This window comes from Schistocerca serialis, chromosome 4 (genome assembly GCF_023864345.2).
Source record: "Schistocerca serialis cubense isolate TAMUIC-IGC-003099 chromosome 4, iqSchSeri2.2, whole genome shotgun sequence".
Taxonomy (NCBI): domain Eukaryota; kingdom Metazoa; phylum Arthropoda; class Insecta; order Orthoptera; family Acrididae; genus Schistocerca; species Schistocerca serialis.
Window position 1 is genome coordinate 433,369,811 of NC_064641.1, and position 130,194 is coordinate 433,500,004.

The 130,194-nt window shown below is 42.9% G+C and overlaps 1 protein-coding gene across 1 annotated transcript; it reads left to right on the top strand.

Annotated features, from left to right (window-relative positions):
* The first annotated feature begins 7,014 nt into the window (after positions 1 to 7,014).
* On the top strand, positions 7,015 to 70,604 carry LOC126474520 (cholinesterase-like). The gene is made up of 9 exons (XM_050101992.1): positions 7,015 to 7,077; positions 12,470 to 12,626; positions 30,852 to 31,037; positions 43,504 to 43,706; positions 45,236 to 45,386; positions 47,118 to 47,299; positions 53,851 to 53,980; positions 59,107 to 59,239; positions 70,436 to 70,604. The coding sequence occupies exons 1-9, from the start codon at positions 7,015 to 7,017 to the stop codon at positions 70,602 to 70,604; spliced, it is 1,374 nt and encodes a 457-aa protein (XP_049957949.1).
* Positions 70,605 to 130,194: the final 59,590 nt, after the last annotated feature.

Below are 130,194 nucleotides of genomic sequence, written 5' to 3' on the forward strand. Positions count from 1 at the left end.
GTGATCATTGCTTGTACAGCCCTCTCGCAGTGTCCGGAGCAAGTATGGTGGGTCTGACACACCGGTGTCAATGTATTCTTTTTTCCTTTTCCAGGAGTGTATTTTTACATCTGGAGAATCCCTTTCTGAATGATATCATTTATGCCGTTTGGAACCGGGCAAACCATTCCCAAGTCTGTTGTCCCTCAGTTATGGAATAGTGTGTTGCCATTGCCAAAACCCGATTTCGCATTGCACTCACACGCTTTAGCGCTGGTAAAGCGGCTGAAATGAGGAGGACTCGGGAATTTTATCATGCTGTCCGTGATCGTTATGACAGTGCTCGAGACATCCCTTTAAAAATTATGGAAGTTCACTACGTGATGGCGAAACTCCTACAACCAAAAGACAAGAATTAGATTGTGTTCGTTTGCAATCCCAACCACGTTCGATACTCCAGAATGAGTTGGCGCCTCATGTAATTCGGCTTAAGCGATCTCAAAAGCCATGTCCCATTACCATTCGTTCTACACAAGGTCGTGAGTGTTCATCACAACCTGATGTAACACGTGAATTTTTCTGGTATTTTTCCGATCTGTACAATGGAGTGACTTCAGGCAGTATAGCGTCTGCTGATTTTAGTTCCCTCCTAGATAGTGTTGTTCTCAGATGTGGCCGCTGTTGCCATTAAGGCACCGTCACCAGCAGCACAATTTAAAAGCTGGCGGACTCAGGATATTCAAGATTTAGAGGTCTCTTTGAGAAGGTAATGGTATAGGATGTTTCTTCCAGTGGTGATGCCCTGAATACTGCCCTCGTAGATAAGTGTTGTTACGCCAGATCTTCATGAGGTACTTTTGGCAGTTTTTTACCGCGATAGGTATGTGACATTGTAGTTTGCTCTCCTTCCCGCAAATATCCGGATTCGGATGGGTTTCCCAAAGATTTAGGTTCGTCTTTGGCCTTAGACAGAGGTACGACAACTTCTATGGTAAATGAAGTGGTGCAAAGGGCACACATCACACCCGATCGTAAAAATTGTTTTAATCCCCAAAAAGACGAAACGTGTATCCGTGGATCAGGAAAGACCGATAACGCTACTGACGTTTGATTATAAAATCGTAGCGTGGCTGACAAATAGCCAATTATCAGTTCTGCTTGCTGACACTGACGCGCGTTATCGGAGTTTTCTCCCGGCTCGTACTCTTGGGTCCCCTATTGCTGAACGTCGTAATATCATCTCGCCTTTACCTCCATTGTTCCTGTGTCGGGAGATATACCTTTCAATGATTTTAATCATGCGTTTGACCGAGTTAGTCATGATTTTCTCTTGCGAGTGTCGACGACTGTGGATTATATTGATGCTGAACGACGGTCTTCACCTGTATACTTAATGGCATTCAGCCGTCTATTGACGTGAATGGTCGTCTTACTTCTCCATAGAATTGTGTCAAGGTGTCCTCCAAGGGATTCCCGTTTCTATGTCGTTATTCGTGCTATTTCTGGAAACTTTACTGAGGCCCATGGCTGCTCCATTGGGTGGCTCGACGTTATTGAGAGGAAGGTTCATCGTTCGCGAATATGCCGATGATGTTATGGTACTGCTTCGTATCTATGACGACATACTGGTGCTCAAGGACGTTTTGGATGCATTGTGACGACTTATGGGAGCACAGATTAACCGAGCAGTCTGCAGATTAGCCGAGCAGTCTGCAGGCGCTGCAGTCATGGACTGTGCGCCTGGTCCCGGCGGAGGTTCGAGTCCTCTCTCGGGCATGGATGTGTGTGTTTGTCCTTACGATAATTTACGTAAAGTAGTGTGTAAGCTTAGGGACTGATGACCTTAGCAATACAGTCCCATAAGATTTCACATACATTTGAACATTTTTTTGAAAAATGTTATAATTCTTATTCTAAACACTAACTAGTACTGTACTTGGCAGAAATTTATGTTATGATCATCAACATCACACAATAAGTATTATTTTCACACTGTCTTACCAATACGTAATTGAAAGGGTACACAGTCCCTTTACTTCACCTCGATTCGAAAAACCACCAACAACAAAAGCGAAGCATCAAAAAACCGTTGGCGTGTAGAGCAAGGAACAGCTGTGTACCAGAGCTGCTTGACGTGGAAGTACAGCACCTCATTAATGCATTGCCAAAGAATGGTTATTCGTCCGCTGAGGTTAAAGGAGCGTTAAGACCGCCGTGCAAAAGTCATAGCGATGCACAAGCGCCTGTGTAATCGAAAGTTTTCCTGCTTTTCATTCAGGACTTTATTGACCGCATAGAAACAATCTTGAAAAAAACAGAACTTCGCGGTATTCTACAAACCACCAGGAAGGTACAGCATGACCTAAAATCGGCTTTTCGTACTCTCAAAACGCTGCGAAAAACGGAAATTTATATCGTGCAGTTGTGGGGCGATGTACGTGGGTACTTACTACAAAGAGAGCGGTTAAAAAAACGACCAGAAGAAATGAAGGGAAACTGTAGAAGGTGGTCGCGCGAGGTAGCCGAGCAGTCTGTGGCGTCTTGCAACGGTCCACGCGGCTTCCCCCGTCTGAGGTTCGAGTCCTCCCTTGGGCATGGGTGTGTGTGTCGCACTTAGCGTAAGTTAGTTTAAGTTACATTAATTAGTTAGTGTGTAAGCTTACGAACCGATGACCTCTGTAGTTTGGTCGCATAAGAACTTACCATAATTTTGTAGAAGGTGGAGGGGGGTGGGGAATGACAGCTCAACTGCTGCGAAACGTTGGGTTTTAATGCAAAATCCATACGACCACGCCGGACGCTATGGCGGAGCGGTTCTAGGTGCTTCAATCCGGAACCACGACGCTGCTACGGTTTCAGGTTCGAACCCTGCCTCGGACATGGATGAGTGTGATGTTCTTAGTTTAGTTAGGTTTAAGTAGTTCTAAGGCTAGGGGACTGATGACCTCAGATAAATAAATGTAAATGTCGTGTGACTACGGCCTCCCGTTGGGTAGTCCGTTCGCCAGGTGCAGGTCTTTCGATTTGACGCCACTTCTTCGACTTTCACGTCGATGGAGATAATGATGAAGATTAGGACAACACAACAACCAATCCCTGAGCGGAGAAAATCTCCCACCCAGCCGGGGATCGAACCCGGACCTTTAGGATTGACAACTGAGCTACCGGGGGCGGACATGACCTCAGACGTTAAGTCCCATAGTGCTTAGAGCCATTTGAACCATTCGACCACGGCATAACAGCACAGAATATTTTATTAAGAGTGACATTTAGTTTGAATAACTGAGCCTACAGCCTCTGACACCATCCTCCTCCTCCGCCCTCCCTCCCCCCACCCCGAACCACCCATAACTCCACCACCTACACTAACCTTCAAGCTGATGATTCATCAGCCATTAGAGGGGATTCAGTGTGCTCCAGCAAAGTACATCAGAACGGAATGCAACGTAACATGCTTCTTATGCTCTTGTCATGCGCTGTTATAGCAGATGTTTGATGTTCATAAATGATTCACGTCCGTAGTGCTCTAAGTTGACCTGGCGAAAACCTTGCGACTTTACTCCAACGAGGGTGTGTCCATAATGAAAAACGGAAGTAAAATGCAACAAAATATTATTCTAAATCTGCATTTTTGACAATACCTGTCATGTACACCGTCAGGTAATACATATACATTGCCACTATAAACCCCCACAACATATTTATCAGTTATGCTGCTCTATAATGTAAGCTGCCAGATCGCGTAGCATGGAACACATATAATCGCCATCACCGTAAGGAAAATTAACGCAGCACACCTCTTGAAGCACTATCCAGGGTGAAATAGGTATAGGAGCAGGGAAATCTACTGGTGACTGAGAACAGTGTACTGAACAACATTACATCAGTATTTACGTCATTTGCGGAAATAATTACAGCTACTACAAGACGTATGTTTTTAGATTGGTTAGTAACTCCAAGTACATTCGGCAAGAGCAAACCATAAATGTCTGTCTTCCCCTGGCAGCAGATAAAGGGCTTAAGCGTGGTCGTGTGAACGCAAAACAGTTAGTCTGTACTAATAGTCTTAGTCCACTTAGTTGTGCAGTGCGACCGTGGAGAATAAACTCTTGTCTTAAAGTCTGTTACGTTTTTGTGAGAAGACTGTTGGGTGCAGAGAGAAAAGAACTGATACACTGATGTGTGCACATATTAACGTACCACATACAAAAATATCGACATGTATACCCATTCCACACTTTATGATGTAACTCAGCCCTCCAGGGACGCCCATTGGCGCCCATTGCACTCTGGGGCGTTCGGGTTTTCCTAGAAAAGGCCGGTTAACACTGCGATATGCTTTCCAACACTCCATCCTGCAACAGAGCAAACTGTCGATGCATAAAGTTGCACATCAGTTGCAGCGTTAAACCTTGAGCAGAACATGTGATATGGACAGTATGTCGCTGGTACTTCGCTGTTGGCACATTGTGTAGCGAACTGCACGCTCGTTGCTGTGTACGACTGTTTCCTTCATCTGTCGAGTCCACAGACATCACTTTAGTGTCATCGTACCCGTATGAATGGACTGTCACCAAACCAAGTCTGGGAGATAGAGCATTGTGGCCTGATCGAAGTCCATAATACACAAAAAATGCATCTTTTGCAAGCGATTGCTTTTAAGCTTACACTTCGTTTGAGCAAGATCTAACAATAAACTTTGTGTTCAATGACAAGAGGTCACTGGTGGACCAGCTGGTACTCCTCCACTTTACAGCACTAGTTTATATTTGCTGAAACCAACGCTGCAAGGTTTGGACCCCTCATTCGTGTTTGAAACAACTGTCACAAACGCTAGTATATAAAAACATGTAAATTCGCATATTTTGCTTGTGCAGTAACTGAAACTAAGGGAATGGATAATACGTTCGGTGCTCTGTAAAGCACAACATAAAATAGGGAACTGTTGTCAATGGATTACAATGTCGGTGAACTCAAAAGTTTCAAAACGTTTTGTTATCTCACAGACACTGTCGTTATTGAGCTGACGGACCGCCATGCGTAAGACATCGTTTGTCACACGCTATAGAAAATTAAACTTACACGGAACTCACATATATCTTTATTGGTGTACGGAACAATGGGAATGAGTTATCTGGCCTCATTATTCATGCATTCCGCATCAAAGATTCAAGATTTGTACCTACATTCACGGAAACAAGAACACCGCATACAGATAATGGGACGCATACAATGCTGCGGTGGCGCTGCAACGGTGTGGAAATATTTATCTTATTCCAACTCTTTGACTTCTTCTGTGGATGATGATAATACTGGCGATTCTGAACAAAAACTTCAAATGAATATATGCCCTTTTCTTAACCATATCTGACATACAGCTGTTTTAAAATCACAGGCGTCAGTCGCACGTCCTTCTTCACTAGCGCTTACATGCAAATGCAACCAAAACGACCATTTCAATGTGCAAGTGAGACAGTACCTCACTGATACGTATTCTCAGTACTGAATCGGGCACCGTTAGGTCATTTATTGGCCACCGACATCACCCAAAGTAAAAAAAGAAAATTGGGTTTAACGTCCCGTCGACATGAAGGTCATTAAAGAAGGAGCACAAACTCGCATTGTGTGCCAGGACGGGGAAGGATCTGACGCGCCCTTTCAAAGTAACCGTTACGGAATTTGCTGGAGCGGTTCAGGGAACTCACAGAAAACCTATATCTGGATGGCCGGACGCTAGTTTCATCTCCGGATCTCATTCCATTAGATTAATTTTTTGGGTTTGCCTAAGGACAAGAGTGGACACAAAGGAGGAAATGCTCGCTCGAATTTTCCATGCGTGTGCATAAATAAAGGACCGTGCGAATGAGCTCGTATCAGCAACACAGCAGCTGTCTACAAGAGATGAAAAATGCATTGCGGCTGATGGTAGACATTGTGAACACCTTTTTTGAGGAAATGTACACGTTAAACAATGTATTAGATCACAATGTTTCATGTACTATCTTCTGCATTTGCCCGTTCCCCCACTGATTTCATTAGTTTCCTCGGATACTGTTAACGACAAGACATATGTGCATATGACGATTTTTGTTCCGTATCACTATTACAATCACATCTGAAAGCATGTACCTTTCCTCCTGACTCACCCTGTATATTGTGGCTGATTGCTGGTTTGACAAGTGGCCAATGTATCCGTACTTCTGCAGACAGAAACAAATGTAATTTGTCTGTAAAGTAGCATATTTCAAATATTTTATCAACAATTCGAAACTTATCCTTTTTGTTTAGAGTGAAAGAGCTTAAGGTAACTGCTAATATTTTTGTAAGGGGCATTTTGACGAACATCAGTGACTCGTGAATATTATTTTGTTTGAAAAGTTATTTTCGTGGCTTAAACACTCTTGCAGCGTCGTCTTACTTTTTGAATGTGAAGGAGGTAGACCATACGAAACGAATCTTCCTTAAATGTTATATCCGAAATCAGTTTCCTAATTAAATTCTGATATAATATCAGAAGACTGCAATAAATTATTCCCTTACATCTTGTTTGCTAATTGGAAAACTTTGAAGGAACTTTTGCGCTCTACAGTGATAGAAGATAAAACGTCTGACATATATTATTCAAGTTACGATTTATGCCTATAGTAAGCATCCTTTTACTCTGCTTTGGCTAAAGAACGAATCTTCCGGAACCGCGCGACTGCTACGGTCGCAGGTGCGAATCCTGCCTCGGACATAGATGTGTGTGATGTTCTTAGGTTAGTTAGGTTTCAGTAGTTCTAAGTTCTAGGGGACTGATGACCTCAGATGTTAAGTCCCATAGTGATCAGAGCCATTTTTTGAACGAATCTTCATCTGTTGTTACGTATCAGCTGATTAGCACGCAGCGGATGGCTATCTAATCGAGACATAACAGCTCCAAAACAGATGTCCAGATAAAAGCCGTTGCTTTTCACTCGGCATCGCTGATTGCTGTCTGACGGCTCTCTGTTTCGCATCACCAGTAGTCCACTCCCGTGGGAAGTATCCACAGCTATGAAGCCGAGCCGTTCATCGTTTGCATCGTTAATGCTCCTCGCTTTTGCAGTCTTCGCCAAGGTAAAACATTATTCAATCCAATGCATCTATCGAAACGCTAGTAAAATTAAAAAGTATGCCGTTATCATACGGACATACAGAATTACGCAAGTTGACAGGCCAAAATGTTAATCACCCTATAAAGAGACATGCTGTGCCCTTTGGAGCGCTGTAGATGTAGACCTGGAACCAGGGTGTAATGTGCCTCTGCATCGCTGATGTAAGTTCTGGCAGGTGACGTGTTCATGTGTCATTCGAGTTTGTATAATGAACGCATTAGGAATCGTTGACCTGCAGGCGTGGCAATATGTCCGCGAGCAGCCGTCGTGTTTGGGTGAGTCCATGACGACAGCGTGAGTGAAGAGGCCCAGTATGCTGCTATGTCAAAGCCGACTATCCAATGTATCTACATGAAATAGAGTAGCACTCGCAGCCACGTAACACGGTGGAAGAACAGTAGCCGCAAAACGGCTCTAATCGTCAGGGACTGGAAGCGAGTATCACTCTTCGTCAGTGACAATTAGTTTCTCACCAGACAGGAATGATTTCCGCTGGCAGTGGGTGCAGGGTCATCTCGGCCAGCGGCCGAGCGAGCATTACGAAGTGATCCACATGTTACATTTGGAGTCGTGCATCCCGCAATTTGCCATTCCTTATAGCGACAGATTAAGCTTCACTTCTTCAGTGGGGAAAACAATAAGACAGTAGCTGACCGCAGATGTGTGGGGTGGTCCGAAGAGTAGCATTTTTATCTTTTTTGAAAGGACATAACGTGCTGAGAGCACCGAAGGTCAAATGAGGTGTTTATCTCGCATTGGGTGGAGGATGTATTTTAGATTGGAGGTTGGTCAGTGAGGTTTTAGAAGTGCTTTTCGTACCATAACATGTGCTCGGTCATTCATGATACCGTGAACATGAGCCGGAATATTTATTTCAACATGTTCTGTAACCAGCTGCTGCCATTTCGTTCATAGATTCATGAGGAGTATACTTTGGTGCTTGCTACAGCCGTCTTCCAGGATGATAACATCTATGTAAATAGGACTGCACACATACGTCCCGGGTTTGACGAAAATTCAGGCACCCTGCCGCAGTTTCATTGGTCCGATAAGTCACCCGACCTTGATCCCACAAAAAATTTCTGGGACCATTTGGAGCAGGGACTGAAACGTAGCAGTCAACAGACAATCTGGCAGCTCTACGGGACATGGTATAACCAGCAGCCAATGGCTTCTGCTGTATGTGGGAAGCTTTACAAAAACTTATTGACTCTCTTCCTTGCCCTAAGTCTTAAGTGAGGTCGTTATCACGGTATTGGTTTTACAGGGTATTAGTGGGATGTCTCCTGGGAGTGGGTGGGGGGTGCGTAATGTATGGTAGTGTGCAAGCATTCTCTGAAATGCTGCTCTGAAGCTGAATACTGAGACAGACCGAGTTGTCCATTTCTACTATGATGAATATTTATTGCTACGTATAGCGGTATTTATTAAGCACTTACGTTGTCCACTCACAGTGATGTGCCCACCTCTCAAAAACCTGAATAACTACGTTCTGCAGCACGGTTTGCTGCAATACATGCTGGAAGAGAGTCTACATCTACATCCACACTCCTCAAGCCACCTGACGGTGTGTGGCGGAAGGTACCTTGAGTCTCTTCCAGTCTCATATCGTTCGTGGAAAGAAAGATGGTCGGTATGCCTCTGTGTAGGCTCTAATCTCTCTGATTTTATCCTCATGGTCTCTTCGAGAGATATACGTAGGAAGGAGCAATATAATGCTTGACTCCTCGGTGAAGGTATGTTCTCGAAACTTCAACAAAAGCCCGTACCGAGCTACTGAGCGTCTCTCTTGCAGAGTCTTCCACTGGAGTGTATCTATCATCCCCGTTACGCTTTCGCGATTACTAAATGATCCTGTAACGGAGCGCGCTGCTCTCCGTTGGATCTCCTCTATCTCTTCTATGAACCCTATCTAGTAAGGATCCCACACCGGTGAACAGTATTCAAGCAGTGGGCGAACAAATGTACTGCAACCTACTTCCTTTGTTTACGAATTGCATTTCCTTAGGATTCTTCTAATGAATCTCAGTCTGGCATCTGCTTTGCCGACTATTAATTTTACATAGTCATTCCATTTTAAATCGCTCCTAATGCCTACTCCCAGATAATTTATGGAATTAACTGCTTCCAGTTCCTGACCTGCTATATTGTAGCTAAATGATAAAAGATCTTTCTTTCTATGTCTACATGGAGATTCAATTGTCATTCCCTGCACCATGCGTCAATTTGTTGCAGATCCTCCTGCATTTCAATATAATTTTCCATTGTTACAACCTCTCGATATACCACAACACCATCCGCAAAAAGCCTCAGTGAACTTCCGATGTCATCCACAAGGTTATTTCTGTATATTGTGAATAGCAATGGTCCTACGACACTCCCCTGAGGCACACCTGAAATCACTCTTACTTCGGAAGACTTCTCTACATTGAGAATGACATGCAGCGTTCTGTTATCTAGGAACTCTTCAATCCAATCACACAATTGGTCTGATAGTCCACATGCTCTTACTTTGTTCATTAAACGACTGTGGGGAACTGTATCAAACGCCTTGCGGAAGTTAAGAAACACGGCGTCTAACTGGGAACCCGTGTCTATGGCCCTCTGAATCTCGTGGATGAATAGCGTGAGCTGGGTTTCACACGATCGTCTTTTTCGAAACCCATGCTTATTCCTACAGAGCAGATTTCTAGTCTCCAGAAAAGTCATTATACTCGAACATAATACGTGTTCCAAAATTCTACAACTGATCGACGTTAGAGATATAGGTCTATAGTTCTGCACATCTGTTCGACGTCCCTTCTTGAAAACAGGGATGACCTGTGCCCTTTTCCAATCCTTTAGAACGCTACGCTCTTCTAGAGACTTACGGTACACCGCTGCAAGGGGGGCAAGTTCCTTCGCGTACTCTGTGTCAAATCGAACTGGTATCCCAACATGTCCATCGGCGCTTCCTCTTTTGAGGGATTTTAATTGTTTTTGTATCCCTCTCTCATATATTTCTATATCTAACATTTTGTCATCTGTGCAACAGTCTAGAGAAGGAACTACAATGCAGTCTTCCTCTGTGAAACAGCTTTGGAAAAAGACATTTAGTATTTCGGCCTTTAGTCTGTCATCCTATGTTTCAGTACCATTTTGGTGACAGAGTGTCTGGACATTTTGTTTTGATCCACCTACCGCTGTGATATAAGACCGACATTGCTTAGGTTTTTCTGCCAAGTTAGTACGTAGAACTTTACTTTGGAATTCATTGAACGCCTCTCGCATAGCCCTCCTCACACTAGATTTCGCTTCGTGTAATTTTTGTTTGTCTGCAAGGCTTTGGCTATGTTTATGTTTACTCTGGAGTTCCCTTTGCTTCCGTAGCAGTTTTCTAGCTCGGTTGTTGTACCACGGTGGCTCTTTTCCATCTCTTACGATCTTGCTTGGCACATACTCATCTAATGCATACTGTACGATGGTTTTGAACTTTGTCCACTGATCCTCAACACTGTCAGTACTTGAGACAACACTTTTGTGTTGAGCCGTCAAGTACTCTGAAACCTGCTTTTTGTCACTTTTGATAAACAGAAAAATTTCCCGACCTTTTTTAATATTTCTGTTTACGGCTGAAATCATCGATGCAGTAACCGCTTTGTGGTTCAAATGGTGCAAATGGCTCTGAGAACTATGCGACGTAACTAAATAAACCTAACTAACCTAAAGACATCACACACATCCACGCCCGAGGCAGGATTCGAACGTGCGATCGTAGCGGTCGCTCGGTTCCAGACTGTAGCGCCTAGAACCGCACGGCCACTCTGGCCGGCAACCGCTTTATGATCGCTGATTCCCTGTTCTGCGTTAACTGTTTCAAATATTTCGGATCTGTTTCTCACCACAAGGTCTAATATGTTATCGCCACGAGTCGGTTCACTGTTTAACTGCTCAAGGTAGTTTTCAGGTAATGCACTTAAAAAGTTTCACTGGATTCTTGGTCCCTGCCACGCGTTATAAACGTTTGAGTTTCCCAGTCAATATCTGGCATATTAAAATCTCCACCCAGAACCATAACATGATCGGGAAATCTACTCGAAATATTTTTCAAATTTTTCTTCAGGTGCTCTCCCACAACAGCTGCTGAGGCAGGGGGCATATAGAGACATCCAATTACCATGTTTGAGCCTGCTTTAACCGTGACATTCACCCATATTATTTTACATTTCGGATCTCCGTCAATTTCCTTCGATACTATTGCACTTTGTATCGCTATAAACGCGCCTCCCCTTCACTGTCCAGCATGCCTCTGCGGATGTTCTGGAAGGTGCCGACGGGGACCTGCTGCCATGTCTACTCCAGCAACGTGGCCAGCCGTGCTAAGTTTCTCCGTTGAGGATCCACGGTGCGAACAGCCAGATAGAGATGGCCCCACATAATCTCGATTGGCTTTTAATCCGGGGAGTTTGGTGGCCAGGGCAGTACGTTAAACTCATCCTGATGCTTTCTAACCACACAGATACAAGGAAACCTGTGTGACACAGCTCCTCGTATCGAGTAAAATCAAACAGCATGTCAGGCTGGACATGACCCGAAGGATAAAAGCATACTTGTGCTGAATCACTGTGCTACCCACAATGACGATATCATCTATAGAAAGCCATGAAAACATTCCCAGACCATTACTGGTTGCAGCGTGTTTGCTTTCAGATGGTTCATGCCCTACGAGCCAACGATAATCTGTCGTTGGAACACAAGACGTGATTCATTCGAAAACGCCACTAGTCGTTAATCAGTGCACGTTCTGTTACGGTACCGGCCTGCAAACTCCAGCCTTTGTCGCCGTGAACAGCAGTCGGCATGGGTGCAACAACCATTAGCTGTTTTTTCAAGTTATAGAGGTCATCGGTTTGTACTGACGCAGTTGACAACAGTATTTTAAACCGTAACATCTTATTCTCTCTGTATCGCGTATAACAGCTGTTTCTTCTTCTCCACACAGAACTTCATATACAAACAGAAAGCTCCCTTGAAATTAACTAGGAATGATATATGAATATGACTCGAAGCACTTGGTAGTACCTCACAATGCATCAGACATGTAACTGATTCATTATGATAAAGTTACTAGCTCTGTATCATCTCACGGTATATTCACGAAATCCTGTTCCTGTTGCACGGCTCACTTCATATTCGTTTTAAAGGCTGGTTGTTGAAATATTCTACTCTTAGCGATTTTAAGAGCGAGTTTCCTCGTTTCTTGTCAATATTTTTTGCTGTTACAGATATTTATCTAGCTATAAAACTGTAAAGAAAAAGCATCTTCATCTCTTTATCTTAATCATGGCATTCAATTGAACTTCATCTTTGTCCAGGGAGAGGATGTGCTGGTGACCGTTGAGCAGGGTGGTCTGCGAGGAACCACAGACACGAGCGTCTACAACACCTCTTACACGGCCTTTCTGGGCATCCCGTACGCTGTGCCGCCACTGGGGAAACTGCGTTTCCAGGTAATAGTTCAGCTGACTAGAAGTGTGGTTGGATATTTGTGAGAAACCGTCTGGTTACACAGTCCACACTGGTCTCAACACACCATGGAATCCAGAGAGTCTCAAAAAATGAATGTTTCGAAGCTCTGCAAACGTGTAATGAAGTGGTGAAAATGAAACAGGGAAATCCAGTTTCAGACAAATAATACATGCTGGATCTTGGAAAGTATCTGAAATATTCAAATCGTTTGTGTCAGTTTGTTACAGTACAAGTAAAATTAATACAATGTGTGACTATCTTGTACAGCAATACTGCACATTCAGTGGTGTAAGATGTTGTTAAGGGTGGACTCAAGAACTCAGTACAACCATATTGATCCTCTGCTTTTAACAATTTGCAATCATGGAAGAGAGATGCGGTAACTCGCCTCCCCAAAAGCGATCGAACCATACCCTACAACCAGTCATCATAGGTTTTATCGCCCTAAGGTTAGTGTAATGAAATAGTATTTTCACCAGACGAGTTCCACTTTTATTTGTAAAGTGTCTTCCGTAGTAACACGGGATACATATGTTTCGACACTTTGCTATTTATGGGTTAAGAACAATATTTTCTGATACAGTTCGTGTGTGTGAGTGTGTGTGTGTGTGTGTGTGTGTGTGTGTGAATGTGGGAGAGTGGTTGGTGGTGTGAGAGTGTTGGATTTGCAGCATAAATGTGAGTAGGAGGGGAAGGAAGATGGACAGTAATGGTTTGAGGTTTTTTGGGAGGGGTAGTGACTACAGTGAACGTAAGTGGGATGAAACTGTAATGCTGAATGGGAACTAGTCGTTGGAGATGAGAGTGGAGGGGATGATATTGAGCAGGCGATCCATGAAGTGGTGTGATCATTTATCTATATTTAATGTTATACTAAAAAACTGCATTCACTCGTTGATAACACTGCCAGCTCACACAAAAATCGAATGAATAAAGAGAAACAGTCTGCTGAGTGCGGCATATATGAAACTACGGAACTATTTACCTTCTCTAGTTTCACAAACCTGAGTTGAAGTACAGAAAATACCAGATCGGCATGATGAAAAGCGGATTAAAAAAAGGCGAAGTATTGCCGAAAGTGAATGGACAGCCAACTCTCTTTAGACCTGAGCCTCGGCTAATAGTGAAGTAAAAAGTATTGATATGCAAAATATGGAAACAAGAAGCAAAAGAGCCTTGAGTTAACAGTACTGTAATTTTACAATAAAATACTGTTTCAAATCTACAAATTTCAAAATGCTTAGACATACTATATATCTATACTTCCAGTTTGGATATGGAAGATGCTTTATAAATATAGGCGAAAAGTCCATCCTAAACTATCAAACCTTACTGCCACTGCGTTATTTACGAAAGAAATAAAACGCCTTGGTTCAAATGGTTCAAATGGCTCTGAGCACTATGGGACTTAGCATCTATGGTCATCAGTCCCCTAGAACTTAGAACTACTTAAACCTAACTAACCTAAGGACAGCACACAACACCCAGTCATCACGAGGCAGAGAAAAATCCCTGACCCCGCCGGGAATCGAACCCGGGACCCCGGGCGTGGGAAGCGAGAACGCTATCGCACGACCACGAGCTGCGGACTAAAACGCCTTGGATAAGCTCAGAAGTATAATGTCAGAATACATACAGGTGAAAAATACACTGGAAACCGCATAGCTGAGTTAGAAAGCATTCTCGTAAGGGAAAATACAAACAAAACTTGCGAGGCAAACATTGCTCTAGCAAGAGAGTTTGTAAGCAATGAAGTCATAAATGTAAAATGCAGCTGAAAGAAAACACTGGAAACCAAATCAACATAGACTCCATAACACTGACAAGTCTCAATACAGAAATACGTTTGTCACCAAAAGTATAATTATGAAATAAAAATAAGATTTAACTAAAAGGTGCCATAAGAAGTGGACAAACGCTGTGGATGAGACTGAACACACGTTATAAGACAATGAAGAAAGAAAACTGTTCCCATCGATTCCCAGGTTATCTTCCTTCTAATGCAACCGAAGTTTCACAAGAAAGATCTCCCAGCCAGACCTACAATGAACTATAAATGCTCTCAAATATTCACTTGCAAGACAAGTGTTGAAAACTTTATCGCAAATCTATATACACTCCTGGAAATGGAAAAAAGAACACATTGACACCGGTGTGTCAGACCCACCATACTTGCTCCGGACACTGCGAGATGGATGTACAAGCAATGATCACATGCACGGCACAGCGGACACACCAGGAACCGCGGTGTTGGCCATCGAATGGCGCTAGCTGCGCAGCATTCGTGCACCGCCGCCGTCATTGTCAGCCAGTTTGCCGTGGCAGACGGAGATCCATCGCAGTCTTTAACACTGGTAGCATGCCGCGACAGCGTGGACGTGAACCGTATGTGCAGTTGACGGACTTTGAGCGAGGGCGTATAGTGGGCATGCGGGAGGCCGGGTGGACGTACCGCCGAATTGCTCAACACGTGGGGCGTGAGGTCTCCACAGTACATCGATGTTGTCGCCAGTAGTCGGCGGAAGGTGCACATGCCCGTCGACCTGGGACCGGACCGCAGCGACGCACGGATGCACGCCAAGACCGTAGGATCCTACGCAGTGCCGTAGGGGACCGCACCGCCACTTCCCAGCAAATTAGGGACACTGTTGCTCCTGGGGTATCGGCGAGGACCATTCGCAACCGTCTCCATGAAGCTGGGCTACGGTCCCGCACGCCGTTAGTCCGTCTTCCGCTCACGCCCCAACATCGTGCAGCCCGCCTCCAGTGGTGTCGCGACAGGCGTGAATGGAGGGACGAATGGAGACGTGTCGTCTTCAGCGATGAGAGTTGCTTCTGCCTTGGTGCCAATGATGGTCGTATGCGTGTTTGGCGCCGTGCAGGTGAGCGCCACAATCAGGACTGCATACGACCGAGGCACACAGGGCCAACACCCGGCATCATGGTGTGGGGAGCGATCTCCTACACTGGCCGTACACCACTGGTGATCGTCGAGGGGACACTGAATAGTGCACGGTACATCCAAACCGTCATCGAACCCATCGTTCTACCATTCCTAGACCGGCAAGGGAACTTGCTGTTCCAACAGGACAATGCACGTCCGCATGTATCCCGTGCCACGCAACGTGCTCTAGAAGGTGTAAGTCAAGTACCCTGGCCAGCAAGATCTCCGGATCTGTCCCCCATTGAGCATATTTGAGACTGGATGAAGCGTCGTCTCACGCGGTCTGCACGTCCAGCACGAACGCTGGTCCAACTGAGGCGCCAGGTGGAAATGGCATGGCAAGCCGTTCCACAGGACTACATCCAGCATCTCTACGATCGTCTCCATGGGAGAATAGCAGCCTGCATTGCTGCGAAAGGTGGATATACACTGTACTAGTGCCGACATTGTGCATGCTCTGTTGCCTGTGTCTATGTGCCTGTGGTTCTGTCAGTGTGATCATGTGATGTATCTGACCCCAGGAATGTGTCAATAAAGTTTCCCCTTCCTGGGACAATGAATTCACGGTGTTCTTATTTCAATTTCCAGGAGTGTATTGCAACAGGGCAGAATAATAAGAAACAGTAGACAACACATTCAATACGTAAAAGATGTGTAAATTTCAGATGTAGCCACCTACCTGACATGTGACATAGAAAATATTTATCTCAATATACCATAACACAAAATACCTGAAATGAAATATTGGACTGCCACTTGAATACATCAAAGAATGAATCGATCTGCTTCAGCTAGTAACAGTACAGAACTATCTCAGTCCAATAATGAATTCTTTTTGCAAAGTGACGGATTACCAGTGGAATGCCCATTGTCTCAGACGATAGTAAACATTTATGAAACATGTAGAGCAGGTCATATTTAACAAAGTAGTGCTGAGTAGTTACAATATTCTACACTCTCTTAAGTATATAGAAAACATATTGTTAATAACAGATGCACCAAGTAGTAAACCTGAACAGTTGCTCTAAGAAAGAAGTTCTGTTCATGATTAGATAAATTTTGCAATAGAAAAAGAGCAAAATTAATGGTTATATTTTTTGGACATCCCATACAGGTTCAAAACAACGGACGGAGATTCGTTTACCAAAAACCCACAGTAATAAATACAACAATACACCAGACATCAAATCACCCAACACACAAAAGTAAGCAGAATTCAGGTGCGTTCTGCACCGAAAAAACACTGTACCATGAGACACAGACATTTACCAAAAAGTCATGAATACCATATTACAAAAAGCCAGAAACAGTATATACTAGAAAACATAGTAACAAAGGTGAAGAATAAAACTACCGAACATAAAAGAGCAAACACCCAGCTAACACCAACACAGGAGCAAACTCCCACACAAACCAATATACAAGACACTAGAACAGGAACAACACAGAGTGGGAAAAAAAGGAAACAAAAGATGATGTACAATGCTATCTATGGCATCTATGACACTGAATATTTAAGACTTTCAGAAAACAAAACATAAAAAGAGCTCACCAAGGCAAAAATTCAATAAAAAAATATTGTCCATAAGCAGTATAACATCAGCTCTTTATCAGGAACCAGGAGTACATCATGTAAAATGTAATATATGTAAAGGAAGATGTACTGTATAGGTCAGACCATGCGAACATTTGACACCAGATGCAAAAAGCATGTAAGAGCGTGGAAGTACAAGACAAATCATCAAGATACAATTATCACCAGAGACAAAGACATGGAAATCATTAGAACAAAAAACGATAAACACTTCGTCCTAAAAAAATTACCATATTCACAAAAGCACAAAAAAGGCATTGTAGGTAAGCTGTTTGCTAGGTGTTTATTATGGAAAGAATTTGACGTAAATATGCAGAACATGCTGTACATATATACGTGGAATTAAGTGGGTTTTCTGTGCAAGAGTAGGCATAGGTAATATAGTTGCTAAGAGAAATATCGAAGAAAGGTGATATTTAGCCATTTCTTAATATATATTTTAAGACTATAACAACATTATGTATAGATGGTGTGAAATATTTCGTTTTGAATCTGGAAAGAAAGTGAGAAGTAAAATAAAAATAAGTCGCCTTTATTTACGTCAGTACATCTGATGATACAGAAAGACAGACAGACACAATATATTCTTATATATACATATAGTAGTATGGAATCTTGGAAACAATATAGAGCCAGACTTCCACACATGTTTACAATCATAAAGCAAGGGGAAATCAATTGAAACACTTCTTTAGAGATGAGGTCATATCTACATGTTGTATTTCTATAGACTGTCTAACTCTTTATTACTGATTCTGAGCAAAATGATCTGTGTGAAAGAAAGAAGAATGAAACTATCAAACGAACAGGTAGAAGAGGCAACAAACACGATAAACCTCGAAGGAGTGCGTCTACACATAGTCACATGCCAAACCAAAGACTAAAGCCACTGATGTAAAGATTTTGGAATGTGTATTATGTGAACATGAACAGCGAATGTTGCAATCAATCAATGCACTTCGTAACGGTACCATCAGTCGCCTTAAACGGTAATCGATGATAACGTTATACCTCAGCTAGGGAGTTTTGAAAAGTTGATCGTGAGATAACCTAATGGAAACGGAGCAGTCAAACTGAGATTCTTTTCTGAAATACTCCAGCAGAGTGTAAATAACAGTAAACGGTGGGTCAGGAACAGACGTTCTCCCAGCTCAAAAGCAAGTTGTAACATTACATATTAAAACAGGTCGCCAACCTAATTAGGCATTCTTGTGTCAAGCAAAATGATAAAGCAGAATGCAGTGCTAAGGCTAACCTAACATTCCTTGTCACACACACTAAACTCTTTCCTTAGATCTGTTCACACTATAACACAGTAGTCTAATCTTGCAGATAAATGTGCTACTAACTTGTAAGTCAGAAAGGCAAATGGCCAATGACATAGTAAAGAGCAACATATGCCTCTCAACAACACGTACCTTAATTGAAGAAGGTGCAACAGTTTATAAAATAAAATACCGAGACACATGGAAGTAGTAGTAATACTGAACAGGGAAAAGCTTGGAATGATTCTGAATTTAAATCAGGGGGTCTGCTAATGATCATAATCTATTACTTCATTGATCGGTATAGGGTCTCTATTGTTGTGCATTAACCAACTTCCATTAGAATAGATAAGACAGTAAATAGTTTTTCCTAAACTCGGATTGAAGCAACTAACCATAAAGCAAATCTAACTCATTCAGAGCCTTTGCATTGCTTCATTAACTAACTAGCCTAGTACATAAGGATCATTAAAGGTTCATGGTTCGAAGAACCATGCTCATTAACAAAACTTCACCAGTATTTATGAGAAAAGATAAATATTCTTATCATTAATTATTAATTAGTTAAAGCACAGTAAACTATAAACTCTTTAAATAACTAACGTGTTTTCATAAGCAGTTTTTTGATTTACTCAAAATTATAATTGGCTGAGCAAATGACAACACAACATTAAATTCAAGTTCAACCACTTTCCCATAACAAATTAGGACACTCAGAATTAAATTTACTAGGATAGGGTTCCTGCCGAGGTTTGTGATTTGGGATATTCATGTGTGTAAGACAGTGCTTTCAGTAACACTACGATTATTATTATATAATCAACCAAATTTCATAATTTGCTGGTCCATTTACAAAGTGCCAAATATAAATAATTTAGTGGGATACTGGTGCCACTGGTGGCGCAATTTGCAGTAGCTGTTACCCTGGCAGCGACGCAATCATACCAATATCGTTGCGCTCACCCTGTTACATATCTTATGGCGATGGAATTATATTTTTATAAGGCCAAAAACAGCGCGATGATAATGCAGCATCCGAGGCCCATAAATATTGCCCTTACGCTCCTCTCGTCTCAAAACTTCAGGAATATGAGCGACAATGACCCGCTTCTGCTATCGAGGAACACTGCTCAGCCTAGACTCCTTACCTTCACAAATCACGAGTTGCCACTTGCGCGCCAACCACAGCTTTTTCACTCCGCCAGGCTACTTTCGTAGCTGTGGGGCTTCGCCCATCTTTTACATTTAACCTTACTTTTCCTAATTAAGGACCAAGTCATTTATAGTCCATGACATAACAATTATTTCAGTACATATTTAAATTCACAAGCATAATTTAAACAAAACTGATCAAAAGTTTCACATAACTGAAACATGTATACATAGTCAAAGAATTTCAATCACAGATACATCTTATATAAGTAACAATTCAAACTGACATAGAAATATCGATACACATACAAAATAGGTCAAAATTAGATGTTACAGTTGTATTTCTATGGATTGTCGAATTCCTTATTAATGATTCGGAGCAAAATTATTCATGTAGAAACAAGAACAATAGAATTAGCAAATGAGCTGGTAGAAGAGGCAACAACCACGATGAGTCTCGAAGGAGTGCGTCTATACATAGTCACATGCCAAACCAAAGACTAAAGCCACTATCGTAAAGCTTTTGGTAAGTGTAATATTTAATCATGGGCAGTGAATGTCGAAACCAATGAATGCGCTTGATTCAAACTGAGTGTTAATTGCTCATGTGTTTCGTAATTGTACAGTGCATTCTATATCCGTAATGTGACGCAGTAAATGGTATGGGCCCCTGTCAAGACATATTCAAAACACGATGATTTTCACATAAGACTTAGAGGCCCAAATACTTCCATTAGCTAACACGAACACACCAAAAAAGTTTTGCATCACCTCGGTTCCGGGAGTTCCGTAACCTTTTTACTGATCATGAAAACCACACATTGCATGTTGTACCACCATACATCGAGAACTTCATAGGTGATGGTCCAGATTGCTGTACACACTGGTACCTCTAATACCCAGTGGCACTTCCTCTTGAATTTATGCAATCCTGTATTCGTCGTGGCATACTATCCACAAGTTCCTCAAGGCACTGTTGGTCCAGATTGTCCCACTCCTCAACGGTGATTCGGTGTAGATCCCTCAGAGTGGTTGGTGGGTCACGTGGTCCGTAAACAGCCCTTTTAAATCAATCCCATTGCATGTTCGATAGGGTTCATATCTGGAGAACATGCTGGCCACTCTAGTCGAGCGATGTGGTTGTCCTGAAGGAAGTCATTCACAAGGTGAGCACGATGAGGGCCCAAATTGTCGTCCATGAAGACGAATGCCTCGCCAATATGCTGCCGATTTGGTTGCACTATCGTACAGCCCATACACCGCCTTACATGATCACCAGCGGCGTATGTCGGCCCCACATAATACCGCTTCATCGTCTCCGACGATTGTCTGGTTGAAGTCATATGCAACACTCATCGGTGAAGAGAGCGTGATGGCAGTCCTGTGTGCGGCCAGAGCGAGGCATTTCAACGACAGTTCCTGTCTCTCTGTATCTCCTCCATGTCTGAACAACATCGCTTTGGTTCATTCCGAGACTCCTGGACATTTCCCTTGTTGAGAGCCCTTCCTGGCACGAAGTATCAATACGGATGCAGTATTGACCGTCTAGGCATGGTTGAACTACAGACAACATGAGCCCTGTACCTAATTCCTGGTGGAGTGACTGGAACTGATCGGCTGTCGGAACCCCTCCGTCTCTTAGGCGCTCCTCATGCGTGGTTATTTACATCTTTTGGTGCGTTTAGTGACATCTCTGAACAGTCAAAGGGACTGTGTCTGTGGTACAATATCCTCAGTCAACGTCTTCAGCAAAATGCTGGTCCAGTCAGAAATGCTACGGGGCACACTGTTCAGCATACGTTGTTGTACGAGGGGCTCTGCAGCGGACGACCCACTCGTATTTTCATTTTGATCCAAGGACACTGTCAACTGCGACAGCAGTAGGGGCACTGGATCATCGAGATAGCATGGTAATCAATGGGAGCTTGTCGCCTGGGCGGATGAGTGCATTTCATCTTACACTAGGTCGATGGTCGCGTCTGGATACTGTGTCGTGCAGGAGGGCAGCTGTACCGAGCCACGTGATAGGTCATTGTGGACATTATTATGCTGTGGGGGACATTCACCTGGACTCCCATGGGACCTGTTCGAATTACCTAAGGCATCATAAAAGTTGTGCATTACGTGAACATTATTGTCGAGGACCTGCATTGTTTCATGTTCGATGTCTTCCCCGATGACAACAGAATCTATAAGCAGGATAACTGTACGTGCCACAAGATCAGAATCGTGGTACAATGGTTTGATGGTAGCTGACACTGATTTCTTGGGCATCAGATTCACCTAATCTAAGCCCGATGTTCCTATGATGTGACAGTTCCACACTTAAATAGTATGGGCCCTTACTCGACAAGAATTGCGTGTCCTGTGCGCACACAGCTGGTGCTACGTACCGCCAATATCCTTCCCCGTGAACTATCGTAATCATTACATGTAGTATCGCTGCGGTACTGCGTTCCAAATATGGACCAACCTGCCATTAAATAAATCATAAATTTTTAGCTGTTCATTGTACGTAGTACGCTAAGGGGTGTATTTTGAAAAGCGTGGGTTGCAGATACAGAGTCCTATCAGAATCATAATGAGTTTTATTGCTTGTATCGACCAGAAACGTGTTTCTCAGTATTATTTTCACTGCAGTTAACCGCCGAGTACAGCCATCAGCGAAATGGCGGTTGGAAGTTAACCCGCCCCCTTAGTGCATGGTAGTAAAGTGGGCACGGGCAGTCTTTGTTGACAACAGACCAGTTCCACATACTTCATTAAGCCCTTGGGCGGCCCGGTAACATGACGCAACGGTATCTCTCCCAGCGTATAGGGTCAAAACTACTGCGCCCGTGACGTTAATGTTTATGGGTAACGCACTGGTACGAATGCCGTCCGTTTCCGGACACACTGCAACGTTCAGTACTCTTCTACTCATCTATTCCAGTCCAGTCCAATCCGTGGGTCATAAGCTTCCGTCCTGCTGATTATGTTTATGTCTACCGGTCGCATTAACGACACGCAGGTGCATCGATATATGTATCTTAATTTGAAAGTTAATGAGGAAATTTTAGTTTGAATACGATGATGATTCGGATGATGTTGGTTGTAAGTTCTAACATTTAATTACAGGTAACAAACTTCTTAATTGTTGCCTCCGTCGTTAAGCGATCGGAAAGACGTAATTCCAATATACCTTAGTATTCCCCTCTCTTTTGGCCACAAAACCCAATATTTCAACTCGTAGATGTAGAAACTTTGTCCAGTGCGACAGCCATACACTACGTTACCGGCAGGGCTTTCTTCCCGGATGGTACCGCACTACTGATAGCCGGCGGAGGCCACGTCTTGCTTGCATCAAATGACCTCCCCATCATCGACGTACTGCCTCCCGCGGAGTGCGTGCTTCATTGGGCCAACCACACAGAAGTTGGAAGCTGATAGATCCGTGTTGTAAGCGGGTCAGGGAGAACAGTTCAATTAAGTATTTTGAGTTCCTCTCGGGTTGCAGACTTGTGTGAAGCCTGGCGTTGCTATAAAGATGTTCGTTTGCATTTTTGTGGCTACAAGCAAGCTGAAGTCGTTTCTTCAGTTTCACAGCTGTGTGCGTCTGGCCGGCACGCAGGAGATCGAACAGGTTTGCATGACCTTCTATCGACGACGACAAACGCTTCACCCAACGACTCACCATGCTTTTGGTCACTTCCAGTCTCCGTTGACATTCTGCAAGCGCCTTTCAATATCTGCGATGTTCTGGTTTTCGCCAAAGCAACTCAGCGATATCTCCGCCTGGAACGTCTCTCTGTTACAGACACCATTTTGAAGTCTACATGTAAACACTCCACCTATCGGAACTTTACGAAACTATAGAGGCTGAAGAGGAAATGATCCACAATGTCTCACAACAAATGCCGCTTTTTTTTTTCAGACGAAATTGGTAGAGAAGAAAGGGGGATGAAATATGTATTGAAAGCACTTCGTAATACCAAACACTCTTTCTGAAACAATTATTAATGCGACAAGGTTCCACGATACAGATACCGACGTGCCTACATTTCAAGAATGCTATCTGTCAACTGTAAGCACCAAGTGAAAGTTACTCACTTCACGCACGATGCGAACGATAACCTTAAACAACGAATCATTGGGACAGGCGAAGATTATTTTCTTTACCACTGGATACAGCCCAATCAGCTGTTGCTGCATGACTACAAGCAGCCGTAGGCAAGAATGAGATTCCTGCAAAAAATGCGTAAAGGTAGGACATGCAGCTACCTCACAAAGACAATCGGACTTTATGTGACATTCAGCACTTATGGTTATTATATCTGTACCTGTTTCAGTTGAATGAAAAGGTTGATTAACGCATATCTGAAGAAGCACTACGCGATTTGAAATTTACTCCAACAAAAACACAGTTTTTAAGGTCACAACGCTAACCGTAAACTAAACGCTTTGTCCATGAAGAACACACAGTACTGCATTTCAATACGAAAGTAATAAAAGTAAACAATATCGTAGCGGGAATAACGGTAACCAATATATCTGTATCCGAAATTACTGATGTGTCCCGTTTAATAAACATCAAACTGAAGAAGTATAATAATAATAAGTGAGTCTGATATTGAGGTGAAACAATAAAACAGAGTAACAAAATCGGGTGCATATACTTGGAACAAGACGTTTTCTAGGATACCAGTTTGATGATTAAGAGGAAACGCTTTCTCTCCACAAATCTTCAAAATGAACGTTCATGTTCAAACAACCTTCATCTCCATCGGCACCTAACGCGAAACAAAAACTTTAATTATTGTCCACCAGAAAAGTGTGTGGATCTGAGTTTTAAGAAACAAGCAGCTGGCACACTCTTCCACGCAACTGTTACAGAATCTTATATCACCAGTGGCGCAATAAAGTAGATCAATAAACATTATATACAGTGCCAAAAAAAGAATTAGTACCCTCTTGTGGAGCTTCCCAATTCATTCAGTATTTATTGTTGCAACATTGCATATGGTCTACATGAAATGGTTACATTTACCGATGAATAGCACAAGCGTTTCTGAGTAACAGGTATCGACCCAAGCTGAAAGACACATACTAGTTTGTGGTTATGTCTTCCAAGAGTGGAAATGCAGGCGTTACTTTTGGCATCCAGTCTATCGTACAGCTGGCGATCACTGTGTAAGTTGCGTGAATAAAAGGTCGCTATGTGTAAGAAGCGTGAAGCGCACTTTGAATGTATCCTGATGGCTAAAAGAGCCACGCGCACTTTGAATAAGAAAATCCGATCTGACATTGAAATCAACGTAAAAGATTGGGACGCCACCAATTCTAGCCACACGACAAGTAAGAGGTTGCGCTGAGTCGGAAAATTACTTAATTTATTCATAAGACAAACTCACAAAAGAACATTCTTGGTAAAGTCACTGATAAATAATGGGGTGCAGTTATTAATATGATCCAGGCATTGTTCCCATGCATCAAATATTGAATAAAGCAAAGAGTGCATGAACACTGTGCATAACTGCAGCTTGCAGCAACATTCCTGAAAACAGGATCTATTCCAGAGCATCTGTATTAAATAAAAAAAAGGACACTAATTATTGGACCTGTGCACATGGAAACGCTATGGATGGGCTGATAAGGAAAGATACAAGGTAAATGACACAGGTAATGGAGACGTAACATCGGTACACTGGATAAGATTGTAGGCAAAATTATTTATTCCTTAAAACATAGATGTAATGCATCTATAGAATTGCTGTTGCCTGTTAACTAAGTACAATTGCTTGTGAAACGCCATACGTTTCACAACAGACTCGTGTGCGCACGTGGTTTACGGAGACTCTATTTCTATCTGCCGTCGCGAAATTTTAGTAACATCAAACCACACAATTGCAAACAATTAACATTTTACAGAGGACCCATTTGAACAGACAAAGGATAATGGCACAGGGCCATCAAACTCTAATATTAACCAATGTGGATATGTTTTCAACGGACATAAAGAAATGAGAGAAAGAAAATTCACAAAGAAGCAAAGATTACTAAGATTCTGGAAAGATAATAAAGTATACACACGCTGTTGCAGGCACACAAACATTCACCCTGAACCGAGGGCGCTTCAACATATGCAAAGCCTTTGTGGTACGTTCCTCTTACGGATCAAAGTCAAGTCTGTATTAGGAATCAAATTGAAAGTCTGCAAAAGCGTTGGAGTCCTGTCTGCGACCCAGCAAATCAATCTTTATAAGACGAGACGCGAGACCAAAAGCTAAAAGCTCCCCTCTCGCCATGAGACAACGCGAAACGCGTTTAAGTCAACTCACCCTTCTTCAAAGAGAATTAGGCTGCAGACCCTCGGCGAGCTGGAAGCAGACTGCCCATCTCACACACTCCAACGTGTCCCACTCGACACCGTGGCCAAAAAAAAAACGAGAGATGAGGCTTCCGCCATCAACCGAACGAGGGTAACTTTCACAAAATGTGAGCAAACCACTTTGCCTACCTGAAAACTACAAGGTTTGGCCATTCTGTACGACCACCTCTGATTCTCTGCAGCAGACTAAACTACTGTATATCGAAATGAAACACACCCACATTCATTCACTCACGCATGTAAGAGAGTTCTGTATCATTGGAAAGGAATAAAATGGTAATGAAAGGGGACTACAAAACCCTTTCAACTGTCCTGGGATACGTTAGGGCCTGCTCGAACTGTTCACGTAGTTCTGAACGAGTTCTTGGTTGGCGAGTCGCACGAGTCATTTCTCGTTCCATCACATCCCACAAGTCTAGAGATCGTGCTGCCTACGGTAGTTGCTGTACGTCTTGCAGAGCACGGTGAATTTCACGGGCAGTGTGTGGCTGAGCATTATTCCATTAGAACAACACATCACCTTCCTATTGCAAGAACGGAGGAAGAATGGGTGCAACAACATTCCGAACATACCCAGCGCAGATTACCGTCCCATTAAGAAGCACCAGAGATGAACAAGAGTTATAGCATACCGCTCCCCAGACCGTAGTGCATGAGGTGGGCCCAATGTGTCTTGGATGAATGCTCTCTATGAGAAAGTGCTCACCAGGTGTACGTCGTGCTCGCAGCCGACCACCTCTCTCGTGCGGGCAGAATTTGCTCTCATCGCTGAAGACCACGGCACGCCATTCCATCTTCCAAGTGTTCCTCCGACAGCACCAGTCGCACCGCGCAGGTCGATGCTGTGGCGTGAGTGGAAGATGGGCTGTGTGCGTTACTATAGTCCCGTTGTTAATAACAGGTTCACATCAGTTCCTGTTGACACGTCTGGGGTCACAAGCCCTAATATTTGTGCTGTGGTAGCGACGCGATCTACCACTGCTGCCGGTAATAATACAACGAACCTGCCTGCCGTTTGTGTTGCGTGAGCACCTAGGACCTCGTCTACGGATGTAAGATGTTGGCGTACCACTGATACCAGCAGCGTTGAACGACTGACGCAGCACGTCGAACGTGTGTGGCAATTCTTCAAAAGGACCACCCTGCCACTCCGAAGGCCACAATTTGGCCGCTTTCAAACTCGCTCATTTGGCAGAAGGTAGCACGAGTGCATCTTCATATCTTTGTTGCCTGTTTGCTTCACGCGTTTGCACCACACTGAGCCTTCTGGCTGTAGGCATTCCCTATTAAAGGGTATACGCAAATGGCGCTCGGATAGCTATGCCACTGCGCTATCTGTTGGCGGTTGACGTAGAAACCGTTATCAGTTCAAATGGTTCAAATGGCTCTGAGCACTATGGGACTTAACTTCTATGGTCATCAGTCCCCTAGAACTTAGAACTACTTAAACCTAACTAACCTAAAGACATCACACACATCCATGCCCGAGGCAGGATTCGAACCTGCGACCGTAGCAGTCGCGCGGTTCCACCGTTATCAGTACATCTGCTATTCCTCAGATGAGATACGCTGTCATGGGATCCAAATCGAAACTGTCTTTGCCGGTGTACCATTTTTTTCCGGTCGTGTATACGCATACTAGCTTAGACTTTTTGGTCGGCACAGAATTTTTTAAATAGAATTTTTGTATTGTTCAGAAATTGCGGTGCCTTCTAAGCCTTTCACGCTAATTATGGCCATGTACTTCTGACTGAAAAGCGATTCTGGTAATTAGAGTCCAAGGTTTTTATTAACCATACCTTTTACGTTCTTGTGGTCATATTTCCGTAGAAACTGTCATCTCGTAAAGTGTGTTAGGGTTATAGTAAGAGATATTGTGGTCATTGGTAGCTTAACATGTACCTGCTTCAATGTGGAAGTTGTTTTATGTCTATGTCTAACGGTCTTCCCGCAAACACATCACATAATTTAGTGCCCGACGCTGTCGCAATTGCACAATAATGTGGACAATCCATTTTACATTCACACATCCATACTTCAATACCTGACTTGCTGTCAGGGGAAAATGACCATTAGTAGTTAACTTACTGCCATATTCGTACTTGGAGGTACTCACCTACCTAAGAACATACTACTCGTAATGGCAATAAACTTTAGTCTGCCAAAGAAAAGTATGCTGACTTAATGTTGTTCGGTACACTGTTCTCATATAATAGAAATATTTGCATTTATACCACTAACATCCTGTGTATAATCTTCTTCTTCGTAAGTGCATTTCCAACAGTTATGTGATGTCTGGAGCTACTTCTTAGCCATCGTTAGTATTTGTCCTCTGGTTAGTTCAGATTACTCGATGATAAAGGTATGCTTAGCGCATAATTACTGGTCGGGTACTAAGTTTTATGCTATTCAGGTTTATTATTTCATCCCCCACTAGCTAAATCTGTGTAGTCCCTCACATGATAATACAAGGACTATAGGGGTTGCTACGGAAAACCTTTTCATTGGTAGTAAGACGATATTTCAGTTATTTTCATTAATGGCTCATAGTATATCTTAACATTACGCTTTATATGAAAGATTGTGGTCTTCATTCTATAATTAGTATTGTTTTTTCCGTATGACTTGAATGTGTGTTACGGTCTCTATTTAAAAAGTTAAAATGAGCCCCTCTACTAATATGTGCTCTGATTCCCGATCATTTCATGCATTTGATTGGTTATGTCACATCTCACATTCCATTTTTTTTGTAGTTTTTATTAGAGGTCTTTTATATGTCACGTGGTAGTTTACTGATATCAACCAATACTTGAACATGTTTTATTATGGTGTGATGTGTGAACATTTAACTCTGCATATCCCTTTACCTTACGTTTTGTGTAGTTAACAACCTTTGCCGGTATTGCTTTGTAACTGCAGCATTATCTTGTGTTACACATCAGAAATAGACTACATTGTTTACTTGTTGATGTTCTAATATTCAGATGCCTGAGGATGGCACCAGTGAAATGGCGAAACTGTTAACACAAAGAAAAATTAATGTTAACTGATTGATGTACTTTTTTCCTATATAAAGTCTGATCAGCCGCTGTAACGTGTCCGTGATAGATTGAAGCAGACTGGAGACGGGTATTAGTTTCAAGCTGGTCTTCATGGGGTCTAGGTGTGTACCTGTACAACCTAAAAAAAAAAAAAAAAAAAAAAAAAATATTCTTGAAGAAAGATTTACAGGGCCAGGAAATACGATCAACGATGCAAATAATGCTTTAAAAACAACAAAAAGTGAATATTCAAAAGATAACAAAAATTCAGGAATGAGTACTATATGTCAATGAAGAAGATTGTGGACAAAAGCACATATTAAGCGACAATCTTTAACTAGTGATGTGGGTGAATGATTTTGCGTCAGAGGAATTCAAGTTATGTCCAAAAGAGGAGCTGTCAAAAATGAACGGTGTATAATGCATCCATATTTTAGGAAGAAGTAATGTTATTTACGTAGAAATCAAAGTTTAAGTTGAAAAGTTCAAAACATACAAATAAATCAGAGATACGGCACGACAAGTATCCGAAACCGAATAGCTTCTTCTTCCTTTTCTTTTCCTTGTGACCTTACCCCGCGTTGGCACAAGATCGGCATAGTTATTGATGGATTTTGCTGTGGTTACTTTAAGGTGTGGACAGCTGTGCTTTTCCTCGACATCCCGTAACTCCCAAAGACGGAACATGTGTACCCCAATTGCCTGCGAATGGTGTTATCCACATAAAAGTGAGCGAAAGACCTGTAAGTGAGACGGAATCGGATAGCAGACCCGTAATAACTTAGTGGAATATGGAAACCCGCCTAAGACTGCATCCAGGCTGGTCTGCTCATCGAACCTTCTCGTTAATCCCCCGGGTGGATTAGATCCAAGGGTGGCGGATCTCTCCGACCGGGAAGCGGAGACATAACACGAGACGGTATCCGAAACTGAATAGCGTCATGATTATAAATCCCCAGTAGCAGCCAAACACGATGGAATTCCTAAATTTTCTTCCACCAACTGCAAAACTTCAATTTTAGCATGTGAACTAAAAGTAGTTATAAATGACACACTAAAAACCAAAGTAAACCGCTCCTGGCAGCCTTCACGTGGACGTAATCCTATATAGAAGAGGAAAATCGATATCGAGGATTCTTGGCATTTAAATACCGTTTAAGAAGTTAGGAATGTAGGAAAAGGCTGGAAACAGGCCCTTCTACAAAAAATTCGCACTGTATGGTCCATCAAGTCAGTACAGCCCCTATGCTCAAACACCAACTAACAGGCGGGCAATAAATATGAAGAATGGAAGGAGAACAGAGACCACCTCAGTAGCAATCCCTCTATTTGCAATCAGTTGTCATGTTAATTATTTTGTGAACACACCATTTCTAGCGCCCAGTCCCACGTATATTTCAGCCATTAAATCCACTACTCCAAATCCTAGTTCCAGTAGAGGGATTTAGTTATCTCCAAAGAGAGTTTATATTGTTTCGTAAGGCTATGGTCCATTATCGATGACTTTTCAAAGTTCCTGAATTTGATGTGAAGTCAGTGCCCAGGGAAGCGCGTTTCTCTCCCCTATGTAAGTTTCGTCAAGTCCACATGGCATACTGAAAAAGCCACGTGCTATCGAAACTAACGACATATTTCTTTAACTTGTATTTTCTTGAGGTTGCTTCGCAAGACGGAAGCATTATCGCGTAACTATTTCTCCACTGACTGAATGAATCCGAGTCTACCGGGAAATGCCGTACTAATTTGGTGTAAATCACGTCCAACTCATCAATGTTGGTCTCTAACAGCATGCAATGCATCAGTGAATATAAAGTGCCTTTAGTCCAAATATTGAAATCTTGGGTTAATATCATGGTTAATTGCAGGTTTCCTGAGCACGGGAGACGCTGTCGCCCCTGGCAACGCGGGTCTTAAGGACCAGCAGCTGGCGCTGACCTGGGTGCAGAGGAACATCGCGAGCTTTGGCGGCGATCCTCAGCAGGTCACAATATTCGGACAAAGCGCCGGTGGCGTCTCCATCTCTCTGCATTTTGTCTCACCGATGTCCTCAGGTGAGACTGTATTCTAAGTTTCTGAACATCTTTAGATTATTTAACTTATAGGGGCCTCAGGAAATCCCTGCAGAAGCTTCCAGGAAGTGCTCCTTTTCAGTTGCTCCAAGTGTAGATTACAAAATTCCAGAAAGCAGAGCATTAATTACAGTATATTCATTTATGTCGGATGAAGAGTGCAGAGTCTTTTAAACAGCGCAGGACATAGCTGGGTAGAAATCAGATGGCCACATGTACATAACATGTCAACTGCTGGGTTGTGTATCGTTGGTCTCTGATGATCTGCTTGCTTGATGGCCTCAGATGGATTTTCCACACTCAAAGTTTAGTGCATGTAAGCACTGTCCATATTAAACCTACTGAGATGCAGATGGAGGCGGCAGTTCACAAGGCGGCAGTTCACGTGTCCTGCAGAACATTTTCGACGTCGGGGTAGACCACACCCAGTAATGTGGACGCGTCCAGTAGCTACTCACTGAAAGTGAAGGTGGCTGCACCTGAGCCCACGGTTACTTCGGGAAGATACCTTCTGGCATGTTGCTCACATTCAGAACTTACAGTATGGATTCACCTACGAAATGTGCTGCACCATACCGTTCTAGTAACTCTTGGGATTTTTGCCGGACATGCTACTGAATAACTCTGTGGATGGTTTCCGAGTGTAAAGTGGACGGTACGAACTTTTACTCGCTACTGATATATGGGCTGAGCCTTGTACCAGGAGGGTTTCTGTACTGTTCGTGACTTCAGTAAAGTACGGTCTGATGCTGAGACGAAACAAAGTCAATGCTCGATTTCACCAAATGTGATACCCTTCCCAACAGTGGGCAGTGGTATCGCAGAATAGTATCCCGTTCGAAGAAGGGTCTCTGTTTATCCCAAAGAATGTTACGTTCTAGCAGCCTTTTATCAGGTATTACCCTGCTACAAGTGGCACCTCCACCAGTAATGCTGAATGAAACAAGACTGGCGATGACACTCACCTGTGTTGACATTATGTTAGAAGATCTACGCAACTCCATATGTTTGGTTCTGGCAATGTGACACATTCAGTACAAAAGCACGACATATAGCAATGATTTTTGTACATGTTTCGTAATATGTGTGATGCTGGTTTCCAGCTGGTGCACGGTAAAACCAAAGTGCACAGCGTAAGGATGCAGCAGGAGCACCTTTATCATGAAGATTTCATTGGCCAGCTGGCTCCGCTGCTTATATGCTATATACCACTCATGGGACGCTCTAAATTCATGATCTGGATTCTGAATTCCACAACCATAGCCTCTGTGAGCCATATATAATTTTTGTTCAACACATAAGTATGTGTCGATGACGTTTCACCACTGTTAATAAATTTGCGTATTTTCACAGTATCGCATATTGGTATTCATGTGACTGTCTGACATTTGCAGTACGACAAGATGGTATCTGTTTCAGTATGATGTTTTTTGTAGATTACTCTACATGTTATTCAAACTGTGCTTCCTAACAGACAATGTCACTGTTCATCAGATACTCACTTCATGCCAGGTAGTGAATACTAGATAATAAAGGGCCAGTTTACAAACCATTCAGAAGCATGAAAAAGAGTAATCAACAATGACAAAAAAGACACACGAACAAAAATCAGCTGTACAGCGAATGTCAGACATCCGTACAAACACCAATATGTTCACTATGAAAATAAATAAGTGACTAATGATGGTGAAACTTCACCGAAACACGTCTGGGTGTTAAACGAGAAGTGGTTGTATTTTCTCAAGGCAGAACTCCATTTCTATAATTATATCACATTATCCACTGAATCCTGCCAACTAATTTAAAACAGCGACAGTTAGGAACAAGACGTTCGACTCCCATTTGGCCCAGTTTCTCCTTCGTTTTTAATCAGGTAAGTAAGTCTTGGACATTTATTTTCTTCATTTGTGTGGCTATAATGTCCGTAGTTGCTTTAAAGTTCCTGAGGTAATTTTAGTTCCGTCTTTACAATAACCAGAAAATTCGTGCTTTTTGCCGCTAGACGCGTTTCGCTTTATTGAGGTAAGGCATCATGAATGGTATGTGGTTAAAGACGTTTGTAATTTGATTCAGTTTTAAGATCGAATAATAGTTCGTTAACAGTTTGTTCGACATCACTTACAGTGATTCCTGCTTGGTTTCTTACCTATATCATTAAATACCGTCTGCTAGCACATCTTTGGTGTCTTTCTTCATTAGACACCGAAACTTGTGGTCTAATTTTCCGTTGTTCTTACGGTTTATAAAGCACATGACAAAGAGATCTGTCTGACGGAAATTTCAGAAGTAGACGAGAAACCAAGTAGATATCACAGTAAATAAAACCGAACAAATTGTTAACGAACTGTTTCTCGATCTTAAAAACGAATCCAAATGTAAATATCTTTAGTTACTGACCACTGATGATGCTTTAACCCAATAAGAAAAAGGCGCCTGGGGGAAAAAAGCACGTATTTTCTTGTTTCTTTTTTTCTAAGGATGGAACATGAATCCCTCACAACTTGGACATTTAGGTCAACTTTTCAACTTTGCTACCTTCAAGTGTACATAGAGAGTTGGAGACGAAGAATTTGGTGATGAACTCACGTCTCATTCAGCACAGAGTCTTTAGAATCTCATGCTATAAAAACTATATTCTGTAAGTAATATCTGGGAAAAGTGAGTAATAAAATAAGTAACCATTTAGAGATCCGTCTATACATGTTACTCAAAAATTATGGTATATGTTTCCAATACAGTAAAGCGAACACTGGAACATAAAATACGCTACACTTCATATAATCTTATCTACTAGAATCGAAAGTATTTTCTCCTAATCACCAGCCAGGGCTGTCAGTTTCTCGAATGTTGAGACAGAAAGTTAGCTGATCTCTGATGGGACATTCGGATCCCTTACGGTTTAGTTGTAGGAACAAGTTTGCTGAATAACGTAGATCAATAACGATAAACACAACTGCTAAAACAGAGAAAGATCGGTTGTGATCCACGTCGTGATGAATGTGGAAATAGTAACATATATACACATCAAAAAAAGCTTTGCATCACCCCGGTTCCCAGAACTCCTAAAGATAGACGTTAACTGTGGATATTGTGTCACAGACATGGTCACTTGGACTGTTCAGAGATGTCACTAAACCCGACCAAAGATGTAAACAACATTGCATGAGCCGTGACTATTACACGGAGGGGATCCGACAGCCGGTCAGTTCCCATCATTCCACCAGGAAGGAGGTACATGGCACGTGTTATCTGTTGTTCAACCATGCCTAGACGGTCAATACCGCGGTGCTAATTTGCACTAGAAAGGGCTCTCAACAATGTAAGGGTCCAGGCACTCGGAGTGAACCAAAGCGATGTTCTTCGGATACTGAGGAGATACAGAGAGACAGGAACCGTCGATGACATGCCTCGCTCTGGCCACCTAAGGGCTACTACTGCAGTGGATGACCGCTACATTAGACTCGTAGGAACCCTGACAGCAACGCCACCTTGATGAATAATGTTTTCCGTGCAGCCACGGGACGTCGTGTTACGACTCAAACTACGTATGATGCGCAACTTCACTCCCGACGTCGATGTCAAGCTCCATATTTGAACTACATCATGCAGCGCGGTACAGACGGGTCCTACAACATGCCGAATGGACTGCTCAGAATTAACATCACGTTCTCTTCACCGATGAGTGTCGCATATGCCTTCAACCAGAGAATCGTCGGAAACGTGTTTTGAGGCAACCCGGTTAGGCTCAACACCTTAAACACACTGTCCAGCGAGTGGAGCGAGGTGGAGGTTTCCTGCTGTTTTGGGGTGACATTATGTGGGGTCGACGTACGCCACTGGTGGTCATGGAAGGCGCCATAACTGCTGTACGACACGTGAATGCCGTCCTCCGACCGACAGTGCAACCATATCGGCAGCGTATTGGCGAGACATTCGTCTTTATGGACGGCAATTCGCGCCTCCATCGTGCAGATCCAGTGAATGACTTCCTTCAGGATAATGACGTCGCTCGAATAGAGTGGCCAGCATGTTCTCCAGACATGAACCCTATCGAACATACCTGGGATAGGTTGAAAAGGGCTGTTTATGGACAACGTGACTCACCAACCACTCTGAGGGATCTACGCCGAATCTCCGTTGAGTAATGGGACAATCTAGAACAACAGTTCCTTGATGAACTTGTGGATAGTATGCCACGACGAATGCAGGCATGCATAAATGCAAGAGGACGTGCTACTGGGTATTAGAGGTACTGGTGTGTACAGCAATTTGGCCCACCACCTCTGAAGATCTCGCTGTATGGTGGTACAACATGCAATATGTGGTTTTCATGAGCAATAAAAAGGGCGGAAATTATGTTTATGTTGATCTATATTCCAGTTTTCTGCACAGATTCCGGAACTCTCGGAACCGACGTGATGCAAAACTTTTTTGATATGTATAGAATAGGGGTATCTGTGCCTCTTCGCACCAAACTCGATATAATGTTTAATGTTGCAAACTGAAAGACATTTCCGGGTGGGAATAGACACTTCACCCATTTTTGCACAATAAGAATGAATTACTTGGCCTGGTGTTCTTATGAAGCACTGAATGCAGAAACTAGGCTCTAACCATTACGTCCGACCACAGTTTCAGGGAACATTCCTCAAACATAGAGGAATAAAATGTGTTGTATGTACACGAGTCCGTAAACACTTTAATTTCATGTTGGAGCACATTGTCTCCTTATCTTTAAAATTGTATTAACATGGGAAACACACAGAAACAAAACGTACATGCTCTGACTGCTGTGTCCGTAGCAAGTACAACGTTTACGGGCTCTAGCAGCAGGTGATTTTCGTGCTAGGGCACACTTTTGCTATTGGTTCATTCAATAACTTGCCAGCCCTCACTATGGAGAAAATTTGGTTTCACGGATGCTTCGTTTCAACGTGATCAATTTGTAAATTTTCTCAATTGCCATCTATGGCCTGTCGAGAATCCCCATGAAATTATGCAGTCACTTCATCAATAAAAATTTTCTGTCGATGTCTGGGCTCTAACACGCAATAACATGTGTTACCGAACACATTTCTGTACAACATATTTTATTCCTCTATGTGTGAGTCATGTTTCCAGAAATTTTGGCGATACCTATGTCTTAGGGCCTCTTGTTCTACCACCCAGGCTCAATGGTGAAACTTGCTAGCTTTCTTAGAGATTACCTGTTCTGCTACAGTACGTACCTCTACGAGTGTTCCTTCTCATTTCAGTGTTAGTGTTCTAGTCTACTTAATAAGAGATTTTTCTACACAGATGTATAGGTACGATGCACCAATACCTTGACCTCCACCCGCACTGGTTATAAACCCACTATACTTTAATTGCGGGGGCAATTGACAGTTCTTGTACATAGAACTCAGGTACAAGATGTACAGAATCTTTGTGTCCGTATTGATGAAGGCTGCGAAGCAATACACGGTTGAACAGTGCTACATCAGGGTATCAGAGATACTCTGCTACCGCCGGTTAATGCGAGTAGCATTGTAAACGGTGGACATTTTGAACATTTAATTTAGGGGAGTGATTCCTACTGTACCGATATACAAATTTTAAGACAAGCTGCGGACCTACTTTTCACCTGCAGCATGCTGCAGGTTAGTAACTAGTAGAACCGCAGAGGTGTGCTCTTTGAAGGAAGTTTACTGCATAGTTACAAATATTAAAAATGGATTGAGAAGTATCTTTTTTATTCCTTGATGGTTACTAGATTCGGACAACTGTGTCCATTTTTAAAGCATCCGTAAGCGTGACAAATACAGGCTGTAGCCTATGTATGTAAACTACCCCTACATTGAGCAATGCGATACTACCGCCGACTCAGCTACAGTAAAATACGCCACATAGGTCAGATATTGGAGAATGTCCGGACTATGTAGTGTATTTTACTGTAGCTGAGTCGGCCATAGTATCGCTTTGATCAATGCAGGGGCAGTTTATGTACAAAGGTTATCGCCTGTATTCCTCACACTTACGGATGCTTTTAAAATGTGTACAGGTATCCGAAATTAGTCACCATTAAGGCGATTACATACATGCTACACCTACGGTGTTAATTTTTGCAATATTGGTGACCCATTATCGCAGAACCTTTGACAGATAGAGTTCGGAATATCCTGATTACAGTACCAGTATCATAATGTATTGACAAATAATTAGTTACTTATGATATTTTTTAAAAATTATATACATTTTTTTTAAATCCGCTTTTGCTTCCTTAAGTAAAAAAAAATATAGGTAGAAATATTTTGGTGGTCCAGCAGCAGTAGTGTACTAAGAGGTGACATAGTGTAAAATTAGCTAAACATATCTGTAACAATTCCCAGATAATGAGACAAATACACTCCTGGAAATGGAAAAAAGAACACATTGACACCGGTGTGTCAGACCCACCATACTTGCTCCGGACACTGCGAGAGGGCTGTACAAGCAATGATCACACGCACGGCACAGCGGACACACCAGGAACCCCGGTGTTGGCCGTCGAATGGCGCTAGCTGCGCAGCATTTGTGCACCACCGCCGTCAATTTCAGCCAGTTTGCCGTCGCATACGGAGCTCCATCGCAGTCTTTAACACTGGCAGCATGCCGCGACAGCGTGGACGTTAACCGTATGTGCAGTTGACGGACTTTGAGCGAGGGCGTATAGTGGGCATGCGGGAGGCCGGGTGGACGTACCTCCGAATTGCTCAACACGTGGGGCGTGAGGTCTCCACAGTACATCGATGTTGTCGCCAGTGGTCGGCGGAAGGTGCACGTGCCCGTCGACCTGGGACCGGACCGCAGCGACGCACAGATGCACGCCAAGACCGTAGGATACTACGCAGTGCCGTAGGGGACCGCACCGCCACTTCCCAGCAAATTAGGAACACTGTTGCTCCTGGGGTATCGGCGAGGACCATTCGCAACCGTCTCCATGAAGCTGGGCTACGGTCCCGCACACCGTTAGGCCGTCTTCCGCTCACGCCCCAACATCGTGCAGCCCGCCTCCAGTGGTGTCGCGACAGGCGTGAATGGAGGGACGAATGGAGACGTGTCGTCTTCAGCGATGAGAGTCGCTTCTGCCTTGGTGCCAGTGATGGTCGTATGCTTGTTTGGCGCCGTGCAGGTGAGCGCCACAATCAGGACTGCATAAGACCGAGGCGCACAGGGCCAACATCCGGCATCATGGTGTGGGGAGCGATCTCCTACACTGGCCGTACACCACTGGTGATCGTCGAGGGGACACTGAATAGTGCACGGTACATCCAAACCGTCATCGAACCCATTGTTCTAGCATTCCTAGACCGGCAAGGGAACTTGCTGTTCCAACAGGACAATGCACGTCCGCATGTATCCCGTGCCACCCAACGTGCTCTAGAAGGTGTAAGTCAACTACCCTGGCCAGCAAGATCTCCGGATCTGTCCCCCTTTTAGCAAGTTTGGGACTGGATGAAGCGTCGTCTCACGCGGTCTGCACGTCCAGCACGAACGCTGGTCCAACTGAGGCGCCAGGTGGAAATGGCATGGCAAGCCGTTCCACAGGACTACATCCAGCATCTCTACGATCGTCTCCATGGGAGAATAGCAGCCTGCATTGCTGCGAAAGGTGGATATACACTGTACTAGTGCCGACATTGTGCATGCTATGTTGCCTGTGTCTATGTGCCTGTGGTTCTGTCAGTGTGATCATGTGATGTATCTGACCCCAGGAATGTGTCAATGAAGTTTCCCCTTCCTGGGACAATGAATTCACGGTGTTCTTATTTCAATTTCGAGGAGTGTATTTTAAAAAAATCATTATTTAGGAAATCAGATGTAAACATTCCATTTAATATTAACTTACAAAGCTTGGCAGCTCCCAGAAACAGGCAAGCCCATAATCAGCATTATCTTGATCTTATTCTTCATCACCCTACAAACCCAGAAGCTTTCCTCTGCTGCATTCTGGGCTTTCATGATCATAAGTCGTTCCATTCGCTGGAGGGCTTGCAGTGTTTTGCCTTCTGGAGTGATACCAATACACTCTACTACCGTAATTCTTCCCTTATTACCACCATTAAACATTATCACAGCATCGCAGACACTCAAGGTTAGAGTTTTTGTTCTTACAAAGACATTTTTTGGTATGCGGGTCCAAATGATATAGTTGAAAGATTTATTCGGGTTTTGCGTTCGGCCATGGAGACATTTGTAAAGAATGTCAGGTTGAGCTAACTCTCTAAATATTGGTTTAATAGCTTTCATCATTGCTGATAGTAAGCTATATTTGTGCCTAAATTGTTCCTGTGTACCCGCTGCCTTTGTGGTACTTCCACAATGAATTAGCAACAGGTGCGCAAAGACCATATATAGGTGTTTCATCAGTAGATAATTTGTGGAAGAATGTAGCCCTTACTGCTCTTTTCATCCCTCAGGTCATGTGTATTGTTTCTTATTGCCATTCCGTAATATTGCTGGAATTCACCAACGTTTTTGTCTGAAAATCTGCCTTTACCATTTAGAGTGTCAAACTGGATGTGCAATACCACCACTTCTGTTACGCACTGCATCCAACCCTTCAACACGAACATTAACACGAATTGAAGGAACAAAGAGCTGAATACTACAGCCTTCTGTAATGAGTAGTTACTGAGATAGAGATACTTAAGGAAGTCAGTGAAGAATGACTGGATTTTTTACATTTGTACTGTTAACTTGGAAATAATAAAAACTGCACTTCCAATTGGAATTAATCGACAAATGATGCATCAAATTATTCACTAGAGATCAAATGTTATTAAGAGATAATAATCGGGAAGTTGTGCTTTTCGACCAATTTCACAATACGTACTTCCCTTAAGAAATAAAAAAAGATTCTTCTCAGTGCATCTTATGACTGAGCTACAACCATTTATTTCAATTGCTGTATAGTTGTCTCTAGTTTGCTCTGACAGAGACCGGTTAATCACTCTGGTTCTCACGTCTACTTTACAACATTGCGGACGGATAATGAGTTTACTCGCGTTTCGCACGCCATCCGTTAAATACCGATTTCGAAATAACTCATGTTTTCCACTCGCTGTCTGTACATGGCATCTGCTATGATGTGTTTTAACTACTTCGTCCTATTAGGTGTTGACACCAGCAATCACTGCATCTAACATGATTGCCTTCGCTCACTCTTTGCGTATTTAGCATTTTGATTGCATTATGATATTTCTAATAGTCCCTATTTTCGTACCGAACTTCATCCTGCTTTTGTAGATGACGCTGTTCAGAAACGGAAGGAAATGAATCAACCTAAAATATTATCGGCGGCTTTTGCTGATTGGTCCGAGCACGGGGCCCACAACCCGAACCACACGCCACTGTTAAGCACTAATGAAGGACTGGGTCCCCTACCTCGATTGCACATAATTCATTAAGTTCAATCCAACACATTTATTTCAAATAACATAATGAAGCTACATTTGAATCTGTCTGACATTAAACAGGAATAAAATAAAAACAATTTCAATATCAGCTGATTCAGTGCGTGAAGCGCGAGTTACGCCAATAACCAGATAAACTAAACAATTCTCCGTAATTCAAAAGAAAGAGAAAAACAAAATTAAATCAATACACCCCAATGACAAATACCCAAAAAGCTTACAATACTACTCAAAAGAATACACCGAAGTGGGGAGCAGTCATTCACCCGACAGAACACTTCAAAATGAGTTCAAAAACACAGCTGCGTGATCCAGAAAACTGCAAGACATTAAATACACTTCATTTGACGAATAACAAATACCCATTAACATTACGCCACTCCTGTTTGAACTGCAGTGTCCCAAAGAAACAGGCGCTTATTCTGAAAGAACAATATTTTTATATGTTTAAATTACAGAATTAAGGAATTCCAAATGATGTACAATCTAAGTCCCCCCCCCCCCCCATCCTTTCAGTTGAGGCACAAATCTTTCCCCTTTCTTGGCGGAGGCTGAGCCAGAAACACAGAATGCCACAAAAACACATTTTTGCTGTGAAATCTTGCAGGACACCCGGAAGCAGTAACAGACAAGGGGTCGGCACCCACAAATAACACAGGCTAAGAGTCAGGCTGGGAGCACATCCTACGAGAACTTGTTCACACTATGCTCACCACAAACTGTAGACATTCCGGCCGAACATCCGCTTGCGGTGGCTACCAGAAGGACGAAGCAACCAACAGGCCCACGCCGTGCTTCTCACACTGGCACCTCAATTTGTACAAACATCTAGGCCAACACCAACTCCGGACTCCCCTCTCACTGCGAGGCTTGGCACAGTTTATATGAAATGCCTTCAAGGCAACCAGAAACCGCCGCAGAAGTTTCACGATTAGCAAACAGCCATAGCGTAACAGACACCACACTTGTGCTTACGCCCGAGCCACAACTCCGCCAGTCTCACCGGTCGCCCCAAACCGACCGCCTCTCGTCGTCCCGCGCACCCCATCCGAAAACCCAAAGATGCTCATACCCGGGGACGCGCCAAAGATAACAAGCCGATCGCTGACGATTGTTCAGCGATCTGGCTCACTCATGATTATTGGGATATTCTTAGTGAGATAAAGATACGGATTGCTGCAAATGAATGTTCTATCACTTTATTTTACAGGTCCCTCTTCAATTAATAGAAATGTTTTATGGTTCTGAGGACGATTCCAGTCCCAGTGACATCATTAGATCTGTAAAGAAGTAAGAGTTGGCAGTGTCTTTAAGTGATTCCAACAGTAACGATGAAGTAAATTCTGTTACTGTGGCTATGCCCGTACACGAGGGAGACTCGAATGTGTTCAGTAGTATTTTACTGCCCGCTAAAGCTTTTCCTACGCACATTAAATCAACGCTGCTGGAACTGTTGTGGAGGTAATATCTTTTCTTTGTTGCGGAAAGACGTCCACACCCCCGTCCGCCCCCTTGCCCGAAGAATTGGAGTATGTAATCGAATTCATTGACAAGGTTGACAAATATTTCCATAGACTATTTGTTTAAATAAGGCACACTGCAGAACAAAGCGAAACCTGGTTTGTAGATACATCTTCAGCCACATACAACGACGACTAAGATTCCCGTATTGGGAATGCCGCTATATACTTCTTAACTCTTGGAACTGATACCCAACTACACTTCTTTGTAGACATCTTTCTGTGCTGCTATTAGCATTACTTGCACAGTGAAAATGTTTAAAGGGCTTCAGTCTTATGAACATCTTTGACTGCTGTCAGTTCGACTCCCGAAAAACTGAGGATCCATATCAAGATTATTCAAAGGCCTGATTGTTTTAACTGGATACCTAATAATTCGAGTTGCTTCTTCTTTGTAACATTCAACTATGAATGAGCTTTCTCCCGCACTCTGTACTGGGATCTGATCCTATGCTACTGGATCAGCTACTCAAATATCTTTAGAAAGTTTGAGCGGTAGTGTGATACGTGATAAACGTTGAAAATGCTTTTGCGAAGGATCATTACAAGCAAAGTGAAGCGGCGTTTCAGTGCCAGATTTTGTTTACAGATGAAGCGTACTCTAAAAAATAGGCAAATCCCAAATCCCTCTTCACAATATGAATTACTGACCAGTTAAAGAAAAAAAAGAAAAAAAACATGGTAGATGAGGGAAGTGAATAAACAACGACCTTGGTCTGTCAACCTGGATTGCAGGATTTTCAAGAATAATATCACCTACTCCAATTTTTATAGTTGGTAGTCTAAATAGCAACAAATATGTACAATTCCCTACAGATACTGAAAGACATGGAACTGCACAGTCAGTGACAACCCATGTTTTATCATTTCGCACAGATAATTATAGAAGCCCTTACCAGAAAAAGTGAATTTCGTTGGATTCGAAAAAACACAAAAGGGGATGTGCGCTCATCAGATGTAACAGCTCTGGACTTTTAATCTGTGGGAAAAATGAAAATTACAGGTTTGCAAGAAAATAGCAAAGTCTCTGGAAGACATAAATTACCGTACAAAACGGTCCTGTGCTACATTATGTTCAGTTGAAGTATGCAGTCTGACCTGAATCGCTTTATAACGTGTATCAGTGCTGAAGGACGTCATTTCGAGAACATGGTACGACAGTCATAATAACAAACACGCGAACTATAGTTGCGCGTTGTCTTACTTTTCTATAGGCGGCAGACGTTGTGGATGAAACTAAAGAAAGAAGTTTTGGCAGCTCGCAACACTTCCATTCCGTGTCTATATGTCTGCTGTAAAAAGCTTATTTCATGGTATGACAATATTAACATGTGGAAAAATACGTACGCAGATCGTAACTACCAATGCAGCATAGGCGCCTTATATTATTTCCAGTGTAGACGGAACACTCCAAAAGGATGCCCGTATTATAATCTCTTCAGCTGTTGTATCTGTAATGAATTTCTCAGCTCTAAAACTGAGTTCACTGCGCAGGTCTGTTCTCACGAGCCATTATGCAGAGTGGGAACTTCATCGGCCGACATCCACGCTCGACTGCAGCAGCACGCACTCATTCTTTGAGACTTGGCGCAGCCCTCGGCTACGAAACAGACGATTCGCAACAGCTGCTCGACTTTCTGCAGTCTGTGAACGCTACAGACCTTCTGGTAGACGACTCACTCATCCAGACAGATGAGGTACGTAGACACACTTCTTCCTCATCCTGCAACATATCATTCCTGCAGCAACTCTCTCTGGAACTCTGCTACTTAAGAGTTGTAGAATGTCTATCTACTGGCGCCAAGGCTTCTCATTCTTATCTGACACCCTGGAAAATCCTTTAGGCTGGAATATTTATAGCAGTGATCCTCGTTGTTCAGCCAATGGTCTGATACAGAGAAGAGAAATTCGTATGTAATAATAATCTTCACTTATTCTAGATTCATATTCGATGGTGCTATTTACGGTTTTTAACCTACGTTTTGAAAACTAGCTGAGGTTTCTTCGTCTTGCTTCTTTTGGTACCGGTCGATTTCTTTGGCGAAATAATGTAAAACCAAATTTTCAGGAAATGTATAGGCACCAGCATTTAATGTATGCCATTTCCTCCATAATCGGATAACTCTAACATTAACTTGTGGTATTTTTCTGTAAATTGAATCACAGAGAAACGGAACCATCCCTTCTGATCGTTTGAATTTTTTATATCTATGAATCTTCAAGAATCTTTGTAAGTCAATGTTATATCTGGAGCGTCACAGCTAGTAATCACATTTAAAGCAACACTGGCCACTCGTGCGATAGATTTATTAGGTCGTAACACCCGTTGTTGGATTCTCCATTGGACAGCTGGTTCGTTTCTTTAAAATTATATCAGACGATTTATGTATTACTTTTAACTGTGCATTTACACATAATACAAATTTTGTAATCTATTTGTCTTAGATGACATTAACGATGTAGTGATATTCTGAACAGAGTGAAATTACTTGCCGGCCGGAGTGGCCGAGCGGTTCTAGGCGCTACAGTCTGGAACAACCTGACCACTACGATCCCAGGTTCGAATCCTGCCTCGGGCATGGATGTGTGTGATGTCCTTAGGTTAGTTAGGTTTAAGTAGTTCTAAGTTCTAGGTGACTGATGACCACAGAAGTTAAGTCCCATAGTGCTCAGAGCCATTTTAACCATTTTTGAATCCTGCCTCGGGCATGGATGTGTGTGGTGTCCTTAGTTTAGTTAGGTTTAAGTAGTTCCAAGTTCTAGGGGACTGATGACCTCAGAAGTTAAGTTCCATAATGCTCAGAGCCATTTGAGCCATTTTTGAAATTACTTGTTTTGTAAATAAAACCGCCTTTAGCTGCTGCCACTTAATTTATTTATCCCAGTCGCGTTTCGCCTTTTTATTTTTTCTAAGGCATCATCAGTGGGATGATTTGCTAGTCTGCGTTTCCTCTCGTGTGGTCTGGGGGTCGAAGATCAGCAAATCATCCCAGTGATGATGCCTTAGAACAAGTAGAAGGCGAAACGCGTCTGGGATAAATAAATTAAGTGGCAGCAGGAAAAGGCGGTTTTATTTACAGAACAAGTATTTCTATGCTTGCTAAAGAGGATGGCCACACGAACAAACATGCTAAAGTGAAATTATTTGTGTTGCTAGGTAGAGTTTTGATACCTACATCACTTATAGTATCTAATGTGCGAACTATAGTTCCCTTTACGATTCTAGGAGAAGAAGCAGATTATAAGCGTTCTATGGGCGCCAAATATCGAGCCAGACCTGGAGGGTGCTTTCCTTTCTGACTCCCCCATCCAGATGCTCATCGACGGCCGCTTCAGCAAGGTGCCCGTCATGACAGGCACTACTTCCGCCGAGCTTGGTACGTATCGCCTGTCTGCTTCTATCTGAAACGTTCCTGCCAAAACCTGTTCTCCATTGCCAACTCTTTCTTGATAGACGTAACACTAGTACAAATTCAAGTTTAAAACAGTGCCAGCTAAGATATTATTTTGCCCTTCAAAATTAGACGTCTAACGTCTCTTAAATGTTCCATCAGCTGGCTTTATATGGTTCATGTTAACGTATTAGCGCTGTTAGGGGACCACTACTTTTATATTTAAAAAACTAAAAGCTCGGAACCACAAATACAGATTAAAGTATAACGAACTCCCCTCAATAACACTTGATCTGTCAGGTCAGTCCTCTTAATAACCTATCGTCAATCATTTTCGTCCGCTGAAATTTTCTCTTCTCTTAACTGCGTCTGTGTTTCTTAGAACGGATATCTATATGGTGCAAAAAGTGGCTATTGACTCCAAATTACGAAAAGAGTGAAGTCATCCTCATGAGTACTATAAAGAATCCGCTAAATTTAATTTACACGATAAATCACACAAACCGAAAGGCTGTAAACTCAACTAGATACTTGGGAATTACAATTATGAATAATTAAAACTGGAACGATCACGTAGATAATGTTGCTGCGGAAGCAAACCAAATGCTGCGGTTTATTGAGAGAACAATCTAACAGGTTTACTGAAGAGACTACTTACACTACGGTTGACCGGCCACTTGTGAAGTACTGCTGTGCGGCGTGCGATCCGCATCAGATAGGACAAACGGAGGATATCGAAAAAGTCCAAAGAAGGGCAATTCCTTTTGTACTATCGCGAAGTAGGGGAGAGCGTGCCACGGATATGGCACACGAATTGGGGTGGCAGACACTAAATTAAAGGCGTTTTTCACTGCGACAGGATCTTCTTATGAAATTTCAATCACCAACGTCCTCCTCAGAGTGTGAAAATTTTTCCTTGGCTCCCACCTGCATAGGAAAAAATGATTATCATAATAAAATAAGATTTAAGGGCTCGGTTTCTCCGCGCTCTGTTCGAGAGTGGAGAGATAGAGAAATAGCTTCAAGGTGGTTCGATGAATCCTCTGCCAGGCACTTAATTGTGAATTGCAGAGTCAGAAAGTTTCATAATATCCTTTAATTGGGCGCCGACCTTGATTTTCATTTCCTTTGTTTTAAACGCAAGTAAACCACTGGTATGTATTTTACCGACGAAATATCTGGGCCAGATGTTAGTCGTCAATGATATAAAACGAACGTAACCAGAGTTTCCTGGCTGGTACTTAAAGATGGAAAGTTATGTCATAATAAACAGAAATCAGGTAGGCTGTCTACAGTTCAAATCTTTGCTCATTAAAAATATTTGCTGATTAAATAACACATTTAAACGTCAAAGAATTACAGAAAATATATTTTTTTTACTTCGCTTAGTTTTTATATGGTATTTACATCTGTTGCTGTCAAAATATTATTTCTCACAACTAATTCAGAGAGAAAATAGTCAGTTATTCATAAAGGATTTTGTTGTGTCTTCAGTCCTTAATATTAAGATCTATTTAACATAACAATTTACAACTATTGTAATCAGTTTATTAGATTTTAATGACTGGATATTTTATACGAACATATATGATAGCAACAGATTTCAGTATACATTTGTTGTACCAGAGAAGTTTGACAGTTTGATATGCCCAGCTGTGTTACCGAATATATATTGCAGTTTCTCGCTCTAGTTTATATTTCGTAGTTTCCTCACAGGATTCAGAATTCTTGAAGACTCTGAGCTGATTGACAGTCTGAACGAAGACTTTGCAGCTGTGGTGGGTCCCAGCCTTCACCTGCCCACGGCAGAACAGCAGACAGAGGCCGCCTACAAGTTGAAGGATTTCTACTTTGGCAACAACACTCTTTCTGTCGATAATCCAGACCCTTTGGTCTATGTGAGTATTTCTGTATTCCTAATATTAGTTCCTAATTATCAACGTAACCTACTCGACAAGTAAAATGTAAATTTAAGTATCCATTCCTCAAATGGACAAATTTTCTGAGACGAGCAACTATGCTCCTAACGTACAAAGCTGCACCATCATAACAAAAGTGTTTCGTGTAACACTGAGTCGGAGGAAGGCCACATGAACAAAGTTAGTTTCATCAAAGTTTTAAATGAAGTCTTGCACAGAAAGAGAAACTCAAATAAGCCAAACTGGGAGTAAGAAGACAAATTCGGTACACAAATAATAAATATTTAGGTGAAATTTTGACTACCGATCTGATAATGAATAAAAGGACGTTTTGGTTTTTCCGAAGCCAGCAAGAGAAGCTTTACAATCAACTACACAGTCTACCTACAATCACATTTATTCTTGAGAGCTTCGATCTGAAGACTGGTTTGATGCAACTATACAAGCTTGTGTATTTCAGCAAACTGCAAGCCTCTTTGTTTCTGCGTAACTGCATACAAATTCACTACAGTTATAGATATTCAGATACACTTGTCTTAACAAAGACTTGCAAATCAAGACGGATTTTAAGTAACATTATAAAATCACTTATTGCTGTTATCCCATAAGACATTATGTCTGCTTTTGCTAACAAAGAAGTTTAATAAACTGATATGTTTATTTATCCTGCTCACTGCACTCAGTCAGCAAGTGGTCTTCAGTACCCCATCCAAGATCCCCTTCTCTTCCAATTTGCCTCTATTGCGAATTAATTCTTCACTCTTCCTTAATACCTCATCACGTATACTTTGGAGTGACCTCTTCTTCTAATGTACTTGTGGAACAAACGTCATTTCCCACCCGTACGATAAAGGACCTGTACTTACAAAAGCTACTCATCCAATCTGCAGCTTTTATGTGTAACACACTTCCAAAGTTTCTTTTCTGTCCGTACTGTTTACGACTACTTAATTTTCGTACATTACTAACTCCAGACAAATTCTTTCAGAAAAACGTTCTTGGTATTCATATTTAAATGAGATGTTCAAATAATTATTCGTAAACAGTTTTCTTGCTATTGCCAGTCTGCATTTATATCTCTTTCACTTCGGGTATCATCAGTTATTTTGCTGCCGAAACACCCAAACCTATCAGTTACATTTAGTGTCTCTCTTCTCAATGTATTTACCTTACCACCTCTGATTTATTTCGACTACATTCCATTACCTTTGTTTTACTTTTGTTGATTTTCATTTTATTACTTTTTCTGACCATCTGAATTATGAAGCCTTTTGCCATCTGCCACCGGCAAATCTCAGTGTTATTTCATTTCCCTGAATTTTAGCATCCTTTCCAGGTAACCATTTACTTTTCGTTGCTACTTGGTAACTGCATACGTTGTGTAACACTGTATGCAACACTGTTTCCCTTCCATCCCAACTACTGCCTCCTTTCATATCTTTAGTCTTTTGTGACCCTGTCTGGTTTCTACACAGGCCGTAGATCTTTTTGTTATCTGTATTTCACCACTGCTACCTGCACAATTTCGAGGACAATGCGCCAGTGAACGTTGTCAAAGCTTCCTCTACTTCTACAGAAATTATAAACGTAAGTTTCCTCTTATTCCTTTTATCTTCTGTGTTACGTCTTATGGTCAGTATTTCGGTGCATGTTCCTACATCGCTCTGTAACCCAAGTCGACTCCTGTCAGCATTACTACTATATTCTTCTTGAAGCCGAGGATACTTCGACTGCGTCACTTTCTTGAATAACAGGTGAAACATTAATATTGATCGGTGCTCAAGGATCTCACGAAGTCTGTGAGAGTATTGTCGACCCCAGATGCTGACAGATAGTCTTTAAACACGGCATCCCTTTCAGAGCGAAGCACAACATTTGGAAACCATTCCTGTCCATATTCTACGGCTCTCTAAAAAGTCCCCTGGTATCCAGGTGCCGCTTAACTGAAATCCTATTGTCCAGAGCCTTGGGCTGCGAAGTACGACAAGCTCAACAGAGGAAAAGTGACATGATGGGCTATAAACGTAAATGAAGAAAACAAGTCTTCACTGGTTCAAGCAGCATTTATCTTAAGTGTCTTGATCTTTGAAACAATGCAAGCTACTGGAGCAAGGCGCAAGTGATTACGTTCTCCGTTAATGATTGTCATAGAGATGCAAGTATCTATACCCACAAGCCAACACCACTGAACCAAATCCGATGTAGAATTTTCGAATAACCTTTATACTCTGTTATTATAAAGTTTTTGATGACTGATAATATCTTCTGCACGAAGCAACACAGATTTCTCGGCAGCCGTCTTGTGAAACTTAACTGTTCACTTCGTCCATGAGATCTAGAAGATAGTAGATAACAGAAACCTGGTTGATGCTACCTTACTTGATTTTCGAAAGGTATCCTATACAGTCACGCAATGTCGACTTGTGAATACGACCTTCTAGAAGAATATTGTACACGTTTTGTAATTGGATGGATATCTCCTCAAGATATACAACTACATCGATCGTTCTTATCGGCGTGAAACAGTTAGACGTAAAAATAGCGAGGAAAGCATCCTAAAAGAGTGTCATGGTTATTGTTCACGACATACATACACTGCTTCAGAAATGCTAAGGAACAGCTGACACTTGCTAAGGGACGTCTACGAACAGCTACGGAACAACCGACAATTGCTACGGAACACCCAGTCAACAATAACGAAAGGAAATGTAGAGGGCGGGACGTGTTCCCTGCAGTCTTCGCCCGTATGCTCTGTACGCATTTGACAGCTCATGCAGGACGGTGATGATGAATGTTGTTGTGGAACCGATCTGTGCTATATGTCTGCAAAATATCACTGAGTGAATACGATCGTAGACGAGCCGTAGGACAGTTCGAAGTCGCCCAATGCGTCACTACTGTGGCCGCCATAACGGGCCTGTCGAAAAGTGTCATCTCGCGATTAAATAAGGCCACTGAGAGTGGAAGTGCTATGTGAAAGCATCCCGTTGGTCTTAGACGGATCACACCATCACGAGATGATCGATAAACAGCCCTAGTTGCGGGAAGGAACAGACATCTCATTACCAGGCAGATCACTGCAGACATTGCAACCGCTACTGCTACGTGTATCTGTGCCAGAACCATTTCGCGGTGATTAAATTAAGCTGGTTTGTATGTTAGGAAGTCTGTAAAATACATACCACTTCTACTGTGCCAACGTTGAGAAAGAGTTCGTTGGCTTAGGGAGCACGTTAGTTGGTTTCAGCAACACTGGTCCAGAGTTCTCCGACGACTTCCGCTTCACTGTGGAAATGATTCTGGCCACCAGAATGTTCATCATCGTCATCGGTATGGCCCAGGCGTTACTGAGTCGGCAGGCATTGTGAGCAATGGCCGAACACTGCTATATATCTTTGAGCGAGGTACCGTACAGCACCACGATATTGCAGAGAGGAGGTTCTGGATCATGTCCACATGTTTAAGAGGTGCGTTGGGTCCCGGCTTCATGTTTATGAACGGCAGTACCCACCCACGTAGGTTCAAATGGTTCAAATGGCTCTGAGCACTATGGGACTTAACTTCTGAGGTCATGATTCCCCTAGACCTTAGAAATACTTAAACCTAACTAACCTAAGGACATCACACACATCCATACTCGATGCAGGATTCGGACCTGCGACCGTAGCGGTCGCGCGGTTCCAAACTGTAGAGCCGAGAACCGCTCGGCCACTCTGTCCAGCCCACCCACGTAGGACTGCTGAAGTGTCCGGCACATTGGAAAGTGAAAATATTGAACGTATGCCATGGGTTGCGTATTCTCCAGGCCTAAACACCTTAGTGAATGCCTGGGGTGGTCTTGGCAGACCTGTTTCTCAACAAAGAGCCCCTCCCCGAACCGTGCAACAACTGAAAACCACCTTGAGAGTGGAGTGGGACAATATTCCTCAAGGACTTCTCAACAGTTTGTTAAATAGGATGCAGAAAATGTGCAAAATGTGCAGGTGTATTCCTTACTGAGAGTGCGATGACGACTTTTATGTTTGGAGATTGTCCCACGTCAAACATGAACAATATCTTTCTTTGTTAGCATGCTTTCCCACGTCGTGAAATTTGTTCCATTTTTAGTTACAAATATACCACTCCACTGTAGTTACATATGTACTGTGTACATCATTGCCTGTGATTATTCCTGTGGAACTGCGTTTCGGAATTCGGAGCATTTGTCAGCCAGTGTAAATCAGAGATTTCCCAAACGTCTCCACTGATGAAACCCTCTGAGTATCCACGTACATTTATGGACCACCTTTTTAGTTTTGACGTTAATAAAATACATAAAATTATAACAAATGAGAAAAACTTGTTTTATGTAATGTTTACTTGGAGTTTAAGCCATAACTAATAACATAGAAATGATAAGGGTATTTTACGTCGAAAGAAAGCACCATGTTATAAATAGATTTTCCTCCGCGTAAAACTATTAATAACATGGTGTCTCCTTGCGACGTTTCGTATTATTTTTTAAAATTATGATTTATGTGTTTAATCTGAGAAACCTTGGTGTAAGCGATCTATCGGACAATGTCTCAAAGTCGCCCGAGGCTCTTCGCCTTTCATACACTTGTACGAAGTAAAGTGTTATAGCCAGAGAATTTTATCTACATGAAAACAGAACTGCAGGTTTTTACCAGTAGGTGCGCAAGTTAGCTATGTAATTACTTATTGCGTTATATTTGTGTAAGTCGCTGTCATGGCGAAAATGTCTGCAACGTTATACGTAGGACACACTTCATCTGTGACAATGTGGCTACTTTTACCTCTTTATCTTATTCGATTTTTACTTTAACGCCAGTCAATACTTTAGCTTTATAAATATATGTAATCCACAAATGGGCATTACCTATTTACTAATCAATCTTGGGAAGTGTTGTTCTACGTGACCAAGTAAAGTGATAAAAAAAAAAGATGTGCTCGGGATTGCAAATGTCATCAGGATGATTAACATCGCATATCCTGTATCTTAATTTCTACACTACGAAAAATGTTTAGCGAATGTATGTTGCTGAAGATCCTTATCTGCGGTTCAAGAGTTTTTCTGCAGACAATCGTGAGAGTCGTTTCTAATCTCCGTATTTCGTATGATTCGTGATTGAAAGTGCCTGTGTTTCATATTAATCAATGTTTCAGACACACAGCTACATCCCACACTTCTTTGCACTCTGTGTTAAGCTTTTGACTCCAAGCAGAAAGTAAATCACAACATCCACAGCAATCACAGCTACGTATTACAGTCTTGATCTCATCTAATAATTATCTCATCATTATTTTCACTGTAATGTTAATTACCACTCACGCCTATTTTTCTACGTGATATTTAACTTTCACTTTTAAGAGCAAAGACTGTTATTAACGTATTTTCGAATCCTCTGTCGATGAGCACGACAAATTTGTAACGATTAATATACATTGCTGATCTCTATGTGTCGCTGAGGCACGTGAGACACCCCACCGACGGAGAGGTCCGTGTTTCATGGGAGGGGATTGTAAACTAAGACCGTCATTTATACCAACAAATTTTTCTGAGAAGTCATTAACACATGTGTTACTATTTACCAATAGTACTAAATTTTGGCGGAATAAACATATTAATGCGATGTCATTCGAGGACGATTTAATTATTATACAAGGCATTACATAAATCAAACTACAATCCGACTATATCCAAAAATAAAATTAAACAATGGCCTTTTCATGTATTCTTCCTATGCAAACAAAAATACTCGTCCTTAATAAACCGATGGAAGACGTATCTCATTTCAAGTATTTAGGATGTGACGTATCATATGATCAAGATATAGATATGGGAAAAATCTAGTACCTACGGGGGTAAATGTGGCATTATAAGGAGAAGGGAAACAAGGAAAGAGACCAATTTAACATTTAAAAACTATAGTTGCTTCCACTTTATTACATGGGGTGAAAAGTTGTACGCTGAGAAACAATGGTTTACGGCAACTACATGCATCAGACACAATATTTTTAGGGTCTCTGAAGGGCTGCACTAGGGAAGATAAGATTAGAAACGAACCGATAAGGGAAGAACAACGGATGCAATCAGTACCCCTAAAGGCATTCCAATAACAAAAAATATGGACAGAATATGTACTTCGTACGCCACGACAGAGACTTCTTAAACTACGAACAGACTGTAAATCAAGGGGCAAGAGACGTGTAGGAAGAGATGACGAGACCGGAACAGGCCCTAGGTCCTAGGCAGAAGAAAGATTGTATCGGCCGTGCGTGGGGTGGGGAGCTGCGGCAGGAGGGAGGGGTAAAGAAGAAACCAGGTCAGAATTTTGAGCCATTAATGTAAAAATTAAAAAATACTTAGGTAGAGACTCTGCACCTGTAACGTCTATTTTATTCCATTTTCCTCACGTTAATTACACATTACAAATATTTACATTTATTATTTTTTCTCTTTCCATCTGCCTAGTATGAAGCACACGAAGCTCATCCGTCTTCATTATTTATATTTTGCCATGTCACAGTTCAACGACGACATCGGATCGTTCGACTCCAACGATGCGTTGATTAGAAAAGTTGTCGAGGTCTCCAACCTGACGCTCTATTTCTACGTGTTCGACTACAGAGGAGATATCGTTGCCACAAACCCATGGGGTAAGTAAGATAATTGCAAAGATACAAATGCCAATAATGTAGTTAATGCCTAACATATTCTTTTCTTTCGTTTAAAATTTCTTGCCAAAAAACAGAAAACACTTCCAGCTGACTAATGTTTCTTTGCGTTGTTGTTTGTGTATAGAGACTGTAGTAAGCTGTGTAACTCCTTTTTACATACCGATAAGGATGGATTCAGTTAGCACTGTTTGTAATTGGAGTAACATAACCTGCTCTTGATAGATTTTTTCAGCGATCCTCATGTTACTCGTATCACACATACTTAGTTGCATGTTTCTTCTATTGCACTACAACACTATGACAAATTTTTGCTAAAAGCAATGATCATAGGAGAATTCTAATATATCACGATCCTCTATTGTGTGATACCAGGTTCATTGACATAAATAATATCAATAATTCTCGTTTATGACCATAAATATCAAACTTCTCTGAAAAATATCTTCTTCTTCACATTTCTTTTTTTTTTTTGGAGGGGGGGGGTTGTGGAGGGGGAGTGCGGGGGGGGGGGGGGTATCGTCAGTCTTGTGACTTGTGACTGGCTCGTTGCCGCCCGCGACTAATTCCTATCGTGTGCCAAATTTTTCATCTCATAGTAGCACTTGCAACCTACGTCCTCAATTATTTGCTCGATGTATTTAATCTCTGTCTTCCCCGACAGCTCCCTCAGGTACCCTGGAAGTCATTCCCTGATATCTTAACATATGTCCGATCATCCTGTCCCTTCTTCTTGTCAGTATTTTCCACATATTCTTCCTCTCCCCGAATTTGCACAGAACCTCCTCTTTCCTTACATTATCAGTCCACCTAATTTTCAACATTCGTCTGTAGCACCACATTTCAATTGCTTCGAATCACTTCTGTTCCGGTTTTCACCAAGTCCATGTTTCAATACCATTCCATGCTGTGATCCTGACGTACATTCTCAGAGATTTCTTCCTCAAATTAAGACTACTTCACTCCTCTTGGCCAGGAATACCGTTTTTGTCACAGCTAGTCTGCTTTTGATGTTTTCCTTGCTCCGTACGTCATTTATAATTTTGCTGCCCAGGAAAAAGAATTCCTTAACTTCACCTACTTCGTGATCATCAATCCTGATGCTAAGTTTCTCGTTGTTCTCATTTCTGCTACTTCTCATTACTTTCGTCTTTCTTGGATTTACGCTCAGTCCATAATCTGTACTCATTAGGTAGTTCATTCCATTCAGCATATCATGTAATACTTCTTCATGTTCACTCAGTATAGCAATGTCATCAGCGCATCGTATCATTGATATCCTTTTACCTTGAATTTTAATTCCACTCCTTAATCTTTCATTTATTTCCATCATTGCTTCTTCGATGTACAGGTTGAACAGTTGGGGGCAAAACTACATGCCTGTCTTACACTCTTTTTATTCCGAGCACTTCGTTCTTGGTTGTCCGCTCTCATTATTCCTTCTTTTCTCTTGTACATATTGTATATTACCCGTCTGTCCCTATAGCTTGCCAGTATTTTTCTAAGAATTTCTAACATCTTGCACCATTTTACATTGTCGAACGGTTTTTCCAACTCGACAAATTCTATGAACGTGTCTCATTTTTCTTTAACCACACTTCCATTATCAGTTGCAACGTCAGAACTGCCTCTCTGGTGCCTGTACCTTTTTTAAAACGATACTGATCTTCATCTAGCACATACTCAATTTTCTTTTCCATCCTTCTGTATATTATTCTAGTCAGCAACTAGGATGCATGAGCTGTTAAGCTGATTGTGCGATAATTTTCGCACTTGTCAGCTCTTACGGTCTTCTGAATAGTGTGGATGATATTTTTTCGAGAGTCAGACGGTATAATGCCATACTCGTACATTCTACACACCTTGTAACCACTTCCCCTAATGATTTAAGAATATCTGATGGAATGTTATCGATCCTTTCTGCCTTATTTGATCTTAAGCCCTCCAAAGCTCTATTATATTCTGATTCTAATGCTGGATGCTCTATCTCTTCTAAATCGACTCCCGTTTCTTCTTCTATCGCATCAGACAAATCTTCCCCCTCTAAGCGTCCTTCAATGTACTCTTTCTATCTGTCCGCTCTCTCCTCTGCAATTAACAATGTAATTCGGTTGCACTCTCAATGTACCACTCTTGCCTTTGTTTTCATCGAAGGTTAATTTGACTTTCCTGCATTCTGAGTCAATCCTTTCGACAATCATGTCTTTTTCGAATTCTTCGCGTTTATCATGCAGCTATTTCGTCTTAGCTTCCCTGCTATTCCTATTTATTTCATCCCTCAGCGGCTTGTATTCCTGTATTCCTGAATTTGCCTGAACATTTTTATAATTCCTTCTTTCATCCTTCAGCTGAAGTATTTCTTCTGTTACCCATGGTTTCTTAGCAGTTAACTTCTTTGTACATGTGTTTTTCTTACCAACTTCTGTGATTGCCCTTTTTAGAGATGTCCATTCCTCTTCAACTGTACTGCATATTGAGCTATTTCTTACTACTGTATCTATAGCCTTAGAGAACTTCAAGCGGGTCTCGCCATTCCTTAGTAACTCTGTGTGTCACTTCTTTGAGTACTGATCCTTCCTGGCTAATCTCTTAAACTTCAGCCTACTCTTCATCGTTACCAAATCGTAATCTGAGTCTACGAGTATATCTGCTCCTGGATACGCCTTACAGTCCAGTATCTTATTTCGGAATCCCTGTCTGACCATGATGTAATCTGACTGAAATCTTCTCGTAGCACGCGGTCTTTCCCAAGTGTACCTTCTCCTCTTCTGATTCTTGATTAGAGTATTCGCTATTACCACCTGAAATTTTTTACAGAACTAAATTGATCTTTCTCCTCTCTCATTCCTTGTCGCAAGTCCATATTCTCCTGTAACCTTTTCTTCTGCTCCTTCCCTACAACTGCGTTACAGTCCCTCGTGTCTACTAGAATTTCATCTCCCTTTATATACTGTATTATCCTCCCAATATCCTCATTTACTTTATCTCTTCATTTTTAGCTTGCGACGCCGGCATGTATACCTGATCTGCCGTTGTCAGTGTTGGTTTGCTGTCGATTCTGATAAGATAGACCTTATCACTGAACTGTTCACTGTATCACAATCTCTGCCCTACCTCATATTCATAACGAATCTCACTCCTGTTATACCATTTTCTGATGCGCTTGATATTACCGTATACTCATCTGAGCAGAAATCCTTGCCTTCCTTCCATTTAACTTCCTTTTCAGATTTTATTGCTTCCCTTCCACAGTCAAACTTCTGACATTCCATCCCCCGACTCATAAAACGTTTCCCTCCCGTTGATTATTCAATCTTTTTCTCATGGTCACATATATGTTTGTTAAGCGGTATTGCTATGTTGGCGATTTAAATGGAAGTTTATTTCTTTTATTTGAAATGAGCTGTTAATTATCATCATTAGCATTACTTTAGAGTATAATGAAATTCAAACCGAGATAATGGTAATTAATTTCAACTCAACTGTTCTCCATTATTTCCCATGACGCCAATTTCTCGTATTTACAGGTTATTCGTCGTTCGATACGAAACTTGTAATCTTCGTATCAAATATTTCCTGAATATAGCTTCAACAGCCCAGCTAAATTTATGATGTTCAGTCACTTGCACTGAATACGCATAGCTTTTTCATTGTGACTTCTCCATGCGCTTAATTAAAACCAGAAGGCAATACTGTTCCAATAATTTCGTGGATGAAGTATCTGGAACAGTTCTTGTCAAATCACGTCCACTTCCAACCAAACCCTAGGCCAACCTTATACAGTAGTAATTACTGAAACACAAAACAAACTGTAATCGATACAATAGAATTTGCAACGTCATCTGGTAGTGCGTCGCTGTACTGCCATGTAGCCAAAAAAGATACCAAAATCTACCGCTCTCTACTCCTCGGATGCGCAAATTACACTGCACACATACAGAAGTAAAACTAATGTCCATTTGCATGAAGTGTAATGCCGGTTAAGTCGAATCGAAAGACTAATTTAGATCATTAATCCTACCAAGAAGTATTGGCATCTGAAAGCTTCGTAACACTTTCAAAAGCACTGTTCAAGTCCCTTATTTTGAGTCGTATAACGTGATGCGAGACGTGGGCAACTTTACGAGTGAACGTAATGTGAGGTCAGGTCGGTATTAATGTAGAAAGTCAGAATCGTCCCAAACAAAAGCACCAACACTGTTATGTTGTCTCTTCTCTTGCTGCACCAATCTGCATAGTGATCGCTATGTTTCGGAAGGTCTGTTCACTTCTTTTCTCTTCTGGGGAAGTGTTATAGTCACTCTCTCTCCCTCTTTTACTTTGTTGTTATTTCATTCTCTCGTCCCAGAAGAGCAATAATGGGCTGGCAGTGGATTAATATTCCACTCCTCAGACACAAGAGTTCAAATGAAACAAAGATGGGCAAAGTTTTTGACGAAAGATGATCTATAGATATAAGTTTCTAAAATACATTAAAATATGCTTTTCACTGACAATATTTCAAATAACATACTGGAAAAAAGTTTTCGGTCATAGAAAACAGTGGTAATGAGTCACCAAATTATGCACTCCATTACACTTTACGATCTCTGAGGGTAAAGTAATTGTCGCTAGTTGAGGTAATAGGGAGGCTGAAGGAAGATTTATCATTTGAGAGAGTTAAATTTCTACGGAGATACTTGGTTTTTACGTTCAGAACGGAAAATAGCCCCTGGGCCTAGGCGAATAATACAGAAATAAAATTTCTCGCGTAGTTAATAAGTTAATATGACCTATGAGATCCGGTTCTATGGAAGAGCGCTACTCTTTTGAGCCAAATCCAGGTAATCTGAGGAGTTCCCGTTTGGGAATATCTGGAGAGGACTACCAGTTGCCTTAAACGTGGGAAACATCGCAAAACCGTTTGTCAGAACAGGGGGACTGCAATATTGTTTCATTTGTTTCCGGATCTCTATGTCCCTCACAAAAATGTTTATATTCAGCAAGTGTTTGTGTCGTTGTCAGTGTAAAAGAGGGAAGACGTAGAGTTGCTCTTTAGTTCATCAGATGCTGAATAGTTAATAATAAGAAATTTTTTCTATGTCCCATTTTTTCTTGTTCTTTTTCAGGAGTGTCACATGCAGGGGAGTTACCTATTCTTTTTCTGAGAGAAGATACAGAATATAACTTCGACCCCGACTCAGAAGAAGAGAAAGTGCGCAGAAATATGCTGCGTCTCTGGACGAACTTCGCAAAATATGGGTACGTAGTTGCCTTGTTTGACACTGGGCGGGCTGAATGAAACATTAAATTATCGAAATTATAATGAATACTTGCTGCAAGCAAATCACTAGTAAATGCATACTTGCAGTATATGAAGGGTCAATGCGTTAGAAATTAAGAGCATCACTAGGCTGCGTCTAGTTAATTTATGATTGACGTCTTTCTGTTAAGTCCCGTTGTTGACACATTTGGCCACTGGAGCTCTATACAAATATTTCGAACAAGAAATTAAATGCGTCATTGTGAGCACTCAGTATAGTATTACGAACGTAGTCAGCAACAGAAAGTGTAGTGGCAGCATTTTACAAAAGTGGAAAACTACAAATGCGGGGATACGAGTTGAAAATACAAAAACTTGAAAACTAGCACGTTGTCAAATCGAAAGACTCGACTTACCGGACTGTGTAAGGTGTTACCCCTCGGAGAAACGCTCAAACTAGTTCGAAGCTGACTCTCATGGTGAGACGTCCTCAAGAGCACTGTCATGAAGAACAGATCTTCTGTCTCTCATTTTTATCTCTTTCTTATCTTTCTTTTCTTTTTGCGGTTTTTTGTTCATACAGAATGATTTCGCCAGATGATTGGTGAGGTAATTTTTTAGGCTTTTGCTAAGACTATTTTGCGGAAGAGAACATCCATAGAAGCCAACTGGATGTTTTACTTCGCAACCTTACCATTTGGAAACATAGCAGGTCTCACCAATCCAAGAAAATCCTGCCCGTTCACGATCTTTCCTTTCACTGGATGAAAGTCAGAAGACAGACGAATTTTCCGTCGAAGCTATATTCTCCTATGAACAATGGCCTTCCCGCAGTGGTAACACGGTTCCCGTCTGTCACCGATGTCAACCGTGGTCGGGTTTGGCTAGTACTTGGATGGGTGACCGTGTGAGTCTGCCGAGAGCAGTTGGTTAGCGGGGCGCACCCAGCCCTTGTGAAGCCAATTGAGGAGCTATATGACTGAGAAATAGAAATCTGAGAACGGCCGAGAGAGAAATGTGGGGACCACATGCCCATCCACATCCACATACAGTGACGTCTATGTGGATATGGATGGTCCTTCGAAACCTGCTATGGCGGAGTAATATTCCTCTATACGTAAAATTTAATGCGCTGTTGAGAATACCGTTGTAGTTGAATACATAAGGAATACAAAAATATCCTTAAATAGAAGCGACATCGAGAAGAACGAAGGAAAACCGAAATATACAGAGTGGTGTGGGGGGGTTGGGGGGGGGGGGGTTCAAATGGCTCTGAGCACTGTGGCACTTCACTTCTGAGGTCATCAGAACTACTTAAACCTAACGAACTAACGACATCACACACATCCATGCCCGAGGCAGGATTCGAATCTGCGACCGTAGCGGTCGCGCCGTTCCAGGCTGCAGCGCCTAGAACCACTCGGCCACTCTAGCCGGCGGGGGGAGGGGAGGGGGATGGGGGAGCAGGGGGGGAGGGGGAGAGGGGTGAGGGGGACAGCAATGAGGCCAAAATTCGAAATGACGATATAGACTGACAGGTAAAGTAGCTATGCTGTGTAAACCACATCTAGCTCCCTCATAGTAAGTAATTATTGCATAAAACTGCAGATCTGGAGCAATATAACGTAAAAGTGTGCGGAGGAGCAGGGTAACAGAAACATGGCGTTACATACGCTTCATAAAAATAAATGGAACAAGTAAATTAGGAAATGAAAGGAATTATTTAATTAAGGGATGGAAAGATTCATAAGCGATGCAGGCTGGTGTGACATGTCCCGGCACAGGTCGAAGTTACCAATGTAGAGTGGTGTGACCTATGCGGTGCAGTCAGAAAGTAGACGACAATATTGTGCTGCTGTAATAGTAGTTCACCCCCAATTAACCATTATAAAGGAGTCGAGAGGAAATAGTCTCCTTCGTTGTTTAGGGTTGGTTCTGGGTAGCAGGGCAGGTTCTATTATGGGTATGGTGATCTGCCAAAGTAGCAAGATTGAATGAATTCTTAAAACAAGTACATTTACTACAATCCCTCATGTTTGTGTGTGAGGTGTCTGAACAACAGATCTGTCTGAACAACAGATCAACAAACTCATACACATAGGCCGGAATTCCTTTACTAATTACTCCATCGTATTACACATGTGATCAACACTGACAAGAGACACCTGGCTTCTTTCTACAAACCCTATCAGATGCACTACATGGGGTGCCTCAATCAGGCAAAGGTGTAGTCGTTGGTATTTGTTATGCTGTCTATTAAATCAATGGATAAGAGGCGTAACTACTTAATCAATGGGCACTTATTGGCCTAGTTATTATATCACTGGCCGTTGTCCTACTTCACAGCCGGTCGGTGTGCCCATGCGGTTCTGGGCGCTTCAGTCTGGAACCGCGTGACCGCTACCGTCGCAGGTTCGAATCCTGCCTCGGGCATGGATGTGTGTGATGTCCTTAGGTTAGTTAGGTTTAAGTAGTTCTAAGTTCTAGGGGACTGATGACCACAGATGTTAAGTCCCATAGTGCTCAGAGCCATTTGAACCTACTTCACAGGAGACAAGCAATATTCCGCTACTTCAGTGGCAACTTGGCCTGACCACTACAGTACATCAATGGCTACCAGGTCTAAAATATTATGTCAATGGCCCTTGGCTTAATTAAAATACACTGTTATATGAATCATAGACAGTCTTTGTTCAACACTGTTGAATGAAACATATAGGGGACACTTCTAAGTTAGCCCTCTTATGTATCCGTTCTAGCTGCACTACCCGAAGTAATATTGTTGCCTTCTGGATGAAATTCAACTGCTCCATCAGTAGCTAATTCTGTCAACAAATATCACCGGTTCCTGCCTGAACTTCAATGACTGGTTGCTGCTTGGACACTTCTTTTGTACCCCTTTGATTTTGGTTAAGGTTGTCCTTTTACACGCTTCTCGAGGATCGTTTCTACTCGATTACTACTGCACCCGACGTCCTTCATTATCTTTGGGCTTTTCGCACATTCTGTTGCAGTGTATCGGCAGTTCTTTCCAATTAATACACTGGTTGCTTGGTCTAACCTTTTGTACGATGAGCCTAGCTTCAAATCTGTATCTGAATCTTCATACACATTCAGCAAGCCATAGTACGCTGGGTGGCGGAGGATAGACTACCGCTATCAGCTATTTCTTTTGCTGTTCCACTCACAAATAAAGCGAGGATAAACGACTATCTATATGATTTCTAACGGGCTATCTTCATGATGCTTTCACAAAATGGACGTTGGTGGCAGTAGAGTCGTTCTGCTGTCAGCCTGAAATCCAGTTCTCTAAATTTTCTCAATACCGTTCCTCGAAAGAATATCGCCCTCCCTCCAATGATTCCCATTTGGTTTCCGAAGCATCTCCGTAATACTTGCGTGTTGTTCGAATCTACCGGTAACAAAGATAGCAGCCCCCAATGCAACTCCTCCCCCACCCCCACCCCCTTTAAATTGCTTCGATGTCTTGCTGTAATCTGAGAGAATGCGGATCCCAAGCACGGGAACAGTATGTAACAATGGGTCGTACTAGCGTCCTATAGAGGTGTCCTTTACACTTCCATAAAATTCTTCGAATAAACAGAAGTCGGCCATTCACATTTGATGTTTAATCGATGTAACTGTTTCAAGCAGCAAACACTAATACTGTATTCAAACATTATGGTTTTGTTTTCCGATTCATCTGCATTAACTTCCGTTTTTCTACATTCGAAGGCAGCTGCCATTATTCACACCAACCAGAAATTTTGCCTGAATCTTCTTGTATCATCCTACAGCCAGTCAATGACTGCACCATCTCACACACCACTGCATTACCAGCAACCAGCCGTAGACTGCTGCTTACCCTGCTCGCCAGATCATTTATGTATCCTCAAATTAACAGCAGCACACTTCCCTAGGGCACTTCTGACGATACCCTTGTCTCTGATGATCACTGGCCGTCGAGGAGAACACAATGGGTTGTGTTACTTAAATTTTAGAGCCACTCGTATCCCTAGGAACCTATTCAGTATGCTTAATAGTCGTCATTATGGCACCATGTCAAATGCTTTACAGAAATGTAGGAATATGAAATCTGCCTGTTGCCCTACATCCATCGTTCGCCGTATCCCATGTGAGAAAACGGAATGCTGAGTTTTACACGAGCGATGCTTTTTAAAACAGAGCTGATTCGTGGACAGCAGAGTTTGTCCTCTCAAGGAAATCTATTATATTCGAACCGAGATTATGTTCTACAGCTAATCGATGTTAAAGACACGGGTCTGTAGGTTTGCGGGTCCGTTGTTTTCCCCTTTTATAAACAGGAGTTAGCTGCGCTTTTTTCCTGTCGCCTCTTCTCCTTCTGAGAAGTGATTACCTCGTACTTGCACCTTTGCTGACCTTCAAGTGATTACTCTGTGGGCAGCTGTTCCCATATGCATTATCCTTTCTAAATATTCTGTCCACCTCATTGGTGTCTACTAGCAGACATCGGCTTGCTTGTCCAAGGATTTTTGGTAACTCTCTTCTTTCTGTAATATGATTTACAACTAAAATATGCGCTGATCATGATAACTGTCAAATAACCTGAGCTTCTGTCGTAAAGTTATGGGATTAGTTGTTGTTGGGGAATGAGAACACAACGTAAATATTAGTTAGGACAGGAAATTTGGACCAGAACATAATAATTAAAATATTGGCATGCAGGACTCAGACAAACGAGTCGTAAGTAATGTGAATATAATTGGCACAAAATACGAGGGTTATTCAGAAAGCAAGGAGCGATCGGCCGTGAAATGGAAACCACAGTGAAACTCCTATGACGTTTTGCACAGGTGTGCTGGGCAGTGTCTCTAGTATGCCCGTCGATCACGTTACGTCGTTCTTTTCAGTTCTGAGCACCCAGGGAGCACATAAAGATACCTAGAACAACAGTGTCTCACGCCAAGTACGAGGGCCTGGTGAGAAATTTCGCCTGAAGCGATGCAGCCAAATTACATGACTGTCGTGTGGTTTCTTCTCAGCCGCACTCTGCAGGGGCAATGAAGATGCTCCTGCATCGTTTCCAATTGGTAACGTTTAATTACCCACAATACAGCCCGTAATTGTCTCCCTCTGAGTTTCATCTCTGCTCACATGAATCGCTGGCTATGAAGAAATTTTCGTACAGACAACGAGCTGTGGGCCAGCGTAGTTGGCAGAAAGCACTGGCGGTTGCCTTCTATAACGAGGGTATTGGAAAGTTGGTACAACACTACGACAAACGTCTAAGTCGGATCGGCGACTATGGAGATAAGTAGTTCGAAGTTGTAGCTAACTGTTGCAAATAAAACAGTTCTGATTCTCACTGTGATTTCCATTTCGCGACCTATCGTTCCTTACATTCCGAATAGCCCTCGTACTTTTGCAGCTGTATCCTGCATTCTTTGATCACATTGCCATTTGTAGTGATAGCGAGAAAAATTTACCGGACACACTGGAATGAACAGACTACAGAGTGCAGAATATTAATTGAGAGCACACGAAAGAAAAAAGTTATGAGGGTAGCAGAAACCAGATTAGTGAGAAAATTACCACAAATTTTGGAGACCACGAAGTAGATGAAGTGGAGGAACTGTACTATCCTGGAAACGAAATAACAGATGATGGACGAAGCAAGAAGGACAGAAAAACCAACTAGAAAGGCCAGAGAGGGCTTTCTTGCCTAAACGAAGCATATTATTAACAAACAATGGCTTCAATTTCAGGATTAAATTTCTGAAATCCTATGTCTCGGAAGCAACACTGTATCGAATTGAGTCAAAGACTGTGGAAAAACAGAAAAAAGAGGCTTGTGGGTTGTGGTTATAAAGAAGAATATTTAAAATTAAGTAAACTGATTAAATAAGAAATGAAGAGGTTTTCCATAAAGTCATCTACAAAAAAAAAGTAGAAAACAGTGGCTAAGAGAAGAGTAAGGATGATAGGACATGTGTCGAGACATGAAGTGATAAATTTTGCCAGAAGCCAGGTGAACTGCGATCGCAACCTCTAGCTCTACATATGCTCTCATCCTCGATCGTATGAAATGATATATTACTCCCGTGCATTCACTGGAAACGCCTTAAAATAAGTTCCTTAACGTTTCAGGGGCCCTGACTGTTGCTTGTGGTTGGAAGACTTTGGCGCTCAAATGGATAAATTATTTTGTTAGTCACTGATTCGTAGAGTTTGATCCAGTAAATATGGAATTTAGTCAGAAAACGTAAATTTCAGCAAAGTAAATCAAATATGAGATTTAAAAAAAACTTTCTAACGACGTTACTACAACAGAATAAAGTAAAAAATAATGAATGCTTACTTAAGTCATCACGAACATGATACTGGACTATTACGATTGAAGTGGCGTTCATACGCATAACGTACAAAATCTGTGAATTCAAATGGTGATGTAAAAATCTGTAGTAATGAAAAAAATTACAAAGAACAGTATGAGTCAGAACAGAGTGCTCAACAGATTAACAAGTAATAAGAGGATTAGCAAGATCGTCACAAGACGTATGAACACCAGCGAATGGACTCAACACAGAATCGAAACATGAGTGGTTATTTGAATACGGAAAAGGAACCCCTTGAAAGAGCAAATTAGACTGTAGAACACATGCATACAACTTGGTGGAGTGCGTAGGTCGTATGATGTACAAACTGAGAACATAAATCGTAATGAACTCCTCCCCTCTCACTTCTCGTGACTTCAGAATTTTGGCGAGCGCACTGGAATAGCGGTCGTACCGTGGTTGTGACCGGGCTGGCTGAGGAAGGGTCTCCGTGCCATGTACTACAGTGGCTGCCAGTTGTGGTCAGTGTGTATCGAAATGTTGTGATTTCGAGGCACCTGCATTATTACCTTTCAGAGATGCAGAAAAGTCCAAATTAAGTCCAGTGTTGAACTTTGACGACCTGGCACAATGCCGAACTCAAGGAAACACGAACACATGTGGAACCATAAGTTGAGTCCAGAGTAAGAGTACTTCTCTAATTCTAGAAAGTTTTCCTTCAGACCTCGGAAATATACTCGGCGCAGTTCTTCTAGCCAATCACAGACAGGGCCTAAGAGCTCCTCCAAAAAGGGATCTGAAAGTCAGCTAACAAATTCCCACCAACAAGTTAATAATGTAGCCGACAATAAGCTCTGAGCTTTCAGAAACGAGAACAGTGTTCATCCATATTCTCATGGCCAAACTCGCTTGTAGAAATTCTGGAAATATTGGTGTGAGCTTTGCCCTGCGTTCCCATGAAAAGGCAGAGGTAAGAAAAACCATAGACGCACGTGTGGCCCCGTATCTAGCGTCCGGAATGGAGTCTGAAGACCAAACGCCGAGGGGTATCGGCAAGCGGACAGTTGAAGACTCCACCGACAGTTCGCTATCAGGCGAAATTCTCGACCCACCACTCCAGTGCTCCGTTCTGCTACGAAAAGCGCTAGACGCTCCTTGGCCTGTCCTGTCCAATTATCCAGGTTATCCGCAAGATTAGAGCTGAAAATATGGCTCGGCTGTTTATATGGTCTATTACCACAAAAATAGCGCTTTCATTGATGGATGATCCCTCTACAGCATTTGAAAGCTTCACCTGCAGCCCGCCTGAAGTGGAAATAATTTCCGGTAGTCCCAGAGCTAGATGAGTTAAAGAGAAACGGCTACTGTTGGTACGGTATGTTGCATTCTGCACAGAGAGATGAGTTATCTACGTTGGTAAAGTCTTAGCCACAATCACGTATGTAATCAGCTCCCGATACAAGTGTAAGTCAGCAAAAAAATCGAATCGGAAAGTATATGAAACAGAAGAACCTCATACGGAAATCAAGCATAAAAATAAGATAAAAATGTGAGGAAAAGGCCTGAAATAGGCTTCTGCCTTAATACTCTCGTGGTACCAGAGGGATCTTTACAGGTTAAAAACTTTCGTCGAAGATAAAGATTCGACTACACGCAACAAATAATTTAGGCTTGGATGCAAGTACTACTCTGAGAAGGACACGTAGTCGTGGTTGACTGCGACAAACCTGAGGACTGATGGATCACGACTGCTGATTAGACTCACAGCTTCCATACCCCAATTGCGATGTCTCAGATTTATGTACTTTTCAACTGAGTACTTTATTTTCCGGTATTAAGCATCTCTCTTGTTCATACTCAAATTATGTAACAGAGACTGATGGTAAATTCTATAATGCACACAACGAAACTAATTTAGTTACATATAGTGCTATGTAGTAAAACGTGACGTGGACTAGTTGTTTTTAGCGCCTTTGTCATCGTAGATACCTCTCGACATCATTAATTGAGTCGATATGTCGTTATCTGACACATTCCGCTAGTTGCCACCGCTCCTTGCTGATAACGGTTCAAAAACGACCGTCATTAACGCCAACTTTGTTTCTGTTCTAACGATTAAACATTACACTAAGGTACATTCATCTAAATTAACCCACCGGAGGAGAAGTGGACGATCATGAGATATGAGATCCTGAATGGCGTTAAGGCCTTTTCCTGTAGCCTAGGTTTCAGGTGTTTCAAACTAGCTGGCATTTTTGTTACAATATGCCTATAACTCTTCCTGTGGTCATTATCATTGTTCCTCTGTCTGTCGCCACTGACCGGGAAAGTACTTGGGCTCGAACAAACACAAATAAACCAAAATCGTGTGAGAAATAATCGAAAGGTCTCTTATTGCACTGGTGATACTCCCGCATCTGCAAAACTCTGCACTCGTCCGTTAGAGGCCTCTGCGTATGCCATGCCGCTTTGCACACTGACCTGCCGGTACGCCAGTCGAGACCAGTATGGACGGTGCAGTGTGCCTCTGAAGTTGCGTTTTGTGACATTATTTGTGTATTGAAGCGTAGGATGGCTCGGCGATTGGCAATCAATCCTGCTAATGTATTGCGATTGGTTGAGATGAAGTTACGAAGAACCCTTCTTCGTGAAGATGGTATTGGTGTGGAAGACAAATCATGCGCATGTTTTATGGTATCTATTATAGTGCACAAATGTGAGCAGAAGTTAGAAACAGATACTGTTGTAACACTAACACATAATGATGATGATAGGGATGATAATGACGAACAACTCATTGCAAACGGTAGTGCTACGACAAGTGCGGGAAGAGGCGATGGAAGCAGTGACAGTGAATACCAACCGTCTCCCAAGAAGAAGGTTAAAGTTGCAAGTATCATCACGGCGTTTGATGACAACACACTGGAGAACATGTACGATGATTATTACGTAAGAGGTTTCGACACATACGACAAGCTTCTGAAAAGATACCCTAAACTGAAGTCTAAAGCAATATTAAAAACATACTGGATTACGTGGCAAAGAAAAGAGAAGGAAATACAGTTTTCAAAGGAAATCGTACACTGCTGTTCAAGACTATCAAGGAGCGTGTAATGGCGAAATTCAATGAACCGCGAGAATGCGGTTCCGCCGTTCATTATTGGCATTTACAACATTGGGCATTGGACGTAGCCAGAAATCTCGGGTGTACAAACTATACAGCTTCACTAGTATTTATTACCAATTTGAAAATGGAGTTTAGGATAATATCACGCCGTATCACTATGCTCCAAGCACGAAAAGATAAGAATGACGAAGAAGAGCTGATTGAAAGAGCTCAAACGTTTGTTGCTGACGTCAATGAGCATATCACGAGAGAAAACATCGATATTAGTTCTGTATGGAACTGTGATCAGAGTCAATTCAACTATGAACTTTCTTGTGACAGATCACTATGCATGAAAGGGGAGAGAAACACTGTCGCGATGTTGCAATCAGTTAACTGTGCAACACATAGTTACACGACCGATGTTGCCATATCAATGGACGGACGATTGGCAGACAAACTCTATATTTGCTTAGAATCCAGTGGAAAGTTTGGACCCCGCGTGTCAAGGGAAATAGAAACGCGGTGCCCTCCAAATGTCATCGTCGATGCAAGTGTGAGTGGGAAGATGACGAAGCAACATATGAAGACGTTTTTTCTGTCAGTTTTGAATCCACATTTGTCGAGAAAGTTATTAGTACTTTGTGACTCCTGGTCTGGACATAAGGATGAACGAGTACTACTGGAAGTATCTGGCGGAAAACATGTAGATTTAAAAATCATTCCGCCTAAAACTACAAAATATGCACAACGTCTGGATGTGTATTTCTTTAGGCAATATAAAATATATACCAAGAGAATAACAGACTTCATTAAACTACGTTCCAGTAATATGCAGCCGAAATTGCACGACAGATTCTTTATCATGAATATGCATTCTGTAATTTACAATCAGTTATCTACCGGAGTATACAGACCAATGCTTCGTTACGCGTGGCAGAACGCTGGCTACGATATTGGTGAACCAGTGAACAACTTCAAAAGTGTCACTGACATGGCGTTCAACACTGATATTATAGAATGTGCAAATACGCCATGCGATCAACTTGCATTTCTTCACTGTGCGTTTCGTAGTCATTCGTATTGCTCGGAGCATTTTATTGACATTCCGCATTTACATTTATAGTTAAGATTCCTGCATTGTTTATGGCGTCTACAATTACATCTACAGTGATATCTAGAGCATGAATGCAGAGTTCTGCAGAAAAACGACACCCACCAGCACATTCAGAGGTACATAATGGACCTGTAACCAAACGTTCATACAGGTCTGTTTGTTCGAGCCGAAGTACTTTCCAGGTGCGTGGTTGCATTAGAACTACCAATTGCACAACGGTGGCTCTCATTTTTCAAATGTCATTTTTATGCTACTTCTCAGTGCTTTTCCATTACACAAAAAATTAATTTTAAAGATAATCAATTTTTGAAAGAATACTGAAATCTAAATACGTTGTTTCACTTCCGAGAACTGATTCGATATACACAGTGATAAAGGAAATAGAATTAGTAATAACTGCATTTGCTTCATGTTGTGACAGGTCAGATTCATCACTGAACGTAAACATATACAAGCCAGAAGTAGCCTTTAACATCAACTTGGAGCACGTACAGTGACAGTGAATTATGCTTCCAGATTGCTTGAATATGTACAGTAATTTAGGCTTATTTACGCACAATTGTAATGAGGAGTTTTCTGTTTTGTTCTTTAGAGTGTACTTGTGAATCTCTCTACAACATCTCAAAGACGATGGATATGTTGTGTCTCCCGACAGGAACCCCACCCCTGAGGCGGACCCCGTGGTGTGGGAGCCGTACGCCCTGGGCAGCCGCAGCTACCTGCTGATGCAGGCCAACTTCTCGCTCGCACACGACAGGCTTGGCGAGCGCATGGACTTCTGGCGCGAGAACGTGCCACTGCTGCCGTTTCCCGACACCGTATGATAGACAACAGAACCAAAGCGTCAGTAGTGAAGTATCTTAACCCTGGACTTCAGTTAGCAATGAGATAAAACATTTGGAATAATTCGGAATACTTAAAAACGACGATCCTCTATGAAAAAATTATATCACATTCATGATACCACCTACAATAAAAAGACGTATGAACGTCTAAGTGACAGTGGACTATTCATTGCAATTAAGTTGACTAGCAACTAATTAACATACGCGAGTATTATACATCCTACTACCATTTCCTGCTACATTCACAGATGGCGGAGCGGAGGAAAGACAGTATACTGCACAAGAAGAATGCATGTTAGAGAGCAACTTACCCACTCACTGGAGTCAAATATATCCTTAGAATGGTATCCATATTAAGGGTTTCAGTGTTCTTGTACTTTTACCTCAAGAATTTCGTGTGACGCCTCTAGTGCAGCTGACTCCGTGAGCGCCATAGCCTGCGCCGGCAAATTCGTCGTCTAGCGCTAACGTGCTACTTTGCGGCTCGATGCAGCGCGAGCTCAGCACTCATAGGCAGCGCCGGTAAAAAGACAATGAACGGACAATTCTTGGAAATTAAATGTTTGATTATTAAGTGATGTTTGGACCCCAATGCTCCAAAGTAGTTCACCATCGCACGTCCGCTTGTTTGTGCAACACTCCCGTAGGGCCCTGCATCTGGTGGGCTCCTACACTACCTAAAACTTGTTTTCATAATTGATACGGCATGTCAGTTCTTTCCTAAGAGTTGTGAATCATTCTCTGTCTTCCCTACTTAATCTATCAGGACTGCTATGTGCTTTCTGTAAGTAAATATTATTATTAAGCTTCAGACTGAGAAGGGGAAGCAACATATACTTGCGTGGCTCCCGTTCCCGTTTAGAAAGTGCCGCGTACCATTGTGGAACAGCGAGGCTTTGTGCGAGCGATGTGCGACTTGAGAAGTAAAGTTTGCTAAGAAATTCCCGGACGTCACTAACTCTGAAAATGTACCTAAGGGCCAGTTTAAAACTGAGTTTGAAGAATAAGTAATATAAGTAGTACGTTAACGTCGGCCTTGACCGTTCTGTCTACACAATGACACCTCAGACACGGTTGTCTCTGTGAAAAAAACTTGGCACATAGAAAGTAAATGATTAAGAATGTCCAACTACCAAGGCAAACACAAATTTAGAGTAATTGACACTATTATTACGAGCCTGGGTTTGAAACAAATATAACATGTTAATACTTACGTCAACAACAATGACAGAGCCTGAGTCGTTTGAAAAGTTTAGGAATCACGTAGAAATGTTCATTCATTCACCACTCTGCGTTTTTCTCACATACCAGTCTCACATGCAACAAAATAACAATATATCTCTGTAGATCTGAACAAATTGCAGATCTTATATAGACGCCTATGTAATGGTGCGTCCGCATTATACAGGAGATAAAACGAGAGTGATATCGCCCTGCAGTGGACGATGGGTTGCGCGCTGTCTTTTTTTTTTTTTTAATATTCAAATGTCTTCACAGTCTGTCTTTAATATCGATGTTTTTATATGCACGCTGAACTAGTTTATAGTTTCTTAGGCGAGTCAGTGGCGCTGGATTCATTTCCACTTTTAAATCATCAAAATTCATAATTACAATGCGTAGTTAAATATTATACATTGGCAAATAAATGGCTCTTGGCCTCTTTCATTACTCAAATCAGAGTTTTATGAGACGAGATGTGGCGGTGTGGAAATACAACATCTCATTTCCCCGGTCGATCAACTACATGGAATTAGTACTCACTTAAATGCAAAGCTCACAAGGGTAATCTGCTGCTGAGGTCTTCCAGGTCTAGAAGTCACTTCAGTGGTGCATGATCTGTTACTACAATGAATTCTCAACTAACTAGTTTATGGTGTATAAACCACGTACCTCCTTTTCTGTCCCTTTCAGAAGGGAGGAAAGCTACTGGAAATTGATGCTCTTTTCTGTTAGTTACTTATGATAAGACGTCTCAACTGCTAGCCTAATTTGCTGGGATGTAGTGTTTTGTTTAGTCTGGACAAGCCAATAATGGGTCCTTTGTCTAACCAATTTTCTGTGTTTCTATTGATTCTGAATATCTGGAACGCCAAGTAAAAACCGCTACATTTTTGAGTAGCCATCAGGCATATTGTGGCACCATACCGCGAAATGAATGTTCAGTAAAAATTAACAAGGTGTACGAATGCTTGAAGTTCTCTCAGGTTTACCGGTTCCCTATAGCTCCTCTCAGCTTCTACTAGTTCTAAAGAAGGTTATGCTCGATCTGCGGTTATCCTGTTTCCTAAATATTCTACTTCAGGTACAAGGAAATGAAATTTTAACATGGACTAGCAAAGATTTGCATGCGAAGTGTCTCAAATAGTGCTCACCACCTTTCAGCATGTTGTTATATGTCTTGGCTTAAAATGAGAACATCATTGAGTGAACCAGGTACTGTATGGTTGTTAATCCTCTGACGACAGTACCCGTTAGTCACTAAAATGTTGCTTGTGCAGTGTGAATACCAAAGGGAGACAGTTGTATGCGCTCGTAGGCACAGTAAATGATGTTTTATCCCTGTATGCACCGGTTAAATCACAAACAGAGAAGATTTCCTATGAAGCAAGAAAACCCGAGGATTATATCATATTTGGCAACGGATGAATACGTGGTGGCATTACAGCATTCAACTTCCTGTTACCAACGAAAAACATGTCTTTCTGTTTTCCTGTAGATTATTTTTCCAGACAATTAGTGTAGTCATGGCCTCGGTCGATCTGATGGTTCTCTAGGTTCGAGAAACCCCGAGCCAGCTGTTCATTAATCATCTCTTCGGCTACAACTTGTAGATCTATACAGTCCTTGAATGACGGGTACTGCTTCTCCCATACCATGTTATGTGTTACGTGACATTTACTTTCCTAGCGGCTTGTGAGTTGTATCGGGCATCATTTGTGGTGTCCTGTCCACTCATCTCGTATAGGGTACCTAAGGGATGCTGCGTTCTCGGAATACTATACAACAATTCAAGCAAATAACGTTAGTAGTTTTATTTCAATAAAGCAGATTGGCAACGCTTAACTTGTATTTACAAAGGTGTGACAAGCGATGGGCGACATGCAACCAAGTCAGAGTTCTTGCAAGTTTGTCACACTGTTTGTGGATCACTAATAACTGAATTCACAGCACTCTCTGCTAGGCGGCGCTGATGCCCGGGCGAGGCTGGCAGGAGCGGCGCTTATATTCACTTCTAGCAGAGGTCACTCCTGTCATGGCGTTATCCTTGTCAACGGGCTGTTGGATGACGTCGCCTCACCACCCTTTCTGGCCTTGGGTTCATACTCTTCGTTCCGGCGCTTGTTGTTGCGCCAGAACAATTTGTATGTGGGTCACGTACAGGTCACCTGCTGCACGGCAGTCGATGGCGAGCACTGCCACACGTGGTGCCCCAATGGAGAGGTGCTGGCATGAAGGTGGGCAGCAAGGGATCACGGGGGATGCGATTATCTAAGATGGTAGCGAGCTGGACGACGCAGAGCAGAATTTCGTGTAACAAAACAGCAGAGGCCATCTGGTGGAGTCTGGGAGTTGGGTTTGACGTGCTGCCTGTCCACACAGCGCATTGGTCTTGCTGTGGAAGAGCAGGTGGTGCTTGACTAGGTGGATTCAAGAAGAGTGGTGCTGGCAGAGTAGAAGTTAATATTAGCCATGGTATGTGCTGAGGTACGGTGGTTAAAGCTGGTTTTGCCTGTTATGTCAGGTGCAAATCTTTGTAGTGCTGGCTATTGTGTCTTGCTTGGTGGATCTAAATTGTGTTACTGATCACATTTCCAGTAGGGTGACGCCGTTATAGGGGATACTGTGTTAAAACTAGCCAATAGTTACATGTTGTGTTCTAAGAAATTTTTACCTGTTTTACTGTGATGTTGACTGAATTGCTCTCTTACTAATTGTGCGATGCGTTGCCATAAGGATGAGACTTTACTTATTATGCTTGGGCCCCTTGTTTTTTACTTTACTTGAATAGATGGAATAAATCCCAAACTAATTAGATATGGATAAAAGACTTCTACAATTAATAAAGGAATACTGGACGAAATGCAAGATCCCAGACCGTTGGTATGCAGCAGAAGTGATCTCTCTTTCGAGGAAAGTGAAACGTAATGTGTGTAAAAACTATTGTGGCATCAGTCTTCTAAACTGTGGAAGTAAACTATACTCAAAGATAATCAATGACCACTTGAAGAATATCAAAGAAGTTATTTTTTTCTGAAGAATGAAATGGATTTAGATGAGGTCATTCATGCACACACAATGTGCTTGTAATTAAAATGGCCGGCTGGAGTAGCCGAGCGGTTCTAGGCGCTACAGTATGGAACCGCGCGACCGCTACGGTCGCAGGTTCGAATCCTGCCTCGGGCATGGATGTGTGTGATGTCCTTAGGTTAGTTAGGTTTACGTAGTTCTAAGTTCTAGGGGACTGATGACCTCAGTAGTTAAGTCCCATAGTTTTCAGAACCATTTGAACCATTTTTATCATTAAAAATATTATAGAAAACACAGAGAATTTAATATAGAAACACATATGGCCCTAATTGATCTTGAGAAGGCTTTTGACCGTGTGGGCTGTGATAGCCTGGGGAAGATTACGTCTGAATTTGGATGTCCTTATCATCTAATAGAGGTGGTGAAAAGTCTGTACAAAACTAGATGCTTTGTAATAACCAGAGGTAGGAATCGACTAGAAGAAATAATTATTAACCAAGATGTCAGAGAAAAGTGTGGACAATCATTTTCTCATTCTTCATAAGTGGAAATGTGAAGTAAACAATGGAACTAAGATAAACGAACGAGGAATACCTGGATATACTGTTGTTTGCTGATGATATCGTTATCATTCAGAAGAACGAAGATGATCTTCAAAGATCAGTATACTTGCTGCAGGAAATTTGTAAGAAGTACAACTTTAAATTTTCTAATAATAAAATGAAATCAATAGCATTCCAAGGTAAGTATTCAGTCAGATCAAAAATTGGTTTGGGTAATTCAGTTTTACAACAAATGCCTCACATCTCTTGTTTAGGCTGTTCTATAACTTTTCCTTATTATTCTGATACTGAAAATAAAATACACAAATGCCGGGCAGTCTGCGCTCACATTAGCAGAACATTGGGCCATAAAGTACAAAAAGCGACCATCACAAAATTCTGCAAAGTAATTGCGGTTCGTCTGTTATTGTTGGAAGCGAAATCTGGATGACTATAGAAAAATTAAAACAATTCACATGAGGTTCCTAAGAACGGCTAAGGGCTGCACAAGAAGAGAGATGATTAGAAATGAAAATATTAGAACAGAATAAAATATTTTCAACATTAATGCAAAATTTTTGAGAGGTAGCGTGCAAGATTAGAGACCACACTTCACAAGAATGGAATGTCGCAGAATTCACCATAAAATTCTGAACTTCAAGCCGAATGAGAAAAGAGGTATTGGAACACCTCGAAAAAGGTGGGAAAGATTTTGTTACGGGGTTCGGAACAGGCAACAGCTTAACCCTAGAAAGGAAAATGCTGCTGATGGTGATGAGTTTACGGAGTCGGATTTTGGTGAGGTATGTTTTCGGCATTGTGTTTGGGGTTAAAATTATATAACTTTTCTTGTTATCCTTTTCAAATTGTTCTGTGATTTATGATATACAGATTTAAGCCCTCTTGTTGTACAACTAGAAGTAATCTGAGACGTAAAAAATTTCATGATGTGTTATAGTGTGCTAGATAGTAGCATGGTATTTTTAAAGTGAGCACTGCATTATTTGCTTATCGTCACGTTCTATACACGCTAATTTGGCTTCATTAATAAGTGCATGTAAAACTTATTAAGAATGTAATCCAATAGAATCCTCAGTCTCGACTTACTCTCACTGCTTCCTGAGCCGCGGTATGTATTGTGAGTTGAACTAAGGGAGTTGTGGAAGATTACCCCATTCTCGGAAATTATCAACGAGGCTATGTGTAGCGAGAGAAACTATTCTCTGATCTTCCAGCAATGAATGATTTAACTTGGCAAGCAGATTCTGTTCGATTGGTTCAAGTGTCACCAGTTGATTTACTCGCACTGTCGTTACGGGGATTTACAACATGCATCTCTTGCTCCTTGGTAAGTACTTCAATCACTTCTTTTGGATCTATGTTCCACACTGTAGCAATTACAATGCTTTTTGGAATACGCAGTTCTCCATTTGGCTCTTCTTTAACGACCCTGACACTTCTCGTTACACACCAATGCCTGTGGTCTAGCAAGTCGCCGTTTGCTGATGACTCTGTTTACAACGAATTACATCCCCTGCACTTCGGCATCGTCACTTAGGTCTACAGAGTTTCTTCTGCTCGCGAGGGTGATGTACTCACATTCAATTATATATACGTCGACTGAGAACGGCGTAACTACTTTGCTATTCGGTTAGCGCATTACTTCATCAGCACTAATACTTATTCCTGTGTCTGAATATTAAGGTTCTCATTGCAGCCACAGTTACTATGACCGAATCGGATTTCTCTTTCTCCTACATTAATCTGACAAGGAACCCATTGAGTGTGAGGGAGCAATTGTAGTCTTTAGTAATGCTCATTTGAAAGTCTTCTATTAATAATTGTACAAGGGAAAATATTAATTGCCAGTGACTGATCATGTACATCAGGAAGACGATAGTAAATGAGTGTCCGGAAGGTTCAGAGATCAATCTTCTGTGGGGTGCATGTATTATCTTCTCAAAATGGACATCGTCGACATTCAAAGATTCTTCAAAACAAATTATTAACTTGCACCATGAACAAAGAATAAAAAATTGCGCGCCAGAGTGATCACACAGGTTCGCGCCATCAAGCTCGAACTCCATGAGAGCTACAAACAGTGTAGAACGTTCAAAAAATGCTTCAAATGGCTCTGAGCACTATGGGACTTAACTTCTGAGGTCATCAGTCCCCTAGAACTTAGAACTACTTAAACCTAACTAACCTAAGGATATCACATACATCCATGCCCGAGGTAGGATTCGAACTTGCGACCGAAGCGGTCGCGCGGTTCCAGACTGTAGTGCCTTGAACCGCTCGGCCACTCCAGCCGGCACAGAACGTTTAACTCAGCGGAAGACCTTCCAAATACGTGATTGTGTTCAGTACCCGCTGCATTGACTACGATTGTCCTCTGCTACGTTTCACTGGAGACTGTATCTGTGACTCCCTGTCCGAAGTGGATGATGAAATACATGATCTGACACCCGTTTCAATGACACATTCACTTTTTAAGCACGTATCGTCATCATTGTAGTCTTTAGGTACATTGTACGCACTGTCGACCATAAACTACAGCACACACTCCACTGATTCATCTCGTAGAAACTCTAATGTTTCATCTGCCACTTCTTTCTCACTCTGCGAAATTACTTGGGTTTCCTTCTGGTAAAATGTCAACTTCGGGAACTATTACTGTAGATACAGTGTAATATTTGATTTGTTTGTCGTTGCCATTACCCAGATTTGTATGAACACGACTAGCACTGTAGCACTTTTGTGAGTTATTCGTCGACTAAGCAGTTCAGCTATCCTCCGTAGCCTCTGCTGTACTCATACTGGGACACTTCCAGCCCCACCCCCTGTTGCAATTAACAGCCAGTATTATGGCTGCATGGTAGACAATACGTCGGAGGTCGGATGCCGTAAGCATCATTGGCCATTTTGCAACCTCGCACCCATGGTAATCCTTGTGAGTGTGGTAACCCATGAGGAAATCTTTCACCAATATACCTTCGTCGCGTTTACCTCGGTTACTTATTATTTGCATTCCCGATACATATTCATTTTGGCCTATCTCGAAGTCAATCACAACTTCTCTTTAACTGTACAGCCTATTGCTATTTAACCTTTTAATTGTACAGATCGTACGCCACCAACTTTCTTTTTTGACCACATGGCACCTCATAAAATAAAATTGAGCCGCTGTGTCTATTATGAAATTTTCCCTCGATAATTTTCGTTAATGTTCAGAATTTTGGAAATAACAGCAGTGGATCACTGAGTAACTGCGGCTACTTAGAGGCCACAGTAGTGGTGGGTGGTGGCCTTTCCGTCGCTCTATAGTTCCATGTACCCCGCCCGAAGTTCTGCACTTTTCGGGTTTTTCTTGTGCAGGTTATTTCATCCCCTCCCTCCCCCTCCCCCCATATTGGGTGGGGGAGAGGGACTGGGCAGAGCTGAGGATGAGTGGTCGGGGTAGAGAACTGCAGCCCCACAGGAACTGGAAGAACTAGTTTGGACTCTGCTCATATCCCGAGATCAGCCATCTTACATTCTGACGCCTTTAGAGATGTCATGACTCGCGGTCTTGGACTCTAAGCTTAGAACCATTCTGGTTAGTACCTGTAGGATGATGCAACAGAAATACCGTTCCGCTCAGTGCTTTACTCTGTTGGAATGTCACTTGTGAATGACATGCTAGAAATTCATAGCACAAGCCTCTTCTTGTGAAGTGTCCTGATAGATATGAAATACATATATAAATCTGTTGTGTGGAGGATCATCGAGTTGATGCAAACAACCAAAGGTCTATTATATCACTAGCACTAGCAATCTGTTCAGTTTTGGAAAACATCCTTCGCCCTTTCTGAGCACAGATTAACAACAATTATTCCATCCTTTTCAATCTGTCTAGATCTTGTCCAGTCCATGTAGCACAGAACCACGACACTGTATTGGGTGCGAAAAGAGGTGGACCATCACGGCAAAATTCAGTGTTGTGGGTACAACACTCGTTTCAAAAGGTTGTGGAGGGGGAGATTTACGCTTCTGTAGGTACAAAGTTTGATTGATTTTGGTACCATATTCGACGCTTCCAAAATTGTTTCGATGTTTTCCTAACTGACATGAAATGGGGGACTGCTGTATACTGTAAAGAGAACGGTATGGAAGACGTCGGTATGATCTTATTGTTTGTGTGTCCTACACTGCTCACAGACTCCATGTGAAAAGCTTAGGAGCACAATAATTACATGACCGAGACCGTCTGTGGTCGGGCAGGTGACGGGCGCCAACAAACTTCTCTACACATCGCACCGCATGTTTCATAGCCCGTGTGCCGTGAGCAACATGCTCCTCCGTTACACGTACGACTGTGGGATTCTGCTCACTCGCACTTGCCGGAACGTCTCTACAGGATGCGCTGTGATCTAGCATTTGATACTGGTGAGTTTTTCGTGTTGCAATAGAGTGATTAGGAAGGGTACGGGTCATTATTCTCATAAGATGTCATTGTTTTCTCATCGTCTGTATCTACTGTACCTTTGACGGTAAAGACTCGACTTGTAAGTAATTATAAGTGTTTTTCATTCTCCTATGAGCTTCATACATAACTGCTGTATACAAGAAAGGTAAGTTTATGCTAAGGCTAACCAGCCACCCGCCAAACCAATACTCGTCCAACCTATTGGTCATCCTGTGCATCCGAATAACTCAGCCCGAATCCTACTGCCGAAGATATCTTCAGATTCCTCTGAACTCCTGTCCCCTGTTGTTGTCAGTATTTACCGTGGAAGTTAATCCCAAATGTCTTAATAAATGTCCTATTATCCTGTCTCTTCTTCTTGTCAGTACTTTCCATACATTTCCTTCCTCGCCGATTCTGAAGGAAACCTCATCATTCCTAATTTTATCAGTCCACCTTATTTCCTGTTGTGGACTGCGGGCATCTACTTTGGTGAAAATCTCTCTGCCGCTGAATCTGGTAGGGTAGATGCTTGGGTTCTAGGGCAGCACACACTCAATAAAAGTAACACGGAAAAGTGAATATTAAAATATACTACTCAGCTTTGTTAATACTAATGCGCCCTGCGGTGACCACAGTTCCATGAACACAAATTAAATAATGTTCTCTGAACTAAGACGGAAGGAAACTAATCTTCTATCTTGATGTACAATTCGAAGAACAGTTCGAAAATACAGTACTCAGTTAAATCTCTGGTAGGCGGTATCCGCCTGTGCACGATAATTCTATTCATTGTTATGTTTCTACTGAAGAATAACCATTGTCTATCTACCGGCCACTGTTTCTGTCTCACTCGAGGACTTGTAGACTTGATACGACCAACACTGTGCAGGAACTTCCTAGATAGACTAGGACGAAGAATCTCTAGGAGAGTACGAATAGTTAAGCGTGCGTCTCTCTTCCTGGTGGCGCTGCCGCTCCAGGTGACGTGATTCTCGCGTGCAGCGTGATCGGTTTGAGCGCAGGTATGTTTCTCCTGCGGATGAAGGTCCACGGTATTTACGGTACCTACTATCGCAAACTCTTCTTCTGCGATACCTTAGCACACCACATTTTCAACGTTCTTTAGTAGAACCACATCTCAAAGACGTCGATTTTCTTCTGTTCCTTTTTCGAACAGAATCCTGTGCTTCAAACGAACATCCTCAAAAATTTTGTTGCTCAAATTAAGGTCTACGTTTGGCGCTAGCAGGAATGTTTGAGGCTTAGCCCGAATGCCGTTTTCGCCAGTGCTAATCTGTTTTTTTTATGGTCTCCTTGTTCCATCCCTACATCTACATCTACATGATTACTCTGCAATTCACATTTAAGTGCTTGGCAGAGGGTTCATCGAACCACAATCATACTATCTCTCTACCATTCCAATCCCGATCAGCGCGCGGGAAAAACGAACACGTAACCTTTCTGTTCGAGCTCTGATTTCTCTTATTTTATTTTGATGATCATTCCTACCTATGTAGGTTGGGCTCAACAAAATATTTTCGCATTCAGAAGAGAAAGTTGGTGACTGAAATTTCGTAAATAGATCTCGCCGCGACGAAAAACGTCTTTGCTTTAATGACTTCCATCCCACCTCGCGTATCGTATCTGCCACACTCTCCCCCCTATTACGTGATAATACAAAACGAGCTGCTCTTTTTTGCACCCTTTCGATGTCCTCCGTCAATCCCACCTGGTAAGGATCCCATACCGCGCAGCAATATTCTAACAGAGGACGAACGAGTGTAATGTAAGCAGTCTCTTTAGTGGATTTGTTGCATCTTCTAAGTGTCCTGCCAATGAAAAGCAACCTTTGGCTCGCCTGCCCCAAAATATTATCTATGTGGTCTTTCCAACTGAAGTTGTTTGTAATTTTAACACCCAGGTACTTAGTTGAATTGACAGCCTTGAGAATTGTACTATTTATCGAGTAATCGAATTCCAACGGATTTCTTTTGGAACTCATGCGGATCACCTCACACTTTTCGTTATTTAGCGTACACTGCCACCTGCCACACCATACAGTAATCTTTTCTAAATCGCTTTGCAACTGATACTGGTCTTCGGATGACCTTACCAGACGGTAAATTACAGTATCATCTGCGAACAACCTAAGAGAACTGCTCAGATTGTCACCCAGGTCATTTATATAGATCAGGAACAGCAGAGGTCCCAGGACGCTTCCCTGTGAAACACCTGATATCACTTCAGTTTTACTTGATGATTTGCCGTCTATTACTACGAACTGCGACCTTCCTGACAATAAATTACGAATCCAGTCGCACAACTGAGACGATACCCCGTAGGCTCGCAGCTTGATTAGAAGTCGCTTGTGAGGAACGGTGTCAAAAGCTTTCCGGAAATCTAGAAATACCGAATCAACTTGAGATCCCCTGTCGATAGCGGCCATTACTTCGTGCGAGTAAAGAGCTAGCTGCGTTGCACAAGAACTATGTTTTCTGAAACCATGCTGATTACGTATCAATAGATCGTTCCCCTCGAGGTGATTCACAATGTTTGAATACAGTATACCCTCCAAAATCCTACTGCAAACCGACGTCAATGATATAGGTCTGTAATTCGATAGATTACTCCTGCTACCCTTCTTAAACATTGATACGACCTGCACAATTTTCCAATCTGTAGGTACAGATCTATCGGCGAGCGAGCGGTTGTATATGATTGCTAAGTAGGGAGCTATTGTATCAGCGTAATCTGAAAGGAAACTAATCGGTATACAATCTGGACCTGAAGACTTACCCGTATCAAGCGATTTGAGTTGCTTCGCAACCCCTAAGTTATCTACTTCTAAGAAACTCACGCTAGCAGCTGTTCGTGTTTCAAATTCTGGAATATTCCATTCGTCTTCCCTAGTGAAGGAATTTCGGAAGTTCAATAACTCCGCTTTAGCTGCACAGTCGTCGGTAACAGTACCATCGGCACTGCGCAGCGTCTTGCCGCTTATGTACTTTACATACGACCAGAATTTCTTCGGATTTTCTAACAAATTACGAGACAATGTTTCGTTGTGGAACCTATTAAAGGCATCTCGCATTGAAGTCTGTGCCAAACTTCGCGCGTCTGTACATTTTAGCCAATCTTCGCGTTCTTCTGAACGTTGGCTCTACAACAGCGTTCGGACCTGTTTTGTGTACCATGGGAGATCAGTTCCATCTCTTACCAGTTTATGAGGTATGAATCTCTCAATTGCTGTTGCTATTACATCTTTGAGCCACATCTCGTCTACATTTGCATAGTCAGTTCGGAAGGAATGGAGATTGTCTCTTACGAAGGCTTCTAGTGACACTTTATACGCTTTTTTAAATAAAATTATTTTGCGTTTGTTTCTGGTGGATTTGGAAGAAACGGCATTGAGCCTAGCTACAACGACCTTATGATCACTAATCCCTGTATCAGTCATGATGCTCTCTATTAGCTCTGGATTGTTTGTGGCTAAGAGGTCAAGTGTGTTTTCGCAACCACTTACAATTCGCGTGGGTTCGTGGACTAACTGCTCGAAATAATTTTCGGAGAAAGCATTTAGGACAATCTCGGAAGATGTTTTCTGCGTACCACCGGTTTTGAACAAGTATTTTTGCCAACATATCGAGGGAGGTTGAAGTCCCCGCCAACTATAACCGTATGAGTGGGGTATTTATTTGTTACGAGACTCAAATTTTCTCTGAACTGTTCAGCAACTATATCATCGGAGTCTGGGGGTCGGTAGAAGGAGCCAATTATTAATTTAGTTCGGCTGTTAAGTATAACCTCCACCCATACCAATTCGCAGGGAGTATCTACTTCGACTTCACTACAAGATAAACCACTACTGACAGACACAAACACTCCACCACCAATTCTGCCTAATCTCTCTTTCCTGAGCACCGTCTGAGACTTCGTAAAAATTTCTGCAGACCTTATTTCAGGCTTTAGCCAGCTTTCTGTACCTATAACGTTTTCAGCTTCTGTGCTTTCTATTAGCGCTTGAAGCTCAGGGACTTTCCCAGCACAACTACAACAATTTAGAATTCCGACTGTTCCTTGGTCAAAGCACGTCCTGTATTTGCCATGCACCCTATGAGATTGCAGCCCACCCCGTACTTTCCCGAGGCCTTCTAACCTAAAAAACCGCCCAGTCCATGCCACACAGCCTCCGCTACCCGTGTAGCCGCCAGCTGAGTGTAGTGAACTCCTGACCTATTCAGCGGAACCCGAAACCCCACCACCCTATGGCGCAAGTCAAGGAATCTGCAGCCAACACAGTCGCAAAACCGTCTGAGCCTCTGATTCAGACCCTCCACCCGGCTCTGCACCAAAGGTCCGCAGTCGGTTCTGTCAACGATGCTGCAGATGGTGAGCTCTGCCTTCATCCCGTAAGCAAGACCGGCAGCCTTCACCAAATCAGATAGCCACTGGAATCCAGAGAGAATTTCCTCAGATCTAAAGCGACACACGTCATTAGTGCCGACATGTGCCACCACCTGCAGCTGGCTGCACCCCGTGCTCTTCATGGCATCCGGAAGGACCCTTTACACGTCTGGAATGACTCCACCCGGCATGCACACGGAGTGCACACTGGATTTCTTCGGCGCCTTAGCCGCCATATCCCTAAGGGGCCCCATTACGCGCCTAACATTGGAGCTCCCAGCTACCCCTCATGGGTATTTTGCTGCCTTAGTAGCAGAATTCCTTAAATTCTTCCAATTCGTGATCCACAATTCTGACGTTGAACTATTTGCTGCTCTCACTTCTGCTGTTTATCATTACCGTCGTCTTTCTTCGATTTACTCCCAACCCATATTCTGTAATCAGCAGAATGTTCATCCCATTCAAACCATCCTGTAATTCTTCTTCAATTTCACTAATGATAGCAATGTGTTGAGTTGATCTTATCATTGATATCCTTTCACCTGGAATTTTAATCCCACCCTTACACTTTTCTTTTATTTCCACCATTGCTTTTTCGATGTACAGATTGAATAGTAGCGGCGAAAGACTACCTCACTGCCTTACACCCGTTTCAATCCGACCACCTCGTTCTTGATTTACCAGTCTTAATGTTACCTCATGGTTTCTGTACATACTGTATGTTACCCGTCTTCCCCTATACCTTACTCCTACTTTTCTCTGAATTTCGATCATTTTCACATCGGACGCTTTTTCCAGGTCAACAAGTTCAATCAACGTGTCTCGATATTTCTTCGGTCTTGCTTCCATTGTCGAGCCAACGTCAGAACTGCCTCTCTGGTGCCTTTACCTTTCCTAAAGCCAAACCTTCAGTCATCTAACAGATCCTCCATTTTCACAGCCAGAAATGGAGCTGCAGCCACCAACCAGAATAACACCCCTCTTCTGCCACAACCCTTTTTCGATAAACTCAAGAAACGTCTTACCCTTAGTCTTTTTCGAAACCCTGAATATCACCTGTACGATCTTGGTACACCAAATCACTGTTGCCTAATGATTTGCTCTCCCACATCGACCGTACCTGTATTACTAATGCTGGCCTCAATATCCACAGCAGATCCCACGCAGAGCTCCAGCTATGGTGTCATTTTACCTGCTTCCTCCATGATGACATTGACCCCATCCCACATCACACCATCATGAATGCAATATCACCTCAAATGTCAACCTAGCATCTCCCTACCTCTTTGGACGCCTTGCAGCAGAGGTTCTCGATCCTATTGGGAGTGACCACCTACCTGCCCTCCTCACCATCTCCTGCTCACCATCTCATCCCCATTCATCCCACCGCAATCTCCGTCCAACAGTCCGGCCGTGAACACTTCCACGACAATTAGAATCCTTAGATACCCAGATGGGAACCCACCATCTCACCTTCCAGCAGCCTGACGATATACCTCATGCCACTTCCATCCTGCAAGGGACTTTGTCAGACGCCATATCCACCCACATTCTTATCAAGACCATATATCCTCACAGTTCCATCCTTCCCTCAAAACCGTACTCTTCCATCGATAATCCCGTCACATGTACCGCTCCTTCCTGCGTACTCTTGACCAGGATACTCTCGCAGGCCACCGGAAAATACAGAGACAATTGTGGAATTTACTACAGCACAAAAGCGCAAAACAAAACACTGGGACAGGCGCCAGACAAGTACCATACTCAACACTACACTCCCCATAAACTCTTCCAAGTACTGACAAGCATTCGATCGTCTCACTGGCAGTAACCCGGTGACTCGCTACCCGCTTCTCCACTATATCCATCCCTTATGTGACAGACCCAGCAAAGCAGACCACTTTGCATCCTTTCTCTGCGATAGATTGTCCATTCAGTAGAGCTTCTGGCCTAAGCGTTTTCAACAATCAGCGTTAAGGAGAAGCAACGCTACAATACGCTGAGGTACTCCTAAGACCCAATCAGAAAGAGGAGACGCTGTTTCCAAGTGAACAGCTCCACCTCAGCGCTCAACCAAGACGCCACAACAACGCAGAATGTTACACACACAATTCGACTTGTGATATACTGTACAACATTAGGACTCGCTCGGTACCAATTTGCTTGAAAAGTTACATCCTCCAAACAGCGAAGTCATTTGCTTGTTGGCTTCATGTGGCATTGGTGCAGTCTCCTTACCTGTTACCAGCACCCTCTATCGAGTAGAAAAAAATTGCAGCAGCCTTCGGGCCACCTGACGAGTGGGGCGGAACTTGAACCGCGCCACACCGCATGATTTCTAAACAGTATTTACCACTATCTCTGCACTTCTGCTGCATTGGAATTCGCCCGTCTGAATTGTCAAAAAAATGAACACAGACAGTGTCTTCATACGATCCTAACTAGAATTTGTCCTACTTTTTTTAATTTAGCTCAGTTTCTCCGTGTAAAATGTATAAACATATTTAACCTTCTGTGGAACTAATTTTCTGTAGTTTATGGAGATAACACTAGAGAAGGAAGTAGAATCAGATGAACATCACGAATCCAAGTGACAATGAAGCAGTCGAGGAGTAAATAGAGATTCCGGAAAGGCAACTCAACTTGCATCTAGTTGTGAATGCAAGAGCTAATAAACACCAAGATACGTTCATGCTACACACATCAATAAAAGTTTTGCATCACCCTGATTCCCAGAATTCCTGAAGATAGATGTGGACGATGGATACTGTGTCAAAGACACAGTCCTTTTGACTGTTCGGAGATGTCACTGAACCCGCCCAAAGATGTAAACAATTATGCATGGGTAGCGCCTATTAGACGGAGGGGATTCGACAGCCGATCACTTCCAGTCATTCCACAAGGAAAGAGGTACACGTCTCGTGTTGTCTGTAGCTCAACCATGCCTAGACGGTCAATACCGCGGTGCGATCGCGTCCGCATTGTTACTTGTGCCAGGAAGGGCTATCAACAAGGGAAGAGCGCTGGCGTCTCGGAGTGAACCAAAGCGATGTTGTTCGGACATGGAGGAGATACAGAGAGACAGAAACTGTCGATGACATGTCTCGCTCAGGCCACCCAACCGCTACGTATGGATTATGACTCGGAGGAACGCTAACAGCAACGCCACCACGTTGAATAATGCTTTTCGTGCAGCCACAGGACGTCATGTTACGACTCAAACTGTGGGAAATAGGCTGCATGATGCGCAACTTCACTCCCGACGTCCATGGCTAGGTCCATCTTTGGAACCACGACACTATGCAGCGCAGTACAGATGGACCCAACAACATGTCGAATGGACCGCTCAGGATTGGCATCATGTTCTCTTCACCCATGAGTGTCGTGTATGCCTTCATCCAGACAATCCTCGGAGACGTGTTTGGAGGCAACCCGGTCAGGCTAAACACCTTAGACACAATGTCCAGCTAGTGCAGCAAGGTGGAGGTCCCTGTTGTTTTGAGGTGGCATTATGTGGGGCTGACGTACGCCGCTTGTGGTCATGGAAGGCGCTGTAACGGCTGTACGACAGGTGAATGCCATCCTCCGACCGATAGTGCAACCATATCGGCAGCATATTGGCGAGGCATTCGTCTTCATAGACGACAATTCGCGTTCCCATCGTGAACATCTTGTGAATGACTTCCTTCTGGTTAACGACATCGCTCGACTAGAGTGGCCATCATGTTCTCCAGACATGAACCCAATCGATCATGTCTGGGGTAGATTGAAAAGGGCTATTTATGGGCGACGTGACTGACCAACCACTTTGAGAGATCTACACCGAAATGCCTTTGAGGAGTGGGACTATCTGGACCAACAGTGCCTTGATGAACTTGTGGATAGTATGCCACGACTAATACAGGTATGCATCAATGCAAGAGGACGTGCTACTAGGTATGAGAGGTACCGGGTGTCTAGAGCAGTCTGGACCACCACCTCTGAAGGTCTCGCTGTGTGGTGGTACAACATGCAATGTGTGGTTTTCATTAGCAATAAATAGGGAGGAAAAGATGTTTATTCTGATCTCTGTTCCAATTTTCTGTACTGGTTCCGGAACTCTCGGAACCGAGATGAAGCAGACCTTTTTTTGAAGTATGTTGTGTATTTGTGGAAAAGGACAGTTTATGACAACGTAAAAGAATCCAGAGATTGATGACGACGATAAGGTTACAATATATAAAAAAACAGTAGGAAATAGTAATAGGAAATTTCTTGTTTAGAAGACTTTTAGCTAAATAAGCAGGTTCTCGCCAGTGTAGTTCAACTTCAGTGAATAAGAATAGGCTGCATATAATACAATAAAGTTTCAGAACAATTAAACTGAAAGACAATAGAGACGACATTGTTCTTCACGGCAAGTAGGGAAGGCGAGAAAGAGTGTAAGCACAGTACAAAAAACCTTTATGTTAGTGAAAAATAAGGTGGTGGCTTGAACGTCAAATCAGTCGATAAGATGATGAAATAAAAGAAACCATTGGAATGAAGTTATGAACTTGATTGCTTGTGATATAAGGACTGTATCTTATGTAATACGTAGTTCTCGGCTTCGGAGCGAGATTCGGCAACATTATCGCACAGGAGGAGTTTATCTGGTCTCAACAGGAAACAGATGTTGACGAATGCTGCGTAACGCTGCGTCGCGAACCTTCGGGCTGTTTATAGCTGTGATATCTGTTTTTTGAGCTTCTTCTGCCACCAGTCACATACAGAGAGTGGTGTTTGTATAAACGCTGTCAACTTTTCACGTCCAAACTTCTAAGTGTTTATCTGTAGCCCTCTTTACACCAGAGTGAATGGAAATATACACATCCTAATGCGGATTTGCAGATAGTCGCCAGTGTTCGCTACAATCGCTAGTGTTTGTGAACTTTCCACGGAGAACATCGATTCTTTTGGCAGCATCAACATTCATATTATAATCAGCCTCAACGTCTGCAACTCCAGTCCTGGGTTGCTACCAAGACGGACCAGTCTACAAATTTTTTAATTGACAAACCTATGCGTGTCCGTACTAGACGTATGTGTAAATGTCAAAAGATGACACTTTACCAATATTCATACGCGGTAGAGAGGGCGAGCGAAAGAACACGAGATAACAAACATTGCCTATTAACGTTGAGCTACGTTTCTTTTTGCGCTAAGAATAGGCACACAGAGTACAACATTTTGTATATAGTTAGGGCCACAACGCAAAACTTCGATATTCAAAGAAGATTATTATGCAATGCGAGTGCACTGATTTTGACGAAGGAAGCCAAAAGGCGGGGTATCTCAGTTTGTATGTAAACATGAGATGCACGGACGTAGTGCATCTGATACAGACATGCAAGTCTAGTGTTCACTAATATTAGTTCTTAAGCTCTGTGCCTATATCGGTTGACGCTTTTCGTTGGCTTCTCATTAAGATAAAGGAGGATATATGAAAGCAGACACTATAATTACCGACTAGAAACATGATCTGCAGAAGTATTAGCACTTATACTGTAGTTATTAGCAATATGGGACATTTCAGTTAGTGATTTTTTAGAATTGCATTAACTACTGTACGCCATATTTTCTGATGTTCACCATAACGTATGCGAAGAATTTCAAGGTTTTTGTTAAATTAAGTATCAGGACCATAATGCCAATGAAATATGATTAACATAAAGTGAAAAATACACTTTAAGACAAAAAAGCAACGCACTACTAAGGAATTATCCAAATGGGACAGAAATCGGTATATGTGATGTACATTTACAGACAAACAAATGATTACAACTTCGGAAGAATTGGGTGATTTATTCAAGAGAAAGAGCTTCACATGTCGAGCAAGTCAATAATGCCCTGGTCTACCTCTGGCCCTTATGTAAGCAGTTAATCACCCGGGAATTGATTGATAGAGTTGTTGGACATCCTCTGACCCATGTTATGCCAAATTCCGCTCAGTTGGCGTTTTAGATCGTCGAAATCCCGATCTGGTTTGAGGGTCCTGTTCATAAAGACACAAACTATCTCAGGTTTGGCAGGGATCCGGCGATCTTGCTGATCAAAATATGTTTTGGCAAGTGGGAAGACAAACAGTACAACCTCACATCGCGTGCAGGGTGACTTTTTATTGTTGAACTGTAAACCTAGAGGGGCTTGCCTTGAAGGGCAACAACACAGGATGTATAGTGTTGTTGACCTGCTGCTGTGCTGTAAGTGTGCCATAAATAACCGCCAAGAAAAGAAATAACGCCCCAGATCATCACTCATGGTGGTCAGACCGTAAGGCCGACGACAGCCAGGTTGGTATTCCACCTCTGTCCAGGACGTCTTCAGACAGAGAATCTTATTGACTGGAGTAGAATTGTCTTCAGTGATAGGTTCCGCTTTGACTTAGTCCCGTTAACCAGCGATGATGTGTCTGGAAACGCCCCGGACAGCAATGGGATACCAACCTCACTATTGCCCGCGCATACGTCCCGACAAGCAGGATTGATGGTCTAGGGGGACATTTATTTCCACATTTGGTAGTCAGCACAGTGGTACGTCAACGATATTTCACGCCCCATTTTGTTGCCCTTCAAGGCAAGCTATCCTGGACTTACATTTCAGCAGACCCTACCTTGACCTGCAAAATCACCGAATCTCTCCTCAATAGAGAATGTCTAGAGCATTATGGGCAGGACCCTCAAACCAGCTCGGCATTTTGACACTCTAACGCGCCAATTGAACAGAATTTGGCACGATATCCCTCAAGAGGACAGCCATAAACTCTGCCAATCAACGCTAAGCCAGGCAACTGCTTGCATAAAGGGTCAGAGGTGGACCACTGCCTTATTGACTAGCTCAATTTGTAAAGTTCTTCCTTCTGAAGAAGTCATCCAGTATTTATGGAATTGTAATCATTTGTTTCACTGCACTTCATACCTATCGATATCCGTCCCACTGGACAATCCCTTCGTGGTACCTTTCTTTTGTCTTACATTGTACACATAACACATGATATGGACTGCACGATAAAATCTGCTATATAGTACGTTGGAAGACAGAGAGCGTCATTCGGGCTAAGCCATTTTTATTTATTATCAACAGTCTCTAATGAAACAGAGACACAAAACAATGTTATTAAAGATAAATGTAACACCAATGACCAGTCTTTCGTATATTTTTAATTTTAATCAGCATAATAGATACGTATTCGCATTTGTTTACTTTAAAGGAAATTTATTGTGCTTTTTCTTTTTAATGAACAGCATTACAAAGCTGGTGCTTATTCACTCCGTTCCTGCCTAATGAATAAATCTAATAAATTTATGGTCTTTTTCAAGACCCCAATAGGATCTTTGAGTGCTTCGGTAATTTTATCTCACATTTTTCCTCACACATTTGTGGTTTTGATTCAGCAATATTAAATTCTCTTAGGGCCGTTTCATTGCTCACGTAACTCATGCAGCGACATTAAAAGCAGACAGGACAGCGGGCGGAAGCTTTTGTGCTGCTATCGCCGAAGCGGACTTGAACTTCCTTTGGTGGTTTGCTAATAGACCGAGAACCAGTGGAGCACGAAAGAGCGCAAGCGAATGCGACCCGGACACGGCAGAAAGCCATTTGTTCAAGCGCGAATGGCGTTTACACCAGAGAGGATTCTCATTCGTTGTTGCACATACTGTTCTATTCACTTCGATGTAAGGAAAGCTTAAGACATTACTAACGGGTCCCAACAAACAGAGGATTTTTGTCTAATCTCACAAAGCACTGCGACGAAAATAGTTCTTCATGTTCAAATGTTTTGAGTATCTCTTAGCTACTAAAATGTAGACTTTCACGGCCGGAAATATCATGTCCATTATAATCATCCGGGCTGTTATGCCGTGGTCGGTTGATGAATTCTGTGTCAATGCCCAACGTTTCGCCTCCGACTGCGGGAGACATCTTCAAGGGGGTCCGTAGCTCGATGGAAGGTCCAACACACCCACTGACTCGCTATTGACTGCCGCTAAATTCCGTGTCCGCGCGCTCCCGCGCCGCGGCGTGATGTCACGTATTTTGGAAACGTCAGTGCAATTGGCCGCTGTCCGTCGCCGTCGATCGCCGTTGCCATTACCCAGTAGTGGACGGGTGGTACACATCTTCTTCAACACCGGCATCCAATCTGGGTTGCTTGACGATGAGATGGAACATCTCCACAATGCACTAATGAAGAACGGATATTCGTCCGCCGAAATAAAACGTGCGTTGAGGTAGCCACGCAGAAATCATAGTGACGTACAGGCTACTGCAAAATCTAAGGTTTTCCTGCCGTTTGTTAAAAATGTAACGGAAAGAGTAGGGAGGATCTTGACGAAGCGGAATATTACCGTAATTTACAAGCCCACCAGGAAGATACAGGAATACTTTAAGCCTGCCAAGGACGCTCGCAAACCATTGGAAAAAGCTGGAGTGTATAGGATGCCATGCAGCTGTGGAGATTTTATGTGTGTGCCACTAAAAGAACTGTTTCTAAGCGTTTGGAAGAGCATAAGGGCAATTGCAGAAGAGGAGAAACAGAACGATCAGATGCTGCGGAGCATGCTTTCCACCCAGGGAACCACAATATCCGTTTCGAGGTGACGCAAGTACTAGCGGCCATAAGCGGATATTACGAATGGCTCTACAGGGAGGCAATCGAAATCGCTAAACACCCTAATGGTTTCAATCGAAAGGAGGAGGGCGTGAAATTAAACGGTATATGGATGCCGGTGTTAAAGAAGATGTGTACCACCCGTCCACTACTGGGTGATGGCAACGACGATCGACAGCGACGGACAGGGGCCAATTCCACTGACGTTTCCAAACACATGACGTCACGCCGCGGCGCGGGACCGCGCGGACACGGAATTTAGCGGCAGTCAGTAGTGAGCCCGTGGGTTTATTGGACCTTCCATTGGGCTACGGATCCCCTTGATGATGTCTCCTGCAGTCGGGGACGAACGTTGGGAATTGACACAGAATTCATCAACCGACCACGGCATAACAGCCCGGATAATTATAATGGACAGATCTCTTAGCTTTAATAATCTGACCTCAGTGCGTCACTAAACCGATGAGGTGCGTGTTTGAGGTACTAGTTAACGTATCGTAGTATGATCATCTGGGGCAACGCTCTCCCCTGTTGACGATATGCGACAAGCTTGTTTGCCTGGATCATATAAACTTTCATTTATGTTACAAGTTACTCTGCAGGTGTATGCCGGAAACTCCCGCTTTGGGATTCCCAATAACTCAGAATATACTGTATAATAAGTACACTTACAGTTATAGCCATTTTCATAAGTCGTACGAACTATTCGTCTTTAGTACTACGGTTTAGAAGCTGAGTCATTAAACAAGAACTTACCGAAATCTATCACCGATTGGATCATATTGTGAAACCTTTGTTACGCTCTTATCAAAAGCGCACTTCTGCAGAGTACCATTGCTTTGAGTGTAGTTCCGTTAAGTACAAAACACTCCTAATGAGAGATAATTTCACAATCTTTTTATCTTATTATTCAGCCTCGTTATATGATCTCATTCGTAGGAGTGGCCACTGTAGCGCTTACCACCTGAACTCCATACGTTCCGAAAGAATAATTTCTTGCTTAAAACTCACACATAAATTAATCCACCCTGTTTAGCGGCAAATTTCTCCGTCTGTTTCACATAAACTTGATTATAAACTGACAGAGGGTTATGAAGTATCCCGGTCGTTTCGTAGAATCGCTTCTTAAATTCTGCCATTAATATACCCCAGTGTATGATAAAGGTTTTGTATTTACACAATGATTTTCTTATTCACAGTAAGTCTCTCCTACGAAAAATTTGTTGAGAGATTAATACTGTGGCGGACTGTAACTCGAAGGCAGACACTTGTGATTCGTGGGCAGTTGTAATATCGTCTGAGATATCTAGTCGTGTGTCGCAGTGCGTCTGTAGCCTGAACCACTTCTCCATTACTACATAAACGCCGTACAGGTACGCTGAAAGAGTTTACCTTCAAATACCCGGTGTTGTGCAATCTAGACCAGATGCAACAAACGATTTCAAACTCTGATGATGTTACACAGAATACTTCTGTTCACAAAGCTAAGAGACTCCGAAAAAACCATTTTGAAGGTAATTCAACCATATGGGCATGATTATCTCAGAATTGTCTATTCCTTATGATGATCTGCTCGCCTGTCACGCAGCTCGCTTTTTTTTTTTTTAACCATGCTAAAGGGTTGGATGGGTAGTACAAATGGGCGCTATCAGAATTTTTGTCCTCAAGAACGGACGTACCACGATTGTACTATGTGAACAGACGAAAAATCCTCAAAGAAGAGTCTCTGCATTTTTTTCCATTCCCGCCAGCTAACAAACCCTCGACGATTAATCGTATTCACGATGTCTGTAGCGGAGCCTTGTGGTGTGCGTACTGTAAGACCTTCGGTACACACACCATCAGATTATTTGACTCGTCGCTCTAAGGAAGTAGGCGAGTGTCAGCAATATGTCTCGTGATCTTATCGTGGCGTGTTTATCTTCTGCCGTTAGGTCAGACGATAGAAATGCCACTTGCACGCTTAGAGTAGCAGATTGACGGTGACCAACTTTAAACAGAACTTGATTAATTGTCACACACATTTATTAAAATAGTAACAAGCATAAACCTTACAGAACTTGATTCTGGATGTATTTACAATTCACAATCTGAAGTTCCTTTGGTCTTGGTACGTTAATCTTATTCTCACATATCTCTGATACTTGACAAAGTGTCTATACATTTCCCTTCATGGCTATATACAGGAATATGATAATCTTATTAGGTGCAGACTGAAACTTGACTATAGACTGGTACAGACCAATATTGACTGGTGCAGATAAATGCAGACTAATGTAGACTAATTGGAGGTCTGTACACTCATTATAATACCTCACGCATTCAGGTATCAATGCGTGAGTGTGATCCACGAGGAGAAAAGTTTCTACGTTAGCAGCAATCTCATTGGCTGCGTTACATATTAATACGAAGATCGGTGGAAGCAGAATTTGGTTCGTCTCTGAGGTAGCGCCATCTCGTAGTGTGGAGGCGGACGAGCTCTGTGCCTGCGCTGTTGTGCTTAGTGGGACGGGCTCTAGTGGGAAAGTTGTGTACGCGCTGACTACGCGGAACTATGTACACAACAAGCCTTAAAACATCTGGCTTAATGATCATGTAAGTTATGACTTGGACTCAATTTAAAAGTTGATTACTTCCTCAAAAACACTCCATGGAATTCACCAGTGTACATAATTATCGACATAATGTAAGCCCAGGAGTGCTGATTGCTGTTAAATTGTACAAGCAATTAACGACCATTTATAGGCTGCTGCAGATCAGTAGTAGAAAGCATTGCCGAAGATTGCAATTATATGGTACATTCATGAAAAGTTAGTTTTTCACATTTGCTTATAAATATGGTTCATGATATTCGCAACAAATTTTCTATTTCTGATGGCAGTGAAAGCGGCCTAGACTTGCCTCATGCGTTCATATAATTGTGAGGTAAATGTTTTTGCATTAAAATAAAATAAATAGCTTCTATTGTATGGTGTTTCTAAATACAAAAGAATTAAAATTCAATGTAGTTAAATAATCAGTTGGGACATGCAGGACTATCTGAAGCTGAAATTAATAAAAATTGGACCCAAAAACTCGTAAATAGTCATTACTATATCCTACATAGTGACATATTCTGATAGATATATTTAGGGTTCATATAAATAATTTCAAAATTCTGAATGATAATTCCTTTTCTTAAACATAAGTTTTAGTTTGTGAGACGTGACAGTATTATGATATTGATTCGCAAACAGCGAAATAAATTTTACGTCAGTTTTACTCTTTATTAACGACACTTGAAAATTTGTGCTGGACCAAATGACTCTATCCCGGACCTCCGACCAATAGCGCCTTAACTGCTTTGGCTGCTCCCGCACGCTGCTGGGAGCGATCCTTACCACTATATGCCAACTGTCCACATTTCCTAATGGTTGCACACTATGTGATTCCCGCAATAGGGCTAGACAATGTCATCGCCGTTTTGCCGTCAGTGCATGTAATACACGTGTTTACAATTTTTGTGTTTTACAATGTTTTTATGCTATTGCACAACTTCCTTCGGACATACATGCACGGATAGGGGAAGCGGTTAAGGCGATCACTAGCGATAGGCGGCATATCCGGGTTCCACTCCAAGCCCGACACAAATTTTCTTGTTTCACTAATAAATATTACAGCAGACATCAAACTGATTTCGAAATTTTCGAATCAGTATCGTAATATTTAGTACACCAGTGCAATATCAGCAGTGTTTGTTTTTTAGACATGCAAGCGTTGCCCAATAACACACAGACATTGTAAACTAAAATACACAGGAGGATCGGAAAGTAATGCACAGTCATTTTTTTCTCCCCTAGTATTGCAGCCGGAATGTCAAAATTTCACAACGATATAATTTGAACTTAATTCTACAGAGGGTATTTAGTTTTTAAGTGCAGCTCTAGTGAGAGAAGCCTGAACTACGAAACAAAAATGGCGATCGTGTTACTGTCCTGAAGTTGGGAAGAGCAGCGAAGTATTTGTGGAGCAGAGGGCATAAACCGAATGAAACTCACACGACACGCACGGCTCGTATGGGTACGACTGTATGGACCGTAGCAATGTTTCCAGGTGGTGTGCATTCTCCCAAGAGGACCGTGTGATCCTTATTGATCTTCCATTCTCTTAGCGGCCGGTAACAGCTGCCACCACGCAATACGTTGGAGCCATTGAGGCAGCAATTTTGAACGACCGGTGGGTGCAACTGCGAATCTTGTAGCAGCAATGAGACATTTGTTACGGTGCGGTTTACTATATTGTTCATGACACGTTCAAATTTTAAAATTAATGGACGCTTAGTGCCTAAGGCAGACACCAGTGAATGATGACAAGCTGGGATCACTTAACGCGTTACACTGCAGAAGGTCATGACTTACTGAAAGGAATCGTCGCTGGTGATGAGTCGTTGACTTATTACCACGCCCAGACCTAAGCAGGCGTCTATGGAGTGGAAACATGCTGGTTACCCAGTTAAAAACAATTTCAAAGTGATTCAGTCTGCTAGAAAAGTGCCTGTGTCAGTGTTCTGAGACATTAGTGCTGTGTTATTGGCGAACTTTGCTGAACATGGGACGACAGAGCGTGAACGAGGACAATTTATATCAAACTGATATCAAATTAATTATGCAAAGTAATTAAATTGATCAATTAATTATCCAAAGAAACTTTGGATCATAATTCAGAAAAACGCAGGCACTGCAATAAAGTATTTATTCGCAGATACCAGGCAACCGACGTTCAAATTATATCAATTAGAATTATACTGATACCTTCAGCTGCTTACGGGGATTGATACATATCAATGGGGATAGGTGAAAATGTGTGCCCCGACTGGGACTTGAAGCCGGGATCTCCTGCTTACATGACAGACACTGTCCATCATTTTGCTCGTTTTCGTTCGTTGTGTCTGCTCGGGGCGGACGTCGCAAGACACTCGTTTCACTTCGTCGTTGATCCATTAACTCAGTTTTTTTATTACAGAGGGCAGCTAACCTTCTGACCGAACACGCTGAGTTACCGTGCCGGCAGCCTCCCGCGAGACCCCCATTCTCACCTAGTATGTACACACACTACATTCGCATTGTCTCACTCCAGCACACTCATTACTCGTGGAAGACATTCTTACCAAGTCCCGTAAGAGTTCCGGGAATATGTGTGTATCCGCACAGAAGAAGAAGGTCATGGCCGGTATTGCCGAAAGAACAGACACGATATCCATATAAGTAATAATTCTAGAATGGGGGTCTCACGGGAAACGTGCGCGAGATAGTTCCTGCAGTCGCGCTATCCTCTGTGCCCTCGGTGGCTAAGATGGACAGAGAGTCTGGTATGTCAGCAGGAGATACCGGGTTCGAGTCCCGGTCGGGGAACATTGATTTGTATCAATGCTCGTGAGCAGCTGAAGGTATCAGTATAATTCTAATTTCGTTCTAGACGGCTGCCGGTCATCAATGGTGTCTGTTCTGTCGAACATGTCTGAACGAACAGACACCATAACCATGTAAGTTCAAGTTATATGTCTAACCTGTATGGCAATATGCAAAATGGATGTACGAGTTCATAATGAAGACGGATGGTTGACGACTTATGGACGTTTGGGTCTGGGCATGAGTTGTGCACGGGCAACCAAATGGCAGTTTGCCTCCAGTGGCGGCGCGGCTCGGTCACGTGTTAACGTCGACGCTGCAGATCCTTGCACGCTCGAAAATGTTTACCTCTTGTGCTTCTCGCAAGTAACTATTATGTCTACACATCATGGCTCATTCCTATAGAAAGTAAATCATCATAATCAGCATCACTATTTGATAGCAAGACCCAAGTTCTTCAAAACCGAATGCTTTGTGTGGGAAGAGATCAGATTAGATCCACAGGACTTGACAAGCGTCCACCTCTCTATTATGAGTAGTGCAGTTTACATTGATCGACAAGGTATGTAATAAAATTGTGTGACCATAATAGTGAGTTAAAAATCAAACATTCTGATATCAATATGGGGACACTGTCAACCTATCACGTGGGCCTGGGACTCCACACTATTAGGGTTTTTGAACTTCAGGTTCTGTGGCATGTTGCAGTCAATGCTTTACAACCATACGGACGCGTCCTTAGACATGTCGCAGAAAAATGGATCACTTTTAGGACATACCCCATTCTTAATGTGTGAGACAAGTTTGGATCGAGCTCACAAGGCAAGTCCCATCTTGCTTTCTTGTTGGTGGCTACAGAGCAATAAACGTTTACGATGGGCTGCCTAGCACCTGCTCCGGTTGTGGCAAGGACACCACTTCCTCTCAGAGTGCGACCAAAAGAGAATACAATTGCCGACGGACATCCATACCTCTTTCGTATGTTGCCGCCTTTCGAAAAGAGTCCCCCATGCACGTTCCACAATACCAAATTACAAATGACTCCATGGAACAGAGATACAGGTGAATGACAATGCGTCCAAAATGTCAAGTGAGGAACACACCGCTCAGCAGCTTAGAAATCGGGTGGTTGGTGGTACTGACAGTGTGAGGTAACGGGCGAATTGTGGCATCCTGAAAGTATTCAAAGTTCGAAGTTGGCATGGCCGCACGGGCCGCTCGGCGGGTGAGGGCCGCTCAGCTGGCTGACCACGTGGTGCCGGACATTGGCCGAAGCAAGAGGAGTCCAGCCCAAACGCATGGCTGGGAATTCCATGTTGACGCTGTGACGAGGACTGTGCTTTGTATTGATGAAGGAGATGTCTATGCTGGGAGTGCTTAAGATGTCGGATTTTGTGAAACCATAATAGCAGACATTTCACAGTTCGTATAGAAATTAATAGTAGCCAGATGAATCATGATACCTCAAAAAGAAACATGTACATTACTATTATTTGCACGACGATTCTGATGGTGTAATCAGATTTTCAATATCTTTATTAGTTTAAATGTTAGTATCTGATGGTCTGGAGCCGAGCGACCGCTACGGTCGCAGGTTCCAATCCTGCCTCGGGCATGGATGTGTGTGATGTCCTTAGGTTAGTTAGGTTTAATTAGATCTAAGTTCTAGGCGACTGATGACATCAGAAGTTAAGTCGCATAGTGCTCAGAGTCATTTGAACCATTTTAGTATCTGATGATAAATTATACAAGTAACACCCAGCAACGAACATCCAAAAATTTAAACGCTTCATCCAATTTCGTCGATGTGTCTTTAGAAAGCTATTAGTGTAAACCTAAGTTGGTATAAGTTACAGACATGTAACTTGAATAGTACATGACGTATTGGAGTTCAAAGTGGCTGATTACTATCGATCGCCTCAGGCCATTAGTACTCCTCAGTTACACGAAAAAACGGTAGCAGCATGCTTATTAATATATTTTTTCGTCTATGTCTTTGTTTATATCCGATGTATACCATTCATGATGAAATTGGTTGAATATTTTCTGTGTTTTAGAAAGCACACAGACATTAGGCTATGGGCCTACCTTTTGTTCTACTCCTTTGATATATGTTTAATTAGTTTATTTATGTATCTAATAATGTGCGTTAGAGCGTGTTTATGGTCCAGCTGTTGGAATATTTATTTAATTTCAAGTTATTTAAACGTAAATCCAGTATTTCGTATGTGTTTCAATATGTCTGTGAGTGTACTTCGGCTTGAAGACATGAAGGGAGTGCTCTAGCCAATCACAGCTCCTGTTACTAATAGAGACGTATGGAGGTTGGGAGCAGGATCGTTCCTGGAGAGGACACGAGGAGTTCCGAGCAGTTCGGCATGGGGGACAGTCGCTCAGGACACCGAGAGTCTTGGACAGGACGGGACAGGACACGGAGAGTGCTGGACGTGACGGCGCGCGGTCGCGACAGTCGCGGGAAAGACTTGGACAGTGGAGCAGTTTGCTCGTGGTCGCGAGATATGGAAATACTTCGGAGTGCCATCTTGTGAACTTGTGAGATTTCCCAGGTTTCTACAGTGAGGACGTAGTATGCATTTAGAAATGAATAGCTCGGGAGCTATGTTGTTGTTCGTAATTAATTACATGCAGTAGTAAGCTATTGTTTCCCTGTAATTCAACTTATGTTGTATTTAATTGCAGGACCATCGACACAAGTATGTTTTGCAGAAATATACCACATTCTCAAAAGTACTTCTGTTATCGGACTCATCATTTAAAGTCATTAAAATAGTATACGCAGATTTTATTTAATTGCAATTTTCATTTATAAATTTCTATATTAATTCGCAATTGCGACTCATGGGAACCTACGACCATTCGATTCATGTGTGTTTTCATATTGTAGTCCGTAGACTCAGCAGTATTTGGCTTGTAATGCGGCAACCACGTAGCCCAGCCCCTAGACAACGAAACCAGCAAAAACTTTTAATATTTCAACTCTGAGTCAGAGGGTGTGTAGTTGAGGGCCACATCACACCACATCATTTAATGATTTTGAAAGCCCGCAATGGTCAGTTTTGTCCCCGACTTCCAAGACGACCTGTCATTAATGAACATAAGCAGCTCCGTAGACACCTAATACGTACCACTGACACAGACGATGGCGCACATCTGGCGACGCAAAATGACATAGTATTTTCCATCGTTGACCATTATATCCTTTTATACTGTAAAGAAGAATATAGCAGGACTGCCCTACAAGATGTTACTAACGAGCTCTTTTGGGACGCCCAGCCAAGAGATGAAGGGTATACTAGTGGACCAAATTAACAAGGATGAAGTGTAGAAGCTGTAGGCTGGACGGAATACCCTTGGAGTTCTATCGGACCTTTCAATGTCTGGTGGCCCCCTGTTGGATGCTTATACATGGGAGCGAGTATGTTACAGCAAGAGGAATATGAGAAAATTTTTACATTTAAGGAGCAGGATCAAGGGAAAGAGTCATTTTTCGTTGACAGAAATAACACGGCTGGAGCAAAATGTTTGACATTAATGACCACCAAATTTAGAGTAATAAATCTATATATGTCACATCTCAAGCCTAAGTGTAATCTCAAAGTTATCGGCAACCACCTTACAGATTTTTATAAAGAATCCTTAGTTATAGAGCATTGCATTACCAGCTTTAGGAGTGCAATAAACAACTACAGAATGGATCGCATGTTTGACCCTGTGTAAGACTGTTTGTGTGCTTTAAACTCTAACAGATAGTATTTACAAGTATTTACAATGAGCTTCTCTGTAGTCACTCCCAAGCACAATAATGCAGTGCCAGCTAACAAATACTTTACAGAACAATTGCTGCGTGGCATTTAACAACATTTTTCTGTGTGTCTGTTGAGGTAATACGGATACATACGAGTTGACTGGAAAGGAAAGTCATCTGCCTCTAAATTGGAAGCGTCTGCGTAAAAGATGATAGTAATTAGTCTGAGTATTCGGTTGAAAGGAATCGTAATGAGGTAAAATATAATGGTAGACTGATGATGAATTCTAGAGAGAGACATGCTGGAGCGGGTCATTTATAACACATTTCCCTTGTTCTATCGGGGCGTACTAGTTGTGTGGTACAACCGGCATATACAACTGCATTATCTGTGTGTGCTTTAGAACGGTATCGACCTGTGATCGTTAACATCAAATCTCTCCAGACCACAGTCAGCAGAGGTCTTCCAACGCTATGTGACGAATCATCTCCACCAAACCGATGGGAAATTATTTTTGGCTCCGTCTGCTAGATGAACGAAGACATATACAAAGGACTCCATTCTCTTGCTGCATCTTGGACATAAATAGAGTTTTCAGTTTCATAACTGCAGTGATTCTAATGCAGCGACAGGAATTTGTGAGGTCCTGAAATCCCTGTATATCCATTTCCTTGACAGGTGTCGTGTGTGGAAGTGACTGTGCTCTGTTCACAGAAATAGAGCAGAGTTGTGTGTAATTTCACATGTCAATCACCGCTGTTATGCTATTTTGCATTTCCTCACAGGATGTCGTTGTTTCATGCATTTCCCGTTGCTGACGATCATTTTATATGACTGATGTGACCGTACCACAATTTCTGAACCATAATAGGACGCAGACAGTAGGTGCTCTGTACCACCAGATAGCTATATAGTCCATGGACCACAAAGGATATCTTTTTCCCTTTATTGTAGCAAGTAGTAATTTCATCATCTTAATGTTTCTCCCTTAGTTAGTGCGATAGATATCTTGTAGGGTGAATGTATGTCATGTGTTGGAAATAAATTTCCTGCATTGAAGTATTAACATCGTTTCATTCCGTATGACTAATATATCAGAAATCACGCTACTTTCAAGTTACAGCACGCTTCAATGCAGACCTGTGTAGCGTTAGGCGTGTCTGTGTATGTTTTATAGTCATTTCTCTCATCCCAGTACCTTCTTGATATGGAATCCAAACACTACAACTATTCTACAGAATTGATAGTACAAGTAATTAACGTAAAATGTTTTAAATTTCCTCTGTATGGAGCTCCATTATGTATAAATTACACATTTCATCTTCTTCTTAATCGTGTGCTACATCATCACAATACCTTGAAATCTATCGGAATCGTATGTACTATAACCAATAAGGACTGCTCAACTCCCCAGTATGGAACAGAATGGAGAACCGATACAGGTACTCCAGGTGGCTTGGGGAGTATGGGTGTAGATGTAGATCTGGAAAGATTGTGTGTAACTGGGCAGGCGACAGTAGACTTGTGTGGAACAGTCTTTGTAGAATGGCAGTTACAGAACTGGACTAAGAATACAGGACTATATCAGTAGCGTTGATCTGCACAGGTTTGGAAAACGTGCTATACTCTTTGCAAAAGCATAATATTGAGTTTATTGATTATGCATGGCTCTGATCCTTCTGTTTCTTGACAAGCCGTCGAATGTAGCGGTAATAGTATCCTCCTACTTCTGATCAGTTCCAAATTAAAAAGGAAACAACGTTGCAGGGAGGGTTGGTTGTAGATAGAGGAGGACTTACGAGATGTGTGGAGAAAGGTCATTTGGAGTTTTACTCAGAGTCCTTAGTCGAAAGGTTCAACGAAGTGGTAGCTCATTTTGAAACAGATGGTAGAGTACTGGATCTTTGAATCTCTGACTTTATGATACTTTGTGACTCCCAGCCACACAGGGAGAGATGGCAAATCGTAATAAATACTTATCGAATTAAGAAAGTGTTTCGGCTAAGGAATGTAGATGTAGCACCACCCCTCAGCTGATGGGAATTTACTACACTAAGAAACAATATTTTTGTCATGTGGTGTATGCAGTGTAACAGGGTTCACGATGTGCCCGCATGTATACAGCACCCGCCAAGCAATCGAGGTGTTGCTTTAACAATGATACGGAAATTGAAAAAAATGCTGCAATGTCATTGGGTGATAACATCATGAAATCAATGGAATATGACGTATTGTTGACGTCAAAAGTCGTCGAGAGTGGTGGTTTGGAAGTCGAGTAATGGGGTAAAATCCGTTTAAATTACAGGAAATCTGATAAATACAAAACGTGATGGAAAATAAGTAAAATAGAGATAAATACGACAAAAATGTGGATGAATGAGTATATTTACTAGCCCACCTAGGTACATCAAAATCATTCCATTCCTCCACAGGTGCAGCAGACAACTGTTTGTCCATACTATCCATGCTGTATAGTCCTGCAGATTACCCCCTGGCTGCACATGCAGTTAAGAACCGTATGCCATAAAAATGAAAGATGCAGGCGATCATGATGACCACCATCTGGGACACCGGAACACTGGTCATGTAACTTGCCTTGTCAAATTAAGGAATTGATGCTCTTGGTCTTTTCGAAAATGAACACTAGACATCTGTTACCCTGCCACCGGGGGACATGAGTGTAAATGTAGAAATTATCACCTTCAGAGAGGTGTTTGGAGATGCTCCACAATGCTACAAACTCTTCAAGTTTACATACGTTGAGATATCTACTGCCTTTTTGTCAATAAGAAGCACTGCCTCTGCCCTTTACTTCAACCATCCTGTGTGTTGTGGGAGCTCTTTCATTGATACCATGCGATTTCTAGCATTCTGAGAGATCTGATGAATCAAAACGTGTTAATGTTAGTTTAGCGCCTGACACAGACTGCATGGTCATGAAGGAAACACCAAATGTGTGCCAGTATACAAAGTTGTAGTCATATTCTGCTTGGATGTGTTACAGCAGGAAAACTGTGTGTCAAATTGCTTCTACATCTACATCCACATCCATACTCCGCAAGCCACCTGACGGTGTGTGGCGGAGGGTACCCTGAGTACCTCTATCGGTTCTCCCTTCTATTCCAGTCTCGTATTGTACGTGGAAAGAAGGATTGTCGCTATGCTTCTGTATGGGCTCTAATCTCTCTGATTTTATCCTCATGGTCTCTTCGCGAGATATACGTAGGAAGGAGCAATATACTGCTTGACTCTTCGGTGTAGGTGTGTTCTCGAAACTTTAACAAAAGCGCGTACCGAGCTACTGAGCGTCTCTCCTGCAGAGTCTTCCACTGGAGTTTATCTATCATCTCCGTATCGCTTTCGCGATTACTATATGATCCTGCAACGAAGCGCGCTGCTCTCCGTTGGATCTTCTCTATCTCTTCTATCAACCCTATCTGGTACTGCTGAGCAGTATTCAAGCAGTGGGCGAACAAGCGTACTGTAACCTACTTCCTTTGTTTTCGGATTGCATTTCCTTAGGATTCTTCCAATGAATCTCAGTCTGGCATCTGCTTTACCGACGATCAACTTTATATGATCATTCCATTTTAAATCACTCCTAATGCGTACTCCCAGATAATTTATGGAATTAACTGCTTCCAGTTGCTGACCTGCTATTTTGTAGCTAAATGATAAGGGATCTATCTTTCTATGTATTCGCAGCACATTACACTTGTCTACATTGAGATCCAATTGCCATTCCCACACCATGCGTCAATTCGCTGCAGATCCTCCTGCATTTCAGTACAATTGTCCATTGTTACAACCTCTCGATACACCACAGCATCATCTGCAAAAAGCCTCAGTGAAGTTCCGATGTCATCCACCAGGTCATTTATGTATATTGTGAATAGCAACGGTCCTATGACACCCCACTGCGGCACACCTGAAATCACTCTTACTTCGGAAGACTTCTCTACATTGAGAATGATATGTTACGTTCTGTTATCTAGGAACTCCTCAATCCAATCACACAATTGGTCTGATACTCCATATCCTCTTACTTTGTTCATTAAACGACTGTGGGGAACTGTATCGAACGCCTTGCGGAAGTCAAGAAACACGGCATCTAACTGTGAACCCGTGTCTATGGCCCTCTGAGTCTCGTGGACGAATAGCGCGAGCTGGGTTTCACACGACCGTCTTTTTCGAAACCCATGCTGATTCCTACAGAGTAGATTTCTAGTCTCCAGAAAAGTCATTATACTCGAACATAATACGTGTTCCAAAATTCTACAACTGATCGACGTTAGAGATATAGGTCTATAGTTCTGCACATCTGTTCGACGTCCCTTCTTGAAAACGGGGATGACCCGTGCCTTTTTCCAATCCTTTGGAAAGCTAAGCTCTTCTAGAGACCTACGGTACACTGCTGCAAGAAGGGGGGCAAGTTCCTTCGCGTACTCTGTGTAAAATCGAACTGGTATCCCATCAGGTCCAGCGGCCTTTCCTCTTTTGAGCGATTTTAGTTGTTTCTCTATCCCTCTGTCGTCTATTTCGATATCTACCATTTTGTCATCTGTGCGACAATCTAGAGAAGGAACTACAGTGCAGTCTTCCTCTGTGAAACAGCTTTGGAAAAGGACATTTTATATTTCGGCCTTTAGTCAGTCATCCTCTGTTTGAGTACCATTTTGGTCACAGAGTGTCTGGACATTTTGTTTTGATCTACCTACCGCTTTGACATAAGACCAAAATTTCTTAGGATTTTCTGCCAAGTCAGTACATAGACCTTTACTTTCGAATTCTTTGAACGCTTCTCGTATAGCCCTCCTCACACTACATTTATGAAGGAACAGCACAGGAACTCTATCTTGTGACTGATAAGATGTGGGATGTGGTCCTCCCATGGTACGGGTGACAAAACTTCGTGCAAGTCGGTGCAAGTAACCTCGATCACAGTTCACCTGCTCCAGTGGACAAATACTTGCGTATATAATAGGATCATCACACATGGTCGATCTCAACATGCAGACGGTATTTGTTTTCCACGTATCAGAAGAGAGGGATGTGGTAATATCGAATTCTCTTCCATTTGACTTTAGTCAATTGTTGATAGTTGAAAGTTTTACTCCATTGGATGCTATAAAAATAAAGAGCTGAGGCAGGCAGACAGAGAGAGAGAGAGAGAGAACTGTGCAGTCATAAGAGTCTCAGATACCATTACACTATCGTATTTCTAATGTGTTAATCATTGGAATGTGATAAAGGAGATCAGGACATGTACAGGGTGATATTTATAGACCGTCATTCAATATCATTCAGTTGTAGGTCTTATGCTTCTGAATATCATTGTGCAACCTGCTTGAACTCTGCATCATTGTGAATATCCTTCTGTATGTCAGTGTGCTATTTTGTCGCTGCGATAGCTCTCTAACTAGTCAGTGACGGGTGGAAGTCTGTACAGCCTTCTGACTACTTGGTCTGTGCTGTCAGAAAATGATGGGATTTCGAGAGAATTAGCTGGTGTCTGTGACTTTGCATGGGACATGTCTTGCTGATTGAAATCATGTGGATTCAAATGCTATATATCGAAGAATGGAAGATTTGTGAGAATACAGCAGGTAAGTGATGCTGTGACGAAAGGTGAGTGGATAAGTGAGCACTCTACCGGTTCTTCTATGTATTGTGGGCAGACATATTACAGCCTCTCACATACATCTCGTGAAGTCAATGCATTAGGAAAATTAGGGCCCAGTACGAATATTTTGACCGCAAGACAGTCTGCAGTAGAAGTTCTGTCTAGTCGATAAATAAGAGACAACCTTGTTCCATGAGGTTTGTGTGCCTATAAATTGATGAAGTGACATCTTAATAGGTAGACTAAATTCACATTTATATCTAATGCTCACTCCGCAATCCATCATATGGCGTATAGCGTAGGGTCCGCTGTACCACTACTAGTCATTCCTTTTCCTATTCCAGTTGGAAATAGAGCGAGGGAAAATGAGTTCATATAAGCCCCCTTGTTAGCGCTAATTTCTTGTATCTTATCTTCATAGTCTTTATGTGAAATGTATGTTGGCAGTGGTAGAATCCTTCTGTGGTGAGCTTCAGATGTTGGTTATAAACAGTATTCCTCGTGAACAACATCTTCCCTCCATTTGAACTACTTGGCAAATGTAACCTTACAGTTGGAAGAAAATTACTCACCATACAATGTGACTCTCATGAACAGATTAATTAATTAGCCTATCAGTTTGATATCAGTGACGTGTCACTGGGTGAGTGGTAGCAAAGGCTACATTACCATGGATATGATTTGATTTTGATTTTGAGTAGTAATCAATGTTGTTTTCGATGTTGGGCAGTTCTTTTACCGAAATTTCAAACTTCCCAACTACACAGGGAGAGATGAACATCATGATAAAATCAGATATACTACCGAATTTACAATGTGATGTGTAGTATGGACCTAATATTTACAACTTCTCTGTTTTTCTGTTGTAAGAGACTTCATATGTGATAAAGCATTTGGTTACTTTAAGTGAGTTTGATAGTGAGGAATCATCCTGTGACAGACGTAGAGCATGATCTTAACTTTTCGTCATGAACCAAAAATGAGTTTAATATTCTAGTCCTGTGATGCAGGATGTAGCAGATATTAAGCTGAAAGGGAAAACATATTTTTCTACCTGATGAGAAAGTACTTGGAGGAAATATACACTATGGCATAGTGTTGCAATGTTGCAAAGGATTTTCAGAATTTTCACAACACTTTAATGTATTTTAACGATGTGAAAACGTGTGTATAATCCAGTTTCCGCAGACTTCGAAAATAGCTCGTGTAAAAGAGAGGAATCTACATTTTGAATGAGAAATTCGTGGTGTATTGAAAAGAAAACTTTCTTGTTTCGCATTGGGTAAAGTGGATCTTTTAACTGAGGAGTCTGTGTCCGGGGTTGAACTGCATTTAGTCCAAATCATGCCTGCTTGTCTCACATTTTGCCAACGCCAGCGGCAGGGGTGATCACGAATGGTCGGTCACTGGATGTACTAGTTTAACGCTCTCGTGAGTAGGGGGTACAAAGAAAAGATTACAGCTAATGGCTAGTCAGCTCTTGACCACATCCACAGAGACCAGTCCAGTGGCAGCCTCCTGGCGCCCTCGATATAGCCGAATAGTGAACTAGCCAGTATGCAAGTAGGGCAGCGACAGAAGCAGATGTGTGTGTTGCATCGTGAGAAGGTTCAAAATAGTGAGTGTTTGTGATGGACAATTATTACCCCTCACATCAATTGATTGGTGTGTTCTCTCCAGCCCTGAGCTTCTGGTATTTCAGGCATGCGAATACTGGGAGATTGCTGCGTAACTGTCATTGCAGTGAATGTCTGTGGCACAACTAATTCTCCGTGGTGAAGTGAGGTTGTGAGCCGGGTGGGTACAGCTGGGGTGATCACGAATGGTCGGTCACTGGATATCATTGTTTAACGCTCTCGTGAGTAGGGGGTACAAAGAAAAGATTACAGCTAATGGCTAGTCAGCTCTTGACCACATCCACAGAGACCAGTCCAGTGGCAGCCTCCTGGCGCCCTCGATATAGCCGAATAGTGAACTAGCCAGTATGCAGGTAGGGCAGCGACAGAAGCAGATGTGTGTGTTGCATCGTGAGAAGGTTCAATATAGTGAGTGTTTGTGATGGACAATTATTACCCCTCACATCAATTGATTTGTGTGTTCTCTCCAGCCCTGAGCTTCTGGTATTTCAGGCATGCGAATACTGGGAGATTGGTGCGTAACTGTCATTGCAGTGAATGTCTGTGGCACAACTATTTCTCCGTGGTGAAGTGAGGTTGTGAGCCGGGTGGGGACAGCTGGGGTGATCACGAATGGTCGGTCACTGGATATCATTGTTTAACTCTCTCGTGAGTAGGGGGTACAAAGAAAAGATTACAGCTAATGGCTAGTCAGCTCTTGACCACATCCACAGAGACCAGTCCAGTGGCAGCCTCCTGGCGCCCTCGATATAGCCGAATAGTGAACTAGCCAGTATGCAGGTAGGGCAGCGACAGAAGCAGATGTGTGTGTTGCATCGTGAGAAGGTTCAATATAGTGAGTGTTTGTGATGGACAATTATTACCCCTCACATCAATTGATTTGTGTGTTCTCTCCAGCCCTGAGCTTCTGGTATTTCAGGCATGCGAATACTGGGAGATTGGTGCGTAACTGTCATTGCAGTGAATGTCTGTGGCACAACTATTTCTCCGTGGTGAAGTGAGGTTGTGAGCCGGGTGGGGACAGCTGGGGTGATCACGAATGGTCGGTCACTGGATATCATTGTTTAACTCTCTCGTGAGTAGGGGGTACAAAGAAAAGATTACAGCTAATGGCTAGTCAGCTCTTGACCACATCCACAGAGACCAGTCCAGTGGCAGCCTCCTGGCGCCCTCGATATAGCCGAATAGTGAACTAGCCAGTATGCAGGTAGGGCAGCGACAGAAGCAGATGTGTGTGTTGCATCGTGAGAAGGTTCAATATAGTGAGTGTTTGTGATGGACAATTATTACCCCTTACATCAATTGATTGGTGTGTTCTCTCCAGCCCTGAGCTTCTGGTATTTCAGGCATGCGAATACTGGGAGATTGGTGCGTAACTGTCATTGCAGTGAATGTCTGTGGCACAACTATTTCTCCGTGGTGAAGTGAGGTTGTGAGCCGGGTGGGGACAGCTGGGGTGATGACGAATGCTCGGTCACTGGATATCATTGTTTAACGCTCTCGTGAGTAGGGGGTACAAAGAAAAGATTACAGCTAATGGCTAGTCAGCTCTTGACCACATCCACAGAGACCAGTCCAGTGGCAGCCTCCTGGCGCCCTCGATATAGCCGAATAGTGAACTAGCCAGTATGCAGGTAGGGCAGCGACAGAAGCAGATGTGCGTGTTGCATCGTGAGAGGGTTCAATATAGTGAGTGTTTGTGATGGACAATTATTACCCCTCACATCAATTGATTGGTGTGTTCTCTGCAGCCCTGAGCTTCTGGCATTTCAGGCATGCGAATACTGGGAGATTGGTGCGTAACTGTCATTGCAGTGAATGTCTGTGGCACAACTATTTCTCCGTGGTGAAGTGAGGTTGTGAGCCGGGTGGGGACAGCTGGGGTGATCACGGATGGTCGGTCACTGGATATCATTGTTTAACGCTCTCGTGAGTAGGGGGTACAAAGAAAAGATTACAGCTAATGGCTAGTCAGCTCTTGACCACATCCACGGAGACCAGTCCAGTGGCAGCCTCCTGGCGCCCTCGATATAGCCGAATAGTTAACTAGCCAGTATGCAGGTAGGGCAGCGACAGAAGCAGATGTGTGTGTTGCATCGTGAGAAGGTTCAAAATAGTGAGTGTTTGTGATGGACAATTATTACCCCTCACATCAATTGATTGGTGTGTTCTCTCCAGCCCTGAGCTTCTGGTATTTCAGGCATGCGAATACTGGGAGATTGGTGCGTAACTGTCATTGCAGTGAATGTCTGTGGCACAACTATTTCTCCGTGGTGAAGTAAGGTTGTGAGCCGGGTGGGGACAGCTGGGGTGATCACGAATGGTCGGTCACTGGATATCATTGTTTAACGCTCTCGTGAGTAGGGGGTACAAAGAAAAGATTACAGCTAATGGCTAGTCAGCTCTTGACCACATCCACAGAGACCAGTCCAGAGGCAGCCTCCTGGCGCCCTCGATATAGCCGAATAGTGAACTAGCCAGTATGCAGGTAGGGCAGCGACAGAAGCAGATGTGTGTGTTGCATCGTGAGAAGGTTCAATATAGTGAGTGTTTGTGATGGACAATTATTACCCCTTACATCAATTGATTGGTGTGTTCTCTCCAGCCCTGAGCTTCTGGTATTTCAGGCATGCGAATACTGGGAGGTTGGTGCGTAACTGTCATTGCAGTGAATGTCTGTGGCACAACTATTTCTCCGTGGTGAAGTGAGGTTGTGAGCCGGGTGGGGACAGCTGGGGTGATGACGAATGCTCGGTCACTGGATATCATTGTTTAACGCACTCGTGAGTAGGGGGTACAAAGAAAAGATTACAGCTAATGGCTACTCAGCTCTTGACCACATCCACAGAGACCAGTCCAGTGGCAGCCTCCTGGCGCCCTCGATATAGCCGAATAGTGAACTAGCCAGTATGCAGGTAGGGCAGCGACAGAAGCAGATGTGTGTGTTGCATCGTGAGAAGGTTCAATATAGTGAGTGTTTGTGATGGACAATTATTACCCCTCACATCAATTGATTTGTGTGCTCTCTCCAGCCCTGAGCTTCTGGTATTTCAGGCATGCGAATACTGGGAGATTGGTGCGTAACTGTCATTGCAGTGAATGTCTGTGGCACAACTATTTCTCCGTGGTGAAGTGAGGTTGTGAGCCGGGTGGGGACAGCTGGGGTGATCACGAATGGTCGGTCACTGGATATCATTGTTTAACTCTCTCGTGAGTAGGGGGTACAAAGGAAAGATTACAGCTAATGGCTAGTCAGCTCTTGACCACATCCACAGAGACCAGTCCAGTGGCAGCCTCCTGGCGCCCTCGATATAGCCGAATAGTGAACTAGCCAGTATGCAGGTAGGGCAGCGACAGAAGCAGATGTGTGTGTTGCATCGTGAGAAGGTTCAATATAGTGAGTGTTTGTGATGGACAATTATTACCCCTTACATCAATTGATTGGTGTGTTCTCTCCAGCCCTGAGCTTCTGGTATTTCAGGCAAGCGAATACTGGGAGATTGGTGCGTAACTGTCATTGCAGTGAATGTCTGTGGCACAACTATTTCTCCGTGGTGAAGTGAGGTTGTGAGCCGGGTGGGGACAGCTGGGGTGATGACGAATGCTCGGTCACTGGATATTATTGTTTAACGCACTCGTGAGTAGGGGGTACAAAGAAAAGATTACAGCTAATGGCTAGTCAGCTCTTGACCACATCCACAGAGACCAGTCCAGTGGCAGCCTCCTGGCGCCCTCGATATAGCCGAATAGTGAACTAGCCAGTATGCAGGTAGGGCAGCGACAGAAGCAGATGTGTGTGTTGCATCGTGAGAAGTTTCAATATAGTGAGTGTTTGTGATGGACAATTATTACCCCTCACATCAATTGATTGGTGTGTTCTCTGCAGCCCTGAGCTTCTGGTATTTCAGGCATGCGAATACTGGGAGATTGGTGCGTAACTGTCATTGCAGTGAATGTCTGTGGCACAACTATTTCTCCGTGGTGAAGTGAGGTTGTGAGCCGGGTGGGGACAGCTGGGGTGATCACGAATGGTCGGTCACTGGATATCATTGTTTAACGCTCTCGTGAGTAGGGGGTACAAAGAAAAGATTACAGCTAATGGCTAGTCAGCTCTTGACCCCATCCACAGACAGTCCAGTGACAGCCTCCTGGCGCCCTCGCTATAGCCGAATAGTGAACTAGCCAGTATGCAGGTAGGGCAGCGACAGAAGCAGATGTGTGTGTTGCATCGTGAGAAGGTTCAATATAGTGAGTGTTTGTGATGGACAATTATTACCCCTCACATCAATTGATTGGTGTGTTCTCTCCAGCCCTGAGCTTCTGGTATTTCAGGCATGCGAATACTGGGAGATTGGTGCGTAACTGTCATTGCAGTGAATGTCTGTGGCACAACTAATTCTCCGTGGTGAAGTGAGGTTGTGAGCCGGGTGGGGACGGCTGGGGTGATCACGAATGGTCGGTCACTGGATGACATTGTTTAACGCTCTCGTGAGTAGGGGGTACAAAGAAAAGATTACAGCTAATGGCTAGTCAGCTCTTGAAAACATCCACGGAGACCAGTCCAGTGGCAGCCTCCTGGCGCCCTCGATATAGCCGAATAGTTAACTAGCCAGTATGCAGGTAGGGCAGCGACAGAAGCAGATGTGTGTGTTGCATCGTGAGAAGGTTCAAAATAGTGAGTGTTTGTGATGGACAATTATTAGCCCTCACATCAATTGATTGGTGTGTTCTCTCCAGCTCCTGAGCTTCTGGTATTTCAGGCATGCGAATACTGGGAGATTGGTGCGTAACTGTCATTGCAGTGAATATCTGTGGCACAACTAATTCTCCGTGGTGAAGTGAGGTTGTGAGCCGGGTGGGGACGGCTGGGGTGATGACGAATGGTCGGTCACTGGATGTCATTGTTTAACGCTCTCGTGAGTAGGGGGTACAAAGAAAAGATTACAGCTAATGGCTAGTCAGCTCTTGACCACATCCACAGATACCAGTCCAGTGGCAGCCTCCTGGCGCCCTCGATATAGCCGAATAGTGAACTAGCCAGTATGCAGGTAGGGCAGCGACAGAAGCAGATGTGTGTGTTGCATCGTGAGAAGGTTCAATATAGTGAGTGTTTGTGATGGACAATTATTACCCCTCACATCAATTGATTGGTGTGTTCTCTGCAGCCCTGAGCTTCTGGTATTTCAGGCATGCGAATACTGGGAGATTGGTGCGTAACTGTCATTGCAGTGAATGTCTGTGGCACAACTATTTCTCCGTGGTGAAGTGAGGTTGTGAGCCGGGTGGGGACAGCTGGGGTGATCACGAATGGTCGGTCACTGGATATCATTGTTTAACGCTCTCGTGAGTAGGGGGTACAAAGAAAAGATTACAGCTAATGGCTAGTCAGCTCTTGACCACATCCACAGAGACCAGTCCAGTGACAGCCTCCTGGCGCCCTCGATATAGCCGAATAGTGAACTAGCCAGTATGCAGGTAGGGCAGCGACAGAAGCAGATGTGTGTGTTGCATCGTGAGAAGGTTCAATATAGTGAGTGTTTGTGATGGACAATTATTACCCCTCACATCAATTGATTGGTGTGTTCTCTCCAGCCCTGAGCTTCTGGTATTTCAGGCATGCGAATACTGGGAGATTGGTGCGTAACTGTCATTGCAGTGAATGTCTGTGGCACAACTAATTCTCCGTGGTGAAGTGAGGTTGTGAGCCGGGTGGGGACGGCTGGGATGATCACGAATGGTCGGTCACTGGATGACATTGTTTAACGCTCTCGTGAGTAGGGGGTACAAAGAAAAGATTACAGCTAATGGCTAGTCAGCTCTTGACCACATCCACAGAGACCAGTCCAGTGGCAGCCTCCTGGCGCCCTCGATATAGCCGAATAGTTAACTAGCCAGTATGCAGGTAGGGCAGCGACAGAAGCAGATGTGTGTGTTGCATCGTGAGAAGGTTCAATATAGTGAGTGTTTGTGATGGACAATTATTAGCCCTCACATCAATTGATTGGTGTGTTCTCTCCAGCTCCTGAGCTTCTGGTATTTCAGGCATGCGAATACTGGGAGATTGGTGCGTAACTGTCATTGCAGTGAATGTCTGTGGCACAACTAATTCTCCGTGGTGAAGTGAGGTTGTGAGCCGGGTGGGGACAGCTGGGGTGATCACGAATGCTCGGTCACTGGATATCATTGTTTAACGCACTCGTGAGTAGGGGGTACAAAGAAAAGATTACAGCTAATGGCTAGTCAGCTCTTGACCACATCCACAGAGACCAGTCCAGTGGCAGCCTCCTGGCGCCCTCGATATAGCCGAATAGTGAACTAGCCAGTATGCAGGTAGGGCAGCGACAGAAGCAGATGTGTGTGTTGCATCGTGAGAAGGTTCAATATAGTGAGTGTTTGTGATGGACAATTATTACCCCTCACATCAATTGATTTGTGTGCTCTCTCCAGCCCTGAGCTTCTGGTATTTCAGGCATGCGAATACTGGGAGATTGGTGCGTAACTGTCATTGCAGTGAATGTCTGTGGCACAACTATTTCTCCGTGGTGAAGTGAGGTTGTGAGCCGGGTGGGGACAGCTGGGGTGATCACGAATGGTCGGTCACTGGATATCATTGTTTAACTCTCTCGTGAGTAGGGGGTACAAAGAAAAGATTACAGCTAATGGCTAGTCAGCTCTTGACCACATCCACAGAGACCAGTCCAGTGGCAGCCTCCTGGCGCCCTCGATATAGCCGAATAGTGAACTAGCCAGTATGCAGGTAGGGCAGCGACAGAAGCAGATGTGTGTGTTGCATCGTGAGAAGGTTCAATATAGTGAGTGTTTGTGATGGACAATTATTACCCCTTACATCAATTGATTGGTGTGTTCTCTCCAGCCCTGAGCTTCTGGTATTTCAGGCAAGCGAATACTGGGAGATTGGTGCGTAACTGTCATTGCAGTGAATGTCTGAGGCACAACTATTTCTCCGTGGTGAAGTGAGGTTGTGAGCCGGGTGGGGACAGCTGGGGTGATGACGAATGCTCGGTCACTGGATATTATTGTTTAACGCACTCGTGAGTAGGGGGTACAAAGAAAAGATTACAGCTAATGGCTAGTCAGCTCTTGACCACATCCACAGAGACCAGTCCAGTGGCAGCCTCCTGGCGCCCTCGATATAGCCGAATAGTGAACTAGCCAGTATGCAGACAGGGCAGCGACAGAAGCAGATGTGTGTGTTGCATCGTGAGAAGGTTCAATATAGTGAGTGTTTGTGATGGACAATTATTACCCCTCACATCAATTGATTGGTGTGTTCTCTGCAGCCCTGAGCTTCTGGTATTTCAGGCATGCGAATACTGGGAGATTGGTGCGTAACTGTCATTGCAGTGAATGTCTGTGGCACAACTATTTCTCCGTGGTGAAGTGAGGTTGTGAGCCGGGTGGGGACAGCTGGGGTGATCACGAATGGTCGGTCACTGGATATCATTGTTTAACGCTCTCGTGAGTAGGGGGTACAAAGAAAAGATTACAGCTAATGGCTAGTCAGCTCTTGACCCCATCCACAGACAGTCCAGTGACAGCCTCCTGGCGCCCTCGCTATAGCCGAATAGTGAACTAGCCAGTATGCAGGTAGGGCAGCGACAGAAGCAGATGTGTGTGTTGCATCGTGAGAAGGTTCAATATAGTGAGTGTTTGTGATGGACAATTATTACCCCTCACATCAATTGATTGGTGTGTTCTCTCCAGCCCTGAGCTTCTGGTATTTCAGGCATGCGAATACTGGGAGATTGGTGCGTAACTGTCATTGCAGTGAATGTCTGTGGCACAACTAATTCCTCGTGGTGAAGTGAGGTTGTGAGCCGGGTGGGGACGGCTGGGGTGATCACGAATGGTCGGTCACTGGATGACATTGTTTAACGCTCTCGTGAGTAGGGGGTACAAAGAAAAGATTACAGCTAATGGCTAGTCAGCTCTTGACCACATCCACGGAGACCAGTCCAGTGGCAGCCTCCTGGCGCCCTCGATATAGCCGAATAGTTAACTAGCCAGTATGCAGGTAGGGCAGCGACAGAAGCAGATGTGTGTGTTGCATCGTGAGAAGGTTCAAAATAGTGAGTGTTTGTGATGGACAATTATTAGCCCTCACATCAATTGATTGGTGTGTTCTCTCCAGCTCCTGAGCTTCTGGTATTTCAGGCATGCGAATACTGGGAGATTGGTGCGTAACTGTCATTGCAGTGAATATCTGTGGCACAACTAATTCTCCGTGGTGAAGTGAGGTTGTGAGCCGGGTGGGGACGGCTGGGGTGATGACGAATGGTCGGTCACTGGATGTCATTGTTTAACGCTCTCGTGAGTAGGGGGTACAAAGAAAAGATTACAGCTAATGGCTAGTCAGCTCTTGACCACATCCACAGATACCAGTCCAGTGGCAGCCTCCTGGCGCCCTCGATATAGCCGAATAGTGAACTAGCCAGTATGCAGGTAGGGCAGCGACAGAAGCAGATGTGTGTGTTGCATCGTGAGAAGGTTCAATATAGTGAGTGTTTGTGATGGACAATTATTACCCCTCACATCAATTGATTGGTGTGTTCTCTGCAGCCCTGAGCTTCTGGTATTTCAGGCATGCGAATACTGGGAGATTGGTGCGTAACTGTCATTGCAGTGAATGTCTGTGGCACAACTATTTCTCCGTGGTGAAGTGAGGTTGTGAGCCGGGTGGGGACAGCTGGGGTGATCACGAATGGTCGGTCACTGGATATCATTGTTTAACGCTCTCGTGAGTAGGGGGTACAAAGAAAAGATTACAGCTAATGGCTAGTCAGCTCTTGACCACATCCACAGAGACCAGTCCAGTGACAGCCTCCTGGCGCCCTCGCTATAGCCGAATAGTGAACTAGCCAGTATGCAGGTAGGGCAGCGACAGAAGCAGATGTGTGTGTTGCATCGTGAGAAGGTTCAATATAGTGAGTGTTTGTGATGGACAATTATTACCCCTCACATCAATTGATTGGTGTGTTCTCTGCAGCCCTGAGCTTCTGGTATTTCAGGCATGCGAATACTGGGAGATTGGTGCGTAACTGTCATTGCAGTGAATGTCTGTGGCACAACTATTTCTCCGTGGTGAAGTGAGGTTGTGAGCCGGGTGGGGACAGCTGGGGTGATCACGAATGGTCGGTCACTGGATATCATTGTTTAACGCTCTCGTGAGTAGGGGGTACAAAGAAAAGATTACAGCTAATGGCTAGTCAGCTCTTGACCACATCCACAGAGACCAGTCCAGTGACAGCCTCCTGGCGCCCTCGCTATAGCCGAATAGTGAACTAGCCAGTATGCAGGTAGGGCAGCGACAGAAGCAGATGTGTGTGTTGCATCGTGAGAAGGTTCAATATAGTGAGTGTTTGTGATGGACAATTATTACCCCTCACATCAATTGATTGGTGTGTTCTCTCCAGCCCTGAGCTTCTGGTATTTCAGGCATGCGAATACTGGGAGATTGGTGCGTAACTGTCATTGCAGTGAATGTCTGTGGCACAACTAATTCTCCGTGGTGAAGTGAGGTTGTGAGCCGGGTGGGGACGGCTGGGATGATCACGAATGGTCGGTCACTGGATGACATTGTTTAACGCTCTCGTGAGTAGGGGGTACAAAGAAAAGATTACAGCTAATGGCTAGTCAGCTCTTGACCACATCCACAGAGACCAGTCCAGTGGCAGCCTCCTGGCGCCCTCGATATAGCCGAATAGTTAACTAGCCAGTATGCAGGTAGGGCAGCGACAGAAGCAGATGTGTGTGTTGCATCGTGAGAAGGTTCAATATAGTGAGTGTTTGTGATGGACAATTATTAGCCCTCACATCAATTGATTGGTGTGTTCTCTCCAGCTCCTGAGCTTCTGGTATTTCAGGCATGCGAATACTGGGAGATTGGTGCGTAACTGTCATTGCAGTGAATGTCTGTGGCACAACTAATTCTCCGTGGTGAAGTGAGGTTGTGAGCCGGGTGGGGACAGCTGGGGTGATCACGAATGGTCGGTCACTGGATATCATTGTTTAACGCTCTCGTGAGTAGGGGGTACAAAGAAAAGATTACAGCTAATGGCTAGTCAGCTCTTGACCACATCCACAGAGACCAGTCCAGTGACAGCCTCCTGGCGCCCTCGCTATAGCCGAATAGTGAACTAGCCAGTATGCAGGTAGGGCAGCGACAGAAGCAGATGTGTGTGTTGCATCGTGAGAAGGTTCAATATAGTGAGTGTTTGTGATGGACAATTATTAGCCCTCACATCAATTGATTGGTGTGTTCTCTCCAGCTCCTGAGCTTCTGGTATTTCAGGCATGCGAATACTGGGAGATTGGTGCGTAACTGTCATTGCAGTGAATGTCTGTGGCACAACTAATTCTCCGTGGTGAAGTGAGGTTGTGAGCCGGGTGGGGACAGCTGGGGTGATCACGAATGGTCGGTCACTGGATATCATTGTTTAACGCTCTCGTGAGTAGGGGGTACAAAGAAAAGATTACAGCTAATGGCTAGTCAGCTCTTGACCACATCCACAGAGACCAGTCCAGTGACAGCCTCCTGGCGCCCTCGCTATAGCCGAATAGTGAACTAGCCAGTATGCAGGTAGGGCAGCGACAGAAGCAGATGTGTGTGTTGCATCGTGAGAAGGTTCAATATAGTGAGTGTTTGTGATGGACAATTATTAGCCCTCACATCAATTGATTGGTGTGTTCTCTCCAGCTCCTGAGCTTCTGGTATTTCAGGCATGCGAATACTGGGAGATTGGTGCGTAACTGTCATTGCAGTGAATGTCTGTGGCACAACTAATTCTCCGTGGTGAAGTGAGGTTGTGAGCCGGGTGGGGACGGCTGGGGTGATGACGAATGGTCGGTCACTGGATGTCATTGTTTAACGCTCTCGTGAGTAGGGGGTACAAAGAAAAGATTACAGCTAATGGCTAGTCAGCTCTTGACCACATCCACAGAGACCAGTCCAGTGGCAGCCTCCTGGCGCCCTCGATATAGCCGAATAGTGAACTAGCCAGTATGCAGGTAGGGCAGCGACAGAAGCAGATGTGTGTGTTGCATCGTGAGAAGGTTCAATATAGTGAGTGTTTGTGATGGACAATTATTACCCCTCTCATCAATTGATTGGTGTATTCTCTCCAGCCCTGAGCTTCTGGTATTTCAGGCATGCGAATACTGGGAGATTGGTGCGTACTGTCATTGCAGTGATTGTCTGTGGCACAACTATTTCTCCATGGTGAAATGAGGTTGTGAGCCGGGTGGGGACAGCTGGGGTGATCACGAATGGTCGGACACTGGATGTCATTGTTTAACGCTCTCGTGAGTAGGGGGTACAAAGAAAAGTTTACAGCTAATGGCTAGTCAGCTCTTGACCACATCCACAGAGACCAGTCCAGTGACAGCCTCCTGGCGCCCTCGATATAGCCGAATAGTGAACTAGCCAGTATGCAGGTAGGGCAGCGACAGAAGCAGATGTGTGTGTTGCATCGTGAGATGGTTCAATATAGTGAGTGTTTGTGATGGACAATTATTACCCCTCACATCAATTGATTGGTGTGTTCTCTCCAGCCCCTGAGCTTCTGGTATTTCAGGCATGGGAATACTGTGAGATTGGTGCGTAGCTGTCATTGCAGTGAATGTCTGTGGCACAACTATTTCTCCGTGGTGAAGTGAGGTTGTGAGCCGCGTGGGGAACGCGTGTGGTGCAGTCCATGTGACTCTCGATGGCAGATGCACATGCTTTACGATGTTGATCACAATATTTTTTCCTGCCGGTATGTTTAGTGAAACTGTGGCAGTGGAGGAGAGTGGTTGTGTTCTAAAATGTCAGTTAATGCAAGACTGCAGAGATAATGTACGCTGCAATCTGTTGCTTGTGGATATTTTATTATTTGATTTGCATAAAGTTTTCTGGGCGCTGACGACTGCGCAGTTGAGCGCCCAACAAAACCAAACACCATCATCATAAAGTTTGTGTCTGATATTCAATCTATTAAAACACATTTCATTCCAAAGAACGATCATAGTAAGGTGGTGGTGGGTATGTTAAACGATGCTGTTTGGCCATTGTAAATTGTTAAACAATTAATTGTATGGTGTAGTGCAAATGGACTATAGCTCTCTATTTTTTATATCGAAATTGCTTCAGTCCTCCCTTTGTCCCCACATTAGCCAATAAGAATACAATATTCTGAGGGGAGATGAAAACCTCTGTCTGTGCGCCGTGAGATGTTACTTCACACACAAAGGGGAAGTAGCCACTTCATACAGAGAGAGCCTGATCAAGAGAATGCCGGAAGCTAATGCTTTGTTTGGGGCTGCGAGATCAAAGGAGGCTGTCATCTGTTGCAGTGGTATTTAGTATTGTGATTCGTAATTAGGACAGTGGCTGGCTTTTGACCTCCGATGTGACGCCCAGACCACTGACACATGCGTGGGGCAAACGCAACTGTTGCTACTATAGCGCACTTAACTTCATTTCTCAATGTTTACACATATTACATCAAAGGAAGCGTGAGTGGGGATGCAGTGATGCAGTCGTGAGTCATTGTTTAAGGCTCTCCTGAGTGGGGGAGGTGGGGGGGGGGGGGGTGTGCATACAGCAAATGGCTAGTCAGGTCTTAACTACAGCCACAGAAGAGACCAGTCCCAGTGGCAGCCTCCTGGCGCCCTCTATATAGCCGAATGGTGAACTAGCCAGTATGCGGGGAGCCCTGTGTCCAGCAAACTGATTAAATAAATAATATCCAGCAACGTATTATTGACAATGAATTGAATTTCATGTCGTGAGATCCTTCCTCTCCAGCACAGATTGAGTCTTTTTCCTGCCAATTTTTCTGGGAGGAGTAGGGTGGGAGGAGGCGATGGGTGGGGGTGTGGGATATCTTGTAATGGTTGCACTGTGCACTTGGTCAGGTGATGCCTGCACATCAAGGTGACCAGACACACAAAAGCTTTCCCACAAGACAAGAACCCCAATTTGCTCAGTGTCCATGTATAATTAGGACATGTAATTACTGGATACATTAATACATGCATCTTCCATACCAATAGCTCTGAACAGTCTGAGTGATTTTTCCACCAGTTTTTCTGGCTTGGGAGGGGGGAAGCTTGGGAGGGAATGGCAGCTATGAGGGATTTCACAAGAGGGGAAGGGTGTGATTCATTTATCTACTTAATTAATTATTCAAATAATTTGATATCAAAAGTGCGCCTGGATTGGCAAGGGGTAGAGATTGGAGATTTCCCATGCAGTTAGGAGGGGAGGAGGAGAAGGGGGAGGGGTATCGGGTTTCTCATAAAGACTGATTGTTCCCAGGGGGTCATAAATCAACCACCATAAGTCAATTAGCGTCACAACAGGTTTAGAGGAGGATGAGGGTATCATGTGAATCAAGTTTGCCCCTGATGGTATGCTTGTCCCTCAGTGCATGCAACCCACAAAAACAAAATGCACTGACACTACTTCATACTGTTTAATAAAGAATATTCTTGCAAATTGTTTAAATAAATATCGGTATTATAAGTGCACAGAAACATTCTAGCGATACTCAGTAGTGAATGCGAAATACATTTCTCAAATTGTTTAAATACATAGTGTGAAGTTGTTTCCATTGTTCAAATAAATTAATAAACAGGATGAAGTTGTTTAAATAAGTACTGCATTTCTGTACTCAGTCTGACAGCTCAGCACATACTACGTATCCTGACATTTTTAACTGGAGGGGTGGTGAGAGAGAGGAGGGGGAGGAGTGATGTAAGGGTGAGGGCCCATATGCCAGATGGGGAAAACCGATGACATCATCAGGGAGTAGAGGTAATTAATTGAACAACTTAATTAATTTGCATAATTAAGTTGATATCAGTTTGACATAAATCTTATAATTAAATTTTCCATGAGTCATTTGAGTTTCATCTTTAGTTTCAATAATGACGGAAGCTGAAGAAATGAATTAAACTTTGCACCACGTCAGGGACTTGAACTCGGGTCTCCTTGTTTACTAGGAATGAATGCTGACCATTACACCACCACAGCACTATAACCAACACAGGCGCCGACTCCATAGCGCCTGACTGGTCCCGAGTCTCCTCAAAAATTTGTTTGGGGAGCGGAAAATTTATTAGTTATATTATGTTTTGTAAAATCAAAAAATTATGTAGCAATTTTTTTATTTTCCTTGTTTGATGCTAGAAACCTTTTAAAATAAATTCAGTAATTAGCTAAAACCAATAATTATTACGATACTAAGCAGATCAACTGAAAACGAGTGGTGTGAGTCATGATAGTGTTACGGTACTGCGGGCACACTTAGAATTTGTCCCAGTACGCGAACCTTCGGGTAAAGTCTGGCGCCGACGGGCCAGCGCTGCGGCCGCAGCGACATCCAAAGGACTGGAGCAGAAGCGCCTGGCACCATATGCCTCGTGTTAACTTGATGCTTCGAGACGTTACAACGCCGCGGCTATATGAAGCCCACCCTGGTGTCGCAGTCATTCAGTGTGCATAGTTTCGTTCAGTGCATGCTGCAGGCGTGTTCAGTGTTCCGACTTTAATGTGTAGAGGACTATTTTATATGACTATATTTTGTTCGTTTACTTTAGTATCTTACTGTATTGTGAATTAAGTTTGCAATGGATGAATTTGTTACCAAAAAGGGGCGCTTGAAAGTTAATGACACTGCAAGTCAACCTCCAACCATTATTGTGTTGTCAATTGCGTCGTCGTCTTCTGACAAGAAGCGTTCACAGCCGAAACATGGACAATCCGATAAGGGAAGATCCTTTCAGAAGTCTTGGTTCATGCTAGAATATGAAGCATCCACCGAAAAAGTTGTTCATAAAACCTGCAAAGAGGCAGATGCTAGAAGTCTTCAAAAGAAGATACTTTTACCTCCGTGTAGTTTTATAACTGGAAAAAGGCTTTGGAAAAATTTCGTATTCGTTAAAATACGTTTACGCAAAAAGCTGTTCGGAAACTAAATTCTATCACTAACCGAAGTGTGGCCTCGAAATTGAATGAACAGTTACATAGTGATACGAAGAAAGGCCGTTTAGCTCTTGAGACAATTTCTACTACCTTAAAATTTCAATGCCGACAAGGACCAGCAATTAGGGGGCTCGAAGATATAGACTCTAATTTCTTTCAATTGTTGAAACTCCGAAAGAATGATATATCTGAGTTTAAAGATTTGTTAGGGCGTTCGGGGTATATGTGGACGTCCCACTATATCCCAGACGGGATAATTGATCTAACAGAAAAGTCTGTGTCGAGAAAGGTATTGGCTTCAATAAAGAAGGCCGAACATTTTTCTATTATAGTTGACGAAACAAGTGATTCTTCTATTCACGAACAAGTGTCATTGTGTATTCGTACTGTCGATGATTCGTTAATCATCAACGAAGACTTTCTTGGATTATACGAGACCCCCAACAATGAATCACAATTTCTTGTTAGTATTTTAAAAGACGTTTTTGCTCGTCTTGATTTGTCAATGGATAACTTAAGAGGACAGTGCTATGATGGCACCTCGAATATGAGAGTTAAATTCAAAGGGCTATGAAAGTTAGTTTTGGATATACAACCAAAAGCACGTATGTGCACTGCACTGCTCACAGTTTAGACTTGGCAGTTGTAGACAGTCTCCGCCATCTTACGCCTGTGAGGGATATTATGGCTTTAGCCAAGGACTTAATAAACACCGTAAGGGGAGTCAACAAAAGGATGGGACTTTCCAGAAGCATACGCTGTGAGAGCTCCAACGACCGACGCGATGGACTATACGAGCTTCCAGTATCTTGCGAATATTGAAAAACATTGAAGAACTTCTAGAGTGTTTTTAAACATTTTATACAGAGGACAAAACAGGGGTAGGATACAAATATGCAGGCTACCTTGAGTCTATGTTACAATCCAAGACTTATTTGTTTTTACAACCCTATTGCTATTCAATGAACCCAGTAGAGGAGGTCAATGAAAAAATTCTGTGCGCTCATCTAAGTGTTGCTGATCTGGAAAAAAATTAATGAGGGTTTGATTTGTATATTGAATGGAAGGCGTGATAGTTTTGAACACTTTTGGGAGTTGTCTTTAAAAGACAAACCTTCACAAGTTGATGATTCTTCGCTTCCTCGGAATCTAAGCATACCAGAGAAGAATGAAAACAACGAAGTCATATCTCGAATCAAAAATGGGACAGAAGCGATTGGACAACTTGGGTGTTCTTCATGCCCACCGAGATGTTTTGGATGAATTGGATATCCGACCAGTTATCAACGACTTCATATTCAGTAATTAAGTCAGATGGTCTACATTTGTGCCTTTCTAAAGACACTCTAGACCTAATGATGGCATTTATAACAATACTAAATATCTTCATAAAATAGAGAATTAAATACATACATAGTGTTGAATTTTTTTAAAAAAATGGCTCTGAGCGCTATGGGACTTAACTTCTAAGGTCATCAGTCCCCTAGAACTTATAACTACTTAAACTTAACTAACCTAAGGACAGCACACACATCCATGCCCGATGCAGGATTCGAGCCTACGACTGTAGCATTAAATTTTCAGTTTCTAAATATTAATACTAGTTTAGTACTCTATTACTATATTACTGTAGTAATGTATTAGTTATTTTCAAATATTTAAATATTTTTAGGGTGTAAGACCCAATTAAAACCCGCTATTTACATACATTTTGACTGAAAGTATTAGGCATACTGTATTAACAGTATTAACTGTATTAAAGCATTGACTTCGAGATATTGTTTTTATTTAATGAACTCTGAGCCATATTCAAGGTAAGCTTAAATTAGCTATTTCACTTATTGATCAAAGTGCTATTACTATTGTATGTTTCATTCTTTTTGATATTTTAGGATTTATTTAATCATAATTTCAGTGTTTTCAGAGCTATATATTCACTGCTGCATAACAGATTGTAAGCATGACTATTACTCTAAATTAAATTAGCTTTTTACGAAAATACCGTGCGTGCTTATGTTTTGTTTCTTCCTTCAAAGCCAAAAAATATGTCAGGCTTGCCTAGTTTCCCGGTGTGTCGAGTTATCGAGAGTCCGGTTTTCGGGGCTTTAATGTTAATCATATGACTCTAAAATGCTTAAAAAAACTTTGAAACTCACTATTTTTCAACTAAAACTTAGAAAATTTCCCGGGGCAAGACCTCCAGTGCGGGCCCCCCCGTATTTTTTATAAATCGACGCCCCTGATAGCAAACATTGCTGCTCGGACAACCCAACTCCAGTATCCTGGCCAACACAAATTTCAATTCATATCTTCAGCGTATTTTCCCCCTAAATCGCCACAACTTAATTTTACGATCAATAACATTATATTAGGTACAGGGCTTCTCCATTACGTCCAATGCTTAGGTGCTCTTCCAATGCCGGAGATCTCCGGCAAGAGTGGCGCTTTAGGGGAAAAATAAGCTGAAGATATCAACCGAAGTTTGTGTTGGGGAGGACACTGGACTTGGCTAGTTCGTGCAGCAATGTTGGTTGTAGTGCTGTGGCGTTGTAATGGTCAGTATTCCTGCCTAGTAAGCAAGGAGACCCAGATTCGAGTCCCAGCCGTGGCGCAAATAGTAAGACATTTCTTCATCTCCCATCATCATTTGACATAAATTGTCGTCGTTCCCGCTTTGCACTACTTGTGAATGGTGCAGCCTACATTGAAAGACTGGTTAAGCGGCGTCCTGCCTTTCATGACAAATGCCATAAGATTTGTGCTGACAGTACCGATCTCTTTAATGACGATGCTCACTCCCATTTTTCTGCCTCTGTTCCTGAAACGTCACCAGATGTGGGGAGGAGTTGCTCCATCATACAGTCCGGACGTTGCACCGTCGGATTTTCAACTGTTTGGGCCAATGAAGAAAGTCCTGACTGGCCAAAGCTTTGCGACAGATGCGAAAATGCAATCAGCAGTCCACAGATGGCTATACTACAACCACTTCTGCGAACAGGACATATTGAAAAAGGTACCACAGTAACACAGTAGGAGAAAGGTATTGAGAACGTTAGTGACTATGTGGAAAAGAGGTAAAAGATTTTTATTGTTGCCTGTTGAACACTTTGATAATAATAGTGTTGTCCATTACTTTGCGATTTTCCCTCGTATTTATTACATATCCTGACTGGCGGAAAACGACGATAACAAAATTGTATCTTCCTGTTACGGGCATCACACAATGTGTGAGCATTATGGGACGGGGACACAGTGTCATATGGAGGTCTGGATCGCTCCAGGGAGGGTGCACTGATACCCGAAGCTTTTAAGGCGATGGCTCGCGATGAGAGGGAAAACCGGGTTCCAGTCCGAGATTGGCACAAATTTTTATCAAATCTTTAACATATTGCATCGTGTCAGCAACTGTGAAATGTACAGCAAATAAACAATTTTTTTCAGCCTTCAGTTGCAAGGTAATTTTACTCGTTTACCTAGGTTTCGATTCCAGTAATGGAATCTTCTTCAGAACCTATAAATTAAACCACATACGGACATATATTATTCACTAAAATGCATTATCTGTCTAATGATTGAATATTAAAGAAATTGTGATACTTACATAAAATTAAATTATTTTGTGAGCCAAATACTGGCCATGTCACAAATTAATATATTTTTTTTTAACAATAAAGACGCATAATCATAAGATTATGTCAGTCAAAATTAAAACCATTAAGGCGAACGTAGACGGAGCTACGCCGGCCAGAAATCTACTCTGTAGGAATCAGCATGGGTTTCGAAAAAGACGGTCGTGTGAAACCCAGCTCGCGCTATTCGTCCACGAGACTCAGAGGGCCATAGACACGGGTTCACAGTTAGATGCCGTGTTTCTTGACTTCCGCAAGGCGTTCGATACAGTTCCCCACAGTCGTTTAATGAACAAAGTAAGAGGATATGGAGTATCAGACCAATTGTGTGATTGGATTGAGGAGTTCCTAGATAACAGAACGTAACATATCATTCTCAATGTAGAGAAGTCTTCCGAAGTAAGAGTGATTTCAGGTGTGCCGCAGTGGGGTGTCATAGGACCGTTGCTATTCACAATATACATAAATGACCTGGTGGATGACATCGGAACTTCACTGAGGCTTTTTGCAGATGATGCTGTGGTGTATCGAGAGGTTGTAACAATGGACAATTGTACTGAAATGCAGGAGGATCTGCAGCGAATTGACGCATGGTGTGGGAATGGCAATTGGATCTCAATGTAGACAAGTGTAATGTGCTGCGAATACATAGAAAGATAGATCCCTTATCATTTAGCTACAAAATAGCAGGTCAGCAACTGGAAGCAGTTAATTCCATAAATTATCTGGGAGTACGCATTAGGAGTGATTTAAAATGGAATGATCATATAAAGGTGATCGTCGGTAAAGCAGATGCCAGACTGAGATTCATTGGAAGAATCCTAAGGAAATGCAATCCGAAAACAAAGGAAGTAGGTTACAGTACGCTTGTTCGCCCACTGCTTGAATACTGCTCAGCAGTACCAGATAGGGTTGATAGAAGAGATAGAGAAGATCCAACGGAGAGCAGCGCGCTTCGTTGCAGGATCATATAGTAAACGCGAAAGCGATACGGAGATGATAGATAAACTCCAGTGGAAGACTCTGCAGGAGAGACGCTCAGTAGCTCGGTACGCGCTTTTGTTAAAGTTTCGAGAACACACCTACACCGAAGAGTCAAGCAGTATATTGCTCCTTCCTACGTATATCTCGCGAAGAGACCATGAGGATAAAATCAGAGAGATTAGAGCCCATACAGAAGCATAGCGACAATCCTTCTTTCCACGTACAATACGAGACTGGAATAGAAGGGAGAACCGATAGAGGTACTCAGGGTACCCTCCGCCACACACCGTCAGGTGGCTTGCGGAGTATGGATGTGGATGTAGATGTAGAAGCAATTTGACACACTGTTTTCCTGCTGTAACACATCCAAGCAGAATATGACTACAACTTTGTATACTGGCACACATTTGGTGTTTCCTTCATGACCGTGCAGTCTGTGTCAGGCGCTAAACTAACATTAACACGTTTTGATTCATCAGATCTCTCAGAATGCTAGAAATCGCATGGTATCAATGAAAGAGCTCCCACAACACACAGGATGGTTGAAGTAAAGGGCAGAGGCAGTGCTTCTTATTGACAAAAAGGCAGTAGATATCTCAACGTATGTAAACTTGAAGAGTTTGTAGCATTGTGGAGCATCTCCAAACACCTCTCTGAAGGTGATAATCTCTACATTTACACTCATGTCCCCCGGTGGCAGGGTAACAGATGTCTAGTGTTCATTTTCGAAAAGACCAAGAGCATCAATTCCTTAATTTGACAAGGCAAGTTACATGACCAGTGTTCCGGTGTCCCAGATGGTGGTCATCATGATCGCCTGCATCTTTCATTTTTATGGCATACGGTTCTTAACTGCATGTGCAGCCAGGGGGTAATCTGCAGGACTATACAGCATGGATAGTATGGACAAACAGTTGTCTGCTGCACCTGTGGAGGAATGGAATGATTTTGATGTACCTAGGTGGGCTAGTAAATATACTCATTCATCCACATTTTTGTCGTATTTATCTCTATTTTACTTATTTTCCATCACGTTTTGTATTTATCAGATTTCCTGTAATTTAAACGGATTTTACCCCATTACTCGACTTCCAAACCACCACTCTCGACGACTTTTGACGTCAACAATACGTCATATTCCATTGATTTCATGATGTTATCACCCAATGACATTGCAGCATTTTTTTCAATTTCCGTATCATTGTTAAAGCAACACCTCGATTGCTTGGCGGGTGCTGTATACATGCGGGCACATCGTGAACCCTGTTACACTGCATACA

Bases quoted from the DNA above. Each gene is read 5' to 3' on its own strand.
- LOC126474520 (XM_050101992.1), top strand. From the start codon at position 7,015: ATGAAGCCGAGCCGTTCATCGTTTGCATCGTTAATGCTCCTCGCTTTT. The intron at 31,038-43,503 runs GTGAGACTGTAT...TTCACTGCGCAG, and splicing joins TGTCTCACCGATGTCCTCAG to GTCTGTTCTCACGAGCCATT. The intron at 53,981-59,106 runs GTAAGTAAGATA...GTTCTTTTTCAG, and splicing joins CGTTGCCACAAACCCATGGG to GAGTGTCACATGCAGGGGAG.